Source organism: Salvia hispanica, chromosome 5, assembly GCF_023119035.1.
Source record: "Salvia hispanica cultivar TCC Black 2014 chromosome 5, UniMelb_Shisp_WGS_1.0, whole genome shotgun sequence".
Classification (NCBI taxonomy): Eukaryota; Viridiplantae; Streptophyta; class Magnoliopsida; order Lamiales; family Lamiaceae; genus Salvia; species Salvia hispanica.
This window is the reverse complement of record NC_062969.1, coordinates 35,026,959-35,165,494: the sequence shown is the minus strand read 5'-3', so window position 1 is coordinate 35,165,494 and position 138,536 is coordinate 35,026,959. Positions and strand designations below refer to the sequence as shown.

Here is a 138,536-nt window from a genome sequence, read left to right as displayed (position 1 = left end):
AAGCTTTTCAAGGTCTCTAAGTGATCCTCGGTTCTCAATTCGATGTGATGGTCAGCGATTACCCAAATAATAGTTATTCCTCATTTGATTTTCGGCAAACATATCACAAAGTCCATTGTTATACCTTTTCTACAAATGTGAGGTTACTCCTTTTCGGACCATCCCACCATATTTCTCTTCGATATCATTGATACATCTTGGTGCATTTATAATACCTGTTCATTTGATTTAGACCTTGAAATGACTCATGTCTATAAGCAGTCACCATTTTTTTCCAATTTCAGGTGGGGACCCACCTTCAGTTTACATAAAATGAACCTACCCTCATATTTTTGGACACCCATGATTGACAGCAGTTTCCCCTTGATTCATTTGGGGTGAAAGACCCTATGCCTTCCTACTACCATATTCTATTCTGAGACCTGTATAAATTATGGTCTTTAGAATGATCATATTTTTAAGGTGATTGTTCTCTTTCAAGCTTGATATATTATTTCAAGACATTTTATTCACCTGTTTGTTTTTTTTAAATATGAATTGATGGAAAACTCTTTTATTGTATAAGTAGTTCCTATCTCAATTCCACTACAATTAATTTCTCATGCTTCAAGCTTTTCTACAGCTCCAAATTTAAATCTGGCAGTTTACTTCTCCCTTGATTAATTTACTCGAGTAGTCTTCTTTAGGAGTTTGTCTCCTTAAATTGTCTATAAACCTTGATAAATTACAGGTGTGGCTTCGTGTCATGTGATGGTTAACTAAAGTCCATCACCACTTCTGACTAATTGCTTGCTTTTTCATACCCACTTGCGACTAATTGTTCATATCGCCATGTTATAAGGTGTCATCTAATGATACTTAAAACTATTTAGTATCACTAATTCTCAAGATTATATTATTGGCACAAGTTACGACTTCCAAAATTTATAAAATAATATAAAAAAAAATTGTAGTAAACCCTTTTTATTTCAAAAGCAAACATAGTATCTTGATTCCTTAGAATTTTCTTAGAAAAGATTGTCTCTTGGTGGCGTAAGGCCTGAATTGTAGTAACAGTGTCGTTAGGAGTGTGGGACGCACCGGGGCGAAGAGGTGCGCACCCCATATTGCTTACCAAACAAGTCCTTATCTAATCAGCTTATACAACTTAAATAAGAAATAATATTATGGTCTTCAACAACTACACCTTGATAGTATATGATCTGAGACGCTTCAAAATCATATTTTGCAATTTTTTGATCAAAGTTTAGATGCAAAAGCACAAGATACTTGTATTGAAACTAAAGAGGGTTTAACTTCATTAAGGGACACTGGAGCTTAAACACATGAATTTGGGTCAAATTTTGATTTCGTGCACAGATTTTAAAAGTTGCCCAATTGTCAAAAAATACATGAGTCTAGACATTGTTGTGATATCTTTGCATTTAGAATCTCTGCCTAAATTAAAGCTACCGTAGTGTTAGCATAGCACTACACCAATCAAAACGAAGTCATTTTACTTTTGAAAATTAGGTTAAAAATCTACCCCACAACACCCTCTCCCTCTCACACGGTCGCACCCATATACATAGTTTTTTTTTCTTCTGTATATGCAACCCATATTTTCTTTATCTGAAATCTTATACACCTCCATCCCATAAAAATAGTGATACATTCTTTTTCCATTCATCCCATAAACATAGCTCATTTATGGATAGTTCTTTCTAACTCATTACCCACATACATCAATTTATTTACAAGTTATATCATTAGAGTTCACCAATAAACACTAATAAAAATATGGGTCCCACTATCCACTAATATTATTTTAACTACCCTTATACTCATGTTTACTTTACCAATTATGCATTAATTCACGTGTCGTCTCAAATAAGGTTTTCTTTCTCTCAATTTTCTTCGGTGGAAAAACCACCAAACCCTTGCACCATTGTTTATTACCATGTCGCCGATGGAGGACAATCTGTTGAGGATATATTGAAGATCACCTTTTGAGAAAGTGTTATAATGATTCAGAGAATTCTTGAATTAATTCCATGAAATTAATATTTAAATCACAACACGGAAACATATCAAATAAAAGGATCCAAAACATGATGCTATGGAAATACGTTTTATTTTTTATCGTCTTTTTGTAGATGAGGCCATGCTACTCCGTTACTCATCCTATTGGATTAAACCTTGAATCAATTATCCTTACACAAGAGTTTGAATATTGCGTGGGCAATAAGCTGTCAAAACTCTAAATCTAGGAGAGAGAAAATATCGCAATTTGAGAAATTGCGAAGAAATAACAAACTGCCTTAAGAATTTGATTTTCATTCCCTTATAAAATCGAATTCTATCTTCTATCAGAGATGGAATTATTTAATTTATTTTATTTGTATATATAACTAATGTAAATCTAGTACTATAAATCTAACATACACCTACTACTATTCATGCAATACATATGTGTTGTTCATCTAATACATATATAATGTTGTCTGATTCTCCTCCGCATTTAGGGGATGTTCAGGTTTGTTTTTATGGATTGATTAAAATTAAATGTGAAGTGATTAATATGTACGGTTTGACCCAAAAGTGGAAAATCCTTTTGTGTTGATCAAGTTGATAGAATTGGGGTTTCCACGTGCAATATTGGAAATATTATTGGTAACTAAAAAATGTATATATTTACTGAAAGATGGACCTAGCCTTGCCTTCTTCAGATACTGAAATTCTCATCCCGCCATGATTTTCATAAACGCGGCAAAACCTAAATTTTTTAGTGGATTTCTGGAGTTATAAACAATGGGCAAACGTCACCACAATTTCTCAAACCAAAAATGGATTCAGGATTTCATCGGAGCACAGGTGTAACCCAAACAGGTATTTGAGTTTATGGTTAATATATTAGTGAATGGTTGAATTGTGATTTAGGCCCAATTTGTGTAAGGTACCAGATGTGTGTTTTTTGTTCGATTCTATCCGTGCTTGTATTTTTGCGAGTCGCTAGGACCGAAGAACTCTGTTATTGTTTGGAGGATTTACGGTGACCATTATGGATGGTCGAGGGTGTGTTCTGTTTCAAGAAATGCTTGTTTACCGTATTACTGCTTGGTTGTGCGATTGTGCTGAGTAATTTTGGATGAGGTTTATGTTGTCTCTGACACGCTGACGAAAGGAGAAGTGATTTTGTTTTCCTCTCCATGAGTTGGACCGTAGGTAGTAGGGACTACGGAAACGACCATAGGCTAGCAGCTCTACAACCTTCGATAGTAACGGTGAGTCATTCTCAATTGGATTGAATTAGTATTTCTGTTTTTTATAGGCTAATAATATGTCCCCTAAAATACTCCTTTTAAGAGATGTTTGACTTTCCTATTTTGGTAGTGGTGACCGACACCTCTAGGCAGAAGTTTCGCAAAGGTGACCGCACTCGACGGATGTGGGCGCCAAAGGAAGAGGAGATTCTTGCAGCTTCCCTACTAGAGCTCACAGCTAGTGGGTGAAAATCCAACAACGGTTTCTATGGTGTTATCTTAGCAATATTGAAGACAATCTCCATGCCAAATTTCCCAAAACTGACTTGAAAGGTACTCCCCACATAACCTCTAAGATCTCGACGTGGAAGAAAAGCTATGGGATTCTACGATCCATTTCAAGAAAAGTGGAATTGGTTTGAATACGGACGGGGATTACAAAATCGACTTTAGCGACGACCAGTGGGACCAAATTGTAGCGGTGAGGTTCCTTCTCCTTTTACTCGACTGACCTATCTAAGTTTGATACGCACAAAAGGTATATTATGTTGCTAACTCCTTCGCGAACTAATTAGGCTGATAAGGACGCAAAGTTTGTGAGGACAAAGTCATGGTCGCTTTGGGAGACGTGGCAGTTGATTTTCAGGAAAGATAGAGCCTCCGGTGGTGCTGCCCAGGAGGTAGATGACTTTGCCACTCGTCTACGTGCTCAACTCGGCGGGGGAAGTCAATGCAACTAGAATGACTATCATTCGTCGTTTGACAATTTCCCCACTGATCCATTGACAGAAGCAACTGATAACACAGAACTCAATGGAATTAGCTCCAGAAATGGTGGCAAACAATCCTCGATCAACAAAACTAGCCCAGGCAGCCATACTAAGGCCTCCAGTGATGCAGCCTTTATGGAATTCCTCCCCAATCTTCATGCCGAAATCAACACGGGTTTGGATATGATCTCTGCCAGAATTGGTTACGAGTTTGATATGGGAAAGCAAGGCGGGAAGTTTATGACAAGCTTGGGACACTAGCCGGCCTAACTCTTCACCAACGCTATGAGCTTTACAACATACTAGGAGATAAACCTCAGCAGCGTCTTGAGGTCTTTATTGGGCTATCGGCGGCAGCTAGGCTCGGATATGTTCTCTTCCTGGTTCAGGAGAATCATAAGAAAGATTGACGATCCGTTGTTGTTAGGCTATAAGTTGGTATGTGTTGTTTGAATTTGGGTAACGGTTTATTATGGGTTAAATATTAAGCAGGTTTCTGTTGTAAGTAGTAATGTTGTGTTAGGTGTGGGTGTACAATCTTTACCCCAGCAGACTTGTTTCATGGGTTTGGCTGTTCTTCAGACTTTATGTACGTAATATATAATCTGTTTTGCTATGTTGGACGTGTTAGTATTTAACCTCTTCTCTTTTAGCGTTGTTATTTGGAATTAACCATGATATTAGACTATTTCAAAAAAAATTGTTGTTGTTCACTGGAAGTTCATCAAGCACACAACTCATCGAAGATTAAGGCCTCTTCATTTCATTCACTGAATCGAGATGAGGGAGTTGCATTACTTGGGATGCAGAGACACAAATTAGTTCCAAATTGTTTCCATAAAACAGAAATCACATTGCATAACTTTCTTGTTTTTTAATGCACACATATTTTCCCTTTTACTTGTAAAAATAAAAGTAAGCACACTTCTTTAATTCCAATAGTTTGTGAATAAGGAAAACACACCCAACACCAATTGAGGTTAAAACATAGGCCATTTTTACTCAAGCCAACTTCGAACGGGGACAACAAACTTGAGGATAATACTATAGTACGCATATATACTCACGTATGTAAACGTGTACTTAATATAAGATACTGGCTATTATGATAAAGCTAAAAAGGTTCCATCCAAATAAGTTTGTCACCATCACAACACTAGACACTGTGTTTTTTTAGAAAGGATCGGCACTGCCCCTAAGTCCAACCACCAACGGTGATGGACGGTTTATAATATGGGGCCACCACCTGATGGGGTTGTTGAACCTGCAAGAGCTAACACAGTTTGACAGTGTCGACGTTCCTGCACCAGCGCTGCCTGCCACATTTGGTTTGGGCAAGTCTCTCCCCTTCTCAACTCGAGTCCTCAGTTGACCGTCGTGCGACATTTATGAAGTAAACACTCAGTGAGGTTGTGGACTCGCAGTCTACAGCCTCATTCACCTCATGGGGAAAGAGCTTACATCGAACCTTTGGACTTGGCCACACGGTAGGAGAGTTGACCTCTTCCTGTTGCTCAGTGTGCTCGATGATGACTACATTGCGGTGTGTTTCCACCGTCTTATCCGAAAGAACTATTACATCTTTTTCTCCTTCAACTTTCACGTCATCCCAGCCGAACAAACATGCAATCTCTGAGAATATGGGCTCTTCGTAGTAATAGTAGTGTTATCAAACGCAGTCAAACCAATACGATATACCTTCAATATCTTTGCCCACACTTCGTCGGTCGTAACGATTGTTTTTCTGGTCAGTTTCCAAGTGACACCTGGTTGACGACCAACATACTTGAATGTGTTATAGCGCTTTCTTAGTTGCTGAACACGGTCCAGGAGTGTTGCTTCGGTGAAAACAACAGCGAGCTCGTTCCGTATCTTCTCGGCCACCGTGAGTAAGAACCACGATGGAAAGTAGTCATGACTCCAATGTGTCTCTGCCTTCGGGGTTAACAATATTTTGACCAGAATCTCATCACACGTAGGAGTCCAGTCGCCTTTGTACAAAAAAGCGGTTTGGGGTGCGAGAGCCATTTTGTTTTGGCTTGGAAATATGGTGAAATGGTTGTGTGTTGTAACAGAAATGCCACTACTAGAAAATTCACATATTATGACATGTATAAATGCAACTAGAAAACTATTATCTTGACACTTTAGTTGTAATGGCACTTATTGCACGTGTGAGGGAAAAATGTGATAATAAGCAAAGTGCGAAGATTAATCCTTCTTTATTACACTCAAAAAGTGTCAAGAAAAAACTCTTGTCATCACAATGTGTAGTGTCAAAAACCCTTGGCTGAGATAGAGCACACAAGAAGAGAGAGATTGGATTCTTTCAGACTCAAATAGATTGGCAGATGTCCAGAATGATAGAGTCGCATGGATGAGAAAGACAAGAGCAATTATTTTGTACTGTAATTTTCACAATTTGGTGAGGTGATAAAGCAACAGGAAGAGACGATTGTGATTCTGGTAAATTTACAAAGATTCTGTTAGGTGTACTGTAATTATGAAAATTTGCAATCAAACCCAATATATTCACTTTAAATACAAAGTGTAGTACAGTAGAAGAAAAGGAATAAATTGCCAATTTGTAATTATACATTAATAGATTGATGTGCTAAAACTTAAATCAATAGTAGTGTACAATAACGAATTTAATATCTTATCCCTAATTTATGAACGTGCTTCTATTTTTTTTAATAATGAATAAAGTAATTTTTTTAAAATTTTAATCATTAATAGAATATATTTTTTATATATTCTATTTAATCTAAAAATCAGAGCATATTTATTCTCAATACCGATTATCCTTTTCTATTCAAATTTATATCTAAATTTATGCTTAATATTTAACATTATACTCATAACACATAATGGAAATGTCATTAAGTGAATCCTCTTTTGACATTTATTTAAAATGCAACAATAATAGATATTATAAATGACATGAAACGTTGATGTGATTATTGGATATATGTGTTTAAATCCAGAAATGCAGCCCAAATCTTGGCCCTAAGATTAGATGATCTAATGGACAATAATTAACCTAAAACACGGAAGATCATAATTAATTAGTTTTAGGTCATATTATAAAATTTGAGTTTATGTCATGTTAAGATCATTTTAGGTCATACTTTGTTAGCATGACCTAAAAATAAACTAACTATGACCTAAAAATGTCTTACGTATGACCGTGTTCTGCATTTCTATATTTAAATCTGGTCTTCATAGATCAAAACCATATATATATATATATAGGATTGTGATCAATTGAGATTTTTTATGCTAATTGAGAAATGAGATGCAATATCAGCCACTCATTTTTATTAAATGAGTGGTCCAGATTTTTCCACATGGAAAATATCTTTAGATTAATTAATTATGAAAGGGCGGAATGGTAATATCATGGTAAATTTTATTCAATAAATTTTTAATTTTTAATTTTTAATTTTAATTTTTTATTAATTTCTTTTAATTTTTTTTAATTTTTTTTTAATTTTTTAATTTTTATTTTTCAACTACATATACAATTCATGTCAACTACACACATATAATGTCAACTATGTGTACAATTCATGTCAACTACACACATATAATGTCAACTATGTGTACAATCCATGTGAACTACATATACAATTCATGTTAACTACACAATATAATGTCAATTACATGTACAATTCATGTCAAATAGTATTTATTGAATAAAGTTGTTGACATTTGATGTGTAGTTGACATGAATTGTATATGTAGTTGAAAAAAAAAAAATTTAAAAAAAATTAAAAAAAAAAATTAAAAAAATTAAAAAAAATTAATAAAATTACAATTATGCCCCTCTGTTGACATAAACTACATGTTGTTGACATTTCACAAATATTCTGGATGAGTGGCTGAGATTGCATCTCAATTCTCAATTAGGTTGATAAATCTCAACCTAACAAGACCATATATATATATATATATATATATAGGGATGTATTCAAATCCTTTTCATATCTTTTGTCCTTTTTCCTTCTTAATCCTAGCCCCACGATTTTGTCATCTGACGGTTAGATTAATGCCACGTGTCATTTAATAATGCACATTCTCATTCTAATAATGCACAGCGGCTAATAATGCAACATTATAGACTAATAATGCACATTTTCATTCTAATAATACACAACGGCTAATAATGCAATATTATAGACTAATAATGCATTGATCACAACCATCCAATTCAAGGATCCAAGGGCTGAGATTAAGAAGGAAATAGGACACTTAGGGTGCAAAGGAGCTAACGCACCCCATATATATATATTTAGGGTTAGGCTCCTTTGCACCCTAAGTGTCCTATTTCCTTCTTAATCTCAGCCCTTGGATCCTTAAATTGGATGGTTGTGATCAATGCATTATTAGTCTATAATGTTGCATTATTATTATTAGAATGAAAATGTGCATTATTAGTCTATAATGTTGCATTATTGCATTATTAGAATGAGAATACGTGGCATTATTAAATAATCTAACCGTCAGATGACAAAATCGTGGGGCTAGGATTAAGAAGGAAGACAAAAGATATGAAAAGGATTTGAAAAGGATATGAAAAGGTGTGTGATCAAATACTAACTAAGTTACAGTAATAACTAATAACTAATATCAACTTTGTATGTTAAAAATATCAACACAGAGACATAAATTTATCAATCTTCTTGTACTGATAAACTTATGTCTCTGTGTTGATATTTAAATTTTGCATGTTGTATTGATATAATTATGTCTTTGTGTTGATATTTTTAATACACAAAATTGAAAGTTATTAGTTATTACTGTAAATTAATTAACACACTAACGCAATCCTACATCCCTATATATATATATATATATATTGACATCTTTTATAAAGTGCCATATTGTAAGTGTAAGAACAAACTCATTTTTCTAGTAGTGTTACCCTTTTATAGATGCAATTGAAATTAATATAAGTGACATATATTACCCTAATCCATCATTACCTGCACAGATATATCAATTAATCCACATCAACTCAATCTGCATGCAGTGCATCATCAATCTTCCACCGCCAAAAATGGGCTCTACCGCGTTGGAGATCTTATTTCATGATGTGTGGATGCTTAAATGCTTGATCAAATCTAGTACTCCCTCCGTCCCAAAAAGATGACCCCTTCCTTGGGCGGCATGAGATTTTATGCAACTTTATTTTGTGTGTTAAGTAGAGAGAATAAAGTAAGAGAGAGGGAATAAAGTAGAGATAAAAGTGTTTTCTTTTTAATAATGAGTCATTTTGGTTGGTACAAACCAAAAAGGAAAGTATGTCATCTTTAATGGGACGGATGAAGTAATAAATGTTGGTTGGTGATATCCTAGTGGGCAACTAATTTAATTTTTTATTGGTTGTTTGGACAAAATAGAGACTTTGTCATATCTCAATTTCGATAAACACACCACCATAAATGCGTGCTGTAATTGGGAAAAAGCAGGGAACTATATTAGAAAACTAGTGTTAACCAAACGCTATGCATGACTAAAAAATATTTTCATTATGTTAATTTGACATTTTAAATAAATTTTAAATAAAATAAGTAACAACATCATAACTTAATACTCAAAACATACTCCCTTCATCCACAAAAAATAGTCTCATTTGTGGACGACATTAGGCTTACATTGCTGCACATGGAGTATTTTCGGTATGCATACATGTCAACACAAAGTCGGGTCTAAGAGTGGGAATTCTCTCCCACACCCACAGCTGTAGAAGTATTGGACCTCCAATATCTTTCCTCCAACCTATGGAAGCCTAGCAAATATTATGGTACAATGTAGCAAGTGTAACACTTGGTCAACTATACCTAGAGACATCTCCAACATTCTTAAGAACGGTCAACCAAATCAAAGGTACTTTACACTATGATCCATCGGGTAATATCAACCCTCCCAATAACACAAGCACAATCATACGTGCCCGTTGAATGTAGGCTTCAAGGTGTAGACCATCCTATAAAGGTTCCACCGCCATCCTATGTACTAGGGCCGATACATATAACTCGTTCTCCTTAATCTCACATTGATGTGAAGAGAATCCCAACAGTTCATCACATAGATCCTGTCACCCTTGTTTACTACAACTATTTCCTGTGAAAGGCAATCCATGTGCAGGTAGACCACAAAACACCTTTATATCTTGTAATGTAATAGTGGCTTCTCCAAATTTATCAAATAAGCAAAGTCCGCTAGTAGGCTCATTTTACCAAAGTTCAACAACAAATTCAACTATAACTAGGAAATTAATCCTAAAAAGAGCAAATTTGTCAATAAAAATCAACAAAATTCAATATTCAACAAAGTTCAGTACCAAATTCAATAAAATTCAATACTGTAAGATTTATAGCCTTTTAAAATGGCCCAAACTCGTTGAGTCGGCTCCAAGAAAGAGTTAAGACACTTGGTGAGTGATAAGGCTAATTTCATGCATTGGTTATAGGGATAAATTTTGTGATTTCTCGGGTTTAACAAACCTTTTTGAGCCAGGTGTGTAGAGAAATCGCCAACCCCAGGAAGAAGACAAAGATCGCCTAGTGGAGGGAGCCGGCAGGAAAAATAAGCTGAACAAGGAAGAGCGCTAGACAAAAGAGCATCGAATTGAAGGGCAAAATGGGCATTAACAGAACAGTCTAGAAGCTCTATCCACTATAAAAAGGAGCACGCAATCAACGTGAAGGATCATCACTTTTTTGGCTCTTAGCTTAGTTTTCACTTCTTTACACACACTTGGGGGAAATCTTTAAGGGGGGTTCTCATTTCATCGGAAGTTTGTGGTGAAACACCGTCTCCATCGGAAGTTTGGGGGAAACAATCATTTTTTTTTGTTTTTCTGTTTACTTCTCGTACTCGCCGATTCCTCGCTGTTCGAGGCTCGGTTCTGTTTTGTTATTATCGTTGGATCATTGGTATTTTGCAATGGATGTCGCTACTTGTGTTTCGTTTGTTTATTTGTGGTGTTGTTGGTTTGATTGTTGATTATTGTTGATTGATTTGAGTTTGGAGTTTTGATTGTAAGAAATTTGTTGTTGATCGGTTGAATCTACGTAGACTTGTGAGGATCGGAGATGGAAATGATGTTTGGTTGTTGTGGATGGCTTTGATCCAGAGTGGATTAAGCGTCCCGTGAATGGATCTGCTTGTTTTCGCTTGATTTTGCTGTTTAAATTCTGCATTCTCGTTTTGCCTCGTCTAGTAGTCGTAGATCTGCTTTAGTTTTAACTGTTCTTCATTTCTGTCGATTTAAATTTCGTTTACTTTGCTTCGATCTTCGTTTTTGCTCTGTTTTAACTGATTGTTTTGTGATAAATATTGGAGAAGATGATGTCGCTGTTAGTTAGTCCTTTAATTAGTTATTTTGCAGCTTTTCAGTCGTACTATGCTGTTTTGGTGAATGGTCCCCACGTTTAGCTTTTCCCAAGTCTAGGTTAATTTGGGAAACTATTCGCTCAGTCTAGTAATTGTCTTGCTCTATTTCGGTTAATATGCATGCTTTTATGTCTCTGCCTAGATCTAGCTGTTAGAGTAGAATATTTCATTTACCAAGTTTAAGAATTAAAGCTCAACCCCAAAAATTGCGTGGCAGCACCCAAAAATAGTTCCCAAGTCTTTGAACATGTTTACTTGCGCATTCATCTCCGTGGATTCGATCCCTACTTCCATGTACTAGTTTTCTAGCTAACGTGGGTTGAGGGTTTTGAAGGGGGGGTTAAGGTAGTGATTGTGTGCCCAACGACAGGTAGCTCAAGGTTCTCTGAGTTCATAGACCCAGTGTCTAGCGGATTTCCTGGACCGAGGGTTTTCTTTATTAATTTTAGAACACTCTTTCGCTGACCATTAAACTTCACAATAAGCAGACTCTTCAAATGGCGCCGTTGCCGGGGATGGATGGCGTAGTTTGTTTACATGTTTGAGGATTTGGTGTTTATAGTTTTAATTTCTGTTATTTGTTTTTTTCTTGGCAGTTTATGAGCAAGGGTTCATGATTTGGGAACGGGAGTAACCCGTCTGGGTCAAAGGACGCTCAAGTCAGGTGGCAGGTTAAGGAATCGACATCCACCATCACCACCAGATCAGGGTTTACGACAGTAGATCCATTCCCATTCGAATCAGAAAGTGAGAAGGAGTGGAACTCGTCAGGAGGAGAGGACCTGAAGTCATCTACAGAAATAGAGCACTCCGAAACCGAGGAAGAGGAAGACGTAGATATGGCACACTGTTGAGGCTTCCACCAGACTCGATCAACACATGGAAGGATTTCAAGTTGGAATTCCTGGATTATTTCTTCCCGTCCAACAAAACAAATGCCCTAAAGAAGGAGATTCAGGAATGCAAACAGGATTACGATGAGTCCTTGAGTCAGTACTGGTCTCGATTTAAGGGGCTGCTCGACGCCTGTCCCAATCATAGGATGATGGAGGCTGAGACCTTTTACCTATTCTATGAAGGAGGCTAAGCCAGTCTGTTGATAAGGAGGTGGCAGGATGGTGTGAAACCCTATTAACTCGGAACCTGACAGATGAACAGATCAATGAAGTGATCATGGAATTTTGCCACCAACCACTGTCATTCGAGTCTACGGGGTCTGTTCAGGTGAAAGGTCCAGACGAGGGAACAAATTTGGATGAGATAGCAACAAGAAGTCTGGAGAAAAACCCCCTGCCCCAGGAAGCCATCACACCAAAGAAGGAGTTGAAGAAACTACCCGAGACCCTGAAGTATGCCTACCTTGGGGAAGATGAAACATTCCCAGTGATCATCAACAGCCACTTTACAGCGGAACAGGAGAATGATCTACTGGAAGTGATCCGAAGGAACAAGAAGGCCATAGGGTGGACACTCTCCGACTTGGTGGGAATCAGCCCTGATCTTTGCATGCACCACATCCGACTGGAAGAGGGGGCAAAGGCGCGTAGAGACCCACAACGCAAGCTAAACCCAAACATGAGGGAAGAGGTTCTGAAGGAAGTTTTGAAGCTGCTATCCTTGGGGATTATTTACTCCATTCCAGACAGCGAATGGGTCAGCCCAGTTCACACGGTGACAAAGAAGTCGGGAATACAAGTTGTGGAAAATGATAAGAATGAGTTGGTGCCTACTAGATTGGTGACTGGATGGAGAATGTGCATCGATTACCGGAATCTTAATGAAGCCACTAAAAAGGATCATTTTCCTTTGCCCTTCATTGACCAGATGTTGGAGAGGTTGGCTGGAAAGCAATATTTTTGCTTTCTAGACAGAGACAGTGGATACTTCCAGATATATGTGGATCCGGAAGATCAGGAGAAGACAACCTTTACCTGCCCGTTTGGTACTTATGCGTATAGAAGAATGCCATTTAGATTATGCAATGCACCGGTTATATTCCAGCGTTGTATGATGAGCATCTTCTCGGACTTGTTGGATGTGTGCATTGAAATTTTTAGGGATGATTTCACGGTGTATGGCAATTCCTTCGATGCATGCTTAGCTAATTTGGATATGGTATTGAGAAGGTGCCAGGAGAAGAATTTAGTCCTAAACTTTGAGAAATGCCATTTCATGGTACCTGAAGGAATAGTCCTCGGCCATGTAGATAAAGCCAAGGTGGATGTAATCTCGAAACTGCCCTACCCCATGAATCAGAAGGAGGTTAGAGGGTTCCTGGGTCACGTAGGTTTTTATAGGAGGTTCATCAAGGATTTTGCAAAAATTGCCCAACCGCTAAGGCATCTCTTGCACAATGAGGTGGAGTTTGATTTTGATGAAGGATGCAAGAAGGCGTTCCAGATGCTGAAGGATAGACTTGTCTCCGCCCCGATAATCCGCGCACCAGACTGGAATTACCCCTTCGAAGTAATGTGCGATGCGAGTGATTTTGCAGTGGGAGCGGTCCTAGGTCAGAGGATTGACGGGAAAATCTATGTCATTTTTTATGCCTCGAAGACCCTCAACTAGGCTCAGAAGAACTATGATACCACAGAAAAAGAGATGCTAGCAGTGGTGTACTCATTCGAGAAATTTCGACCGCATCTATTAGGGTCGAAAGTAATAGTCTACACTGATCATGCTGCGATTAAGTATCTCCTGGCCAAGAGGGAGTCTAAGCCAAGGTTTATTAGATGGGTGTTGTTGCTGCAAGAATTTGATTGGGCGGTAAAAGATAAGAAAGGGACGGAGAACAAAGTTGCAGATCATTTGAGCCGAATATTCCAAGGGGATACGGATGAAGCTGTACCTGATGCCTTCCCCGAGGAACATCTTTATTATATATGGAAGTCTGCTAGGTCTATTGACTGGGAAGCAGTGTTCACAGTAACAGGTCTAGGAACATCAGACAGGGGGAAGCGCCCGATGAATGCAGAGCCATGGTTCGCTGACCTGGCTAATTACTTAGTCACTAGAGAACTGCAAGGGTCCCACGAAATTTCCCGGGCCCATAAAATGAAGCTGAAGAGTGAAGTCAAATACTACTTCTGGGATGATCCCTAACTCTGGAAGATGTGCTCAGATCAGGTTATCCGACGATGCATCCCAAAGTGGGAACAAAAAGATGTCTTGAACCACTGCCATGCCTTAGCTTGTGGGGGTCATTTTGGGCCTAGGAAAACTGCCAGTAAGGTTTTGGACAGTGGATTTTATTGGCCGACTCTGAACAAGGACTCTTTTGAGTTTTGTCAAGTCTGTGAAAGATGTCAACTGACCGGGGAAATTTCTAGAAGAAATGAGATGCCGCAGAACCCGATAATAGTTTGTGAGATTTTCGATGTTTGGGGCATGGACTTTATGGGCCCTTTCCCATCTTCATATGGGAATACATACATTTTGGTTGCGGTGGATTATGTATCCAAATGGATAGAAGCAAAGGCTACGCCCACCTGCGAGTCAAAGGAGGTAGCAAAGTTTTTGCGGACCAATATTTTCAATAGGTATGGGGTGCCCAGAGCCATCATTTCGGACCAAGGTACGCACTTTTGTAACCGCACAATAGAAGCTTTGATGAGGAAATATGGTGTACATCATCGGTTATCTACACCCTATCATCCCCAGTCGAATGGTCAAGCGGAGATCTCGAACAGAGAAATCAAAAACATCTTGGAAAAGATGGTGAACATGAAGGAACTGGCAGTGTAATCGCTCACATAAATCAATTACATAATAATTCTAATCTATTTAGCAGATTATTTAGACAAATTCTATTCGCGTAATTATCACATGTATCATGCTCATAACTCAAATAAAACATGCTTTAAATTAATTGAAACCTAAAACATACTTTTCTACGGTTTAGCCATTATACCTTGATGATTCTCCAAAGAATCGAAGATAGCTAGCGCCTTCTCCACGTGAAGATCTTTAGTACAAAACCACAGATCTTTTGTCTGGTTTCCGGACTGTAAACTGATATCAAGGTGGGCTGATCTCACTAGTGTACTAGGACTTAAATAAAGAAGACGAAAATCCTTTCCCTCGGAGGAGAGAAAATCTCTCCTTGTCTATGTAGAGAGGAGGGTGAAAATTTTGAAGAAAAATAATTGTATTTTCTATCTCCTTTATTCTCCTATTTATAATAAGTCACATATTGCGCCCAGACAGGGATCTATGGAAGGCTTTGGATATGGGCTCCTCCAATCAGCTTATAATTGGAATATTACAAGCAGCCACTACAGAAGTAATATTGCACTCCCCATCCAAATCCGAAATTATAAGTACTTCGGGTTTCCATTATTTGATATTTATTTCTCGCGCTAAAGATAGAAACATCCATTAATTAATTATTGTCTGGTATGGAATTAATTAATTAATATCTTATTTATTCAAAGAGAGGACTCAGCAAGAAAATCTTATTTATTATTCATAGAGTAATTAAACTCCAACTAGCTAGGTTCCGAATAATAAAACCTTATTTCAAGCTTCTCTTGAGGATGTTATCAAACGAGACTCACCTCGCGCACGATTTAACATAATAGCAATCCTAGCACCGCTGGATATTAATCACCATTACCCAATATACCAAGCTTATTGGGTTGCGAAAAACCCGCACCATTTGGTAAGTCAAAGTAGTGCATAATCAATACCGTATGCTCAATGCTAACACACGTTGATTAAGAAATGATAATTTACAAGACTTCGTCTTTCAGTAGATAGCATAAAGACTGTCTCATTGTTAGATCCATTCAGTGCTATACCACACCAACGTCATCTTATTTCATTAAGGCTTAGAAATAATTGGACTGACATTGCAACCTTTCACGATAGGTACTCTAAGCCTATCTAGGTTGTGAAATTCTTCTTTTTCTTTGTTCAGAACTGACCGTGTTACCTTAAAGTGAACGACGCCCACAACCGGTCTACTAAAACAAAGACTTAGACTTTGTTAAGTTGCTTATACATTTAAACATGTAATAAACATCCATTAAATGTAAAACATAACAACATTATGAAAAAAATAATCTGTTTATTCTTTTGGAAAATGAAATAATAGTTTTAACAGTATTCAATCACTCGAAAGGTGATTTCTAGTATACAAACTCTAACAATCTCCCACTTATACTCAAAACAGCTTTCGAGTATACAAAAAAAATGTGCACTACGTCTAATTCTCCCACTTATACTGAAAGCGAGTTGAGGTCTCGAGCGAGTCGAACTCCCATTCCTTCAACATGGCGTTCGAACGGTTTCATCGCCAATGCCTTTGTAAAGGGATCTGCCAGGTTTTTCTCTGACGCAATCTTGACCACTTGTATGTCTCCTCTCTGCAGTATATCTCTAATGATATGGTACTTCCTCTCTATGTGTTTGCTCTCTTTGTGAGCTCTTGGTTCCTTTGAATTCGCCACAACACCAGAATTGTCACAATAAATGGTGATGCTCTTGGGCAAATTCGTAACCACGCCTAAATCCATAAGAAATTTCTTGAGCCATACAGCCTCCTTTGCAGCCTCCGAAGCGGCCACATATTCGGCTTCCATGGTAGAGTCTGCAATGCATTTCTGCTTTACACTCTTCCAAATTACGGTTCCACCTCCTAAGGTAAACACATAACCAGAAGTAGATTTCCTCGAGTCTTGATCAGCTTGAAAGTCCGAATCAGTATATCCCAAAGGACAGAGCTCGCCTGCTTTGTAAACTAGAACATAGTCCTTAGTCCGTTTAAGGTACTTGAGTATGTTATTTACTGCAGTCCAATGTCCTTAGCCCGGGTTTGACTGATATCTTGCTACCATACCAACAGCAAAACAAATATCAGGCCTTGTACAAAGCATAACATACATAAGACTACCAACTGTCGAAGCGTATGGTATCCTTCTCATCTCTGCTATCTCAGATGCAGTCTTAGGACACATCTCTTGAGATAAATGGATGCCATGTCTAAAAGGTAAGAAACCTTTCTTGGCATCTTGCATGCTAAAGCGACTAAGTACAGTGTCGATGTAAGGTTCTTGAGATAAGCACAATATCCTTTTCTCACGGTCCCGTAGGACCTTGATACCTAGAATGTGTTCCGCGCCTCCCATATCCTTCATCTCTAACTAGTTTGACAACCACGTTCGTACTGATGACAACATCTTTTTATTGTTTCCAATTAGAAGAATGTCATCTACTTATAAAACTAAGAACACCACATTCCCCTTCTCAACCTTCTTGTACACGCAGCTCTCGTTAGGGCATTTTTTGAATCCAAACTTGTGAACAGTTTGATCGAAGCACTGATTCCATGATCTAGATGCTTGCTTGAGGCCATAAATGGCCTTCTTAAGCTTCCAAACCATGTGCTCTTTGCCCTTGACGGCATAACCCTCGGGTTGTTCAATGTAGATGGTCTCCTCAAGACTACCGTTTAAGAACGCAGTCTTAACATCCATCTGCCACACATCCCAATCCATGTAAGCTGCTATAGACAATAGAATCCAGATCAATTTAAGCATGGCCACTAGGGAAAAGGTCTCGTCGTAATCGGCACCTTCCTTTTGGGTGTACCCCTTAGCCACTAGCCTTGCCTTAAAGACTTTAACTCATCCATCGGGTCCACGTTTATGTTTGTATATCCACTTGCTCCCAATGGCAGTACAGCCTTCGGGTAGGACAGATAAATCGTAGACGTCTTTGTCTATCATAGATTGTAGTTCCGAATCCATTGCACTTACCCATTGGCAATGATCGACATCCGCCTGCGCCTCTGCAAAATTCCAAGGATCTAGTACATTGCTGTCCGAGGAGTGATCCATAGATTCTCCCAAACCAATGTACCTTTCGGGCTCATGAGAGACCCTCCCACTGCGGCGCGGCACTGCAACATTAGGTGTAGAAGTTGAAGGTTCGGGAATTGGTTGTACAATCGGTACTTGTTCTTGGTTAATGGAACTTGTGACTAAAGTGAGCTCTTCAAGAGCCACCTCACTGCTGGGTTTATGATTCATAACAAAGTCTTCCTCTAAGAATGTCGCGTGAGTACTCACAATGACTTTCTTGTCTCGGAGACTATAGAATTCATAAGCTTTCGATCCTTTGGGGTATCCTATAAACAAACATACCTATGTCCTTGAGTCCAGCTTAGTTGAATCATTTTCCAAAACATGAGTTGGACACCCCCATATCTTGAGATGCTCTAGATTGGGCTTGCGCCCATTCCACAACTCATATGTAGTGGCAGGAACAGATTTTGACGGTAAATTGTCTAAAATATGGCTCGCGGAAAGCAATGCATGTCCCCAAAATGAAATAGGTAGTCGTGCATAACTCATCATCGATCGGACCATGTTTAACAAGGTCCTATTCCTTCTTTCAGCTACGCCATTCTGCTGGGGTGTGCCCGGCGCAGTCAGTTGGGATTCAATTCCCTCTACCGATAAGTAATCCAAAAACTCAGCACTGAGGTATTCGCCTCCGCGATCAGACCGCAGGCTTTTGATACGTTTTCCATGATGCGTCTCGGCATAAGCCTTAAACTCCTTGAACTTTTCAAAAGCTTCAGACTTAAAGCGCATCAAATAAACATATCCAACTTTCGAGTAATCATCAATAAAAGTCATGAAATAGCGAAATCCGCCTCTTGCCTCGGTTGACATTGGTCCACACACATCAGTATGAACGAGTTCTAGTACTTCCTTGGCCCTATTACTTTTCACCCTAAAAGGTCTCTTAGTCATCTTGCCTTCCAAGCAGGATTCACACGTGGAAAATGATTCAGTATCTAGTCCTTTAAGAAGGTCTTGATCCACGAGAGTTTGAATCCTCCTTTGGTTGGCATGACCAAGTCTAAGGTGCCATAAGTACGTTTCGTTCATTGAACTTGAAGGTTCCTTTCTTTTCTTTGAAATTTTCGATGCATTATTGTGTTCTAATTTGCGATTATTAAATTGTGTAGATATGATTGTGTAAAGATTGTTTCCCATGATACCACGACAGATATAAGAACCACCTTTCTTAATAACACAACTGTCATTAAAAGAAATCGAATACCATCAAAAACCAATTTAGAAACTGAAATTAAATTTCTTCTAAAAGAAGGTATCAACAAAATATTCTTCATAACCAAAAATCTATCACTACTAAAACGCAAATAAACGTCTCCCACTACAACGACCGCCACTTTAGTAGCGTCGCCCAGCTGGACTTCGATCTCTCCATCATATAGCCATCTTGTCACATGCATTAAGTCAGGATCAAAACAAATTGATCAGTAGCTCCAGTGTCTATAACCCAAGTATGAGATGGAGTCGAAGCCAAACATGACTCGACAACTAGAGCTTGGTGCAAACTTGTAGCCTTGCTCTTTTTAGAGCAGTCTGGCTTCCAATGCCCCTTCTCTCCACACCTGAAACACTTTCCTGATTGCTTCTTTCCCGGCCTCCTCTTTTTCTTTCCCTTAGCTTCCTTAGGTGCGACCTGGTTCGTCACTTTCTTCTTTTATGCGCCAGGCCTAGGGCCAGAGGAACGATGTGACGAACTAACCATCGCAGCCTTTGCTTGGTTCATGAGATCCTCTGCCGACTGAAGTTCAATCAACAACTCAGCCAAGGTGTAATTTCTCTTGTTCATCTCAAAGTTGAGCTTGAACTGCTGAAAGCTAGGGGGCAGACTCTGAAGGATGATAGTAACTTGGGACTCGGCATCAATGACACCTCCCAAAACCTCAATTTGATTGAGGTGGCTCATCATCTCGAGGACATGGTCCCGCACAGACGAGCCTTCCTTCATAGTCTTGCACATGATACTCCGAAAGGCTTGAGACTTAGTCGTTCGATTCTGATTACCAAAGAGATTTGTGAGATTTTGCATAATATCGGCGGCAGTTGCCATGGCGGCATGCTGATGTCTAAGCACTGTTGACATGGAGGCCAACATATAACACTTAGTCATCTCATTCGCCTTATGCCACCGTCTATGCGCATCTCGCACTGCCTGCGCGGCGTTAGCCGCCGGCACTGGGGGCCGTGGAGTAGTGAGCACAAATTTGTACTCATCAGCCGTGAGAACGATGTCCAAATTTGGTTTCCATTCTATGTAATTTTGGCCCTCGAGTTTGTTTTCTTTAAGAATTGCAGAAAGAGGATTGAGTGACATGTTGACGATTTAGTTTGCACTGCAAAACAAAATATTTACTATTTGTCATAAACTTATGTGATGAAATTGAAGAGATTAACCATAAAACTATAAAATTAAAAATTTGTACCCTCAAGCAGAGGTGAATACGCATTAAAATTTTAACATTTTTACTGGTCACAACACCGACGAATAGTCCAGAGACCGCAGCACGGCATGGCCGCCAAATGTTGCCTAAGCATGACCATCAGATTTAGCATTACAGAATCTTTTTTCTACAACACACTCCCAAAACAATGCTCATGTGTTGATAACAACATCAAGCTATCTCGTAGATTCTGTTTGGACTTCTGAAACTTGTAATTTCTTAGGATTATTGTCCCCACAGCATGGGTGGCGATAATATTGGAAACTACTTTCTAGTCCATACTATTTACATGTGAGAAGTCCACCTATATGAACTCGCTATTTCTTAGGATTATTGTCCCCACAACATGGGTGGCGATAAGATTCAGAAATTAGCTTCATAAGTTGTTGACCAATCGATGGAGACCATATACAAACTTAGTTCGTAATTATCGCTTAGATATTTAAGTTATGGTTTTTCATTAATTATCCTTAGCCTTAGTGCAGATTAAAGGCTTAATTAAATTTTGTTGGTATTTAATTGACTGGATAATTAAATCTTTTATAATCATTTAAACATCTTATTAAAGGATAATATATTAATTACTAAAGTTTAATACATATTCATGTCTTCTATAAGATTTATCTAAAATAATTAATTATTTATATCTTTGACGAACATGAATAAATAAACTTAAATTAATTCCTTATTAAGATTGGGAAGAGAATAATATATTATTATTTAATGAAATCCTACATATCTATCCTTATTAGGATTCTAGATATATAATATAATTAGAAAACTATTAAATTATTCTTGTCCATATCATCTAGGAATAAAATAAATATATTTATTTTCATAGTTATAGTCAATAATCTAAATATCCCTAAAATCTAGGGAAATCTTCCCAAAATATTTTATTTCCATTAAATAATAATATTTTAATGATATCTTTTAATTTAGGAATCAAATAATTATTGAAATAATATTTCATCGTTAGCTCGTCGTACGAGGTTGACACGTACGATGAACGACGAAGATCCGCCGGGATATTCTCGCCGGAACGGTGAGTTCACCGTCCAGCAATCGTCGGCGGCCCACGCGACGCGCGGCTGCTTCCTTCGTCCCTCTTCGGCGCTAAGAACACCGCTGCTCCCTCCGTCGACGTCAGCCTCTACAGAAGTAATATTGCACTTCCCATCCAAATCCGAAATTATAAGTACTTCGGGTTTCCATTATTTGATATTTATTTCCCGCGCTTAAGATAGAAACATCCATTAATTAATTATTTTCTGCTATGGACTTTATTAATTAATATCTTATTTATTCCAAGAGAGGACTCAGTAGGAAAATCTTATTTATTATTCATAGAGTAATTAAACTCCAACTAGCTAGGTTCCGAATAATAAAACCTTATTTCAAGCTTCTCTTGAGAATGTTATCAAACGAGACTCACCTCGCGCACGATTTAACATAATAGCAATTCTAGCACCGCTGGATATTAATCACCACTACCCAATATACCAGGCTTATTGGGTTGCGAAAAACCTGCACCATTTGGTAAGTCAAAGTAGTGCATAATCAATACCGTATGCTCAATGCTAATACACGTTGATTAAGAAATGATAATTTACAAGACTTCGTCTTTCAGTAGATAGCATAAAGACTGTCTCGCTGTTAGATCCATTCAGTGCTATACCACACCAACGTCATCTTATTTCATTAAGGCTTAGAAATAATTGGACTGACATTGCAACCTTTCACAATAGGTACTCAAAGCCTATCTAGGTTGTGAAATTCTTCTTTTTCTTTGTTCAGAACTGACCGTGTTACCTTAAAGTGAACGACGCCCACAACCGGTCTACTAAAACAAAGACTTAGACTTTGTTAAGTTGCTTATACATTTAAACATGTAATAAACATCCATTAAATGTAAAACATAACAACAGTATTCAATCACTCGAAAGGTGATTTCTAGTATACAAACTCTAACAGAACACTACGAGGAAAGATTGGAGTAAGCACCTCGACGATGCTCTCTGGGCGTATAGAACTGCTTACAAAATACCAATCGGGATGTCACCGTATAGATTGGTGTTTGTGAAAATGTGTCATTTACCCATGGAAGTAGAACATAGGGCTTACTGGGCTGTTAAAGGATGAATATGAAGGCACAGGCCTGTGAAGAGGAACGGAAATTGCAGCTACAAAAATTAGAGGAACTAAGACTGGAGGCATTCGACTCGGTCATGTGGTATTAAGAAAGAACCAAACTCTGGCATGATAAGAATCTCCGAGTCAAGGAACTTCGAGTAGGGCAGAAAGTACTCCTCTTTCAATCCCGACTGAAGCTAATGCCTGGTAAGCTGAAATCCAAGTGGATAGGGCCATACACGATCGTTGGCCTTCGAGCAAATGGAGCTGTAGAGATTCAAGGGAGCGCCCCAAACTCAGTTCCTTTTTAGGTAAATGGGCACAAAGTGAATGTATATAGAGATAATACAGATATGCATGTGGTGGAAGAGACGCCACTACATACATCTGCTATTATTTCTTAAGATGGTCAGGAAAGTGGATATCCTCAATGAATTCCTAGGTCAGGTAAAGTGGGAAACAAAAATTTATTTTTACACTGACCTAGGAAATCTTGAGGATACTCATTCGCTATGAAAATAGTTCAGTTGCTTTCAAATATAAGAAAACCCAAACAAATTAAAAAAATGTTTCTCCCAGAAATATTTTTCGAAGCACCAAGCTCCCTGGGGAAATTGTTTTGTCACTTATGATCTCGACCTAAGTATTTGGTGTTTCATTTCTTTTGTTGCTAGGGGGAGGAAGAGGCTTGCAAATTGGAGGGAAGACGGTTGATTTTGGAATTTCGAATTCTGCTTTTCGAGGAACGTACGGTTGCTTACCTCATATCGCAACCGTTCGCCTGCCACTCTGAAAAGCCCCAAAGATATTTTTCAACCGGTCACTTCTCTCTCCACTTTCACAACTCTCTCTCTCTCAAATAATTTGTTCTTCAAACCCTAATCGAATCCACCCAGATATTGTGAGTTTTGCAGTTAACCATGAAGAAAACACAGGATACCATCGTGAAAAAGGGAGATCCCGCCGCCAGACTACCGTCCGGGCAACCGCCGGCTCAGCCGATTTTCTCGGCGCTCGATATACGCTTAGAATGGAACCCGACTTCTGTGCCAGATTCCTCTGCCTTCAAAAGTCCCGATGAGGAAGCATTCTTGAAGGAACTGGAGGAGAAGTTCGGAAGTAAAGAGGAGGTCGAGAGATTTTTCTCCCGATTTTCGATGTTTCGTCAGCAACCGCAGGCAATCCCTGAGGAATCAAAGGCGCAACCACCGAGTTCAAACCTAGGGGATTCCAAAACCCTAGATCAGACGCATGCAGAAACTGGGCCAAACCCAGACATTGCAGAACAGGGAAAAGGCGGCAGCGGACTCGAGGAGGAAAGCGTAAGCGGATTTGCAGACGAAATTGACAGGATGGTGGTGGATCACTCTTTAGATGGAGTCGCAAGGGAAGGTAACGCATCTGATTTACAATTGGTGGAAGGGGAAACCCCTGTGGTTGAAATTGGGGGGGAGGGGGAGGGAAACCCCTGTTTCTAAGAATGTGGAGGGTGAAACCCCGAATTTGTATGTGGAGGGGGGAACCCCGTTTGATTTTGAGGGGGCAACCCCGACTTTGCTCATTGAGGGGGAAACCCCATTTGTGTCTGAGGGAGAAATCCCTAACAAACTTGAGGAGGAGACTCCGAATAAATCTACGGGGGAAACCCCAATTATGTGTGCTGAGGGAGAAATCCCTAGGGATCCTGGAGGGGACGAGGTCCCCGTTGATGTTACAGAGCAGAGGCACGGAGAGGACGGGCCGTTGGAGGTAGTGGATCTAGAGGAGGTACCAGAGGACTCACCCGCTGATCTGCGGGCGTCAAGGAGGATGGCACGGTGAAGCTTGCAGGGAGGATGACCAGACGAAGGGATCAGGATTCCTGGCCCCGGGGGCAACGAGCATGCAGGGAGGAGAGACTCCTGACTCTGAAGATGAGGTGGATGCCGCGGAAGAGCATCGAGTGGCCAGGGAGCGCAAAAGGAAGGGAAAGACAACTGTCGTCCCTCGGCCCAGGAGATCTCAAAGACTCATCTCGGTCAGGGAATCTCCCCGCCCGCTCCACAAGGCCTCTGGACCTGGTGATGAGAGTAGCGAGACCGAGGAAGAGCTCGAGGAAGAAGAGGAGGCCCCAAACTATGAGCGAGAGGATATTTGGATCACGAAGAAGCTCTTGGGGGCTATGTCTAAGTTCAACGACTCAAAGAGGACAAAAACGTACAAGGATCGAAGTGCAGTTGGGAAACTGGCCAAATCAGGGAAGAGATACGACAGGGACTCGCTGAGGGAGATTGAAGGACCGAGGTCTTTGTTCCCCCTTTTTGGTTTTCGTATGTGATTGGAGTGTATCCAACTGATCAGGAAGAGATTCCCGACCCAGCTGAGTCGTTGGTACGATAACCGGGACCTGGCTTCAAACAAATTTCCTCAATCCATTTCTACTGATTAGTATAATGGAGGTAAGGGTCGAATCCCATGAGGATTGACACGTTTTGATAACTGCGGTCACTTTCCTGGGTGTTTTGAGATTTTACCTAGACAGGAGATAAAGGTGGTACTCTACTGACTAGTAGGCGGGAAAATAACAGACATGTGGGAGTGTTCGTGAAAATAGGGGACAAGGTGTATCAGAGACATATGGAAAGTGGACAGTTACTAAAAGAGGAAATTTAGACTACAAGGTATATCTGTTGGCTGGGGCTCTCTGACAGGTCTGGATAGTACATCTGAAAAGTAGGGAACAAAAGCAAAAGTAGCTTAAAAGTAAAAGTGGTCCAATAAAGTTGATTTTTACGTTTTCTTCTTCATCAAGTATTAACAGAATTCAGATAAACACAAACACCATAACTGAACTTCAGATTCACAAATTCAAACTCAAGATCCATCGATTAAAATGCTTAAACTTAAATCAAACGGTAAACTGCAACTTTTACTTCTACTGACTGACATGCAAGGTGGTAATCACGGCGCAGAAAAGAAACACATGCACGGAAACTTGACTAAATTAGCTACAACTACAAATCAACAACTCCCGATAAGAAAACACTTAGAAATTGAAAGCAATGACTAAATCTAACTTTCCTAGGCAGAATGAAGCAAACTCGAACCAAAGTGACATGCGAAATAGAAACTTCATAATGTAAATGTTGGAAAATAACAAAGTACTTCAAAAGAGCGACAACGATGAGTGTTTGCAAATAACTTAAATGATGAAAAAAAGTAAACTTTAAACTAAGAAAGCGATTAAGATTGTTTGTGCCACTCCGGGCGATGATACTACTACACTGCTACGATAACTGGCTGGAACGACGGACTGATGACTTCTCCGGCAAACTCTGGACGTCAAGTGACCATGGCTGTGGCGAGGAACGAGAAGTGGGATAATGCTGAAGGATGGATCTTCTAGAGAGAATTCTACTAAGTGTAATTGTCGAACTGCCTAAAAAACTCCTTCTCTCTCTCCAAGTGGCTTCTTTTATAGGGAGGCTTGCCCTTGCTTTTAGGGTAGACTTCTCCCGCGTTTTGACCTTTTTGCCCTTGTCAATGATCATCCCAGCTATCCTCCTTCTCCATCTCGAGCCTTTTCTCCGGCATGCATCCTGGTCAGTATCGCACCCTTTTGGCGCTTTTATCACTTGCGTCACCTGAATCGTCTCCTACTGACTTGGATCCTTTAATCCTGCACACTTAAGCAACTGTTTTGCAGATAATACATGCATTTCACGACATACTGACCAGTAACCAAGGCTTAGAATACGACTTATCAAACTGCTCACACTTACCACATGCTTGTCCTCAAGCGTGAAGACAAACATAAAGAAATAAGTCGAATTCGAGCCTGGTTACTCCCCTGACCGACTCTACCTAGCTAGACTCAAGACTCTGACGCAAAAGAAAGAAAACAAAATAACGACACAAACACATAACACATATAGTTAACTTAAACACATAGAACAGGCTATATTTTCAACCACCCTTCCCCTCGAGATCAAGTACAATCCGGCCTTAGGCAGCCTTGAACTTCCGCCGCCCCCCTTTTCTTCCCCAGTCAGTATATCTGCTTGTCAGGATCACCCAATCCTAGGCCAAACACTGGGTTCACTCAGTCACTCATTCCTCACAGGGGATGTTATGACTGTTTTCTCTCAACGCTAAACCACAGATGTTTCGGACTCAGATCTCACGTGCAGCTCCTGAAGGTCTTTAAGGCTTGTAATGGGGCTAGTGGTTTGTAGTGTTTGGGGTAGTTGTCCCTAAGGCTCTAGGGTTCAAAAACTAACTACTTATTTGATGAGGGAGAACTGTGTGCATTCGGGCTTCTGGCTAGGGCTTCTTCTTCGGCTGGACAATTTCTGACATTGGCTTCCAACTGGTCAGTAGCTTCTTTGTGGCTTCGCCATCCTTATTCCTTCTTCCTCCTTTCTCTTTTTGTGGTCAAGTATCTGCGACCATTTTCTTCAATTTTTCTTTCTGTGGCTTCGCCACCCTTATTCCTTCTTCTATTTTTTTGGATCTGGAAACTTCAGATCGATTTTCTCCTTCTTTCTTTGTTTTTCTCTTCTTCAGCTGGTTCCTTTTGTATGTCCTCCTGGGCAGTTGCTTTCTTGCCTCATGCCTTGCACGCACACAGTTCCAGTGGCTGATGGGTTATTTCGGGGTATAATTCAGGCTAGAAAATGGGGTTCTAAAGGTAGGTTTTTTTCTTTTTTTCTCTTTTTTTTTTTTTTTTTTTTCAAGGGGTTTTCCTACTGCCTTCAGGGTTTGCTACACGCGGTCACCTTGCCCTAGACATCATGTGGTAGCCTTTTTTTTTTTTTTTTTTTTTTTCAGTATTTAGTGGAAAGTAGTTCCACTTTGGGGTTTCTAACTCACCTTTTAAGAAGGCCTTCGTGTCTGACCTAAGGGATGGGTTTTTCCTTCATACGTGCATCATCTACACTGACTAGGGGTTACTGGAGGGGGTGGTTTCTGTTTTCCGGCATGCCTTATCTCCCTTAATTCCCCTCACCGTTAGTTCGAGGCAGTTGAGTTTTAAGCCCATTCATAAAACATAACACATAATTCCTAGACCTAAACAAACCCTAAAAAAACTAACATGCACTGACTCAAATAACACATATATACATGTCATACTGGCCATTTGCTCCCCCCTCTCACTTCACAAACACATATTATATCTAAAAACTTCTCACACTTAGACTATGCAATAGGCTAAGTGGGAGAGTTTCAGATATATACCTAGATTTATTTAACAAAACAGAGCAAAATATTTATAAACATGAAATATAATCATATAAACTCCTCACACTTAGTCTACGCAGTAGGCTAAGTGTGAGGTAACATGCCCACAACAAAACATAATAAACATATCCACCAAAGTAGCAAACCCTTTACTTCTCACACTTAGACTATTAAATAGGCTAAGTGTTATGAATGAGGTTTGCATACAATTAGAACACATAAATCTACCTATTTAATAAAAGTACGAAAATATAAACAAAAGAAAAACTTAAAAATTAAAAAGAAAACTAACTGGTCAGTTGGGGGTGGTTCGGTCAGATGTTCCTCCTGCTCCTTCTTGGGGCAGGGTTCTGTGCAGGTGGGTCCGTTGGTTCTTCTTCAGTAGGTCCGGGTTGGTTGTCATCATTCTCCTATTGTCCGTCGCCATCTTCTTCCTCAGGTCCGGTGGGTTCTTCTTCCTGTCCTCCATCTCCGCTTGTTCCAGCTCCGTTGCTTGCCTTCCCTCTTGCCAACTCCCTTAGGACGCTCTCCATTAGGGCTATCAGTTTCGCCATCTCTGCCCGCGATTGTCTATTCTCCTCAGCCAGCTCAGTCACTGCCCGCTCCAGATTTTCTTGCCTCAGCCTCTGCGCTTGGTCGATCTGGCCAGCTTGCACCTCCTGGCCTTGTTGTGCCCTTCCTCCAGGGGCTTCTCCCATTGGGTAGAACTGGGGTACACCTTCTCTGTAGTATACCAAATTGGTACGGACGAAGAAGGGTATATCAAATAGGCCAGGAGCGTCGACCATGTACATTGGAGACAGGTCCTCTGCCTCTGTTATGATGATGTTGTTGCGCACGAAGGCTCCTAGTATGTGGCAGAGCGACAAGTTTCTGGCTGGGTAGGTGGCTATCAGGTGGCATTGGTAGGCTGTCCAAAACCCTAGGTGCAGTTTCCTTCCATGCTTAGCGCATCATAATCTTCTCCTTCCAGAGAGATATCACTCTCTGAGTCAGAATCCTCGCTGGAAGTGTAGTCGGTATCGCTTGATCTCTCTTTCTCTTCCGGCTCTGGCAGTGCGCTGTTTCTTCATGACTTGTTTCTTCTTGACAGGGGCTTTCCCCTTCCTCTTCCTTTCTTGAATGTACTTGGTTTCTTCGATATCCATTGCCTCTGCTTCCTCGTCGGCTTGTGTTGAAGTGTCCTCCTGGGCGGTAGGCTCGGCCACCATGCGGGCACTAGTATCACTTCTTGCTGCCTCCTCCCGACCTACTGACTCTGATGCGAGGTCCAGACCCTCAGCCACCTTGTCAGTATTCTCCTCCTGGTCAGTCGGCGTTGCTGATACTGTCCCTGTTGCCATTTGGGTGTCCTCCTGGCTAGCATTCGAGGGCTCCTCCCCAGGTTTTGTAGGAGTAGTCTTCTCGTCATCACTCGAAACCTCCACTGCATCTGCTGCGGTGTTTGCTCCTGCCTTGTTGGACGTCCACTTTCCTAAACATCTCTGTGACACTCTTTGGGGTTTCTGCCTTTCTGCCTTGGGGTCGTTTTTCAATACTAGCCTCCTCTTTACTGGCTTGGGTTTAGTTACCACTGAGGCTTCCTCTTGATGTGTGTCTGGCTCTTGCCCCTCCTCCTCAGGTTGTTCTGCCTTTTCCGGTTGTTTGTCTGTCCTCTCCTCCACTGATTGGTGGACTACCCCTTCCGACTGTTCCGCTTCCTTTGTTGCTTCCCCCTTCCCTACTGCCTGGGATGCGAGGTCCAGTACCTCAGCCACCCCTTCAGGGTTTATCACGATTCGATCCCCTTTGCCCAAAACCGTTTGGAATTCTTCATCCGTCATTATCCCTTGCTTCCTGGCCGTCTCGTTCAGATCTATCTCCTCCTCCGCTACATCGATTTTTGCGTCAGTGGCCCTAATCTCCTCTGCTTCACCTTTCTCGCTCTCGCTTGCTCTCCCTCCACTCTCCTTGTCTTCTGTTTCTCCCCAGTTGGGATCTTGATAGGCGGAAAGAGGGCTGACGTCCAGCGGCTCTGTTTGTTGGTGTATGGGAGAAGGGTGGGAGGGTTCTGATTGTGCAGCAATTGTTGAGGGAATATTTTCGGACGTTGGAATTGAGGTTTTTGGGGTGGTGGTGGGTGGGTGTTCTGTGGTTGCAGTTGGGGTAGGGTTTGATGTCGCCGGCATTCCTCCGGTTAGGCTAAATCCGGCTAGGGTTGTTGTCCAGTCTCTGTTGGGGTCTTGTTGCCTTAGAAACGCCGCCAGTGCGTCTAAAGGAACCATCGCCGGAATTTGTGTCGTCGGCGGTGGTTGTGATCGTTGTGGGCTTGGCGGCCGCGACTCGGCTGCTGGCTGGAGTTCTGACGAGGCTTCGCCGGTGGTAGATGCTCGGTTGTTGGTTGCCTTTCTCTTTGCCATGACTGTACCGGTGGTGGTTTGCGGTGGTTTCTTTAGTGGGTGGTAGTTTTTCGGAGTGGGGGTGGTGGTTGTGGGAGAGAGAGTGCAGGTAAGGGTTTGTAAAGTGAAGGGGAGTAGGCGGTGGGGTGTTTTATAGAGGGGTGGGTAGTTGAGGGTTTTGACCGGTTGTAGGCGGTCGCTCGGTTGAGACGCTTCGTGTGGAAGGCGGTTGTGCTTGCTGGCAGCCGATTGGACGTTGCTTGTCACGTCCTTGCTTCACGCGCCTCCCAGCCTCTGTACTCGCCTGCAAAGCTGCAACACCCCAAAATTCAAACTTTACTCAACTCCCTCTTCTCAATTAGCTAGAAATAGAAATAAAGCAAATAAATGGCTCTTTAATATAATTCAGAGTTTCACCCAAGTGGTATTCTCGTGGTCAGTACGAACTCCGAATTAATATTTAAGATCGAAAAAAAATCTTTTTGTTGTTTTTCTTTCTTGACTTAAATTAAATTACCAAATATTTACAATATTTACATCATTACTAAGGGTATTTGAAGTTTTACCCGGTCAGTAAGTACATTACATATGACGTTGACCAGGTGGAACTTCAAATCCCTTTCCTACTGGTCATTTAGATGCTCTTAAAGTGTAGTGGAATTTCTTCCACTACACACACTTCTTCATTTTCCCTATATATTTTTAATCTATGTCCATTAACGACAAAAGGTTCAGAGTTAGGGATACTCCCTGAAATCTCGACCGCTCCATTAGCACGTAATGCAGTGATAATGTAAGGTCCTGCCCATTTGGATTTGAGCTTCCCAGGCATTAGCTTCAGTCTTGACTGGAAGAGTAGTACTTTCTGACCAACTTGGAGATCCTTGGTTCTCAGATTTTTGTCGTGCCACATCTTTGTTTTCTCCTTATACCACATGGCTGAGTCGAACGACTCCAATCTGAGTTCTTCTAGCTCTTGAAGTTGTAGCTTCCTTTCCTCTTCACAGGCCTTAGCATCCACATTAACCTGTTGTACTGCCCAGTATGCTCGGTGTTCAATTCCCACTGGCAAGTGACACATCTTCCCAAAGACGATGCGATAGGGGGACATCCCTATAGGAGTTTTGTAGGCTGTCCGATATGCCCACAGAGCATCTTCCAACCTTGTGCTCCAATCTTTTCTGGAGGGGTTGACTGTCTTCTCTAAAATGCTCTTTATTTCCCTGTTTGAGATCTCTGCTTGCCCGTTGGCTTGAGGGTGGTAAGGACTGGATAGGCGGTGATGAACTCCGTACTTCTTCATCAATGCTTCGACCGTTCGGTTGCAGAAGTGAGTCCCTTGATCGGAGATGATTGCCCTTGGTATCCCAAATCGGCTGAATATATGACTCTTGAGGAACTTGGTGACTTCCTTAGATTCACAAGTGCTTGTGGCCTTGGCTTCTATCCATTTTGATACGTAGTCAACTGCCACCAGGATGTAGGAGTTCCCATAAGATGAGGGAAAAGGACCCATGAAGTCCATACCCCAGATGTCGAACACCTCACAAACTATTACTGGAACTTGCGGCATTTCATCCCTCGCGGAGATCCCACCGGTCAGTTGGCAACGGTCACAGCCCTTGCAGAACTCGTATGCATCTCTATTCAGGGTTGGCCAGTAGAATCCGCTATCTAACACTTTTCTGGCAGTCTTCCTTGGCCCGAAATGTCCTCCACATGCCAAGGAGTGGCAGTGCGTCAGTACATCCCGTTGCTCCCAGTCAGGAACACATCTTCTAATGACCTGGTCTGCTCCTGCCTTCCACAAGTATGGATCGTCCCAGAAATAATACTTTGCTTCGCTCTTGATCTTCATCCTCTGAGCCTTTGTCACGTTTGGCACCATTGGCAGCTCTCCTGTTACTAAGTAGTTTGCCAAGTCCGCATACCAGGGTTCCTGTCCTACTTTCTCCTTGCCCTTGGTTGTTGCGTCCTGACCAGTAAGTCTCATCACTTCTTCCCAATCGATCTTCCTTGCGGAGAAAATCACTTCACATAAATGCTCTTCCGGGAATCGATCCCTTACATCTTCACTGTTCCCTTCTTGTATTATTCTGCTCAAGTGGTCCGCTACCTTGTTCTCAACTCCCTTTTTGTCTTCTACCTCCCAGTCGAATTCTTGTAAAAGCAGCACCCATCTGATCAGTCGGGGCTTTGACTCCTTCTTCGCAATGAGATACTTGATCGCCGCATGATCAGTATAGACGATGACTCTGGATCCCAGTAGGTACTGCCTGAACTTCTCGAATGAATAGACAACCGCCAACATCTCCTTCTCGGTGGTGTCATAATTCCGTTGGGCTTGATTCAGGGTTTTTGATGCATAGAATATCACGTACCTTTTCCCATCTATCTTCTGACCCAGTACGGCCCCCACTGCATAGTCACTAGCATCGCACATCACCTCGAAGGGGTGATCCCAGTCAGGAGCCTGAATGATCGGTGCAGAAATCAATTTTTCCTTAAGGAGGTTGAAAGCAGCCTTGCAATGCTCATCGAAGACGAACTCCACCTCGTTCTGGAGAAGCCTGGTAAGAGGTTGGGCAATCTTGGCGAAATCCTTGATAAATCTTCGATAAAATCCAGCATGGCCAAGGAAACCTCTTATTCCTTTCTGATCAGTAGGGAAGGGTAGTTTGGATATGACATCCACTTTAGCTTGATCCACCTGGATTCCCTTTTCTGACACCACGTGTCCTAGAACAATTCCTTCTGTAACCATAAAGTGGCATTTCTCAAAGTTCAAGACCAGACTCTTTGCTTGACACCTTCCTAGCACCATATCCAAATGTTGCAAGCACGAGTCGAAAGAGTCTCCATAGACAGTGAAATCATCCATAAAGATCTCTATACAATCTTCAATCAAGTCCGAGAATATGCTCATCATGCACCGTTGGAAAGTACCGGGGGCGTTGCATAGGCCAAATGGCATACGCCTATACGCATAGGTTCCAAACGGGCACGTGAACGTGGTCTTATCCTGGTCCTCCGGGTTCACATAAATTTGAAAGTATCCACTGTACCCATCCAAAAAGCAGAAGTACTTCCTCCCAGCCAGTCGCTCCAGCATTTGATCGATGAATGGCAGGGGGAAGTGGTCCTTCCTGGTTGCAGTGTTCAGCTTTCGGTAATCTATACACATTCGCCACCCAGTAACTAGTCTGGTGGGCACTAGTTCATTCCTCTCATTCTTAATCACCTGGATCCCTGACTTCTTGGGGACCATATGGATTGGGCTAACCCATTCACTGTCTGGCACCGAGTATATAATGCCCAGTGAGAGCAACTTCAAGATTTCCTTCAGTATCTCTTCTCGCATGTTTGGGTTCACCTTTCTTTGAGAGTCCCTATGCGCCTTGGCTCCATCCTCTAGCCTAATGTGGTGCATGCAGACGTCCGGGCTTATACCTACCAGGTCCGTAAGGCTCCATCCAATAGCCTTCTTGTTTTTGCTCAGCACAGTTAGTAGTCTTGCCTCTTGCTCTTCAGTCAACCCGCTGTTGATGATTACAGGGAATGAGTCTTCCTCCCCTAGGTAGGCATACTTAAGGGTTGCTGGCAACTTTTTCAACTCCACTTGCGGGGGTAGTGTGTCCGTAGGTAGAGGGTTCTTCTTTGAATCCTCCTCTTGTTCTTGTTCAGCATCTGATTTTTCCTCCATACTGGCCGGTACCACGGCCCCTACGGATCCTGCTAGTTCTGACTTCTGACAGAATTCCGTAATTGCTTCTTCGATCTCTTCGTCAGTCAACCCTCGGCTACTGATCAGATCACACCATGCGGCTGCTTCCACATCAGCCTGGGCATACACATCCAAGGCTTGGAGCTTTTCCTGCAATAATTCGGTCTCAAGAAATTCTTGGACTAAGGGGTCAATTACATCAACATAACATAGATTTTCAGAATCTATTGGTCTTTTCATGGCTTCATTGATGTCAAAGACAAATTTCTCACCATTAAAGTCAATGCATATTGTCCCCTCGGCCATATCCACAATTGTCTTAGCCGTTCTTAAAAATGGTCTTCCTAACAATATCCCGCTAGACTCCCTAGCTTCTGGTTCACTCATTTTAATGACATAAAAATCAGCGGGATAAGTAAAGTTCTGTATCCTGACCAACACATTTTCTAACACACCCTCAGGATTGATACATGACCTATCAGCCAGTTGGATCAACACCCTAGTATTCGACAATTTTACCCCCTTTAACCGATTATAAATGGATAACGGCATAACATTGATAGATGCTCCTAAATCACACATTGCATGCTCGATTTTCACATCTCCAATCGTTATGGGTAGGGTAAACATACCTGGGTCGGCTCTCTTGGGTGGTAGCTTCTCCTGTACAATGGCTGACGCTATTCCCTCCACCATGATCTTTCCATCCTCCTGGGCTTTCCCAGCTATGAACTCCTTTATAAACTTCCCCAGAGGGGGCAGTCTCACGGCTTGGAGGAATGGTATGGTGACATCCAGCTTCCCAAAGATCGACATGAAATCCACAGGGTTTTCCTTCTTCCTCTTCGTCACAAACCGATATGGAAACGGTTTTTCTCCCTTAGCCTCTCCAGTCAGTCCTTGTGGAATTCCCTTTGGCTCCTCCTGGGTTTGAGGTTCCGATGTGGGCATTACTCCTCCCGGTTGCTCATTTCCAGGTTGTGTTTCTCCCTCCTTTCCTTCCACGGTAGGCTTCTCGTTTAGAAAAAACGGATCCTCCATCTGAGGCAGAGGCCTCTTGAGCTCTTCCGCTGAGATGACGTCGCTCAGCACCCTTTCTCTACTAGACTCCCCAACAGGGTTCTTGAGCTGAGGTCCATTGTAAGCTGTTCCGGACCGCAGTGTAATCTTGCTCACATTTGCCTTTTCAGGTACATGGACTGTAGATGGGAGTTTCCCTGAGTTCCCTTTCATTTCGCCCACCGAGTTAGCGAGCTGGGCCAACTGCCTGTTCATCATATCCATATTTGCCCTATGCTCCTTCTGGGCACTTTGCATTCCTTGCATTGTTTCATTACTGGACTGCAAGTCATTTTTAATGCTTTGCTGCGAGGCAAGCATCTCCCCCATCATGTCCTCCATAGACCTCCTCGACCTGTTTGGGTGATGGAATTGGTTTGAGCTCTGGTGCTGGTTATACTGAGGTGGTGGGTTTGACTGGTAGCCTGAGAAATTTTGTTGGTTTTGGTTCGGTGGGTACTGGTTATACTGGGCAGGAGGGTTATACTGGTCGTGGTTGTGCTGGTACTGACTTTGGTTTTGGTGGTGGGTGTTATGTTGAGGCCCTGGGTTAAATTGGTTCTGGTTTTGGTTCTGGTTTTGGTTTTGAGAGTTTCGCTGATGGGGTGGCACATAAGTAGGGTTCGGGTTCTGGTTTTGAGAGTTTTGGTTCTGAGGATGCTGGTTCCTTCCTACCCAGTTAGACTGGTAGTCAGGGTTTGTTGGTCCGCGGTTGGGATATTGGTTCGGTTGGGGGTTGGGTTGATTTGGAGCCTGATTTTGGTTCTGATTCTGATTTCCATCTCCCCATCGGAAATTTTGGTGGTCCCTCCACGGTGCATCTCTTTGTTTCCCCGGAATCCAATTGCCGTTGGAATTGTAGTATCCTGCGGCATTTGCTTGCTCCACATCCAGCGAGTTGTCCGGCTGATCATATGGTAGTGCTGGGGCTTCTTGGCCTCCAGTTGGAGAAGGTGGTGGAGTGTTCTGCTTGATTGCAGTCAGCAATTCCTTCTTTAATTCCTCCATCTTCAAGTCCATCCGTTCCTCCTGGTCAGTAGCCGAAGCACTCGCTACCCTTTCTCTGCTGTACCCATCTCTAGCGTTGTCGTATGTCTTCTTTGCATTCAACAGCTTACGTAACACCTTCTTGGCTTCACTTACTCTCAACTGGGTGAAATCGCCTCCAGATGATGAATTCGCCAGATCCTTGGTTTCCTTGTTCATCCCTTCATAGAAGGTGTGGTGCACCTCTATCTCCTTCATGCGATGGTTGGGGCATGACTCCAGAAGGCTCATGTACTTCTCCCAATACTCGCTCAGGGTTTCATCATATTCTTGCCTTATGCACGATATTTTCCTCTTCAATGCACTTGTCTTTGAAGACGGGAAAAACTCGGCTAGGAAAACTGACTTGAAATCGGCCCATGTATTGATAGAGTCGGCTGGCAGGCGCATGAACCAAGTGTTGGCCTCTCCCTTTAGGACAAAAGGTAGGGCTTTCAGTCTGTAATCATCCTCGCTCGCTCCTGCTGGCCGCCTCTGTGCCTTACAGATTTTGCAGAACTCATTTAAGAATTCGTATGGTCCTTCGTAACTCTTCCCACAGTACGTCGGTAGGATTGCAATCACGTGGGGTTTCACATCACAGGCGGTCTGGCCTGGGGTGACCACTATGGCTTGTGGGGGATCTCCGTCGGCGTGTGCGGTAAGTGTTGCGAGCTCGGGATCGTCCTCACCTTGGTCAGCCATTCTCACTAGTGTTCTTACTGGTTGGGGTGGAAGCTCCGGGAGTTGGTACTCTAGCTCCTCTTTTTCTTCGTCGCTACTCGTGCCTAGGTCGGACAGTGCCGTCGACAGGCCAGAACGAGTGGTAACGAGTATTGTTCCTCGGGGAAGTATCCTTGGTCTCCACTGGCCAGGAGCCGAGCCACTTCTCATAAACTGAAAACAAAAAGAAAAGAAAAATTATAAACAGTATGTACACCAAAAAGATCACACACAATAACAGGTATGAACGCCATCCATCCCCGGCAACGGCGCCATTTTGAAGGACCGAGGTCTTTGTTCCCCCTTTTTGGTTTTCGTATGTGAATTGGAGTGTATCCAACTGATCAGGAAGAGATTCCCGACCCAGCTGAGTCGTTGGTACGATAACCGGGACCTGGCTTCAAACAAATTTCCTCAACCCATTTCTACTGGATTAGTATAATGGAGGTAAGGGTCGAATCCCACGAGGATGGACACGTTTTGATAACTGCGGTGACTTTCCTGGGTGTTTTGGTTAGCTACCACGCTTGGGTTGAGATTTTACCTAGACGGAAATAAAGGTGGTACTCTACTGACTAGTAGGCGGGAAAATAACAGACATGTGGGAGTGTTCGTGAAAATAGGGGACAAGGTGTATCAGAGACATATGGAAAGTGGACAATTACTAAAAGAGGAAATTTAGACTACAAGGTATATCTGTTGGCTGGGGCTCTCTGACAGGTCTGGATAGTACATCTGAAAAGTAGGGAACAAAAGCAAAAGTAACTTAAAAGTAAAAGTGGTCCAATAAAGTTGATTTTGACGTTTTCTTCTTCACCAAGTATTAACAGAATTCAGATAAACACAAACACCATAACTGAACTTCAGATTCACAAATTCAAACTCAAGATCCATCGATTAAAATGCTTAAACTTAAATTAAACGGTAAACTGCAATTTTACTTCTACTGACTGACATGCAAGGTGGTAATCACGGCGCAGAAAAGAAACTCATGCACGAAAACTTGACTAAACTAGCTACAACTTCAAATTAACAACTCCCGATAAGAAAACACTTAGAAATTGAAAGCAATGACTAAATCTAACTTTCCTAGGCAGAATGAAGCAAACTCGAACCAAAGTGACATGCGAAATAGAAACTTCATAATGTAAATGTTGGAAAATAACAAAGTACTTCAAAAGAGCAACAACGATGAGTGTTTGCAAATAACTTAAATGATGAAAACAAGTAAACTTTAAACTAAGAAAGCGATTAAAATTGTTTGTGCCACTCCGGGCGATGATACTACTACACTGCTACGATAACTGGCTGGAACGGCGGACTGATGACTTCTCCGGCAAACTCTGGACGTCAAGTGACCATGGCTATGGCGAGGAACGAGAAGTGGGATAATGCTGAAGGATGGATCTTCTAGAGAGAATTCTACTAAGTGTAATTGTCGAACTACCTAAAAAACTCCTTCTCTCTCTCCAAGTGGCTTCTTTTATAGGGAGGCTTGCCCTTGCTTTTAGGGTAGACTTCTCCCGCGTTTTGACCTTTTTGCCCTTGTCAATGATCATCCCAGCTATCCATCTTCTCCATCTCGAGCCTTTTCTCTCCGGCATGCATCCTGGTCATATCGCACCCTTCTGGCGCCTTTTTCACTTGCGTCACCTGAATCGTCTCCTACTGACTTGGATCCTTTAATCCTGCACACTTAAGCAACTGTTTTGCAGATAATATATGCATTTCACGACATACTGACCAATAACCAAGGCTTAGAATACGACTTATCAGAGATAGAGTGCGAGGAAGAATTCCTTGGTCACATCAAGGGAATAGGCTTTGAGTGGCTCCTGAACCATAGCGAACAAGAGGTACCAGTGGAAGCGGCCCGGGAATTTTTCTCTACTTTCAGATTCAAGGCAACTCCATCTCTTTTTGTCTTTTCACCATCGAGCATACCATGAGTGTAAGGGAGTGGTCTTTGAGGATGGGGCTATTTACAAATGGAGAGGATGTCGAGGGTATTTGGGATGATAGAGTATACGGCCCACCGAGAGACACCCCTGGATTCTCATCACATACTGCCTGGGAATATTTGACACACGCTAGGAGTGGGATTTTCAAAACCAGCATATCAAAAGGGATCCACATCACCGACCATCTTCTCCGTTTCGCCCAGGAATTCATCGGGTACAATCTGATGGGCACGGCCAGCTCCAGCATCACCACCACCGAGCTCTACTTTACATGGTGCATGTCTAAACGCATCAAGGTTCACCTTAGGTATTGGTTAGCCCAGGCCTGCCATCAGATGACTGCCAACCCTTCCCGCCACATGTACACCTGCCACCTTCTAGGCGCCTACATAGAGCGCAACTTTGTCATGAAGATTGGGAAGGCAGAGCCGAGTGATACAATGTGTGAGCCCCCGGAGCTATTCAGCATGGAGTACTTTTTCAACAGAGGGCTCTTACATATGGAAGGGAAGGAGTTGTGCTTCTACAACATAGGGGCCAACGTGGACAAGGTGAAGCGTGAACCAGAGCTGGTGGAAGATGTAATGAATGTGGATGTGACCGAACTACGGAAGGAGATGGCTGAGGTGAGAGAAGATATTGGGGGAGTCAAGAAGGTGCTACAGGAGATCAAGGGGAGTTTGGATACCCTGGCTGGACGATCATCTGCCCAGAATGAGAGGATGATCGAGGCGGTCAAGCTTATGCAGAGAATGGCAAAGTGGTTGGGAGAGATGTTTCCCCACATCAAGCAGAAGCGGCAGCCCGATCCGGGAAGTTCCTCCCAGCAACAGCTTCCACCCCCCTCCAAGCCTTCGGTAGCCCCGCTTGTATCTCCAGCCTTGGCGTCTGTTTCTGTGAGAAAACCCCTGTCAAAACCCCTGTGTTATCTGAAGAGGAAGTGCCGGTGTCGCTGGCAAAGAAGAAAGTGAAAGTGAACCGCCCCAGCGTACCACCCAAGTCTGGCTCCCAAGGGAGCCGGACCCAGAATTGAATCCCCCTATTGACCAAGTAAATTTTATATTTCAATCATTTCATTTTATTTTGATTTTATATGTGTATCCATGTTGTTTGTGCTGAGCATGTTTAATTGTTTTCTTGTGTGTTCTCCCACTTAGCCCAATCTTTGGTCTAAGTGTGAGAAGTTTATATGTTTCATCAGCATGTTTTTCTTGTGATTAGGTGTTTATCTCCCACTTAGCCCAATTCCTGGTCTAAGTGTGAGAAGTTTTTATGCTTTTTCCTGTTTTATGTCTTTGATTTCTCCCACTTAGCCCGTTGTTCGGTCTAAGTGTGAGAAGTTTTATTGTGTTTTGTTTTGATTGTGTGCACCAACTCCCTCATTTTCCCCCCTTCACTATGATAGCTTGGGAACAAGCTGGAGTGAAGTGGGAGGGGGTGGGAGAGTTAGTGCAGTATGTGCTCAACATGTGGAGGAATTCTTAGGTCTAGGAGTTTTAGTTTTTTTTTAGGTTATGTGTTTAAGCATGAATTAACAAGGATAATAAGGCAAGATTCCCTTAGAGAGAGTAATTGAAAATAGGATGCACTACAACTTTGAGGCCTCTTTCCTTAATAAGCTAAAATCGATTTGGAGGAGGCAAGAACGATAGAAGGTGTCTTAGCTGACCTAATTGTGAAGCTCCACTACTGGTGTGAGTTAAAAGCTTTAACATTGAGTGCTAACATGATAAAAGGGGCTGCTACTTGATGCTTAGGGAGAAGAATTTTGAAAGGAGATATAAAAAAAAGGAAAAAAAAAGAAAAGGAATTTCAAACCTGGAGGTATAAGCTGGACAAAGTCCAGAGGAGGAAAATAAAATTAAAAAAAAAAAAAAAAAAATAATAATAATAATAATAATAATAATAATAATAAAAATAATCTGGAGGAATAAGCTGGACGAAGTCCAAGAAAAGAGGAGGTATAAGCTGGACAAAGTCCAGGGGAAAAAATTAGGAAAGGAGGATAGAAGGAGAAATTCTCATAACCCGAAGCATAAGTAGCAGGAACTAACTATGAGCGATCGGTCCCAACATCCCTGGTGAGGAATGAGTGATCGAGCGAATCTAACAATTAGCAAGCTAAGGGCTATCTGGACGAGCTGACAAACCGACTAGGTGGAAGAAGGGAATGGGAGGATTTGGAGAGTGTAGACTATTGGATTGACCTTAAACTTGTGGGGACAGCTGCCCAAAAATCTGAACTAATTCATGCCTATGTGTTTTATTTTTTTAGTGTTTGTTCCTTTGTGTGTCGATAGGGTGTCTAGGTCTAGGAGATTTAGTTTTTTTTTTATGTCGGTCAGGGAATAACCATGCATTGAAATTTGCCTTATTTCACTTTTTCTTGTCTTTATACTTGAGGACAAGTATGGTTTAAGTGTGAGCAGTTTGATAAGGCTAATTTCATGCATTGGTTATAGGGATAAATTCTGTGATTTCCTGGGTCTAACAAACCTTTTTGAGCCAGGTGTGTAGAGAAATCACCAACCCCAGGAAGAAGACAAAGATCGCCTGGTGGAGGGAGCCGGCAGGAAAAATAAGCTGAACAAGGAAGAGCGCTAGACAAAAGAGCATCGAATCGAAGGGCAAAATGGGCATTACAAGAACAGTCTAGAAGCTCTATCCCCTATAAAAAGGAGCACGCAATCAACATGAAGGATCATCACTTTTTTAGCTCTTAGCTTAGATTTCACTTCTCTACACACACTTGGGGGAAATCTTTAGGAGGGGTTCTCATTTCGTCGGAAGTTTGTGGTGCAACACCGTCTCCACGGAGGCGAAGAAACAATCAATTTTTTTTGTTTTTCTGTTTACTTCTCGTACTCGTCGAGTCCTCGCTGTTCGAGGCTCGGTTCTGTTTCGTTATTATCGTTGGATCCTTGGTATTTTGCAATGGACATCGCTACTTGTGTTTCGTTTGTTTATTTGTGGTGTTGTTGGTTTGATTGCTGATTATTGTTGATTGATTTGAGTTTGGAGTTTTGATTGTAAGAAATTTGTTGTTGATCGGTTGAATCTACGTAGACTTGTGAGGATCGGAGATGGAAATGATGTTTGGTTGTTGTGGATGGCTTGGATCTGGAGTGGATTAAGCGTCCCGTGGATGGATCTGCTTGTTTTCGCTTGATTTTGCTGTTTAAATTCTGCATTCTCGTTTTGCCTCGTCTAGTAGTCGTAGATCTGCTTTAGTTTTAACTGTTCTTCATTTCTGTCGGTTTAAATTTTGTTTACTTTGCTTCGATCATCGTTTTTGCTCTGTTTTAACTGGTTGTTTCGTGATAAATATTGGAGAAGATGATGTCGCTGTTAGTTAGTCCTTTAGTTAGTTATTTTGCAGCTTTTCAGTCGTACTATATGTTTTGGTGAATGGTCCCCACGTTTAGCTTTTCCCAAGTGTAGGTTAATTTAGAAAACTGTTCGCTCGGTCTAGTAATTGTCTTGGTCTATTTCGGTTAATATGCATGCTTTTATGTCTCTGCCTAGATCTAGCTATTAGAGTAGAATATTTCATTTACCAAGTCTAAGAATTAAAGCTCAACCCCAAAAAAATTGTGTGGCAGCACCCAAAAATAGTTCCCAAGTCTTTGAACATGTTTACTTGCGCATTCATCTCTGTAGATTCGATCCCTACTTCCATGTACTAGTTTTCTAGCTAAAGTGGGTTGAGGGTTTTGAAGGGGGAGTTAAGGTAGTGATTGTGTGCCCAACGACAGGTAGCTCAAGGTTCTTTGAGTTCCTAGACCCAGTGTGTAGTGGATTTCCTGGACCGAGGGTTTTCTATATTAGTTTTAGAACACTCTTTCGCTGACCATTAAACTTCACAATCAGCAGACTCTTCAGTGAGCTGTTTTGGATGTTAGCTCCAACGGTCATATTAGTTAGGAGTAACTGACGGGTTGGTTGGCTGAGATTGAGCTGGAGAAATCGATTGACCTCAAGCGTTGAAATAGCTAGCTATAAACGAGAACCTGCAAAACAGAAACGGGAGAAGAAGAGAAAAAAAATCATTCATTGAGAGTTGTTCCTTGAGAGTTCAATTCGAGTACACATATTCATCTTGTGGTTTTGAGTCTTGATAGTTTGTTCTTCCTTTTCTCTTGTAATCTTCAATCTTCATAGAGTACTGAATAAAGATCGAGTCTGAAGGTTTTCCAATTAATATCTCTTCATCGATTACTATATTTGTTTTATTGTTCCATTGCCATTCAAGATTAACAAATACCAAATTCAACGAAATTCAATATTCAACAAAGTTCAATACCAAATTGAACAAAGTTCGGCGTTCTATTATGGATTAAAGCAAGTTTGTAAACAAAGTTTAATACCAAATTCAACAAAATTCAATACCAAATTCAAAATTCTTGTATGGATTAGAGCAAGTTTGTCAACAACATTTAACACTACATCAACCTAATTCTATAAACCAACAAATTATAAACCCCAAATCAATATCCAACAAAATTATGGACAAAATTCCAATAATAATCAAAATTATAGGTGAAATATTACCTAACAACACTTAAAATAGAAATGGGAACACCTTGAAGTCGGATTTTCGTCGATTTTGGGCGAGATTTCGCCCGCTGGTTTGTGCAGGGGGAAGACTGACTGATAAGCGCAAGGAAGGAGTGAAAAAGCGGGGCTTTTGTATTCAAATCAGGCACACGAGAAACTAATGCGAGTCTTTTGATAATAGAAACCGCGAGAGCTAAGTCGTTAACTTAAAACGTATTTGCAAATAGCGTGTTTCAACGCATCTTAGGCTAGACACGGAAGGGGTTAACCCGTCGTTACCTTAACACATATTTGCGAAACGCGTGTTTACTTAGACACGCGAGAAGGAAACGCATGTTTGAGTTGAATATGATGTAGGAATGAGATTCTTGTATAACTCCTACGAAGGTTATTGCGTGTTACATGTAAACTATTTTGGTATGTTAGAACATCTCTAACAATTTACACTAAACTTAAATCCATTTTGGTGTAAATGTCACATCAAATATGATTTTACTCCAACCATTTGTTAGAGTTTGTATACTAGAAATCACCTTTCGAGTGGTTGAGTACTGTTAAAACTCTTATTTTGTTTTTCAAAGAAAAAACAGATTATTTTTGTCATAATGTTATTATGTTTTACATTTAATGGATGTTTATTACATGTTTAAATGTATAAGTAACTTAACAAAGTCTAAGTCATTGTTTTAGTAGACCGGTTGTGGGCGTCGTTCACTTTAATGTAACACGGTCAGTTCTGAACAAAGAAAAAGAAAATTTCACAACCTAGATAGGCTTAGACTACCTATCGTGAAAGGTTGCAATGTCAGTCCGATTATTTCTAAGCCTTACTGAAATAAGATGACGTTGGTGTGGTATAGCACTGAATGGATCTAACAACGAGACAGTCTTTATGCTATCTACTGAAAGACGAGGTCTTGTAAATTATTGTTTCTTAATCAATGTACGTTAGCATTGAGCATACAAGTATTGATTATGCACTACTTTGACTTACCAAATGGTGCGGGTTTTTCGCAACCCAATAAACCTGGTATATTGGGTAGTGGTGATTAATATCTAGCGGTGCTAGGATTGCTATTATGTTGAATCGTGCGCGAGGTGAGTCTCATTCCATAACATCCTCAAGAGGAGCTTGATGGAAGATTTTATTATTCGTAACCTAGCTAGCTGGAGTTTGATTATTTTATGAATAATAAATAAGTTTTTCTTGCTGAGTCCACTCTTGGAATAAATAAGATATTAATTAATTAAGTCCATAGCAGACAATAGTTAATTAATGGATGTTTCTATCTTAAGCGCGGAAAATAAATACCAAGCAATGAAAACCCGAAGTACTTATAATTTCGGATTTGGATGGGGAGTGCAATATTACTTTTGTAGTGGCTGCTCGTAATATTCCAATTATAAGCATATATTAAATTGGGTTTAATTTAATTAGTAAAAAACTAATTGGAGGAGCTCATATCCAAAACCTTCCATAGATTCTTGTCTAGGCCCAATATGTGACTTAATATAAATAGGAGAATAAAGGAGACAGAAAATACACTTATTTTCAAGCAAAATTTTTGTCCCCCACTCATACACTGTGAGGGACGATTTCTCTCCTTCGAGGATAGGTTTTCCGTCTTCTTTATTTAAGTTCTAGTATACTGCTGAAATCTGTGACATCCCTAACCCGAAACATGCATCATTTTGCATAATGATATATTTTTATTTATCTTTGCGTAATTATATTATTAGTTGTATAATAAATATTGATTATATGTATAAGTTAAAAAGACTAACTTAGTTGATTTATATTCATATAATATATATTTTTCCTTAATCATATAGTAGTAAATATTATAAGTGTGTGTGCATGTGTGTCTTTGTGTACACATGTAATAAATTGAATGTGTGCATGACAATATTTGTATGCATGTAATATATGTGTACACGTGTGACTCCATAATGAGTTAGAGTGAACTAAGTAATATATTTATATATATCCTTGCATGCTTAGTGTACATATATATTTACGTGTACACTTAAGATATTTACAACACAGATAAATTAGAGAATTGTGTGCATGCTTATCACATTAGGATTTGGCTAGTTGTGCGTTTAAAAGTAAGTATAGACGTGCAATGGAAAAAGGGTTATGGGGACCGACTTGTAAAGATGAGAAAGAAAAAGGATAGTAAAGTAGTAGTTTAAGGGAATGGGACAGAGTACTTAGAAAAGAAAATTTGAAAAGGGGAAACGAGAGAAAAGAAAAGGTAAGAAAATATAAGAATAAGACATCCAACTTTTCATAGACTCGAGAGTTTTAGAAATGATTGGAATAGTTTTAAAAGGTGCATAACTCATGCACAGACACTCTGCTAAGACCAAGACCAAGGATTGTCAATTGAAAAGCAGGCGTGTATAAATCACACTTTTAATTTTACATATTGTATGTGATTGATTACTATGTGTTAAATTGGAGTGAATATTTATATTATATGATGCGACATTAAAATAGTTATGTGTTATTTGATATTGATGGTGGAATATTGAATATGTGAGTGGTGCTATGGATATATTTTTATATAGCATTAGAATTATTTACATCATTGGATTAAAGTGGATATGTGACAATCTTGCCCTGGGTCTGATATCAATGGAAATTAAAATAGACCTACGGGTCATATACCATGATAATAGACCTACGGGTCAATACAAAGAGCAAAGAGGGACCTTCGTGGAAAGGTCAAATCAAAGAGGGGCCTTCGTGGAAAGGTCAAAATATGCAAAGAGGGGCCTTCGTAGAAAGGTCAAATCAAAGAGGGACCTTCATGGAAAGATCAAATAAATATAAGGAACATACGGGTCATGTACAATGGAAATCTCGGACAGATACCAGACTTGATCTGTCACAGAATAATAAAAAGAACGGGGAGGCATATGCATATGAATATTAAATTGTTTATGATATTTATTACTTTTGGTGATTTATGTTGGTGAAAGAATGTGTTTGATATTTGTGTGTGAAATTAAAGGTGAAAAATTTATATGCACTGAGTTGTGGCTCATATAAACCACTAATATTTTTCAGGTATAAGATATCAATGATGCGTGAGTTGATGTGAGTTACAGTTACTATAAGGGTCGGCGGCTGACGCATTTTGGCAACCTTCTCCTTCTCATCATTTTTGCATCTAGATAAATGTATAGTATATAGAGTGGTGAGAGGGTCCCACTACGATTAAGAATGGTTTGAAATATGTACTTGATAAATAGTGGTTTTTAAAACTATATTATATGCGCGCTTTATGTACTCGAACTGTGGTTAATTGTTTTAAATTTTGAATTTATTTATAGTAAGTGCATACGTCATAAGGGTTGAGGTGTGACAGTTTAGGTGGTATTCATGTATATCATATGATACATAAGTTTCATTTGCATTTGTATTATCATAAACATGTGTCATTGAGGAGAGAAGGGTCAGCCGCCCTGCATCATCAATTAATTGTAGAAACATCTAATATACATGCTGCATCATATTGGAATTTTTGGTGCATGGACCAATGATGAGGTAAGAGGTAGAAAATTTAAAAGAGCTCGGAAAAGTAGAAGTTGTTGATTTTATGGGACTAATCTGACTGAGGCTGGGATATAGTTAAAAGTGATAGAACCGGTGTTCAATCAGATGAGTTGTATGTCAGAAGAAGGTTTTGATTATAGGGTATCTCTTCTTTGAAGCAATACTTACTCTTGGCGGGAAACAGTCCCACAAGCTATGATAAAACCTCTGGTATTCTGGTATTCAGTTCATACGATTTTTCTAGAGAACTCAATGCTAAATATATGCAAAGAAGTGTATTGTGATAGGAAGCAGAGAAGGTTTTGTCTTTAATCAAGGAACTATGTTTGTTGATTATGAGCTGGCATTATTTCAATATATTGACAAACACGGATTTTGCATGTTTTTAATGACTAGATTTGACTCGTTCTAAATGTCAATCATGAAAATTATGTTCTTAAATTGCATATGTTATATATTTGGTATTTTTGATGTGTTTGTTCATAAATGATAGAAAAAGATAGAAAAAGGTGCAAAAAGACCAAGGTGCAGCAGCCTCTGTTCGAGCTTATTTCGCCAGCGATTTTGAAGTCCAATTAATTCTTAATGCACACCATTCTCTTCGTCTTCGAAAGAGCTTCGCGTGGATATCTCGCACGTCTCAATCGGAGTTCTGTGGAGAAAGTTATGGCTATTCTACGAACATTGCGCAGTGCAGTCAAAGCTGGCGGAAATTTAGGCGGAAATTCATGGAAGAAAAGAAATTATTATATTGTGAAGCCCAATCTCTCCTATTTCTTGAAGGCCACGAAATTATAAAAAAATAAACCTTTTTCCAACCTATACATACCTCTAACCTAATTCATAATCTCTATCTCAGAGCCTCCAATCCTCTCCATCCCTATACTTAATCCATACCATATTCCACACTTAAATTCAACCATCTTCCATTGGAGCAGAGCTCTGCAGATCCAGGCAAGAGAAGACTGAAGACTACAGAGTGGTGAGAGGGTCCCACTAAGATTAAGAATTGTTTGAAATATGTACTTGATAAATAGTAATTTTTGAAACTATATAATATGTGCGCTTTATGTAATCGATTTATGTGAGCGCTTCCGCTGCCAACCCCTTCAATTGGTATCACAGCCAGTCTTTGGCTCTGATTATTTGGATTTAAATTTCGCAAAAATTTATGCGTGCTTGTTTTCGAAGCATGTTCTTGTTTTTAGTTGTTATTTTTTTATGCATGATGAACTCAAGAACAATCGAAACAAGAATTCAAATATTTGGAACGCACGAGACGTGCGATTCGTCAGCGCTTGCGCAGAGACGTATCGCGCTACATGCGATCCAATTAGGGTTGTGGAGCGAGTGGGAGTACAGATGGTGATCGACCGGTGACGCACGGACGAGCGTGGACTCGTGCGCGCTGCCGGTGTGACCACCGGTACCGGCGATCTCCGAGCATCCGCGGCCGATTGAGTGGGAGCATGGCTGCGATCATGCGGCGACGTGAAAACGAGCAAGGGCTCGTCCACGCCGGCAAGACCACGGCTGCCTTCTCCCCAGATCAGATAGCGATCGACTGAAGCCGGAAGTCGTTGCTCGTCCGAGAGCAGCGGCGGTTCCACCGCAAGAACCCTAACCCTAACCTAAACCTTAACCCTAGTCGGATTCCGGGATGTGCGAGGTCGAACCGAGAACTCCAACGCCACGCGCGGTTGTCGCTAGTGACAGAGCTCTTGAGTGCAGTGCAGGTGCGGCATCATATGTGTCACTCGATCTAATAGCTCCAGAGGATTCGACTAGACTTCAGAGGCTAGAAGATCATGAAACTTATCAGAAAAGGGTCGTTGGGTGCACTCTGTCCCTTCAAAAAAACTCAACCCACTATACTACAATTTAGCACAGGGAAGTAAAGGATCGATCCCACGAGGAAGTAGGTGTTACGAAACTGCATTTGAGGATGTTTTGGGAAAAAGGATTGGCTGCTGCCACGCAATTTTTGTGGGTCGAGAACTTAAAACTCTAGGTCTGAGAGATAAATAAAACTTTACTCTACCTATTTGGTCTAAAGGATCAGAAGAACTTTACTCTATCTACTTGGTCTAAGAAACGAAAGCGTACGGAACATACATGACTCGGAGAAACTGAGATATTTTTAAGTTCTGAGACACCTGGGGTAAACTTAACTAGAAAGGTTTTCCTAATTTGGGCAAACAAGCATAAAGCAAAAAGCAAGACAAGTTTCCTTAAACTACCAGGGTCTGGAAAAGCATGCAGAAAGGTAAAAGAGACAAAGTAGGTCGTACTGACAGGTCTAGCAGATATGCAGAAAAAGTAAAGTACATGCAGAAAAGTACTGACATAAAGCAGATCTGGTTCTAACTACCAACAACTTCATCTTCTTCGGGAATCAAACGAGAATAGCAGAGAAAAAAAAGTATTAAACACCATGAAAACAAAGCAAACTCTAGATCTAGACTTAAAATGAGAAATTAAAGCCTAAACTAACAGATCTACGCTACTGGACCTAAAGGATGCAAAAACAGAAAGTAAATAGCCATACTCATGCACAACGTAAACATCAAGCACCAAATATACGAAACTTCAACTCCGAAACACCAAGATTCAACAAATCCAAACATCTCCATATGCAAATCCCCAACCTCCAACAACAAACCAACAGATCTCAGCTCCAAACATCCAACAACAAACAAAGAACGAAAGCTAAAAACAAGAGATGAACATAAACTCAGAGATATCCAACCAAAAGCAAACATAAACTTCCATAATAACTAGAAATGGGTCTGAATCCAGTAGATCAAAGTAAGAAACTAGAGTTGCGAACTAAAAACAAACAAGTTTTAAACGAAAGCAGATAAGATTGTTTCTTCGCCTCCACAAGGCGGTGTTACACAGCAAAATAACAATGATGACGATGAGAACCACGGTGGCCAGAATCCTCTATGTCCAAGTGCGCAGTAGTCGAAAATGAAAATTTGAAGTATGGAACTAGAACTAGAGTTACGAGAGCGTAGAAGTGGTTGTTCACGGTCTAACTTGTTCTTCAAGGTTGAGCTCTTTATATATGTGAGGCTCTGATCCCTAGGGTATCCCCTCTGGTGATTTTACGCTCCTGCCCTTGAGTAAGACTCTTTAAAATAATTTGCTCTCGCTCCATTCTGCTCCTGTCGCCAACTTTTGATTCTCCCAGGTCCGAACGACGACTTCTGATTTTTGCTTCAATTTCATCTCTTTTGCATCTGCCAGGTCAGGTCGTAACAGCAACTCCACGGGTCCGACAGATTTACTACGCACCTGAACTCATAAACGCACACTAGCGCCCCAAATGCACATAATTTTAACCCTAAACCAATGCATGAAACGAGCCTTATCAAACTGCTCACACTTAAACCATACTTGCCCTCAAGTATGAAGACAAGAAAAAGGAATAAGGCACGTTTCAATGCATGGTTTCCCCTTAACCGACTCTAAAAGAAAAAGACTCAAACTACTAGACCTAGACGCTAAGGACTTAGACAAAGAAAACAGATAAAAACACATATTAACACATAAACATATAAATGCATAAACTGGTTTATCTTCTAGCAGCCATCCCCACAAGATTAAGGTCAATCCAAGAACCTACAGTCTCCGAATCTTCCCCTTCCCTTCTTCTTTCTAATCGGCTTGTCAGTTTGTCAAGATAGCCCCTAACTTCACTAACTGTTGGATTCGCTCGATCACTCATTCCTCACCAGGGATGTTAGGATCGTTCGCTCTTTATATGCTATACCACTGATGCCTCGGGTCAGAGAGTTCCCCTGTCTTAGCTCTTATTATAATTTTCTCCTTCCTTCCTGGACCTTGTTCCAGTTTATTCCTCCCTTTTTAGACTTCGTCCAGCTTATACCTCCAGTACCCTTCCCCTAGGCCCGAGAGGTTACTTCTATCACCAAAAATTCTTTCCTTCTAAGTTCTTTCCCTAAGCATCAAGTGGCAGCCCTCTCCTAAGTATGAAGTGTTTAAGGCTTATAACTCACTTTTATGGAGGGCTTCACAGCTAGATTAGTCGAGGCATATTCTATCGTCCTTACTTCATCCAAACCGATTTTGATTTATTAAGGAAAAGGGCATCAAAGTTGACATGCATTCTCTCTTCAATCACTCTCACTAAGGGGCTTTGCTTTCTATTCACCAGTTATGCATAAACACATAATTTCCTACTAACTGACTACTACTAACTCCTAGACCTAGTAAACAGACACATATAATTGACACTAACTTGCACTAACTCCCTCCCCCCTCCCACTTCACCATGCTTGTCCCCAAGCATTTTTTGTGAAGTGGAAAACAGGGCTAAGTTAGTGCGACATCTAACAGACTCACAAAACACACATTATATAAAAACAAACTTCTCACACTTAGACCGAGCATCGGGCTAAGTGGGAGAAGGTACACAAATTAACAGATACCAAAGCATGCTATAAAAAAACAAACTTCTCACACTTAGACCGAGCATCGGGCCAAGTGGAAGAAGGGTCTCTGTGGTCTAATGAGTGTCGTCAGGTTTTCGTATGTAATTTGGAGTGTATCCAACTGATCAGGAAGAGATTCCCGACCCAGCTGAGTCGTTGGTACGACAACCGGGACCTGGCTTCAAACAATTTTCCTCAACCCACTTCTACTGATTAGTATAGTGGAGGTAAGGGTCGAATCCCACAAGGATGGACACGTTTGGATAACTGCGGTGACTTTCCTGGGTGTTTTTGGTTAACTACCACGCTTGGGTTGAGATTTTACCTAGACAATAAATAAAGGAGGTGCTCTACTGACTAGTGGGTGTGAAAATAACAGGCATGTGGTGGTGTTCGTGGAAATAGGGGACAAGGTGTCTCAGAGGCATATGAAAAGTAGACAGTTACTAAAAGAGGAAATTTAGACTACAAGGCATATCTGGTGGCTGGGTGGCTCTCTGACAGGTCTGGACAATACAACTGAAAAGTAGGGTACAAAAGCAAAAGTAACTTAAAAGTAAAGTGGTCCAAACTAAAGTTGATTTTGACGTTTTCTTCTTCACCAAGCATTAACAAAAATCAGATGAACACAAACACCATAACTAAACTCAGATTCATAACCTCAAACTCAAGATCCATTGATTAAAATGCTCAAACTTAAAATAAACGGTGAAACTGCAATTTTACTTCTACTGACTAACATGCAAGGCGGTGATCACAGCGCAGAACAGAAACTCGTGCACGAAAAATTGACTAAAACATAACTACAACTTCAGATCGACAACTCCAGGTAAGAAAACACTTAGAAATTAAAAGCAACAACTAGATCTAATTTTCCTAGGCAGAATGAAGCAAACTCAAACCAAAGCGACATACGAAATAGAAACTTCATAATTTAAGCGTTGGAACTTCACAAAGTACTTCAAAAGGCAACAACGATGAGTGTTTGCAATAAAACCAACGACAAAAACAAGTAAAGATTAAACTAGAAAGCAAAATAACGATTATTTTGCCACTTCGGGCGATGATACTGCTATACTACTACGGCAACTAGCTGGAACGGTGGATCGATGACTTCTCCGGCAGATTCTTGGACGTCAAGTGACCATAGCTGTGGCGAGGAACGAGAGGTTGGACAATGCTGAAGGAACTGATCTTCTAGAGAGAATTCTAACTAAGTGTGGTGGTTGGAATTTCTCGAACTCTAAGGGACCAACTCTAAAGGCGAACTCTTATAGGGAGGCTTGCCCTTGCTTTTAGGGTAGACTCCCTTCAAGTTTTGACTTTTCTGCCCTTGTTAATGATCATCCCAGCTATCCTTCCTCTCCATCTCGAGCCTTTTCTCTAGCATGCATCCTGGTCAGTATTGCACCCTTCTAGCGCCCTTTTCACTTGCGTCACCTGAATCGTCTCCTATTGACTTGGATCCTTTAATCCTGCACACTTGAGCAACTGTTTTGCAGATAATACATGCATTTTCACGACATACTGACCAGTAACCAAGGCTTAGAATACGACTTATCAGTGGGAGAAGATAGCTAACACATATATACATAAAGATAACACAAATATTCACAGACACATAAAAAAAACGGGCATGCTTTGTAAAAAAAACGAACTAAAACATAAAAAGACATAAAAAAAACTGAAATTTAAAATTACTTGGTTGGGGGGGGGGGTCAATTCTGGCTCTGGTCCCCCGTGGGACCAGACTTCTTGGGCACCGTCTTTGCTTTCTTCTGGCTGGGCTTTGGTTCATCATCCTTCTTGGCCTTCTGTTCCCCTGGCCTGGGGGTATCCTTCTTCACTGGTACGCTGGTGGTGGTCTCACTGTCCTTCATCTTCTTTTCTAGTACACCTGGTGGTAGTCTCGCTGTCCTTTCTCTTCTTCTCTGGTGGCATTCCCTGGGCGCCGGAGGCTGGCTTCTCTGGGGTGACTCCCGGAGTCAGTTGCCTAGAGTCTGTGGGCAACTTGGGAGGCATGCGCTGCTGCTGGGCCCAGAGGATCTTTTGGTCAACCATAGTGACCATCTTCATCATTGTCTCCACGGCCTGATCCATCTTGTCAGCTTGCGCGGCCATCATCTCCCTCTGAGCTACCGCCTCTTGGTGCAACTTCAGCAAGATCTCCTGTTGCTGCACCGTATTTGCTCCTAGTTTCAACATTGTCTCCTCCATTCTCGTCTGCCACCCTTCGTCTGCCACCTTCTTATCACCTTCTTCATCCGCTTTCTCGGTCTTTATCCTCACTCCATCAGCTTTCCCCACTTTGTAAAATCTCAACACGCCATCCTTCATTATTGTCAATCCCTTGTTGAAGAAGAACGGGAGATCGAAGTATCCTGGGTCGCTACACATTGGCAGGTTGGCTACCGAGTCGGCTATTTTCATTGACACATTCCTCTGGAGATATGCTCCCAGCAAGTTGCACGTGTAGAGATGGCGGTCGGAGTGAGTTCTGACTCTCTGGCATGCATAGGCAGTCCAGTACCCGAGGTGGACCTTCACGTTGTTCAGCATGCACCACATGAAATACAGCTCTGGAGTAGTGAGGGTTGCACCCACTTGACCCAAGAGATTGTACCCGATATATACTTGTGCCAATCGGAGTACAGGGTCAGTGATGTTTATCCCCTTTGATGTGCTTGTCTTGAACTTGGCCACCTTCTTGTGGGCAACCATCCTCCAGGCCTCCTCAGCATCGAAGCCAGCTGTATACTTGGGTGCGCCGATCTCTCTCTCATTCCACGCTCCTTCTTCCTCCTCCTCGGGTGTCAGTAGTCCCAGTCTCAACGACCACTCCCTCATACTCATCTCCATCTCCTCGTTGAATATCCTGAAAGAGATTGTGTCCGCATCGAGATCCGTAGATTGTTTGAACTTGAATGATGTGAAGAACTCATTGGCCAGAGCCACCGGCACCTCCGCATTGCTGTGGTTGAGAAGCCACTCAAACCCTATGCTTTTGAAGTAGGAGATGAACTTTTTCTCCACTCCCAGTTCCTCTAGGTCCGAGAGGCACAGCTTCTTTTCGGATTTTGCCGACTTTCCATTCGTGGCTCGGCCATCGCACGCCTTCTGCAGCTTTGGGTCCTCAAACTAGACCATGGCTTCCAACAATCTTTTGGTCACAAGGACCTCCATCGTCTCGAACGGGCTCTCCTCCATGGCTGGTATCTCAGCCTCTTCTTCTTCATTTAGATGGGCAAACGGCACACGGATCGCCTCCGGCTCGCTAATTACCACAGTGGTGTTTGCGGGGCGAGATTTCTTCTGTTGGGGCTTAGCAGCATGCTTACCCTTCCTCTTTCTTTCCGCCTCATATCTCGTCTCCAGGGCCTCCAGAGAGATATCCTCCTCGGCTGGTAGCGTTTCTTGGACCAGGGGGATATCATCCCCAGTCTCCTCTATATCTTCCAGCCTCAGGCGCTTGGACCTGCCTGCCTCTGCTTCATCCACTTGCTTTTTATTCAGACGGAATTGCCTCCTCGTCATCCTCTCGTCCGTCGGAGTTACTTGGTCATCAGTAGTCGTATTGTCCACCACGAGGATGTCAGGCTCGATCTCTTCACAAACTTTCTCGGCATCTTGCTCATCGCCGTCTCTTTCTTCCTCATTCTCAACATCCTCTCCTTTAGCATTCTCTTCCTCCTCTGTCTCCTTCTCAGCAACTCCCTCATCAACACTCTCACCTTCCTTCTCAGCCTCCTTGTCAACAACTGCCTCACCTTCTTCACCTACGCTACCCTCATTACCCTTTTCATCATCCTCAGTCTCCTCAACACCTTGTTCCTCCGTCTCTTCCACATCCCCTGTTTCCTCTTGCTCCACCTCCTCTACTTTGTCACCCTCCCCACCATCTTCACCCTCCTCTTTTTCCCTTTCATCCCCTGACCCAGCGGCCTCTTACATCCGGTGTTTCTTCTTGCTCACCTAGACTACCCCCTCCCTCCTCTCTCTCTAATTCCTCCATATCCATCCTATCACCCTCCTCAGCATCAGTTTCTTCTATATTTACAGAGGGTTCGGCATGGGGCTCAGTTTCTGTTTGAGGAATAGTGTGTGGGGGGTTCGTCTCTTGAGTTAGGGTTTCGGGTAAAATTTGGGGGTTTTCGGGGTGTGTGGGTAAGGATTGTGCAGTGAGTGTTTCGATTAATGTTTGGGGTCTTGGTGGAATTGTAAGTGGGGTTAGGGCAGGAATTACCTCTTCTTGTTTCCGGCATGCCTCCGACATTTGTGCAAAAAATTTGCTCGCCTTCGGCCCTTTCCCGTACTTCCTCATGAATTCTTGTATGATTTCCTCGGGATCCGGTTCCGCTTCGTCGGATTTCGCCTCGGCGGGGTTGTCTTGTCCGATGTTTTGCTTTGGTTGCACTTCGGTCGGTATAGGCTGCGGAACTTCCGGCGGAGTGGGGTTTTCTTCTGGTGGCGGCGTGGGTATTTTCTCGGTCGTGGGAGCCGAACTCATCGCCTCCGTCACCTTCTTCCTGGTCTTTCCTTTCGGTGGGTTCTTCCCGCGGGTTGAGCGTGAAGCCGGTTTTTTTGCATCTTTGTCTACGGCGGTGTTTTACGGCGGTGGTTGATGGCGGTGGGTTTGATGGTTCTCGGATCTGCAGAGAGAAAGAAAAGTTTGGGAATGGTGAGTTATGAGAAAATAATTTTAGGTGGGGGAAGTTAATTAGTTTTCTTAAGGAAGTTATTTTAGGAACAAGAAAATAAAAGGAAAATAAAAGAAATAAAAGGAAAAGAAAAATAAAATAAAATAAAATAAGAAAAGGAATATCATGATTGGCTGCAGGCGAATGGTCGCGTCTCTGGCGCAAGCAACCGTACGCCTCGCCAGCTTTTTGAAATTCAAAATTCAAACTTCCCCCTGATTTTTCTCACTTCCCTCTGACCTGGTAATTCAAAATACTTAGTAAAAATAACGAAATTTGCTGAACGTCTGGGTCAAAGAGATGAGCCTTTCACACTTGTGCATTTCCACAGACGATCAGAATTTTCAAAATCTTTTGGCGTTTTAAAAGCATATATATATATTTTTTTGTATTTTCATAAAAAAACTTATTCTTGTTATTTACACCTAAATGTTTAAATATTCTTGGGAATTAACTTGGTCCAGTCATCTGATCGAAAATTTTTACCCTATCTACCTGACCCAGTAATTCCCGAAGAGTATTTAAACATGGTTTACTAGGCAATAGTGGAAGGTGTGTGGAGTGGAATTTCTTCCACTTCACACAACTCCAAACTATCTCTAAACACTTTCACTCTATGACCGTTAACTAGGAAAGGAACAGAGTTAGCATTGACTCCCTGAATTTCCAATGCTCCATGTGGTCGAATGCCAACGATTGTGTAGGGCCCGATCCATTTGGACTTCAGCTTTCCAGGCATGAGCTTGAGTTTTGACTGAAAAATGAGTACTTTCTGCCCGACCTTCAGCTCCTTGACCCGAAGGTTTTTGTCGTGCCAGAGTTTGGTCCTCTCCTTATACCACATGGCCGAATCATATGACTCCAGCCTCAATTCCTCTAGCTCCTGCAGTTGCATCTTCCTCTCTTCCTCACAGGCATGAGCCTTCATATTCATTTCCTTGACTGCCCAATACGCTTTGTGCTCTATCTCCACGGGCAGGTGGCACATTTTTCCAAATACCAATCTATAGGGTGACATTCCTATTGGTGTTTTGTAAGCGGTTCTGTAGGCCCAGAGGGCATCACCCAGACGCTTGCTCCAGTCCTTCCTTGAGGTATTCACCGTCTTCTCTAGGATGCCCTTGATCTCTCGATTTGAGATTTCAGCCTGCCCATTTGACTGGGGATGATACGGAGTAGATAACCGATGGTGGACTCCATATTTTCTCATCAATGCTTCAATCGTCCTATTACAGAAGTGAGTCCCTTGGTCTGAGATGATCGCTCGGGGCACGCCATATCGGTTGAATATATTGGCCTTTAGGAACTTTGAGACTTCCTTCGCATCGCTTGAGCTTGTAGCCTTGGCCTCTATCCACTTGGACACGTAATCCACAACAACCAATATATACGTGTTTCCATACGAGGATGGAAATGGGCCCATGAAGTCCATGCCCCAAACATCAAAGATCTCGCAGACTATTATAGGAGTCTGTGGCATCTCATCTCTCAAAGAAATCCCTTCGGTCAGTTGGCACCTGTTACAATTCTGGCAGAACTCATAAGCATCCCTATTCAACGAAGGCCAGTAGAAACCGCTATCCAGAACCTTTCTTGCCGTTTTCCTTGGGCCGAAATGGCCACCACACGCTAGTGCATGGCAGTGGTTTAGTACGTCTCTTTGCTCCCACTCTGGAATACACCTTCTTATCACTTGATCTGGACCCATCTTCCAGAGGTATGGGTCATCCCAAAAGTAGTACTTGGAATCACTTTTAATCTTCATCCTCTGGGCCCTAGTGATTTCTTGTGCGGTAGGTAATTCTCCAGTAACTAAATAATTTGCCAGGTCCGCGAACCAAGGCTCGTCATTCGGCTTGCCTTTCCGTTTCTCTGACTCCTCGGGCCCAGTTAATGCTAACACTGCTACCCATCTGATTGGTCTAGTGGATTCCCCTAAGTAATACAAGTGCTCCTCTGGAAAAGCATCAGGGACGGCTTCCTCATCTTCTCCCTGGGTAATTCTGCTTAAATGGTCAGCCACTCTATTCTCGGTTCCTCTTTTATCTCTGACTTCCCAGTCGAACTCTTGCAATAGCAGCACCCATCGGATTAGCCTTGGCTTTGATTCCTTCTTGGCTAGGAGATACTTAATGGCTGCATGGTCAGTGAACACTATTGCCCTCGACCCCAGTAGATATGGCCGAAATTTTTCGAACGAGTACACCACAGCTAGCATTTCCTTCTCGGTGGTGTCATAGTTCTTCTGGGCCTGGTTGAGAGTCTTCGAGGCATAAAATATGACATAACTCTTTCCTTCGATCCTTTGGCCCAGCACTGCTCCTACTGCAAAGTCACTCGCATCGCACATTACCTCGAAGGGATAATCCCAGTTGGGTGAGCGGATTATCGGAGTTGTGACCAGACGATCCTTGAGTAGCTGGAAGGCTTTTTTACACTTATCGTCAAACTCAAATTCCACCTCATTCTGGAGTAGTCTTGTTAAGGGTTGGGCGATCTTTGCGAAGTCCTTAATGAACCTTCGGTAGAACCCTGCATGCCCCAAGAATCCTCGAATTTCCTTCTGATTCGTTGGGTGTGGAAGCTTAGAGATCACCTCCACTTTTGCTTGATCTACCTCGATGCCCCTCTCAGATACAATATGTCCCAGTACTATCCCTTCCTTGACCATAAAGTGGCATTTCTCATAGTTCAGCACCAGGTTCTTCTTCCTGCATCTCTCCAAAACAACATCTAGGTGCCCCAGGCACGTCTCGAAAGAATCTCCATAAACGGTGAAATCATCCATAAAAATTTCTATACAGTCCTCCAGTAGATCCGAGAAAATGCTCATCATGCATCGCTGAAATGTCCCAGGTGCGTTGCACAGACCAAAAGGCATTCTCCGGTAGGCGTATGTTCCAAAGGGGCAGGTAAATGTGGTCTTCTCCTGATCCTCCGGATTGACATAAATTTGGAAGTATCCACTGTAGCCATCTAGAAAGCAGAAGTATTGCTTTCCCGCCAACCTCTCCAGCATTTGGTCGATGAAGGGTAGCGGGAAATGATCCTTGCGTGTGGCCGCATTAAGTTTCCGGTAGTCTATGCACATTCTCCACCCCGTGACTAACCTTGTGGGCACAAGCTCGTTGCGGTCATTCTTGACTACTTGTATTCCTGATTTCTTCGGCACCATGTGGACAGGACTCACCCACTCACTATCGGGAATGGAGTATATGATTCCCAGGGCCAGCAGCTTCAATACTTCCTTTAAGACTTCCTCTCTCATGTTGGGGTTGAGTTTCCTTTGGAGATCCCGGTGTGCCTTGGCTCCTTCTTCCAAACGGATATGATGCATACATAGATCGGGACTGATCCCCACTAGGTCAGATAGAGTCCACCCTATTGCTTTCTGGTTCCTCCCCAGCACTTCCAATAGCTTGACTTCCTGCTCCTGGGTCAGAAGGCTGTTGATTATGACAGGCAGAGATTCGCCTTCGCCCAAGTAGGCATATTTCAGACCAGGAGGGAAGGTTTTTCAACTCTTTCTTTGGAGGGGGTACTTCAGGTGGCAACGGATTCTTCTCCATTCCTTTCTTGACCCGCTCGTCCAACTCTGGCAACTTTTCCACACTGGCCAGTTGGACTGATCCCTTGGACCCAGGGGATCCTGTCTTGCCACAGAAATCCATTATTGACTTTGTGATTTCCTCATCAGATAGCCCTTGCTTAATAACTGCTTCACACCATCCTGCAACTTCTTTCCTCATAGATTCAGTCATTTCCGAGGTATCAGCCTGTTCCTGCAATAGCTCGGTCTCAAGAAACTCCTGGACCAGGGGGTTAATCACATCAACAAAATGGAGGTTTTCCACGTCAAGTGGTTTCCTCATAGCTTCATCAATACTAAAAGTGAATTTTTCCCCATTGTAATCTAAACAGATGGTTCCATCAAAAACATCAATTATAGTCTTAGCGGTCCTCAAAAATGGTCTTCCTAAAAGAACGCCACTAGACTCAGCAGTTTCGTTTTCACTCATCTTAATCACATGGAAATCGGCAGGGTATAGAAAATCATGAACTTTAACTATCACATTTTCTAGCACTCCTTCAGGGCTAATGCATGATCTATCAGCTAACTGTATCACTACTTTCGTATCGGTCATTCTTGCTCCTACCAGTTTTTTATATATGGAAAGCGGCAACACATTAATAGATGCACCTAGATCACACATAGCATGCTCGACTTTGACACCTCCTATAGTGATAGGTAAGGTAAACATACCTGGGTCAGTTTGCTTTGACGACATTATCCTCTTTTGAATCACTGCAAATACATTCTCCCCGATCATGATCTTTCCATCGGATTTTGCCTTGCCCGCAATGAACTCCTTAATGAATTTATTGAACGGGGGCAGCTTCATAGCCTCCAGGAACGGGAGATTGATCTCCAGCTTTCCAAAGATCTCCATGAAATCCACGGGGTTGTCCTTTTTCTTCTTGGCATCCCCTCGGTAGGGAAAAGGTTTAACCCTCTTTGTTGCGTTGGTCGGATCTTCCTTAGAGGGCTCTTCCGCCTCTCCTTTCTCTTTGTCAGTTTCTACCTCAGGCTCCGGGTCTAAGAAAAATGGGTCAGCCATTCGAGGTAACGATCCTCCCAAGTCACCGGCTTGGATATCATCCTCTGCCCTAACTTCTTCTTTTTGCTGGACCGGGTGGATAACATCCTTGCTCATTGGCACTGGCGTTTCATCATTTACCTTCATCTTGGGTCCTTCATATGCTTTCCCGGATCTCAGGGTAACTTGGCTGATATTTGCCCTTTCTGGTGGTTTTACTGAGGCTGGAATCCTTCGCTTCATTGCGATCTGAGATAATTGCTTCGACATCAGATCCATTGCGGCCTTGTGTTCCTGCTGAGCATCCTGGAGCTTGTGGACCACGTCATTGTTTGCCACCAAGTTGTTTTGCATGTGCTGTTGAGAATTCACTAGGTCATGGACCATATCATCCAGATTCCTCTGGGTCCGAGTGTTCTGTTGACTGCCACTTGGCCCTTGACCATGATTTGGTCCACCCCCTTGATGCGGGCGAAAGTTTCCTTGACCTCCTTGGTTATTGTTGTACTGATTCCCTGGCCCCTGATAGTTGTTGTTCCTCTGGTGTGGGGGTACATATGAGCTTCCCTGGTTATTTTGGTTCCTATTGTTCCAGCTGGATTGATTTCCTTGACCTCCCTGACTCCAATTACCTTGTGCTCCTTGATTCCAGTTGCCCTGCCCCTCTTGATTCCTTCCGGACCAGTTGGGTTGGTTCCCTTGGTTTCCTTCTGAGTTAGTGATCTGGAGTTGAGGGTTTTGATTCCCCTCGGACCACCTGAAGCATGGATTGTCCCTCCATGGAGCGTCTTTGATTCTCCACTGGTTCCAATTGTTGCCTTGATTATTTTGGTTCCAATTTCCTACCGCATTTATATGGGCTGGACAATCCATCCCTCCTTGAGATCCGCAATAATTGTAACCATCCTCTGGACCCAGTGCTTGTTTTTCTTTCTCTGTTGGACCCGGTGAATCGTTCTTCCCTAGGGCAGTTAGGATAGTCTTCTCCAGCTGCTCCATTCTAACATCCATCCTTGCATCCACTCGGGCATCCATCCTTTCTTCATTTTGCACTGTGACTGCATCCGCACTTCCTCTCCTTAGGATGGTACGAGGTGAATCGTATGCCTTTTTTGCATCAATTAATCTTCCCAGTATCTCTCGGGCCTCGCTCACCTTTCTCTTGGTGAAATTTCCTCCACTAGCGGTATTCATCAGATCTTTGGACTCAGGTTTTGCCCCTTCATAGAATAGATAGTAGGTTTCGGCTTCCATCATCCGGTGGTTTGGGCAAGCGTCGAGCAACCCCTTAAATCTGGACCAGTATTGGCTCAACGATTCATCATACTCCTGCTTGCATTCTTGGATCTCCTTCTTAAGAGCATTTGTTTTGTTAGAAGGGAAAAAGTAATCCAGAAATTCCAACTTGAAGTCCTTCCACGTATGGATCGAATCGGGAGGCAACCTTAATAACCACGTGTTAGCCTCCCCCTTCAGCGCAAACGGGATCGCGCGTAGTCGGTAATCCTCCTCTGTTGCATCGTTGGGCCTCTTCTGAATACTGCAAAGCTTACTGAACTCATTGAGGAATTCATATGGACACTCATTCCTCCGACCCGAGAAATTTGGTAAAATACCCAGCACATTAGTTTTGATGTCGATCGCCCTCTGGCGCTGGTTGGAGACGATGGCCTGGGCAGGCTCGCCATCTAAATGGGCAGTGAGCCAGCCGATCTCCGGATCGTCGTCGCCCGCGTTGGCCATACCTTCAACACTTTCCTCCTCTGTTTCTGAGGTTGACTTTGGTTCTTTCTTTACTGACGAAGTTGACTCCTCGTCGCTCTCCGAACTCAGGTGAACTGGATCCCCTGTCGTAAGCCCCGATCTGGTGGTAACTGGGAATATAGCTTCCTTGACCCGCCAACTAGTCTGGGCGCTCCTCCAACCAAGTGAGTTGTTCCAGTGTCCGAACCGGTAGCTCCTGTTCATAAACTGAAAAAAGAAACAAAAGAAAACATAGTAAATAAACTATTTACACCAAAACATTCGCAAACACACAAATAACACCATGCAATCCCCGGCAACGGCGCCATTTTGACAGAGCTCTTGAGTGCAGTGCAGGTGCGGCGTGATATGTGTCACTCGATCTAACAGGTCCAGAGGATTCGACTAGACTTCAGAGGGTAGAAGATCATGAAACTTATCAGAAAGGGGTCGTTGGGTGCACTCTGTCCCTTCAAAAAAACTCAACCCACTATACTACAATTTAGCACAGGGAAGTAAAGGATCGATCCCACGAGGAAGTAGGTGTTACGAAACTGCATTTGAGGATGTTTTGGGAAAAGGGGTTGGCTGCTGCCACACAATTTTTGTGGGTCGAGAACTTAAAACTACTGGGTCTGAGAGAGAAATAAAACTTTAATCTACCTATTTGGTCTAAAGGATCAGAAGAACTTTACTCTATCTACTGGGTCTAAGAAACGAAAGCGTACGGAACATACATGACTCGGAGAAACTGAGATATTTTTAAGTTCTGAGACAGCTGGGGTAAACTTAACTAGAAAGGCTTTCCTAATTTGGGCAAACAAGCTGATGTGGATCCATGTATTTTATGATCCATTTCCCAAGGATTACCCAATTAATGATGCTTGATCTAACTATTTTTGTGAGATTGATTTTCAATTTATCAACACAAGACACAAGATAATAAAGATCCAACCAACAAAAATTGAATCTAAACAAGAATGGATGGAAGATTTGGAATGGAAAGCATGTGTATAAAGATGAGATAAGAGAGCTACAACCATAGGACCTTAACCAAAAAGATGGAGACAACCCTAGGCAACTTTCATTAGCTCTATCACCCCTTGGCTCCACTACTCAATGGATACACTCCATTGATGCATACCTCTACTTGAATCAATCAAAGATGGAAACAAGCAACCTTCAAGGAAGGAATTGGATACAATCCTCAAAGAGGAAACTCTCTAGGGTAGAAACTTTAATTCAGCAAAAATCTAAGGAAATGGAATAACATCAAGAGGTTTTTATACTAAGGGTCCAAAAATAGAAAGTTGGCCCACAAAATCTAAAAACGGCAGAATCGCCCGGTCGGGCGTTTTTCACAGGCCAAAACGCCCGGCCCGGGCGTTTTCCCTGTTCCCGGGCGAATTTCCACACTGAGCCGGGCGCGCGAAACGCCCGGCCGGGCGTCCTCCTCGCGTCCTCAGGCAATTCGCCCGGTCGGGCGATTTTCACATGTGAAAACGCCCGACCCGGGCGTTTCTTCTGAAATCTCCGGCCGGCCCTCGTTCTTCAGCACGATCCTCAACTTTGGCTCATCCGTCCTCCTAGGCTCCTCCCGCTTGGACTTTTGAATGAAAGTTGCGAGTCCATCCCGAAGCCGCCTCGTCATGGCTCTCGTCATAGGTCCACCAAGTAAGGTCGTATCACAAGCATAAAGCAAAAAGCAAGACAAGTTTCCTTAAACTACCAAGGTCTGGAAAAGCATGCAGAAAGGTAAAAGAGACAAAGTAGGTCGTACTGACAGGTCTAGCAGATATGCAGAAAAAGTAAAGTACATGCAGAAAAGTACTGACATAAAGCAGATCTGGTTCTAACTACCAACAACTTCATCTTCTTCGGGAATCAAACGAGAATAGCAGAGAAAAAAAAGTATTAAACACCATGAAAACAGAGCAAACTCTAGATCTAGACTTAAAACGAGAAATTAAAGCCTAAACTAACAGATCTACGCTACTGGACCTAAAGGATGCAAAAACAGAAAGTAAATAGCCATACTCATGCACAACGTAAACATCAAGCACCAAATATACGAAACTTCAACTCCGAAACACCAAGATTCAACAAATCCAAACATCTCCATATGCAAATCCCCAACCTCCAACAACAAACCAACAGATCTCAGCTCCAAACATCCAACAACAAACAAAGAACGAAAGCTAAAAACAAGAGATGAACATAAACTCAGAGATATCCAACCAAAAGCAAACATAAACTTTCATAATAACTAGAAATGGGTCTGAATCCAGTAGATCAAAGTAAGAAACTAGAGTTGCGAACTAAAAACCAACAAGTTTTAAACGAAAGCAGATAAGATTGTTTCTTCGCCTCCACAAGGCGGTGTTACACAGCAAAATAACAATGATGACGATGAGAACCACGGTGGCCAGAATCCTCCATGTCCAAGTGCGCAGCAGTCGAAAATGAAAATTTGAAGTATGGAACTAGAACTAGAGCTAGGAGAGTGTAGAAGTGGGTGTTCACGGTCTGTCTTGTTCTTGAAATTGTAAGTCAGTCCGTCGGACGTCAGCGTAAGACTTTTGTCTATTCTGGGCTTCCTTCATTCTCACACGAATTTGTCGAACGATTTCAATCATCTCCTCGACTGCATCGGGTCCAAGTACCCTTCGCTCGCCAACTTCATCCCAGTAGAGTGGTGATCTACACTTTCTTCCATATAATGCTTCATACGGCGCCATGTTAATCGTTGCCTGGAAACTGTTGTTGTAAGCGAATTCGATCAACGGTAATGCGGTCTCCCAACTTCCGCCTCGGTCGAGCATATCCTCGAGAGTTTGTATCGTCCTCTCGGATTGTCCATCGGACTGCGGGTAAAACGTTGTGCTAAAATTCAATCGTGTTCCAAGCTCGCGCTGTAGACTAATCCAAAATTTTGACGTGAACTTCGGGTCACGATCAGACGTAATCGTCACTAGGACTACTTGCAATCGCACGATTTCTCGTATGTAGATTCGAGCTAGTCTATCCGATCCATGAGTTATCGGAATTGGTATGAAATGCGCACATTTGGTGAGTCGATCTACAATCACCCAAATCGCGGTGTTTCCTTTGAGAGTCTTTGGCAAGGCCGTCACGAAATCCATGGTGATGTGATTCCACTTCCACTCGGGTATTTCCAACGGTTGTAATTTTCCGTACGGTCGATGATGTAAAGCCTTCACCTGTTGGCAGGCTAAGCAACGCTCCACAAATGTCGCGATATCCTTCTTCATGCCATTCCACCAAAATGACTTCTTCAAGTCTTGGTACATCTTCGTACTTCCAGGGTGAGCAGTGTATGGAGTCTCATGAGCTTCGCTCATGATCTCGTTCTTAAGTTCCTCATTGTCGGGCACGCATAGTCTTCCTTCAAAGATGAGAGCATTATCGGACTCTTCACTAAAACTTCCAGATTTGCCCGTTCTCACTTCCACTCGAATCTCTTCGAGTTTCGCATCCATTCGTTGCGCTGCAACGATCCTCGTTTTCAAATCTGGCTCTACCACTAAGGTGGCGATTCGTCTTTCCACCGTTTCAGGTGCCCTTATCACTTCCAATCGCATTTTACTAAACTCTCGTATCAAACTTTCCTCTTCCGTCAGGAAAGCTAGTTGCGAATGATCCTTTCGGCTCAAAGCATCTGCCACCACATTTGCTTTGCCGGGGTGGTAATTGATACCACAATCGTAGTCCTTCACTAGTTCGAGCCATCTTCGTTGTCTCATGTTCAAGTCCTTCTGCTCGAAGAAATATTTCAAGCTTTTGTGGTCCGTAAAGATTTCACATCTAACTCCGTAGAGATGATGCCTCCAAATCTTTAGGGCATGTACCACTGCTGCTAACTCCAAATCGTGTGTTGGATAGTTCAACTCATGTGGTCTCAACTGTCGTGACGCGTAGACGATCACCTTGTTGTTTTGCATCAACACGCATCCTAGTCCAACCTTCGAAGCATCGGTGTATACTACGTAATTCACTCCAGACTCGGGCACGGCTAACACTGGCGCGGTTGTCAACTTCTCCTTCAAGAGTTGAAAGCTTGCTTCACACTCTGGGGTCCAATTCACCTTGACTCCCTTCTTAAGTTGTTGTGTCATTGGTCTCGCTATCTTGGAGAACCCTTCTATAAACCTTCGGTAGTATCCTGCCAAGCCTAGGAAACTCCGAATCTCGTTTGGGGTTGATGGTGACTTCCATTGTTGCACGGCTTCAACTTTGGCGGGGTCCACTCTGATTCCTTCCGGTGATACAATATGTCCAAGAAAGTTTACTTCTTTCAGCCAAAATTCACACTTGCTGAATTTGGCGTATAGCTTCTCGTTTCTCAAAGTCTCTAAAGCGATTCGTAGATGCTCCTCGTGCTCCTTCTCGTTCCTCGAGTAGACTAAAACGTCATCGATAAACACCAAGATGAATTTATCCAAGTACGGGTGGAAAACCCGGTTCATCAAATCCATGAATACCGCTGGGGCATTCGTCAATCCAAACGGCATCACCACAAACTCGTAGTGGCCATATCTTGTGCGAAACACAGTTTTGGGTATATCCTCCCTTCGAACTCGTAGCTGGTGATATCCGGACCTCAAGTCCATCTTTGAAAACACTCCGGCTCCTCGAAGCTGATCGAACAAGTCATCGATCCTCGGCAGTGGATACTTGTTCTTAAGAGTCAACTTGTTTAGCTCCCTATAGTCGATGCACATCCTCATCGATCCATCCTTCTTTTTTTACGAAAAGAACTGGTGCGCCCCACGGTGAAACACTAGGCCTAACAAAACCTAGGTCCATGAGCTCTTGGAGTTGTATCTTGAGTTCCTTCAATTCCTTAGGCGCCATTCGATACGGTGCCTTAGATACAGGTGCGGCTCCCGGCTCGAGATCGATGGTGAACTCCAATTGTCGATCTGGCGGTGGTCCAGGTAATACTTTGGGGAAAACATCTGGAAATTCCCGTACAACAGCGACGTCTTCCACTCTTCTTCCATCATTCTCATCGCCGTGAAGATAGACGAGATAGGCAGATCGCCCCTTTCTCATCATCGCGGTTCGTCGGTTCCTCGAGATGCCATGATACACGATAGGTTCTTTTCCCGGAGCTTGTAGGGATATTTGCCTCTCCTTACATCGAATCGTCGCGAAATTCGCGGCCAACCAGTCCATTCCTAGGATCACGTCGGTATCTCTCATCGCCATAATTTGCAAGTCGTGAGCGACTAACTTAAGTTCTCCCATAACAATTTCTATGTTCGAGCACGTTCTAGATATTTCTATCATTCCTCCTACTGGTGAGGACACCATCATTCTATGTTCAGATTCGCTAGTAGGCAAGCCCAAAGTGTGCACACATAATTCAGATATAAACGAGTGCGACGCGCCCGTATCAAACAACACAACAACAGGGGTGTTGAGAATTTCGCCCATACCTGTCAAATTTCCTTTCTCGCGTTCATCTTGTTCTTTCTTCGGCTTCTTTTGCTCCAACGCGAACGCTCTAGCTTGTGGAGGAAGTCTTGGGCGGTGAGGTTGTTGCTGCCGCGACGATTGGTCGCGATTTCCTCGTGGTTCACTTTGCGGCGCCCTCAATTGCTGACGGGATCCTTGATCGTTCTGCCTTGATCCCGATCCTACCTTGTTATTCGCACACTCCCTAGAGTAGTGGCCGTTTCCTCCGCAGGTGTAGCACTTGACGACGTTCTGATATCGGCATTCTCCGAAATGGTACTTAGAGCACACATTGCACTGCGGTGCCCTGGGTCGATACTCTCCTCTCTGGCTAGACGTATGTTGCCCTCCTCCGTGCTGGGATCGATGCTGATTCGACTGGTGTCGCTTCCCATCGTAGAAATTCCTAGAATCCTCCCACTTTCTCTTTTCCCGGGAGTGATGTGATGGGGGCAGGGACGGTGTAGAGTTCTCCTTTTTTCTCTCTCTAGGCATTGCGGCTTCAATATCTAATGCGAGTGCCAAAGCTTTAGCGTAGGTGAGTCTCCCTCGACTGGCCAACGACATCTTTATCTCGGACCTTAGTCCCTCACCGAACTTGTCGAACAACTTCTCGTCAGTGTCGACTTGATCAGGGGCGTATCGGGTCATGCTGTTGAGCGCTCGATCGTACTCGGTCACAGTCATGCGTCCTTGAGTCAGATTGTGGAACTCGGATGCCTTCGCTTTCCGGTAGCTCTTCGGCACATACTTGTTGTACAATTCAGTCTTGAAATCTTCCCACGTCATTGCTTCTACTTGATCTCGCGTCAAGGTCTTCGTTCTAGTATCCCACCAAAAGTCGGCTGCTTCGATTAGTTGGTGAGTAACGCAACTCATCCGTTCCCTATCATTGCATCCCAAGATTGCGAAGATACGCTCTATCGCGCGGATCCATGATTCGGCCTTGGCTGGTTCTCCAAGTCCATCAAAAACAGGTGGTTTCTGTTCCAAGAACAGCTTCACTATTTCCCGATTAACCGGGGGTGGGGGAGGCGGCGGTGTCTGAATTGACTGCGTCACACTCTCCTCGCTCGAAGGCGGAGGTGTGGGTTGACGGTTATGGCGTCTCGGCGGCATTCTGATTTATCAATACACGGATTATTCTCAAGATTCTAACAACAGTCGCGTGGTATAACAAGGTGCATAGGACAATTGTTTTGGTGCATATGGCCAAGAAAAAGTTCGTCACATAGGTGAATTTCACAAGTAGTGTCAAAGCATCACAAAATCGGTTGCACCATAGGGTATCAAAAGAATCATTGGTCCTTATCAACAAGGTAATTGTAATCAAGAGGCACTTATGCAATTCAAGTGGCAAGTATAGGGCGCAATAAGGTATTCAAAGATAGTGGTGTGATGATATGATGGTATGATAACATAGTGATAGACAATTTTCTCAATGGCAAGAGAATAACAATATGGAAATCCATCACATTATAAGGTAGTGAGTAAAAAAAAATTCTCCCCATAGCATATTAATCAAAACGTTGCCTCAAAGAGGTCTTAGTATCAACGGAATTCAAAAAGAGCAAAAGAAATAGAAAGGTACTACAAAAGTTTAGCAAAAAAAAAAATATTCAAAAATTATGGGGGAAGCAAAACAATGTTTTCCACGACTATCACTCCTAGTCGATATCGTTCATATCCTCTTCGGGGTCCTCATCCTCATCAACATTTCCCATGTCCAAATCATGTCCTTCCTCGTAAGGTTCCTCGTCCTCGCTTGATCCACCAACATCCGGGGGCGGAGGGGTTATCGCACGCATGTCCTCCACATTCCCATTTATGACCAACGGGTTAGACGCATGAGCCCTAAGCCTTGGTTTAGTAGGGACACGATCAACGTGCGGCCCCTTATCACGACGATATCTCCATCGACAGGCTTGACTCGGCGGATACTTGTGCGCTAAGGGACTAAGCGGCGGTCCGTCCCTTGCAGCTGCCATGGCGGGGAGTAGCACTCCAATCAAGCCGATCATATCGCCTCGAGGCTTGTACTCGGGCGGACTAAACCACGTAAACGGTATCGCAGCTTGAGCAGTCCATTCGCTCCATGGAGAAGGCAGGCTGTGGATCAATCTCGAGATCCCCGCGTGATGGGTAACTCCTCCATACGCGTATGCATCCATCCAACGATCGTAGAATTCAGTGACGTAGGTTAGGAGAAAGGACTTTCCATCCCACTCAAACTCTTGGTAGGTTTCGACAGGGAAAACCTTGTTCTTCGCATAACGGTCGCGCATCGGTGCGTAATACTGATTAGGCATCTACAAAAGAAATCTCAGCATCAGAACAAGGATCGAAGAAAATATCAATAGTGTATAAGGTTTCAACTGATGCTGAGAGTACGATGGATATATATATGTATATGTGTATGGGTCGAACGATGGAGGTGTGAAGATAATATCATATCAAGAACGACCAGAATTTCATTTCCGAGGCAAAAGGCTCGTATATATACATATATGTATTTTTCGCATTTTGATAGTTCGCAATTTCGTTCTCGCAAGTTCGTTCGCCTCGCATTCGGCATTTTTATGCCTCCAAGTTCGATATCGTCATACAAATTTTCCAATCACAACACGATTTTCAACTAAGCATAGCATGCTCAAGTTCAACTCATAACGTTGTTCATCGAACAATCACGTAATCACAAATCATATAGAATTTCATTTATTCGATTCGTAGCGATCTTGGTCGCAAAATCACTTGCATAACAGCATTCATCATTCGATTTGCATAATCACACTTTGCAATTTCGCATGCATGCATAATCATCATTTTATACTCCAACACAAATTTCCAAATATCACAACAACTCCCATTCGCTTCAACTTCCAACATTTCATAATTCAAATCAATATTCAAAGATACGGGTTACCTTATTCTTCGTGGTTGAGCGGAGACGAGTCGTGGTGTTGAGTCTTCGACGATATTATTTAATCACTTTCCCCAAATTTCAGATTTTATTTCAACAAGACTCTTAGGTCCAGAGCGGAAAGAACTGAGGCTCTGATACCAACTGTAACAGCCCGACATTTTTAGGGTATAATAAATACGGCGACTGTTAACTAGGCGAACCTAAGGCGACGAAAAAAGTAGACTAGGGTTTCATTTAAAGAGATTTGACCAAGTATTTAATGAAGTATCAAGGCAATAAGTCAACGGCTAACTCACGAGAATCAAGATTTAATAGATATAATGGACTAAGCTCAAAAGTCAAAGGTTTATTGTAGCTCCAACAAAACGCAATAATTTCCAATATTCCCAATCAAGGAGCAAGTTCAAAACAACCTAAAATAGTAAGTTTCAAAATATTCAGCGGAAGCATTTCCAAGAGAAAGCGGAGCCATGTATGAGGACACGACTACACTCAAAATCCCAACCATCCATATTATTTGATTCAACCATCTCAACACCACCGACCGCCCATCGCCGCTCAACCTGCACATAGGGAAAACACATGCAGGGCTGAGTATTTTAAGCATACTCAGTGGACTCATGCCAAAACATTTTATAGTTATGCCACCCTTACCATAGTGAACTCGAGGTTTTGCATTTATTTAAAGATAAGCATCGAGTATCACAAAATATATCATGGACTGGCCAGTCAAATAATACCTCCCATTTTCTCATCAATTATCATTTCATATGGTGCGACGAAAGTGTGGCCACACTATTCGCCCACGAGATCGGCCGACTAGCAAGGACAGCTCCCGATCTCCAGTGTACACTAGCTTGATAGGGTTTGCGGCCCTACTCAGACCCGAATTCGTTTATATAGCCACTGTAGCCTAATGGAGCGTACTCACAATCTAGGCATCAGGCACACACAATATCCAAAATAATTCATAGGCATGGCATAACAGTTTAATCCACCCTTATTTCTCCAACATCATAAATTTGCACATAGAAGAGAGTTTAGAATAAAGCCCACCTCGATTTCCTTCGAGTTCAAAAACGCACTTCTTCTTGTTATCACACCGGGAACGCGAACTATCACCTTTAGTTCATATATTTCAAATAAGTCTCAATCATGGATCAAAATCATGCATGATCTCACGTTCCTTTTCCCATCAATTATTTTCATTATCACCAATCAAAATCTAAGTACGATTATCATATCGTTTTTATTCACACAACAATTCCAGATTTATCATCACATTGTGTCACGCATGAGTGTTCCCACACAACACACGCACACACGCAACACACATGTGCACGCCTACCGAGGCGTGCACACACACACACACGGTCACACACACACATGCATCCAATTTCACCGATTAATTTTCCCATTCACTCGTTCTAAATGCATGTGGACTCAAGAACACCGATTGATCGGTAGAAGAAGAGAAGATCAAAATAAAATTCCTTTTTGATAGAATTAATCGGTAGAAACAAAGCAGGATCTTGATTCTTCAATGAATTCTTGAATTGCAGCTTCAATTCTTCTCCAAAAGATGAAGAATTAATGGAGAAAGTAGAAGAAAAATTTGAGAGAGTGGGAGAGAGAAGAGAGCGACGTGATTTAGGGGGTGCGGCGGTTTTTCTGTAGTGCTAGGGTTTAGGATTTTCACTCTTATTTATAGAGTGCAAGATATAATCCAATAATTAAATAAATAAAGATTTGGAAAGATTTGTTAGTTGTAGAGGCCGAAAATTTGAGGAGTAATAATAGGAAATTCGAATTCTAGGCTATTAATTTAGCCTATGATTTAATTTGAATATTTCACGGAGTAGAATAAAATATCACGGAGCAAGAAAAATAATAATAAATCTCCCCAAGATATATCAAAAGTGGCGTGTAGTTTCATTCTCTCAAAAGGGATTTAATATAAATCCTAATTAAATTAGGATATGGTAGGATCTTCTTAGATTTGGCAAGATATGCTAGGATATTTGAATTTATTTATGGAAGAGAATAAACAAGGGATCAAATAATAGAATAAAATAATCCATTCTCCCATAATATAAGGGATTTTCGAAAATCCCCCTAGAGACAAATATAGGGGCCGAAAATTTCATCAATAAATAGGAATATTCGGACTTTGGATTTAATTCGGATAATTATCCCAAGCAATAATTTAAATCCAAGAAAAATAGGATTTCTTTCCAATAAATAGGAGGGGTCAAAAATTCCACATACTTAAATAATGCTCCTATTAAATTCTCACTCATCCCTTAGGGTAATAATCCACCACAATATCATTTCACCCCTCCATTCCACATTTTCCAACAACTTTGACCATTCCACGGCCACGTCATATTTTCCACCATGTTGACTATTCAATAGCCACGTCACATATTCACAAGTTTGACTATTCAACTCAAACTCAACTCGATATCGCAATTAGGTCACAAAGAATATTGCAATTTATCACTTATCAATTAATTCCACATATCATAGCATTAAAAGCATTTAATGCAAAAATTTCCACGTCACGAAAATTAGGGTTCAAAAAAGCGGGGCGTTACACAAAATGTGGAAAAAGGCCCTCAAAAATGAAGTCTCGGGTGATTCACCCGGTCGGGTGAATTGCAGGGTGCAAAACACCCGCCCGGGTGTTCTCTCTGGACTCTCTCGCTAGTTCTGCGCGACTTCTGTAAAACCGCCATAACTCCCTCATTCGGACTTCGATTGAGATGTGCAAGATACCCACGCGAAGCTGTTTCCAAGACGAAGACGATGGTGGTAGTTTCATAGCTTTCGGATATCATCTCGATAGGAAGGTTTCTGGTTGAATCCAGCTGTAGTTGAAATCCTTGACGCACGGCTTCCATGATCGTATCATGGACTTCTCATATGTAAATAGTATGGACTAGAAAGTAGTTTCCAATATTATCGCCACCCATGCTGTGGGGACAATAATCCTAAGAAATTAAAAGTTTCAGAAGTCCAAACAGAATTTACGAGATAGCTTAATGTTGTTATCAGCTCATGAACATTGTTATGGGAGTGTGTTGTAGAAACAAGATTCTGTAATGCTAAATCTGATGGTCGTGCTTAGGCAACATTTGGCGGCCATGCCGTGTTGCGGTCTCTGGACTATTCGTCGGTGTTGTGACCAGTAAAAATGTTAAAATTTTAATGCGTATTCACCTCTGCTTGAGGGTAAAAAATTTTAATTTTACAGTTGTGAGAATTTGAAAAGTTTTATGGTTAATCTCCTCAATTTCATCACATAAGTTTATGACAAATAGTAAATATTATGTTTTGCAGTGCAAACTAAATCGTCAACATGTCACTCAATCCTCTTTCTGCAATTCTTAAAGAAAACAAACTCGAGGGCCAAAATTACATAGAATGGAAACAAAATTTGGACATCGTTCTCACGGCTGATGAGTACAAGTTTGTGCTCACTACTCCACGGCCTCCAGTGCCGGCGGCTAATGCCGCTCAGGCTTTGCGAGATGCGCATAAACGGTGGCATAAGGCGAATGAGATGGCTAAGTGTTATATGTTGGCCTCCATGTCAACAGTGCTTAGACATCAGCATGCCGCCATGGCGACTGCCGCCGAGATTATGCAAAATCTCACGAATCTCTTTGGTACTCAGAATCGAACGGCTAAGTCTCAAGCCTTTCGGAGTATCATGTGCAAGACTATGAAGGAAGGTTCATTTGTGCGGGACCATGTCCTTGAGATGATGAGCCACCTCAATCAAATTGAGGTTTTGGGAGGCGTCATTGATGCCGAGTCCCAAGTTAATATCATCCTTCAGAGTCTGCCCCCTAGCTTTCAGCAGTTCAAGCTCAACTTTGAGATGAACAAAAGAAACTACACCTTGGTTGAGTTGTTGACTGAACTTCAGTCGGCAGAGGATCTCATGAACCAAGCTAAGGCTGCGATGGTTAGTTCGACACATCGTTCCTCTGGCCCTAGGCCTGGCGCAGGAAAGAGGAAAGTGACGAACCAGGTCGTACCTAAGGAAGCTAAGGGAAAGAAGAAGAGGAGGTTAGGAAAGAAGCAAACAGGAAAGTGTTTAAAGTGTGGTGAGAAGGGGCATTGGAAGCCAGACTGTCCCAATAAGGGTAAGGCTATAGGTATGCACCAATCTCTAGTTGTCGAGTCATGTTTGGCTTCGACTTCATCTCATACTTGGGTTATAGACACTGGAGCGACTGATCATATTTGTTTTGATCCTGACTTAATGCAGGTGACAAGACGGCTATATGACGGTGAGTTCGAAGTCCAGCTGGGCGACGCTACTAAAGTGGCGGCCGTAGCAGTGGGAGACGTTTATTTGCGTTTTAGTAGTGATAGATTTTTGGTTATGAAGAATGTTTTGTTGATACCTTCTTTTAGAAGAAATTTAATTTCAGTTTCTAAATTGGTTTTTGATGGATATTCGATTTCTTTTAATGACAATTGTGTTATTAAGAAAGATGGTTCTTATATCTGTCGTGGTATCATGGAAAACAATCTGTACACAATCATATCTACACAATTTAATAATCGCATATTAGAATTCAATAATGCATCGAAAATTTCAAAGAAAAGAAAGGAACCTTCAAGTTCAATGAATAATTATTTTGGCGCAAAATGTAGAATCCTTTTCTCGACAAAAGAAATAAAGGTAGAAATTTTTCAGGTGCACAAATGATGTCTTTCGATGACAAATAAAAAGGTAGAAAAAGTCGGGGTGTTACACCTTTATTGATTATTACTCGAAAGTTGGATGTGTTTATTTGATGCGCTTTAAGTCTGAATCCTTTAACAAGTTCAAAGAGTTTAAGGCTTATGCGGAGACGCATCATGGAAAACGTATCAAAAGCATGCGATCTGATCGCGGAGGCGAATACCTTAGTGCCGAGTTTTTGGACTACTTATCGGTAGAGGGAATTGAATCCCAACTGACTGCGCACGGGCACACCCCAGCAGAATGGCGTAGCTGAAAGAAGGAACTGGACCTTGTTAAACATGGTTCGATCGATGATGAGTTATGCACGACTGCCTATTTTGTTTTGGGTCATGCCTTGCTTTACGCGAGACATATATTAGACAATTTATCGTCAAAATCTGTTCCTGCTACTCCATATGAGTTGTGGAATGGGCGCAAACCCAACCTAGAGAATCTCAAGATATGGGGGTGTCCAGCTCATGTTTTGGAAAAGGATCCAACTAAGCTGGACTCAAGGACAGAGTTATGTGTTAGAGTTTGTATACTAGAAATCACGTTTCGAGTGATTGAATACTGTAAAACTCTTATTTTATTATCCAAGGAATAAAACAGATTATTTTTGTCATAATGTTGTTACGTTTTACATTTAATGGATGTTTATGCATGTTTAAATGTATAAGTTAACTTAACAAAGTCTAAGTCTTTGTTTTAGTAGAACCGGTTGTGGGCGTCGTCCACTTTAAGGTAACACGGTCAGTTCTAAACAAAGAAAAAGATGAATTTCACAACCTAGTTGGAATTAGACTATCCATCGAGAAAGGTTGCAATGTCAGTCCGCATATTTCTAAGCCTTACTGAAATAAGATGACATTGGTGTGGTATAGCACTGAACGGATTGTTGGGGAAATCGCAGCGGAAATTGCAAAAACAAATAAATCCACAAAAGAATCTATTTAGGTGATTATGTGGATCGATTCAATTTCATGCTTGAACATGTAGAGACATATTATTGCGCAATTAATCACATAATTTAAATTAAATTATGATGTTGAATACTTACAACAATGATTCTCCAAAGAATCGAAGTGGCTTGCTACTTCTCCACGTGTAGATCTTGAAGCTTGATTGTGAATGCAAGACCAAAGATCTTCTAACCTATGACCCTTAACTCTATAGATCTAAATTCCTTGTGGGAGGAATCTTTTAGAAATTATAAGGAACTTGAAGGAGAAGACAAGAAAACCAAAGAGTGGAGGCTAGGGTTTTGTGTTGTGTATTTGTCTCCTCTCCTTACATCCTTATTTATAGAGTTTATGATGGGCTAGGTTAGGGATCTATGGGGCTTGGATTGGGCCTCCCCAATTGGACCTTCTTTACTAATTAAATTATAACCCATAATTCAATATAAGGCCAATGGAATATTTCTTGTGCCACTATCGAAGAAATACTGACCGCCCATCCAATCCGTGATTACAAGCAATCCGGGTTAACCTCTTTAATATATTATTTCCCGTGTCTAAGACTTTCTATATCCATTAATTAATTTGTAGTCTGCTATAGACTTTAAATTAATTAATATCTTTTTATTTCCAAGAGTTTGTCTAGTACGAGATGTATATCAAAATATACTTTTCCTTTTCTATTTATTCTTGGATTAAATCCAAACCGGCCGGGTTTCCGAATAATAGAACTTCTCTCGAACACCTCTTGGGGATATAGTCAAACCACGCAGGCACACGATTCAATGTAATAATAAAACTGACACCATACTAGTTATTAATTACTACTACCCAAGATATCAGGAATATTGGGTTACGAAAAACCCGCACCTATTGATAAGTCAAAGCAGCGTATGATTAAATAACGTGTGTCCTATATTATTACAAAGATTAGGAAATATTAAATCTCCAAGACATCGTCTTACAGTAGATAGCAACAAAGACGTGTCTATACTTTAGATCCATTCAATGCTATACCACACCAGTGTCACTAGTCATTCTCAAGGTAAAGACGACTTTCGGATGGACACTGCAACCTTTCACGATAGGTAGCCAAAGCCTATCTAGGTTGTGAAAAAGTTTTACTTCTACAAGGTACCGGTTGGGCCACCTACTGTGATGACCTGTTCCACGACCCAACCTTCAATGTAGAAGACTTAGACTGATTTTACTTTCCGGCGCTTTAATTATATAATTTAATATATAATTAAATACGGTCAATACCCATTAAAGTAAAATACACAGTATGAAGAAAACATTTATTATTCTCATTAAATGAAGAGTGTTTACAATATACAAGCAATTTATCAAATTCAAAATAAACTCGAAAAATGCTTTTTAGTATATATGTTCCAACAAGGTCTTGATAAATATTTGTTTCTTAATCAATGTAGGTTAGCATTGAGCATACGGTATTGATTATGCATTACTTTGACTTATCAAATGGTGCGGGTTTTTCGTAACCCAATAAACCTAATATATTGGGTAGTGGTGATTAATATCTAGCGGTGCTAGGATTGCTATTATATTGAATCGTGCACGAGGAGAGTCTCGTTTGATAATATCCTCAAGAGGAGTGCGAAACAAGGTTTTATTATTCGGAACCTAGCTAGTTGGAGTTTGATTACTCTATGAATAATAAATAAGCGTTACATGCTAAGTCCACTCTTGAAATTAATAAGAAGTTAATTAATTAAGTCCATAGCATACATTAATTAATTAGTGGACATTTTTATCTTAAGCGCGGGAAATGAAAGTTAAACGGAAACTCGGATTACTTATAATTTCGGATTTGGATGGGGAGAGTTCAATATTACTTCTGTAGTGGCTGCTCGTAATATTCCAATTAAGCTTATATTAAATTGTGGGTTCAATTTAATTAGTAAAAAGTAAATTGGATGAGCCCATATCCAAAACCTTCCATAGATCCCTGTCTGGGCCCAAAAGGAACTTAATATAAATAGGAGAATAAAGGAGACAGAAATCATAATTTTGAAAACACAAAATTTTCGTCCCCCTCTACTAGAGGAGTTCGAAATTCTCTCCAATTAGGAAAAGGATTTCTTCTGTCTTCTTTATTTAAGTCCTAGTATTCTGGTGAGATCAGCCCACACTGATATCGGAGTACAGTTCGGGAACCAGAGAGAAGATTTGTGGTCTAGTATTCAAAGCGTCACGTGGAGAAGCTGCTAGCCATCTTCAATTCTTTGGAGAATTAATTAGGTATTAATTATGTGATTTATTTGTGTGATTAATAATTGTTAAATTATGTTAATCCGTCGCACTGCTTCCGCTGCCAGTTCCTTCAATTGGTATCAGAGCCAGGTTTTGGCTCTGATTATTTGGATTTAAATTTCGCGAAATTCATGTATGCATGTGTTAATTCTTGTTTTATTGTTTATTTATTTTATGCATGATGAACTCAAGAACATTCGAATCATAGAACTTGAATTATTCAAACGCATGAGATGTGCGATTCGTCGGCGCATGCACCGGGACGAATTGCACTACATGCGATCGGAGAGGGGTGCCGAAGCGAGTGGGAGCCGAGGGGCAGCGATCACGCGGCGACGCGCTGACGAGCATGGGCTCGTGCGTGCCTCCGGTCAAGACCCCCACGCCCTGGCCGTAGCCTGCTGTGTCGCGGGGAGGAGACGAGGCGCGGTGGCTCGTCCGAGGGTTGCCGAGACGGCGAGACTCCACCAGAATCCCTAATCCTAAAACCCTAACCCTAGTCGATCCAACCCTTGCGAGGCACGACCGAGAGCAGCCACGCCGGCGGCGGCGGCTGCTACAACGCACAAGCTCGCCGGGCTGTGGAAGATCGCCGGAAAGGCGCGGCTTCAGCCGCGCTCGACGGAGGGACAAACTCGGCGGTTTTCCACCGGGATGAAGGGAAAAGGAAGCAACGCGCCTCCGGGCGCGGGCTGCGGCGGCGGTCGGACGGCGAATTCGCCGTTCCGGCGAGCGTCTCGGCGGCAAATCTTCGTATCTTCGTCGTGTTGATTCGTGCAAACCTCGAACAACAAGATATTGACGAAAGATTATTTTAATGATTATTTAATTCCTAAATTAAAAGATATCATTAAAAATAATATTATTTAATGAAATAAAATATTTTGGGAAGATTTCCCTATATTTTAGGAATATTTTGATTATTTTCTATATCTATGAATATTTTATATCCTAGATGATATAGATAAGAATAATTTAATAGTTTCCTAATTGTAATATATATCTAGAATCTCTAAATAAGATAGATATATAAGATTACATTAAATAATATAATTATTTTTCTTCCTAATCTTGAATATGGAAATTATATGAATTTAATTTTTCATGTCTAATTAAGATTATAAATAATGTACTTTATTTTAGATATATCTTATAGTATGACATGAATAAGAATTAAATTCTAGATTAATAAATTCCTAAACTAAGATACTAAAGATAATAAAAGATTTAATTATCCAGTCAATTAAATACCAACAGAATTTAATTAGTCTTAATCTGCCTTAAGGCTAAAGGATAATTAATGAAAAACCATAACCCAAATATCTAAGCGATAATTATGAACTAAAAGTTTATATATGGTCTCCATCGGTTGGACTGCCAAATTTTGTGAAGCTGATTTTCTAATATTATTGCCACCTGCAAAGTAGGGACAATAATCCTACGAAAACAGTAAGTTCATAAGGGCGGACTTCTCACATAATAAATAGAATGAACTAGAAAGTGGTTCCCAATATTATTGCCACCTGCAAAGTAGGGACAATAATCCTAAGGAACTGCGAGTTTCAGGGTTCAATCAGAATTTATGAGATAGCTTGGTTTTGTTATCAGCACATGAACATTGTTATGGGAGTGTGTTGTAGAAATAAAATTCTGTAATGCTAAATCTGATGGTCGTGCTTAGGCAACATTAGGCGTATTAACCTCCAAAGGAGGATACTGGACTATTCGTCGGTGTTGTGACCAGTAAAATTGTCAAAATTTTAATGCGTATTAACCTCCAAAGGAGGGTACAATTTATTAATTTTGTTGTTGTAAGATTTTGAAAAGTTTTATGGTTAATCTACTCAATTTCCTTACATAAGTTTATGACAAATAGTAAATTCTTCTGTTTGCAGTGCAATAAAATCCGTCAAGATGTCTTTTAATCCTCTTTCTGCAATTCTCAAAGAAAACAAACTCGAGGGCCAAAATTACATAGAATGGAAACAAAATTTGGATATCGTTCTCACAGCAGAAGAGTACAAGTTTGTGCTCACTACTCCACAGCCTCCAGTTCCCGCGGCTAATGCCTCGGTGGGAGTTCAGAATGCGCATAAACGGTGGCATAAGGCGAATGAGATGGCTAAGTGCTACATGTTGGCATCTATGTCTTCAGTACTCAAGCATCAGCATTCTGCCATGGCAACTGCCGCCGAGATTATGCAAAATCTTGCAAATCTTTTTGGTACTCAGAATCGAACGGCTAAGTCTCAAGCCTTTCGGAGTATCATGACGAAGTCTATGAAGGAAGGCACATCTGTGAGGCAACATGTCCTCGAGATGATGAGCCACCTCAATCAGATTGAGGTTTTGGGAGGGACGATCGATCCCGAGTCCCAGATTACTATAATCCTTCAGAGTCTTCCCCCTAGCTTCCAGCAGTTCAAGCTCAATTTCGAGATGAACAAGCGGGATTACACTTTGGCTGAGCTGCTGACTGAACTTCAGTCGGCGGAGGACCTTATGGTTCAAGCTAAAGTAGCTATGTTGAGTTTGGCGCCTAATTCCTCTGGCTCTAAGCCTCGCGCAGGAAAGAAAAAGGCACCGAACCCAGTGGCAGCTAAGAATGCTAAGGGAAAAGAAGAAGAAGAAGAAGAAGAAGGCCGATAAGAAGCCTACTGGAAAATGCTTCAAGTGTGGAGAGAAAGGTCATTGGAAGCCAGATTGTCCTAAGAAGGGCAAGGCTACAGGTATGCACCATGCTCTAGTAGTCGAGTCATGTTTGGCTTCGACATCTACTCATACGTGGGTTATTGATACTGGAGCAACTGATCATATATGTTTTGATCCTGACTTAATGCAGGTGACAAGACGGTTACATGATCGTGAGATCGAAGTCCAGCTGGGCGACGCTACTAAAGTGGCGGCCGTTGCAGTGGGAGACGTTTATTTGCGTTTTTCTAGTGATAGATTTTTTATTTTGAAGAATGTTTTATTGATACCTTCTTTTAGAAGAAATTTAATTTCAGTTTCTAAATTGTCTTTTGATGGATATTCGATTTCTTTTAATGACAATTGCGTTATTAAGAAAGATGGTTCTTATATCTGTCGTGGTATCATGGAAAACAATCTGTACACAATCACTTCTACACAGTTTAATCAACGTAAATCAGAACTCAATGCTACATCGATAATTTCTAAGAAAAGAAAAGAACCTTCAAGTTCAATGAATGAAACGTACTTATGGCACCTTAGACTTGGTCATGCCAACGAAAGAAGAATTCATGCGATGGTTGATCAAGATCTTATTAAAGGTCTTGAAAAGGAACCATTTTCGAAGTGTGAATCCTGTCTCGAAGGCAAGATGACTAAGAGACCTTTTAGGTCAAAGGGGAATAGGGCCAAGGAAGTACTTGAGCTCATTCATACTGATGTGTGTGGACCAATGTCAACCGAGGCAAGGGGCGGTTTTCGATATTTCGTCACCTTTATAGATGACTTCTCGAAAGTTGGATACATCTATTTGATGCGCTACAAGTCTGAAACTTTTGACAAGTTCAAGGAGTTTAAGGCTAAAGTAGAGACGCGTCATGGTAAGAGTATCAAATGCCTGCGATCTGATCGCGGAGGCGAATACCTAAGTGCCGAGTTTTTGGACTACTTATCAGTGGCGGGAATTCAATCCCAACTGACTGCGCCGGGCACACCCCAGCAGAATGGCGTAGCTGAAAGAAGGAATAGGACCTTATTAAACATGGTCCGCTCGATGATGAGTTATGCACGGTTACCTACTTCGTTTTGGGGGCATGCTTTGCTATCAGCAAGCTATCTCTTAGACAACTTACCTTCTAAATCAGTTCCTACTACCCCATATGAGTTGTGGAATGGGCGAAAGCCCAATCTGGAACATCTCAGAGTGTGGGGGTGTCCGGCCCATGTATTGGAAAAGGATCCAACAAAGCTGGAATCTAGGACGGAGGTATGTGTGTTTATAGGTTACCCTAGAGGAACGAAAGCTTATGAATTCTATAGTCTCCGAGATCAGAAAGTAATTGTGAGCACTCATGCCACATTCTTAGAGGAAGACTTTGTAATGAATCATAAGTCCAGCAGTGAGATAGCTCTTGAAGAGCTAACTCCAGTCACAACTTCCATTAACCAAGAACAATTACCTAGTGTAACAACAATTCCAGAAACTTCAACTAATACTCCAGATGTTGTAGTGCCGCGTCGCAGTGGGAGGGTCTCTCATGAGCCCGAAAGATACATTGGTTTGGGAGAGTGTATGGATCACTCCTCGGACAACAATGTACTTGATCCCTGGAATCTTGCAGAGGCGCAGGCAGATGTCGATCATTGCGAATGGGTGAAAGCAATGGATTCGGAACTACAATCAATGGTAGACAAAGACGTCTATGATTTGTCTGTCCTACCCGAAGGCTGTACTGCCATTGGGAGCAAGTGGATATACAAACGTAAACGTGGACCCGATGGACGAGTTAAAGTCTTCAAGGCAAGACTAGTGGCTAAGGGGTATACCCAAAAGGAAGGCATCGATTACGATGAGACCTTCTCCCCAGTGGCCATGCTCAAATCGATCCGTATACTTTTGTCTATAGCAGCTTACATGGATTGGGAAGTATGGCAGATGGACGTTAAGACTGCGTTTTTAAACGGGAGTCTTGAGGAGACCATCTACATGGAACAACCCGAAGGCTATGTAGTAAAGGGCAAGGAACACATGGTTTGGAAGCTTAAGAAGGCCATTTATGGCCTCAAGCAAGCATCTAGATCATGGAACCAGTGTTTCGATCAAACTGTTCAAAAGTTTGGATTCGAAAAATGCCCTAATGAAAGCTGCGTGTATAAGAAGGTTGAAAAGGGAAATGTTGTGTTCTTAGTTTTATATGTAGATGACATTCTTCTAATTGGAAACAATAAAAAGATGTTGTCATCAGTGCGAACTTGGTTGTCCAGCCAGTTCGAGATGAAAGATATGGGTGATGCGGGACACATTCTCGGTATCAAGGTTCTTAGGAACCGTGCAAAGAGAACGTTGTGCTTATCCCAAGAATCTTACATCGATACAGTACTTAGACGCTTTAGCATGCAAGATGCCAAGAAAGGTTTCTTACCTTTTAGACATGGCATCCATTTATCTCAAGAGATGTGTCCTAAGACATCATCTGAGATAGCAGAGATGAGAAGGATACCATATGCCTCGGCTGTTGGTAGTCTCATGTATGCTATGCTTTGTACTAGACCCGATATTTGCTTTGTTGTTGGCATGGTAGCAAGATATCAATCAAATCCCGGCCAAGGACATTGGACTGCCGTAAAGAACATACTCAAGTACCTTAATCGGACTAAGGACTATGTTCTAGTTTACAATGCAGCCGAGCTCTGTCCTTTAGGATATACAGATTCAGATTTTCAAGCTGATGTAGATTCGAGAAAATCAACTTCCGGATATGTGTTTACCTTAGGAGGTGGAGCTGTAATTTGGAAGAGTGTAAAGCAGAAATGCATTGCAGACTCTACCATGGAAGCCGAATATGTGGCCGCTTCGGAGGCTGCAAAAGAGGTTGTATGGCTTAAGAACTTCCTTCTGGACTTAGGTGTGGTTACGAATATGCCCAAGCATCACCATTTATTGTGACAATTCTGGTGCTGTGGCAAATTCGAGGGAACCACGGGCTCATAAAGCGAGCAAGCACATAGAGAGGAAGTATCATATCATTCGAGATATAGTGCAGAGAGGAGACATAAAAGTGGTCAAGATTGAGTCAGAAAACAACCTGGCAGATCCTTTCACGAAGGCATTAGCGGTCAAGCCGTATGAAAGCCATGTTGAAGGAATGGGAGTTCGACTAATTCAAGACCTCAATCCGCTTTCAGTATAAGTGGGAGAATTAGACGTTAGCACATTTTGTATACTCGAAAGTGTTTTGAGTATAAGTGGGAGATTGTTAGAGTTTGTATACTAGAAATCACGTTTCGAGTGATTGAATACTGTAAAACTCTTATTTTATTTTCCAAGGAATAAAACAGATTATTTTTGTCATAATGTTGTTATGTTTTACATTTAATGGATGTTTATGCATGTTTAAATGTATAAGTTAACTTAACAAAGTCTAAGTCTTTGTTTTAGTAGACCGGTTGTGGGCGGCGTCCACTTTAAGGTAACACGGTCAGTCCTAAACAAAGAAAAAGAAGAATTTCACAACCTAGTTGGAATTAGACTATCCATCGAGAAAGGTTGCAATGTCAGTCCGCATATTTCTAAGCCTTACTGAAATAAGATGACATTGGTGTGGTATAGCACTGAACGGATCTAACAGCAAGACTTGTCCTTAGGCTATCTACTGAAAGGCGAGGTCTTGATAAATATTTGTTTCTTAATCAATGTAGGTTAGCATTGAGCATACGGTATTGATTATGCATTACTTTGACTTATCAAATGGTGCGGGTTTTTCGTAACCCAATAATCCTGATATATTGGGTAGTGGTGATTAATATCTAGCGGTGCTAGGATTGCTATTATATTGAATCGTGCGCGAGGTGAGTCTCGTTTGATAATGTCCTCAAGAGGAGCGCGAAACAAGGTTTTATTATTCGGAACCTAGCTAGTTGGAGTTTGATTACTCTATGAATAATAAATAAGCGTTTCATGCTAAGTCCACTCTTGGAATTAATAAGAAGTTAATTAATTAAGTCCATAGCAGACATTAATTAATTAATGGACATTTTTATCTTAAGCGCGGGAAATGAAAGTTAAAACGGAAACCCGGATTACTTATAATTTCGGATTTGGATGGGGAGAGTTCAATATTACTTCTGTAGTGGCTGCTCGTAATATTCCAATTTAAGCTTATATTAAATTGTGGGTTCAATTTAATTAGTAAAAAGTAAATTGGATGAGCCCATATCCAAAACCTTCCATAGATCCCTGTCTGGGCCCAAAAGGAACTTAATATAAATAGGAGAATAAAGGAGACAGAAAATCATAATTTTATATACTAAAATTTTCGTCCCCCTCTGTCTAAGAGGAGTTCGAAATTTTCTCCTATTCCGAAAAGGATTTCTTCTGTCTTCTTTATTTAAGTCCTAGTATTCTGGTGAGATCAGCCCACACTGATATCGGAGTACAGTTCGGGAACCAGAGAGAAGATTTGTGGTCTAGTATTCAAAGCGTCACGTGGAGAAGCTGCTAGCCATCTTCAATTCTTTGGAGAATTAATTAGGTATTATTTCTGCTCCGTAGAAAAGCATGTTTTAGGTTTCAATATTCTTAAAGCATGATTAATTCAAGTTATGAGCATGATACATGTGAGAATTACGCGAATAGATTTTGTCTAAATAATCTGCTAAATAGATCTGATTATTATGTGATTTATTTGTGCGATTAATAATTGTTAAATTATGTTAATCCGTCGCACCGCTTAGAACAAGTACCTATTGTACAACCAATTCCCGAACCTTTCCTACACCTAATGTTGTAGTGCCGCGCCGCAGTGGGAGGGTCTCTCATGAGCCCGAAAGGTACATTAGTTTGGGAGAATCTATGGATCACTCCTCGGACAGCAATGTACTAGATCCCTGGAATTTTGCAGAGGCGCAGGCGGATGTCGATCATTGCCAATGGGTAAGTGCAATGGATTCGGAACTACAATCTATGATAGACAAAGACGTCTACGATTTATCTGTCCTACCCGAAGGTTGTACTACCATTGGGAGCAAGTGGATATACAAACGTAAACGTGGACCCAATGGATGAGTAAAAGTCTTTAAGGCAAGACTAGTGGCTAAGGGGTACACCCAAAAGAAAGGTGCCGATTACGACAAGACCTTTTCCCAAGTGGCCATGCTCAAATCGATCTAGATTCTATTGTCTATAGCAGCTTACATGGATTGGGATGTGTGGCAGATGGACGTTAAGACTGCGTTCTTGAACGGTAGTCTTGAGGAGACCATCTACATGGAACAACCCGAGGGTTATGCCGTCAAGGGCAAAGAGCACATGGTTTGGAAGCTTAAGAAGGTCATTTATGGCCTCAAGCAAGCATCTAGATCATGGAATCAGTGCTTCGATCAAACTGTTCACAAGTTTGAATTCGAAAAATGCCCTAACGAGAGTTGTGTGTACAAGAAGGTTGAGAAAGGGAATGTGGTGTTCTTAGTTTTATATGTAGATGACATTCTTCTAATTGGAAACAATAAAAAGATGTTGTCATCGGTACGAACGTGGTTGTCAAACCAGTTCGAGATGAAGGATATGGGAGACGCGGGACACATTCTAGGTATCAAGGTCCTACGGGACCGTGAGAAAAGGATGTTGTGCTTATCTCAAGAACCTTACATCGACACTGTACTTAGTCGCTTTAGCATGCAAGATGCCAAGAAAGGTTTCTTACCTTTTAGACATGGCATCCATTTATCTCAAGAGATGTGTCCTAAGACTGCATCTGAGATAGCAGAGATGAGAAGGATACCATACGCTTCGGCAGTTGGTAGTCTCATGTATGCTATGCTTTGTACAAGGCCTGATATTTGCTTTGTTGTTGGCATGGTAGCAAGATATTAGTCAAATCCGGGCCAAGGACATTGGACTGCAGTAAAGAACATACTCAAGTACCTTAAACGGACTAAGGACTATGTTCTAGTTTACAAAGCAGGCGAGCTATGTCCTTTGGGATATACTGATTCAGACTTTCAAGCTGATCAAGACTCGAGGAAATCTACTTCTGGTTATGTGTTTACCTTAGGAGGTGGAGCCGTAATTTGGAAGAGTGTAAAGCAGAAATGCATTGCGGAGACTCTACCATGGAAGCCGAATATGTGGCCGCTTCGGAGGCTGCAAATGAGGCTGTATGGCTCAAGAACTTTCTTATAGACTTAGGCGTGGTTACGAATCTGCCCAAGAGCATCACCATTTATTGTGACAATTCTGGTGTTGTGGCGAATTCGAAGGAACCAAGAGCTCACAAAGCGAGCAAACACATAGAGAGGAAGTACCATATCATTAGAGATATAGTGCAGAGAGGAGACATACAAGTGGTCAAGATTGCGTCAGAGAACAACCTGGCAGATCCCTTTACAAAGGCATTGGCGGTGAAACCGTTCGAACGCCATGTTGAAGGAATGGGAGTTCGACTCGCTCGAGACCTCAACTCGCTTTCAGTATAAGTGGGAGAATTAGACGTAGTGCACATTTTTTTTAATACTCGAAAGCTGTTTTGAGTATAAGTGGGAGATTGTTTGAGTTTGTATACTAGAAATCACCTTTCGAGTGATTGAATACTGTTAAAACTATTATTTCATTTTCCAAAAGAATAAACAGATTATATTTTTCATAATGTTGTTATGTTTTACATTTAATGGATGTTTATTACATGTTTAAATGTATAAGTAACTTAACAAAGTTTAAGTCTTTGTTTTAGTAGACCGGTTGTGGGCGTCGTTCACTTTAAGGTAACACGGTCAGTTCTGAACAAAGAAAAAGAAGAATTTCACAACCTAGATAGGCTTAGACTACCTATCGTGAAAGGTTGCAATGTCAGTCCGATTATTTCTAAGCCTTACTGAAATAAGATGACGTTGGTGTGGTATAGCACTAAATTGAATGGATCTAACAGCGAGACGGTCTTTATGCTATCTACTGAAAGACGAGGTCTTGTAAATTATTGTTTCTTAATCAATGGACGTTAGCATTGAGCATACGGTATTGATTATGCACTACTTTGACTTACCAAATGGTGCGGGTTTTTCGCAACCCAATAAGCTTGGTATATTGGATAGTGGTGATTAATATCTAGCGGTGCTAGGATTGCTATTATGTTGAATCGTGCACGAGGTGAGTCTCGTTTGATAACATCCCCAAGAGCAGCTTGAAGCAAGGTTTTATTATTCGGAACCTAGCTAGTTGGAGTTTGATTACTCTATGAATAATAAATAAGATTTTCTTGTTGAGTCCACTCTTGGAATAAATAAGATATTAATTAATTAAGTCCATAGCAGACAATAATTAATTAATGGATGTTTCTATCTTAAGCGCGGGAAATAAATACCAAGTAATGGAAACCTAAAATACTTATAATTTCGGATTGGATGAGGAGTGCAATATTACTTCTGTAGTGGCTGCTCATAATATTCCAATTATAAGCTTATATTAAATTGGGTTTAATTTAATTAGTAAAAAGCTAATTGGAGGAGCCCATATCCAAAACCTTCCATAGATCCCTGTCTGGGCCCAATATGTGATTTAATATAAATAGGAGAATAAAGGAGACAGAAAATACACTTATTTTCTAGCAAAATTTTCGTCCCCCTCTCATACACTGTGAGGGACGATTTCTCTCCTTCGAGGATAGGTTTTCCGTCTTCTTTATTTAAGTCCTAGTATACTGGTGAAATCAGCCCACCCTAATATCAGTTTACAGTCTGGGAACCGGACAGAAGATCCGTGTTTTAGTACTAAAGATCTTCACGTGGAGAAAGGCGCTAGCTATCTTCGATTCATAGGAGAATCATCAAGGTAAAATAGCTAAACCGTAGAAAAGCATGTTTTAGGTTTTAATTAATTTAAAGCATGATTTATTTGAGTTATGAGCATGATACATGTGATAATTACGCAAATAGAATTTTTCTAAATAATATGCTAAATAGATCAGGATTATTATGTAGTCAATTTATGTGAGCGCTTCCGCTGCCAACCCCTTCACCATTTACACTAAACCCAAACTTAAAAGAATATTTTCTATTTTATGCTTTTTTTACTCACAAAATTTGATAAACTTTTGGGTTTGGGTTTAGTGTAAACCTAAAGATAGGTATTTTTTCCCAAAAACCAAAAATGGGATTGGTTTTGGAGTACTATTGAAGCTAATTACCTATCTCATTTTAGGTTTTAGTGTACTCTTGGAGATAGTCTTAGTCACTGATATCCAAGATAGCATAACATTAGGTTATGGAAAATCTGCACGTAGGGTTGCACTAGTGTGCTAACTAATTTACAGTAATAACTAATAACTTTCAATTCGGTGTATTAAAATTATCAACACAAAGACATAATTATATCAATACAACATGTAAATTTTAAATATAAACCCAAAGACATAAATTTATCAACACAAGAAGATTGATAAATTTATGTCTTTGTGTCGATATTTTTAACATATAAAATCGATATTAGTTATTAGTTATTACTGTAACTTAGTTAGTATTTGATCACACACCTCTGCACGTATTAACAAGTGTGTATGTCAATGTTACTTATATATATTTAGAAACAAATAATTATTGAGATCTCGTACTTGGTACATACCTCAACGTGATACATTTGGTGCTATATTACACTCCAATGGTATTGATGATCCAAAATAGGAAGTGACTTCAGACAGTGTTGTTAAAAACGTGCCTGGGACGCGCTCGGGGCGCGGGTCGCCAAGGTCGAGGCCAGCTTCGCCCCAACATGGGTGAGCCGAGCGAGATACGTGGGGTGCCGTTGGGGCACGATTGGGGCGGTCGGGGCGCGCCCTGGGCGGCTGGGGCGACTGGAGCGGTGGTTAGGGCGACTGTTCCGTTTTGTTGTTAAGAAAGAAGAAAGCTGATTTTTTTTTCCTTTTTACTAGTATTTTAATATGAAATCATCTTTTGATAAAATCTAGGCACACCCATCGCCTCTTTTTTGCTTTTAAATCATTAACTTTCCACTTTTCCACTTTTCTATACTAATTAATTTACTATTTCTACCAACTTTTCATCTTTCCCCAAAATACTCAATTATAAAATTCATTAATTAAATTATAAAATTCATTAATAAATATCAAAATAAATAATTGACTATATCTCCTTCAATAATTCTTTTCTACCCAAATGTCAAGGTTGAACTTTAAATATATTTTCATAACAGAGTATATTATGCAAGTACAAGTATTTATCTATTAGTGAAAATTCTCTTTAATCAATATTATTGCTAATATATAAATAATAAATAATTTTGCGCCCTGATTCGTGGGTCCCTCGCCTCGGTGCCCCATCGCCCCGGCCCGACCCGCGACCCTAACAACACTGACTTCAGGTCAACACTAGCAACCGTTCATGATTGACTATCCACATCTATTTAGGTTGAGAATGACAATAACTTCTTCTACAAAGTACTGACTCGAACTCTTAAACTTTAAAAGAAGTTTCTTTTAAAAGAGAATCGATAATAGTTCCCCATCTACTCCGTGTTAACTCGAACCTCTTAACTATAAAAGAAGTTTTCTCAATTGTCTTTAGTTACGCTTCCTTAAATTGCTAAATTCTATTTAAGTAATGGCTTGGCAATAGTCAATCCAATTGATCAATATTGTTGTTGTTGGAAATACTATAGTAGGCTAAATGTTAAATCATCAATACATTTGTTCTTAATTTAGTTTATTTTGGAATTACACTATATTATTTCATTGTTGGTCAGGCATGGCCGAGTGTCGAGGTTAAAAAATGGTGGTCGTTTATAGTCATTGGACACAAGGTACGTGATTTTGTGCGGCACTCTATAATAACTAATTTATTTTTAAAGAATTTCATATGGACACTCATATGTCGTCAATGCCGATCTTCTCCACATGTAGTAGTAATACGGGGTGTAACAAACCCAACAAAAGAGAAAAGAGGTCTTTTCGTGAAGGATGGAAGTGGGACAATGGTTTCATAACTGGATACCTCATTTGAAGATGTTTTATAATGTGATTTCTCTAAAACTAATATAAGGGCTTACCCTCATATTGTATAAAAAACTACTATATGGGAAAGAGTTATTACTTGATGCAAGGAACTGTCAGTTGTAGCGGGATTAGATTCAATCTCAATAGGGATCACGGGATTGAGTGTGAGAACGAAGAACATATCATCAATGTATTTTATAAAATTTATTTATACTATTACAACTCCGTGGATTTATTTTCAAACTTTAGGCTTTGAAATAATAATGATATTTGATCTTTATGCCTTAGGTTAACTTAAATGTAGAAAAACACATATTTGGTCATGATCGAGTGAATGGCATGAACATTGAAGATATCTCGAATCTATTAATGTACTAGATGGATATGACAAATAGGGAGCATGAAATTCGGTGGTGATTACCATGTCAACTTAGAAGACATTTTTGCGAACAGGAATGTTCAAGATAGTGTTCCCAATATAGCGGAGGAAAATGTGTCCAAGGCAAAAGATATTACCCACCTCCAAAGCAATACTATAAAAATCACAATATTGGTGATGGGGTGGGTGGTTTTTTTGATTTGTTTAGTGGAATGCACGATGACAACAATTCTCGAATGAAAGTCTTATCTTACTGAATCGGTAATAAAATTGATAAAAGCAAGGGACAAAATGAGGTATATGATCATTTGGGTCAAATTCTTGGGCTAACTATTCACGACAAATTTGATGTGTGTGACACCTTCATTAAAGAAACATATTGACTAAATTTCTCTATGGACTTACCTGATGACCCTCGTCCTACTTATGTGTGATGCACATTCTTAACAAAAAATGAAAGTAGTAATTATGTTGGCATTAGTAGAACGGAAAGGCTTATATAGTGCTTGTGTTTTTTTTGGTTAAGAAACATGATGCATACTATTGTTTTGTTTAGATTTGTGTTTTTGGTATGTGGGAATCTCAAATGTAGTTGTGTTTTTTTATTTATTTAATGGATATTGTTTCCCTTTATTAAGCTTCATTGTTCCTTTAATTTTCACTTTAAAATAGTGAGAAATTATCCACTATTCTTCTAGTAATTTTGGAGAGATTATTTATTCCCTCCGCTCCTGAAGAGTATGCACTATTTTTTTTTCGTCCGTCCCCAAAGAGTATGAACATTCCAATTTAAGAAACTCTCTTCCTCTAATGAGGTGAGACCTATTCTCCATTAACAACACTTAAAACTCTCTCTCTCTCTCTCTCTCTCTCTTACTTTACCAATAATGCATTAAAACTCTTGCCAAACCCAAAGTTCATACTCTTTGGGGCCGAAGGGAGTATCATTGTAACTCTCCAAGTTTGATATATACTCCCCCTTTTCCATAAAAATATGTGCATTTTTCATTTTCGTCCGTCCCATAAATATATGTGCATTTCCAATTAAGGAAAATTATCCAAATTTATTACTTCTATGCATCAAGTTACTTACAACTTATACCATTATTAAAACACTAATAATAATGGGTCTCATTATCCACTTACACTATTTTGACTATCTTTTTTTATTCTATCTCTTACTTTACCAATTTTATCTTAATTTCTATTCCCTCCGTCCCAATTAAGTTGAGTCATTTCTTTTGGACACGAAGATTAAGAAATTGTGTTCGATGAGTTAAATGACAATAAAATAAAATAGACGAAAAGAAAAAAAGAAAAGAAAGATAAGAGAGTAAAGTAAGTGATGGAATAAAATAAGAGTGATTAGATGTTTTGTTTTTTTGTCAAAAAAAAAATGACTCAATCTTGTTGGGACGTCTCAAAAAGGAATGTGACTCAACTTAGTTAGGATAGAGAGAATATATCATATTATATGCTTATATTTTTATGGGACGGAGAAAGTATATCCTCTTTGTAAGCAAGTGTCTTGGTGAAACCTATCAAATATTCGACAAAAGTACACAATTAATATACTATGTATAAAAATAGAGATCACATTTCATTAATTTTTTCCATCACTATCGTTTACAAAATCAAACAATTTGTTAGACTGCTATTAAAAAAGTGAGACTTCTAGCAAGAGGGAGTAGTATGTTTCTAAACACTTAATTCTAATAATTGAATCCCACCATAAGCTCTGATGGGCCGGGCCAATCAATTTGGGCACCCTTCCTCCCCTTTTTATTCCCCACGCTTCTTCTCCTTCGCCCGCTATTAATTCCCTCCCCTTTTCAACCCCTCTTTCCGCCACCGCCGTCACACGCTTCTTCTCCTTCGCCGCCGTCGAAATGGGCGCTATTGATACCGTAGCTAAAGGAGCTATTGACTCATCGAAGAAGAAGCGCAAGAGAAACAGAGACAAAAGCAAAACTCCAAAACCCCAAAAAACCGAAGAAGAGGTACAAGTAGAAGAAGACTTGGAACAAGACGCCGTAAACGAAATGGCTGAGGAAGAAGAATTGGTCGTGGAGGAGGAGGAGGAGAAGAAAGAGAAGAAAAGGAAGAAGGAAATTAACACAGCTGGAGAAGCCGAACAAGAAGAAGGAGAGGTAGAAAAGGAGGAGAGTGGTTTGAAGAGTGAGATGAAGGTCAATTCGTCGGGGATTATGAGCAGTGAAGCTTTTGAAGCGCTGCCGATATCAAATCCCTCAATGGATGCAATTAAAGATATGAAATTTGAGTACATGACTCAGGTAATTAAAGAGTTCCTTTTAGGAATCATTCGTAATGTAATCTAGAATTGCTGATTAATTGTGCTTTTTTATTTGTGTTGGGTGATACAGATTCAAGCTAGATCAATTCCGCCGCTATTGGAAGGAAAAGATGTTCTTGGAGCTGCAAGGACAGGTTCTGGAAAAACGCTTGCCTTTTTGGTTCCAGCTGTTGAATTACTTTTTAACATACGTTTCACACCTCGAAATGGAACTGGTGTTATTGTCCATCATTTGGTTGCAGATAGATACACTTTTATTTGAGTGCTCTTGTTTGAAGTCTTAACTTTTGCTAAATGACGCAGACACATGCTGTAGCTAAGGACCTTCTCAAGTATCATTCACAGACACTGGGATTGGTGATTGGGGGTGCAGCGCGAAGAGGAGAAGCAGAGCGTATTGTCAAGGGAGTTAACCTTTTGGTAGCAACTCCTGGTCGACTTCTTGACCATCTCCAAAATGCAAAGGGCTTTATATATAAAAATCTCAAGGTTTGACTGCATCAGCTCCCATGTCCCAGCTAGATTCTTATTTGCTTTTATTTAAATGAGTACTTGCTGCAATAAGCTTTTCCATCATAGTATTGTTATGCATTGAGGAAGCTTCTTTTTACATACCTAAAGAAGGATGCTCCTGATGAGCCTTTTCTATGCTGCATCCTATTTATTGCAGATGACATAGTTATGCACTTCACTAATCTTTTACTTGCTGCATAGTTCCTTGTTGCAAAGTTTTAAATACAGAGCTTCCCAAGACATTACATCCTTCGTTGTCTAGTCTGTTTTTGTTGTCAGACGGCTATTGGCTTACTTCTTCTATGCTCATTTTTTGGAATATGCAGTGCCTTGTGATTGATGAAGCTGATAGGATTCTGGAAGCTAATTTTGAAGAAGAAATGAAGCAAATTATTAAAATTTTGCCCAAGGTACATTTCACCAGAACTAAGTCGATTATTGAATGTCAATGCCGTTGCTTTCATCTCTGTATTTCTTTCAAATTTCTGCTAGTTAGCATTTCTTTCCGCCCAAGCATTCTAAAATGACGATATTGGATATACTTCTGATGGTGTTTACAGCAAAGGAATGAAGAGTCTGCATGTCCTTGGTTGACTTATTTTGGATCATATTCTGTTTTAATGCCATTGGAATATGAATTTAATGGTTACAATTTCCTTGGTGAATAAGTGGTTTATATGCTTCGTGGCAAGTCATATCTGACTTTTCTAATATTCTCCCTTGTGTAGGAGAGGCAAACAGCTCTTTTCTCAGCTACACAAACAAAGAAGGTACATCTATTTTTTCAGGAGAATGTCTAGCTGTTTCTTTTGAAAAAAACTACTAAACTGATAGGAAACAAAAATAAAAAATCGAAATGGTAATATTGAATTATCTACATGTCTGGTCTGTTAATGGTTTGGCCCCAAAATTAAATTTTCATATGTTTAAATTTCGCTGGAAGTAAAAACAAAAGTGTGGTTTTCAGCTTACAGGCTGTGATGTATTTATTTGCTCTTTTGACAATAAACTCAAAAGGAAACTGCATAAATTTCAGGTTGAGGACCTTGCACGGATATCATTTCAGACAAAGCCAGTTTATATTGATGTGGATGATGGAAGGAAGAGGGTGCGGATGTTATTCACTTTCTCCTTTTGTTTATAAGGTAAAATATTAAACTTCTAAACTAACTTAATATTGAATGGTGTAGGTCACCAATGAAGGACTGCAGCAAGGTTATTGTGTTGTCCCTTGTGCCAAGAGATTTAATCTTCTCTATTCCTTCTTGAAGAAAAATCTGACAAAGAAAGTCATGGTTTTCTTCTCATCTTGCAATTCTGTCAAGTTCCATTCAGAACTTCTCAGATACATTCAGATTGATTGCCAAGATATCCATGGCAAGCAAAAGCAGCAGAAAAGAACTTCTACCTTTTTTGATTTCTGCAAAGCTGAAAAGGGCATCTTATTGTGTACGGACGTTGCTGCACGTGGGCTTGATATTCCTGCAGTGGTATGCTTTTTTACTTGTAGGGGAGCTGATTCCTTATTTCAGAGACAATTTATACGCTGTTTGTGGTAATAATCTGTTTACCCTTGTTTCTCTAGGACTGGATTGTGCAGTATGACCCTCCTGATGAGCCCAAGGTAATGAGAGACAGCTCCTGTCAAATTGACTGCTGTATATCCATAATGTTTTTAGTCTTATGCTCATGACCGCCCCTTCCTAACTTGTGATGTCAATGCCTTCAGGAATATATCCATAGAGTTGGTCGAACAGCTCGTGGTGCAGGTGCAAAAGGGAATGCTTTGCTTTTCTTGATTCCAGAAGAGCTTAGTTTTCTAAAATACCTCAAGGTAGGAGTCCTATGTGATTCCATGGAATATTATATGACAATTGATTTGGCCATAATAGAAATAAGCTTACACTAGTTCTGTTGCTGGAGTCCTGGGCTTTACCATTCCATAATGAGTAGCTTCAACCAAATTTTAAATAGGGAGTTGTTACCTTAGTTAGTTAAAGTCCTTTCAGTCGATTACCATATGGAACTGAAGTTTTCTGTTCCTCAATCAATCATGGATGTTCTCCGGCACACTGTGAAGGCTGAAGATCTCTTGTAGTTCTTTAGTCGAAGAAAAAATGTCTTCGTTTCATTATATCCATTAATCCAGCTGTTATTGCTGTATTTCTATTATTAGTATTAGAAGGATGGCATGCCATATGATGGTATTTCATTTGCTACCATTGTCTTGTTTTTTTAATTATTCTCTGAAAATGTGATTACTGGAATTTCAGGCTGCAAAAGTGCCACTCAAAGAGTATGAGTATGATGAGAAGAAAATAGTGAATGCGCAATCTAAGTTGGTATGTTCTTGTTCACAAGGCTTTAGTTTCATTGTTTCTTAGAAAGTGCACTCCCTCTCTATCCTGTTTTGCTGAACACAATTGTCAATATGCTTGTGATACAGATAAACATAATCTCTGAAAATTATCATTTGAACAAGTCAGCCAAAGATGCCTACAGATCTTACATTCTTGCGTACAATTTAAAGTGAACTTAAACATTGATAGCAATGCCTCTAAGTTCAGGAAGAAATCACATAAAACTGATGGAACCCGACATGGGTTCAGCAAGAGCAACCCATATGGAAGGAAAGGTGAAGATGACACGCGACAGTTTGTCAGATATTAGTCAAAGGTTCTGTATCCGTACCAACATATACATGTCTCATCAGCGAAAGAAATCGCCGGATGAGCTCCGGATATCATTCAGTTTTGCGACGAGTTTGGACTGTAAGCAGTTTGCTCATAGTTTGTATGTTGAATCTGTTCTTCCCCACAAAGTACTTCTGTAGCACAATTTTGGAGCTCTAGTTAATGTCTCTTCATATAGTAGTTGCTACAACTGATTGGGATGAGAAACAATTTCTTGATTTGTCGTTGATTTGTTCTCGTCTTGATCTTCGCATTTATTCGTGGGGTTAACCCTGTGTCCTTCCAAATATTGTAACCTATAATTAGAATTTTAAAGTTTGGAAGATGAATGTTTAGTTTTATCACTTGAAAAAATTTGACTAAAGTTATCGATGTATTAGTATGAGATGTTCGGTTTTTATTATTTAGGGCTCGTTTGATAAGAAAGATGGGATATAGCAAGATTTGTTAAATAAGATAAGAAATTTGGGTTCCGTGTCAAGATAAGCTTGGATAAAGGTTTTTCCGTTGTTTGGTAGACAAGAAATTATCTAGATTTTGTATTAATAAATCACAATAAATGAGGTAGAAATGCTATCCAACCAAATTTGTGAGATACATATCCTTGTATTTTAACGAAAAATTTGCGGGCTCGGATGGGCCATAGAGAAAACCACGGGCTGGCATAATAGATTAACTATGATATCAAACGCTTAGAAATAATCATATAAGTATTTATATCTAGGCATTACTAACATATCAAATTGGCCCTTATTGTCATATGATTATCTATGTAAGAGTAAAGTTGTGAGGTTATTTATAGAAAACAAGATCTCTCAAATGTTGATATAGGAAATAGTAGTCTTCTTTGGTGTCCATTTTCTTGAACTAATGAAAGAGAGTTAATTCAATTTTAGAATACGATGAAAATGTATATGATTGATTAATATTTATTCAACATTCTAAATCTTAATTACATAATCCGAACTCATTTTAATTATATTTTTGTTTAAGATATTTTATGTCCATTAATTAATTAAGTTTGCTGAGCTCAATTTAATTAATCTCTTTTTCTAGAGGTGCTAAGAGGTATAATGACGTTTACTAACTATAATGGAAGTGAATTCCATCTAGGTAGGTTTCCATAAAATAAATCATTGATCAGAATAATCTTTAGGATAATATCAATTCTGACGAATTGACGCATAATTCTATAAAGTAAAAATATTACCCATTCTCGAATGTTGATCAACACGACCCAAGATAACTTGGTATTAGGTGACGAAAACTTGCATATATTGACAAATCAAAGTAGTGTATGACCAATGCAATATGCTCTATATTCTTATACAGATCTAAAAATGAATAACTTCAGCGATCTTTGTACCACCCAACAACGTGATCCATTAAGTGATATACCACATTCTAGTGTCATCAATCATCCAAGATAGGAAGTGACTTCTAATCGACACATACACGATAGAATATGTAAGCTTGAGTCTACCAATCAATCTACAACGTAGAAAAAAGTTTATTTGATCCATTATCGAGTTTTTTTTACAAATAATGACAATTGACTAACCATGCGATAAATAATTTCGTTATTACAACAAATTTAGTTTTACAATACAAGCAGCATAAACATGATTATTAGTATATTGTCATGCCCACTGCCACCACCACCACAATTCCATAATCCAAAAAAGCAAAATATCAAGCAACAAACGCACACATTTCGGACCAAAAGATGCACGTATCAGGTAAAAGAGATATGACTAAAAGAGAAGACAAAGTGATGGCACGAGGGCAAGGGCAAAGGTAAAGATGACGGCGAGGTAGTAAGGCGAAGGTGGCGTAATGACCGTTGCATTATAGAGCACATGGAGAGAGACAGAGAGAGGAAGACAAATAGGGGGTGATGATTGATAAAGAAGATGACAATAAGGCGATGACGGCGATAGCGAAGAGATGGGGAGAAAGAGAGTGAAAAAAGGAGAATAATTAATTAGTGGTGATAATGTGAATCTTCTAGATTGAAAACTAATGAATTTGTCCTTGACTTATTCTTGTAAATAAACCCAACAAATAAACAAGATAAACCAAGAAATGGAACAAGAAAAATGGATAAAAGGATAGAGGATGGATTAGTGTTATGATTTAGGTAAAGAACAAGAAAGAAATCTCAAAGGCACTTTCCCATACAAACACCTAATGGCTCCACAAACTAGCAACACAAGAACTAGCAAGCATACCTTTACAATCAACCTTAGCCCGGCAAAAGATCGAATGCAACCCGAAGGAATTTGATAAGTCTTCAAAAGATGAAGAAGGTGAGCTCTCAAATATGGAGAAGTTGTCTCTAACAAATATTCAAAAGCTACTTAAAATGAACCCTAGCAAGAGTATTTATACTAGGAGTTAAAAAAAAGCAAAACAAAACAAGTCTTGGTCAAAAAGTCACATTTCGGACAAAACACTTGACCGGGTGATTCCCACGGCTCATTTCACCCGCCCGGGTGAAGTTTCTGGACAAAAACTGATTTCTCGGCAAAAAAACCCGACCGGGTGTTTTTGGGTTGGCAAAACACCCGCCCACGTGTTTCTTTCTGCATTGCGCGGTTTTCTTAAAACGATCATAACTTCCTCATCCGGGCTCCGATTGAGGCGTGTAAGATACTCACGCGAAGCTCTTTTGACGATGAAGATAATGGTGGTCTTAGAAGAGAATTTGGACACCATCTTGATAGGTATATTTATGTTTGAAACAGACCCCAGCTCCGGTGTGGTTCATTGGATGCCTTTGTTCCTTCTATTGGTTTTGCGCTTTCCGGATTCACATCATCCTCTCATTCTTTTTGAAAGGATTTGTCCTCAAATCCGGTTCTTAGATTCGTCTTTCGGACACCCGGATTCACATCATTCTCTCCTTCTTTTGAAGGATTTATCCCGATCAAGCATACCTACAAAACCAAGTAAGTACAAATCAAGTATCATAATTCTAGAAGATGGACTAGGCTTAACAAAGGTATAGAGAGCTATATAGGCAAGATTAAAAATCTCCATGTGAAGTATATCTAATGCATATATGGTCTCATCAATCATACCCCAGTTACAGAAATCCAAAATCAACCAATCCTATTTTACACGTACGTTCAACTTTTCTGGAGTGGTCTGCATCTTCAAAGCCACAGAATAGAGAGAGCAGATATCTATTCAGCAGAAAATGAAATCTCCCTTTTATATATTTTTCCAAATTAATAAAAAAAGAGAGATAACTGAAAACACGGAAAATGGGGTCTGTCAAGATTTAATTTTTATTTAAAATTGAATGAAAATGAATGAGTGAGAGCGACTATGAGACATAATCTGGAATAAAAACTGGTCGCTCCAACTCTTTGAATGTGTAAATTACGTGTTTGCGTATGTCAATTTTGATTATATGGTGATGAATCATTGAATATTAATTCTTGAGTTACGTCCAAATCAATGACATTGCGGTTGGTGGGGTCACAATTAAATAAATGAAACGTGGATCTCAATTTTAGTGAGTAAATTTCTACTTTCATGGATGAACGTAGTATTCAAAATAGAGAATGTGGATTGAACTTTGAGGACTAATTAGCAATTAGCAATTAGCAATACCAATAATAGAAGGGCATAGAAAAGTCAACCCACCAATCATAACCAGTTGGAGACTTGGCCACAGCAGCAGTTGCCGATTTTCTCCTCGTCAACTTCTTAAAATTCCCCGCAGCCCCAAGTGTATTTGCTAAAATTACCACAAAACAAACAAATATTAGAAAACAGCCCCAAAAGAAAACCAGAAAATTTTTCACATCAACCCCCAATTCCAAACCAATCCATTTTCATGCAGGTAATCCTATTTAATTTCTCTCTCTGGGTTTAAAATTGAAGATCTCTTACGCGTAAAGGGCGAGGTCGGAGTGCTGGAGCACGACGGCGAATCCACGGAAACTGTAAGATTATAAAGTAATAACGATATTGGAAAAATTCGGTCAGTAGAAATTAAGAGGCTGTGATCAAACAATGAAGCTTGCACCAAGTAAGGAGCATAAGATCTACACTCTAACCATAATGTACATGTAAACTCAATATCACAGGTAATGGTACCATCAACAAGTTTTCTCCTAACACATTTGTGCATCTCATCAAGATATTTTCCATATTCTAACAAGTCCAAAATATAAGCACATAATATGGAGACACACAACTCTAACAATCCTTTTATAAGGTAATCCAAAACAAACTCATTTGTTGTAAGACCTTTGGTAAAGGATCCATAAAACATGCCAACTCCATGGAAAAGTTTGATTTTTATTCAATAAAAGAACTTATCATGCCAAGACACACTTGCATCAAACACTTTGAATCTCTTGGTCTCAAATCCACCCACTCTACCAATCCACATACCTAACATTGCCTTCATAAAAGAATTGACATTTTTAGAAGGACTAGGGATACACAAGAAAGGATCCTCATAGCTTGTAAGACTAAACTTAGCAAGTAATGATTCTAGATTATCATGCCACATATCAAACAAACCACAAGTGATAAGAGTATCATTACAAATGGGCATTTGAAAACCAATCACATTCACTTGTTTCATTAAATCATTATCACAAGTTAAGGTGAGAATATTTGAACCTTGGGAAAGAGGTGATTCAACTTGACCTTGCGTCCATGAGTTCATCACCGGTAAGAAGTTACTCGGTGCATCCACGACTCGAGGTTCACATTCCAATCCTTCCAATTCATGTCTCAAAAAGTCATCCAAGAGAAAAGACAAGTAGTAAGAGTTAGTGAAATAAAGGTCATTCTCCTCACCAAGGGCAAAAATGATAGGGTGATTTAGAGCCCTCCCATGAGTGATCTTAGAATCTAACAAGCAACCTTTTTTTCTCACATGCTTGTGGTTTTTCTCTCTTGAAAGCGTTGATTCACACTCACCCCCATCGCTCTCTCTTGGCTTTTGCATCTCATATTTTCGCCTTTTCTCACGCTCTATTTGCTTTTGAAGCATGCTCTCATTTTCTAGCTTTTGGTCTTTCTCTCGATTCTCTCTCAAGTGTTTATTTCCATTAGCAACCTCATGTAGCTTTGGTTTGGTATTCAAGATGTGAAGGGCATTCAATGGCCCACATTCGTCCTCGGCTTCAACTATGCTAGACACGCCACCATTGAAAGTTGGGCGTGCGTCTTCTTCATGTATGGTCGTAGACTCGTTTTCGTGCTCACATTGCTCTTCATCATCATTGGCAACAAAATCCACCCTATGCTTGACACGTTCTTTAATAATGTGGTTAACATTGTCACACTCACTTTGAATCAAGCCCTTTGAAGGAGGGAAATTGGATGACAACCACGACGAAACCTTCGTGTGATAGCTAGGATGAGATAGGTTCACCTTCTTTGGTGGGATGCTTCTTCGGCTTGTGTCTCCACCACCATGTCGAGGGCTTGAGCTCATCCTTGCGTTACTTGAGACTTCCTCCCCCATTAACCACTCATGCACCTTATGACGATCATGATCCCTGTTAGAGTTTGTATACTAGAAATCACGTTTCGAGTGATTGAATACTGTAAAACTCTTATTTTATTTTCCAAGGAATAAAACAGATTATTTTTGTCATAATGTTGTTATGTTTTACATTTAATGGATGTTAATGCATGTTTAAATGTATAAGTTAACCTAACAAAGTCTAAGTCTTTGTTTTAGTAGACCGGTTGTGGGCGTCGTCCACTTTAAGGTAACACGGTCAGTTCTAAACAAAGAAAAAGATGAATTTCACAACCTAGATGGAATTTGACTATCCATCGAGAAAGGTTGCAATGTCAGTCCGCATATTTCTAAGCCTTACTGAAATAAGATGACATTGGTGTGGTATAGCACTGAACGGATCTAACAGCAAGACTTGCCTTGGGCTATCTACTGAAAGGCGAGGTCTTGATAATATTTGTTTCTTAATCAATGTAGGTTAGCATTGAGCATACGGTATTGATTATGCACTACTTTGACTTATCAAATGGTGCGGGTTTTTCGTAACCCAATTATCCCGATATATTGGGTAGTGGTGATCAATATCTAGCGGTGCTAGGATTGCTATTATATTGAATCGTGCACGAGGAGAGTCTCGTTTGATAATGTCCTCAAGAGGAGCGCGAAACAAGGTTTTATTATTCGGAACCTAGCTAGTTGGAGTTTGATTACTCTATGAATAATAAATAAGTGTTTCATGTTAAGTCCGCTCTTGGAATTAATAAGAAGTTAATTAATTACGTCAGTAGCAGACATTAATTAATTAATGGACATTTTAATCTTAAGCACGGGAAATGAAAGTTAAACGGAAACCCGGATTACTTGTAATTTCGGATTTGGATGGGGAGAGTTCAATATTACTTCTGTAGTGGCTGCTCGTAATATTCCAATTATAACTTATATTAAATTGTGGGTTCAATTTAATTAGTAAAAAGTAAATTGGATGAGCCCATATCCAAAATCTTCCATAGATCCCTGTCTGGACCCAAAAATAACTTAATATAAATAGGAGAATAAAGGAGACAAAAATAACACAATTTTAATTATTGTAATTTTCGAAATTTTCAGCCCTAAGCTGAAGAGAATTTCGAATTCCTCTCCTATTCCAAAAGGGATTTCTTTTGTCTTCTTTATTTAAGTCCTAGTATTCTAGTAAGATCAGCCCACACTGATATTGGGATACAGTTCGGGAACCAGAGAGAAAATTTATGGTCTAGTACTCAAAGCATCACGTGGAGAAGAAGCTAGCCATCTTCAATTCTTTGGAGAATTAATTAGGTATTTATCTACTCCGTAGAAAAACATGTTTTAGGTTTCAATATTCTTAAAGCATGATTAATTCAAGTTATGAGCATGATACATGTGATAATTACGCGAATAGGTTTTGTCTAAATAATCTGCTAAATAGATCTGATTATTATGTGATTGTTATTTATTCGACCGCTTCCGCTGCCAGCACCATCAGATCCCTCATCCACCTAGAGTGAGTCTCTCCATGGAACTTTGGAGCTTGTTCTCTTCTACTCCCTTTATCAAGTCCATCATCATGGTACCTTGACTTGTAGCCACTCCTACCATATCTCTCTCGGTCACTAGATGTCATGGAATGGTTATGTCTAACTCTATCTCTAAGGTGGCTTATATCCTCATGATACACCGTAAATCCTCCTTGCATAGCATTCACAATATCCCACACCTCGTGCATCTCCTTCATGATTGAGGAGAATATCTCTTTGATAGTACCATCGGATAATGAGGCGACTTTCTTTATAGGCGAGTTATGCCTAGATTTCACCATTTCAAGTACCTACAAAACAAATTGGACAAGACTAGGGACAAGTCCCTTTTTGTTAGTAACACAAACAACACACACCCCCAAGAATGAAGAATTTAGTGAGGAGCTCACTTCCCATATTGTAAAATCCCTTTTCTCCAAACTCACACCCAATGTCACTCGGAGGGCTTAGAAATTTTGGTGGCTAGGATACTCTCCCTCACTTGCTCTCAAAGATGTTAACCCACAAGGGTAGCACAAATCACAAACAAGCTATGCAACTAGGCAAGTAATTACTAGTTCTAGAAACCACGAGATATAGTGAAAGCAAGGTACTAGGCCAATGGGACAATTCAACAAACACTTTGTGTGCACAATTTCAACCAACAACAATAGACCAAACAATTGATGAAATTTTGGCCTACAACTTTTAGACAATCAAATTGACCTACCCAAGAATATATCAATTTATAGCTAAAGCCCATGGATAGAACTTGAGATCTCTCTTCTTTTTTTGACAATTTTTCTAACAATTTTCACCCTTTGGGGTTTTTTTTTTCTTACAAGAACAAGAACCAATGGCTCTTGATACCAAATAATGTGAATCTTCTAGATTGAAAAATCATGAATTTGCCCTGACTCATTCTTGTAAATAAACCCAACAAATAAACAAGATAAACCAAGAAATGGAACAAGAAAAATGGATAAAAGGATAGAGGATGGATTAGTGTTATGATTTAGGTGAAGAACAAGAAAGAAATCTCAAAGGCATTTTCACATACAAACACCTAATGGCTCCACAAACTAGCAACACAAGAACTAGCAAGCATACCTTTACAATCAACCTTAGCCCGGCAAAAGATCGAATGCAACCCGAAGGAATTTGATAAGTCTTCAAAAGATGAAGAAGGTGAGCTCTCAAATATGGAGAAGTTGTCTCTTACAAATATTCAAAAGCTACTTAAAATGAACCCTAGCAAGAGTATTTATACTAGGAGTTAAAAAAAAGCAAAACAAAACAAGTCTTGGTCAAAAAGTCACATTTCGGACAAAACACCTGACCGGGTGATTCCCACGGCTCATTTCACCCGCCCGGGTGAAGTTTCTGGACAAAAACTGATTTCTCGGCAAAAAAACCCGACCGGGTGTTTTTGGGTTGGCAAAACACCTGCCCGCGTGTTTCTTTCTGCATTGCGCGGTTTTCTTAAAACGATCATAACTTCCTCATCCGGACTCCGATTGAGGCATGTAAGGTACTCACGTGAAGCTCTTTTGACGATGAAGACAATGGTGGTCTTAGAAGAGAATTTGGACACCATCTTGATAGGTATATTTATGTTTGAAACAGACCCCAACTCCGGTATGGTTCATTGGATGCCTTCGTTCCTTCTATTGGTTTTGCGCTTCCCGGATTCACATCAGGTGACGAGAAAAAAATTAATCGCACCAATATGGGACAAAAATATATAAAAAGATATTTTTAAAAATTTATAAAGGGGCATATACAAGGACATTTAAAAAAAAATTAAAAATTAATAATTAAAATAGCATATGAGTCATGACTATGATTTTTTTAGATGGGGCATTTATCCCTTGTAAGGCTAACATAGCTCCGTCCCTGGTCATTGACTCATTGTTTGCAGGCCAAGTTTTTCTGAACATGATTACCAAAGAGTCATACTCCCTCCGTTCCAAGATAAGTGACCTGTATTTCTTTTTGGGGTGTTTCACTATAAGTGACCTATTTCCATTTTCAGCAAAAAATCATCTCTCTTACTTTATTCTCCACCTACTTTATTCTCTCTTCTCTCCTCTACTTTTTCCTCTCTTATACTTTATTCTCTCCACTTTAACTTATTTAAATACCATTCCTTAAATCCCGTACCCAAAAGAAGTAGGTCACTTATCTTGGGACGGCGGGAGTATTAAATTAGTCTTTTTTGGCCTTGCACCCTATTCTTTATATATTTTAGGCCATCTTGTAAGAGTTTTTTTTTTCAATTTTACTATAAATAAAAGTAATTTTTATATTTCTCTGTTATAAAATTAATAATACATAAAAATAAAATTTATATTTCACTATTTTTTTTTATTATTTTTAAAATTCATGGGGTACTACTAATTATGCATAAGAGGAGGTAAGAAGAGTAGAAGACCCAGAATTCGGTTGGCTACTTTAACTTAATAATGTTAATATTTAAATAATAAATAAAAAAAGATGAAGCTCTGAAATATCGGAGCGGATCTCCTAATCCACATTTTTCTTAATCCAACCCTAATACACATTCTCACAGCTTAATAAAATAATGTTATAATATGTAAGTGATGGTCAAGTGTGGTAGTATTATTGGTAGTATTATGTTTTTAAGTTGTGAATGTGTATTAGGGTTGGAGCATGGAATGTGGATTAGGAGATCAGCTCCTCTGAAATACAAGCGTTGAGCAGAGTATATCAGTAATATCCAAAACCTCAGCTCTCAAACTCACTTCACACACATTCAACCCACAAAATGGCGGCTGCGGCCACCACTCTCCGCCTCCTCAAACCCTTATCTTCCGCCGCCGCCCCTCTATTGGCTCCTCTAAACAATCACGCAATCAACCGTTCGGTTGCTCCATTGCTTCTATTCTCCTCCGCCGCGCTCTCCCGCCGCCACCGCAGCTTCTGCACCGCGGTCTCCGCCAGCGTCTCCTCTGGCGAGGCTACCAAGGCCGAGCCAATCGAGTCGGAAAAAGGCGCGAAAATCCGCGAATTCCGCAGGAAGCTCAAAATTGTGGACATTAAAGGAGGAGTTGATGAGGGGCTGGATCGATTGGGGGAGACTCTTGTAGTCAGGGGATGGGTTAGAACGCTTAGGGCTCAGAGCAGCGTCACATTTATCGAGGTGCGTTTCCAATTTCTCTTCTACTACTTTGTGATTGATTGACATTTTCTGTTTTGATTGTTGAATAATTTATTCTGCGGTGATTAGGTTAATGACGGTTCTTGTCTTTCAAACATGCAATGCGTGATGAGTTCTGATGCCGATGGTTATGATCAGGTAAAGTTAATAATGCTAATCGGATTTCTTTTTTATATTCTTAATTGTTATGCATTTCTGTTGTTGTGTGATTGATCCACAGTCAATTTCTATTCTTATGATCGACCTGCACCAGTGAATTATTCTCTCTTTTTGAGAAACTTACTGCAATTGGTTTATTGATTTTTTCCGAACCACTTAGATGGCACACAAAATCTTGTATTTTCTGTACAGAGAGATTTGTTCCAGTACTTACTTTTTGCTCACTTTATTTGGCATCTTATGTTCTTCATCTGATAAACTGCCTCAAACTTGTTCTTCTGCATAGTGTGAGTTCTTTGCCTGCATTTATAATGGGATATTATAGAATACCCCCTCCTCTCGAGCTCTAGGTTCTTATTGTTTCCACTTTGGTATTACTCTATTTTTTTAAAATTACATAATAGTTTAGCTCAATCCTTGTGTTGGTAAAATCCAGAAGTTTATTATACAGTGATAAAAACTGAGAATGTCTACCCCTTACTAAGTATAGCAAGAACGGTTGGGCGTACTCGTCCTCATCCTCGTCCGAGGTCCCTCCTTCTATGACATATCCTCCTCCACTACTTCCTCCCCTTCAAGGTCTTGAGCGTACTCGTCCTCATCCTCGTCCACCGTATCCCAAGCTTAGTCCTTCTCGGCCTCGCTGGCGGCATCCTCGGTATGATGCTCCTCGGACTTATCCTCCACATGATACTCCTCATCATCCTCTTGTGCCTCAAGGTGAGAGTCTCTTTCTCCTCTTCGGAGTCATACCCATCTCTATGTTCTGCATGGGCCCTCCCGGCCCTCGATGGTCGGGATGAATCAACGGCCAAACGGTTCCTCCGCCGCATGGCTCCATCATGTGTTGTGGACGGTGATATGCGTGGATTCAGTAAAGCCATGTTTGAGGGGTTGGTTGATAATCCTGACGGACCACCACCTCCTTTGGTGGAGCCACCCACTATCCCCTTGGAGCTGCCCCCTTCGACCTTTCTGGGAATGGACGAGGGAGAGTCATCCCGACCATCGAGGGCCAAGAGGGCCCGCACAGATGATAAGGACAGGTATGACTCTGAAGAGGAGGAAGAGACAGATGATCATCACCTTGAGGCTAGAGAGGAGGATGAGTCCGAGGAGTATCGTACTGAGGATGCCGCTGGCGGGACCAAGAAGGACTACGCTTGGGATACGGAGGACGATTACGCCGAGGACCTTGGACCGAGGAGGATCCATTAGAGTAACGAAGGACCTCAACTGTGACATGGGAGAGGGTGAGTTCTTTCCTCTATTCCCACTTGAGCCACTACCAAAAATACCACATCCCCGAGCCAGCGTACGAGCACTTTCCTCCAAGTGGTTCATACTTCTACACCAACTTTACTTTGTGATGCTGCCTAACATGACTCACTTTTCGGTTCTTCCCGAGCCTGTTTTTGTCCCCGTTATTCTCAATTAGCAACTCTCCCGTATTGTGGAGGAGAAATTTCCCAACATACCTTGGGAGGTGTATTGGGACCCTATCTGGATTTTTAGTGACTCTGATATTGAGAGTTGGGATTCAGCTTAGAAACACTAGCTCTTTTGATGTTTTCTTTAGTTGTGTTAAACTTGTAGTGGTTTTCCGCGTGATGTTTTCAATTCTGTTTTGGGGATAAAAAACCTCGTTGAGACAAAGTTGTACTGTTTTATGAAGAATTATTTTTGTTTCGAATTTCAATCATGTTTACTTGTGTTACTTTTATATATGACATATGCATGAAATTTTTACTATCTTGCTTCAGTTTCTCTTTCTTCACCGCTTCTTAAATCCCCACTAGTCGCCATCAACCATAATGGTGATCATGAATCTACTTTGAATTTTGACTCAACATTATCTATTTTTTAATTATTAGTACTCCTTCGGTTCCTCCGTCCCAAGGAAGATGACCCCTTCCTTAGGCAGCATGAGAATTTATGCAACTTTTTGTGTGTTAAGTGGAGAGAATAAAGTAAGAGAGATGGAAATAAAATAGAGATAAATGCATTTTCATTTAGTAATGAGTCATCTTGGTTGGGACAAACGGAAAGTGAGTCATCTTCGGTGGGACAGATGGAGTATTATATACTCCCTCCGTCCCGGAGTATTAGACTCACTTCTTTTGGGCACATGATTTAAGGAAGTGATATTTAAATAGTTAAAGTGGAGAGAGTAAAGTATGAGAGAGGGAAAAAGTAGGGGGGAGAAGAGAGAAAAAAGTAGGTGGAGAATAAAATAAGATAGATGTTTTTTGCTAAAAAAGGAAATGAGTCTAATATGTTGGGACATCCCAAAAAGAAAAGTTGGTCTAATACCTTGGGACGGAGGGAGTATGTAGAAAGTTTTTATTTGGCATTGGCCTTTAGAATTTGTTACTCCTGATGGTTGTATGGGTGTGTGTTCATTTGATTGACTTGTTACATTTTATTTATTCACGTGACAAAGCATCAAGATTTATTGAATTGTTTATACATATGTTAATGAGACTTCATCAAGGAATTTTAGAGATTATTCCAATTGAAAATTTTGGATAAACCATTTTCATATGCTGTAAATTCGACATTTTTAAGAATTTAGATACTTTCTGCTCATAACTTGGAGCACTTGAAATAAAACTTAGAGCACTTGGACAAGTGAATTTATGATTTACCTTTAGCTTCTTCTTTTGATGTAAATAGTTTTTAGCAACTTCTACTTTTATGTAATGTACCTACCTCATGGACTTCTGTCTCAAGAAAAAATCCTCACCAGATGATGGTCCTACTTGGGCATATCTGGATCAAATTTATATGTGCTAGTGACGAATGATAAAAGAATCTTTTTTCTAAATCCTATTTTTGTTGAATTGGGCTTTTGTTTTATTTCTGGACCTCGTCTACATTACAGTTGTTTGTAAATGCTGTTTCTTTCCCCACTTTCCTGCAATAATATGAACTGGGTGGATATGTTTCATCATTTTTGTCATCAATCCTATTAATAGGTGGAGAGTGGTGTGATTTCTACTGGTGCTTCAGTGTGGATACAAGGAACCGTAGTAGCCAGTCAAGGGTCGAAGCAGAAAGTAGAATTGAAGGTGGACAAACTTGTTACGGTAAATACTTCTCATTTACTTTTATCTTTCTATTTTTATAATTTTTCTTTTCCATACTGTAGTTTCTTTGGACTTGTTTTGCATTAATTTGGAATGATAATGGTTATTTCATCAAGAAATCTCTTCACGTTGGTCCAGCGAGTAAGTGTATTAATCACTGCTTATTTAAGTACTTAACATAATTAATTAATTGTTTGATTTTTTTTCAAATTTCGAAATCAATTTTACTCCCTCCACCCCCCATTATTTGTCCCACTTAGACCTGGCACAGGTTTTAAGAAATGTAATAGAAAGTTGTGCACTATACTCTCTGGTATATTTTCTTCAGATATGCTGATATTATGATTTATATTCAACCGTCAACCTTTTCTGTAGGTTGGTATGAGTGATCCTTCTTTCCCAATACAGAAGAAAAGGGTCAGCAAAGAGTTCTTAAGAACTAAAGCCCATCTGCGTCCACGTACCAATACTTTTGGGGCGGTAAGAGTCATCTTTACTTTCCAAATGGAGCAACTGAATAATGAGTTATAGGTTCTGGTTTTCACCATCCTTCCCTCCACCCCAATGTTTTTTAATATTCTATAGACAAAACAGTAATATCAATTCGACCAGAGTAAATGAACCAGATCCCAGGCCTTCTGTAAGGTGATCCCTGCGAGCATCCTTTAGTAGTTGGTAAAAAGTCAGTGAATCATTCCATGCCAGATTATTTACTCTCTTTTCGCTCTACCAACGCTTCTCCTAGTGAGTAGATTAGCATATTATAGCTTTAACAACTTCAGAAGTTTCTTTTATCTCCCCGACCCCCGTCTAAACTGTAGGCGATTGCCTTGCTATGGCCATTTGTGCTTTTGTAAAAAATTATTCATTCAGGAACAGTTTATTGTCTACATGAAAGTTAAAGATAACATTTCTTCCAGATCTTGTGATCAGATTCAGAGATATATTACTCTTCTTGCCACCATACATATTTGTTTATTTCATTCTCTTGCTAACGTCATCTGTCAGTGTGTATAGCTATTTTAGTGGCTAAACAAATCTGTTCTTGGCTTAGGTTGCAAGGGTGCGCAATGCTTTGGCCTATGCCACACACAAGTTTTTTAAAGAAAATGGCTTTCTTTGGCTTTCCAGCCCAATCATAACTGCTTCAGATTGTGAAGGAGCTGGTGAACAGTTTTGTGTAACAACCTTGGTATGTGTTTCTACCAAATAGAACAATCCATGAACATGTGCTCAAGTTTCACATGTCATGTTTATCCTGTAATCTTGATATAACTTTGTTCGACATAGTTTGCTTTCGCCCTTCAATTGAGTTGGATCACGTTTAGTCATTCATCACAAAAACTGCTTGATAGCTCGATTGCACCTTTGCAAATTACTCTCCAGTTTTTCTGTTAGGCACATTCAAGATTGTTATCTCTCTTTGTTTGTTTTTCATTTCTTTCTCATTTTCAATTCTTATTTTTGTATCCATAAAGCAAGCTATACCTCTGGACCCATCCCAGTTATGTGCCTCATATAGGGGCAAAATTTTGACCCTGCATGCATCCCCTTCGATTTTTCTCTTATAACATCTCATCTGACCCCAGTAATGGTGCCAGCTTAATCTGTTTTTGAAATATTAATTTGCACGATTTGTAGGTCTAGTTTCCTGTTGGAAACAGTATTTCAAAAGTCACACCATATATAGTTAATCAAGGGAGATAAATTACGATGCAGCATGTCCTAGTAAACAATCACAAATCCATGTTATTCACTGGTTTTACCCTGATTTCTTGTTTTATTTGTTAGAGGAATTATGGTGGAGCTTCACTAGTTCTTCTGCCATTGTCACATGTTTGCTTCTACTTATATTATGAGTTACATCACGAGGAAGTATAAGTATGTTCTATTTATGCTGGTTCACGTGACAACATTTGTTCCTTGAACAGTTTTCAAACCCCAGTGAAGCTGTGCATTCTCCAGTTAATGCCATCCCCACAAAACAGGATGGTTCAGTCGATTGGTCCAAGGTAAGGTTCTGTTGCTTTTCCTTTGTCAAAATCAACTATATTGAAAGACATTTCGCATTAAATTTTATGATATCTGTTATGAGAAACTGTTCCACAATAATTTTTGTTTTTTATTACCTCTAAGGACTATATGTCTGAGCTCACTTTTTCCTAGAACTTTAGGGGTGTTCATTTGGTAAAACTGTACAGAATTGAGCTTGTGATATCTCTTCTCTGTTGATTTACTATAGAACAGTTAAGCTGATATTAATTATTAACTAAGGGTAAATTCAATTATGATTTCGTTATAATTTTGAATCAAACAAAATCAGGCAAACAATAAATAATTTTCTGGCAGTTGTAGAGTCAGAGTAGCTTTGGATTAATGTGGAAAAACAAAACCCCATTTTAGCCAACAAATTCATTTTATTTACCATGCTTTGGTCCTTAATACATTCATTTCCACCCGTCTAATCATAAGCAGTATACTGCTCACAAGATTCACGCAACTGATGAAAGTAGATTGCATTAATAATTGGGAACAACAAAAATTTGGAAACATCAGATGCTAAACGTTTGGATCCTGAATGGAAAGCTGGGAACATTGTGCCTGAAAAACCACTACCAAATGATATTTTGCTGGGCTGGCTGAGGGGCATGAGCTACCAGTGTGCTAATTTTGCTCTGTTCTCCTTGTGAGCTTTCTGTGTCTCAATTGGAGTGAGTATGCTTGCTTGGGGTGGTCCTCAGGTTACAGTCATTTAAGCAATATCTTCAAATGATGCTCTGCTGATAGCTATCTTTTTCTAGCAGATATCATGTGATAGAGTACTACTTTCTTATGCATTCTTATGTAAAAGCAATGAAAACAAAATAATGTTTGATGTGTTCTTTGTTTATTCTCTGGGCAGGACTTCTTTGGAAAACCAGCTTTTCTAACAGTATCTGGGCAACTGAATGCTGAAACATATGCTACTGCTCTTACGGATGTAAAACTCTTGCTTGTCAATTAATATGTACTTGCCATTTCTAGTGTATAATTAGCAATTTAGAGCTATCCCTGGAACTTATACAGTTGCTTATTTACTTGCTCTCTGTATATTGTCTGTTAATATTTATTTGCTCTCTGCCAGGTATATACTTTTGGTCCTACATTTAGAGCAGAAAATTCAAATACATCTCGGCACTTGGCTGAATTTTGGGTATACATAGGATTTACTAAGTTACTGACATGTATACTTCCGATTTGTTTTCTGTTCCATTATTTCCTTCCAGGAATTAGTGTTTATGTGCATTTTAGATTGTGGCAAAAATCTTGACTACTACTTTTTTTTCCCAAGATGATAGAACCAGAACTTGCATTTGCTGATCTAGAAGATGACATGGCTTGTGCAACTGCATATCTCCAGTATGTAGTAGGTTACCGTACAAACCTATTGTCCTTCTATGATTTAATCGACATCCTTTAGTTTATGCTGTGTTTCTAACACTGGCTTGTTGTTCTTATTTTGTTTGACAGGTAAAATACGTTCTTGAAAACTGCAAAGAAGATATGGATTTCTTCAATACTTGGATTGAGAAAGGAATCATCGACCGGCTAAGTGTATGTGTTCTAACTCAGTCGTTTGGGCCTTCTATTTTCCTTGATTTTTATGAGCATTTCTTAGTCTCCGTCATGCTGACTTTAGCTTTCTACTACTCCGTACTATTTATGCCAATTGTTATATGTTCGTATTATATGTTCTGATTATTGTCTCATTTTGAAACACACTTGTCAGGATGTAGTTGAGAAAAAGGTTGTCCAGCTGACATACACTGATGCAGTTGAACTTCTCCTGAAAGCAAAGAAGAAATTTGAATTTCCGGTACTTGTCTTATGGCCCAGCACTTCAATTTTTTCATTTCTTTTTTCAACTAGGACGGCCTATTTAACTATTTGACCTTTTTTTATATGTTGTTTATAGGTAACGTGGGGATGTGATCTGCAAAGTGAGCATGAACGATATATAACTGAGCAAACTTTTGGTGGATGTCCTGTAATTGTAAGAGATTATCCGAAGGTAAGAATATCTTCTTCCTAGGCTTATTTGCATTATATTCCTCTACAGATTGGGGATTGGACTTTTGTTCTCTTAACTCTCAGGATATCAAGGCATTTTACATGCGCCAAAATGATGATGGGCGGACTGTTGCAGCCATGGATATGTTGGTTCCTCGGGTAAATCTATCAGAATCGTAATTCTATCTATCAGATAATCTAATGTGATGACAAATATAGTCTGCAGTTCTGCACACATATTGCTTTGCATTAAGTTCCTTTTACTCCATGGATTGCACAATATTTGCTTGCCATGTTACATTTGGATTGATACGTGCACAATATTCCATCTCAATTTGCTTAGGGGGTGTTCGGTTTGCAAGATTGTATCCGGGATTAAATTTGTAGTGTGTTTGGTTCATGAGATTCCACCCCACAACTCAATCCTAGATGGATAATCATGGGATAATTAGTCATAGCTTACCCCTATGACTAAAATAATCTCACAACTCAATCCTAGATTGTATCTTGGTATTATTTTATCTTGGAAACCGAACACCACCTTAGCTTTATCTTCAGACTCCATGCAATCTACATATGCCACACCTTCCAACCCACCACTTTCTTCTAAGGTGTTAATTAGGCATGCAGAAAAGTTATGGTCTCTGCATTTGAAGTATCTTTTTATATTCCTCAGATTGGCGAACTAATTGGTGGAAGCCAAAGAGAAGAACGCCTTTCTTATCTGGAACAAAGGTTGGATGATTTAAAGCTCAACAAGGAGAGCTACTGGTGGTACCTTGACCTGCGGCGCTATGGTTCAGGTGAGGCTTATACTTCATCCAATTTTGCATTCCAATCTTGTCGAGTTCAAGCACTATAGCTGATGCTGAAGATGTAACAAGTATCTTATATTGAGGGTGAAATACTATATTACTCTTGTTACACTTGGGAGAGGGGCATCTTTAATCCTATAACGAAGGAGTGGCAAAATAGTCCCAAAAACATTCAGAAGTGTACATTGTCCCTTAACCTCAGGATTTTGGAACTGCCATCCTTTGTGCATTATTCCGAAATATATTCATTATGGGGTCTTGAGTGAAACCGCATCAAGGGTCAAGATCCATGAGCCAGTACCCATATCTTGATTGAAACACCAACGAAATTGCATGTGGATCCCCATATAGGCACCCCCAAGTTTTGCGTTTCATTATTGATTAATCAATCTTGTAGTTTGATGTGAAGATTTGGTATAGGAATTTAAGCTTTAGTATCAAAAGGCCCCAAATTTAAAGTCTGGCAAAATGTACAGAAATTGCGTACTTTCGAAGTATATAGGACTTAAGTTTTCCCTCTTAATTATTGGATTACAACTGCTACCAACAGGACTAAAAATGCACTGTGTTATTCTTGTGTGACAGTTCCCCATGCCGGATTCGGGTTGGGTTTCGAGAGGCTTGTGCAGTTTGCTACTGGGGTCGACAATATAAGAGATGCAATACCCTTCCCTCGAGCACCTGGATCAGCTGATTTTTGACATTTCAGAGTATACTGCCTTCGATTGGAACACCAAATTTCACAGTTAGATTTTATTTTTTTTTTCTGTAAAATCTCGCAATCGTGTGCTTGGTTTACTTGTGAATGTATCTAAAATAATTCATTCATTATCTTTATGTCATAAAAAGACTGGAAAAAAGTGCCACTTGTGCCATATGCCCATATACATATGCTTGAACTTTGGTGTATCACTGTTGAGAATATTTCAAGAACATTATTTTTTATTAGTGCTTTTGCGAATGAAATAAAATACTCCATCCGTCCCGTTTTAGCAGTCTCATTGACTTTTCCGCCCTCTTTTTGTAAAAATGATAAAAAATAGTTAAAGAGGAGAAATGGTAAATTAAGAGAGAGAATAGTCTTATCTACATTATTGTCTCTCTTTTCTCCACTTTAACTATTTTTTATCATTTTTACAAAAAGAAGCAGAAAAGTCAATGAGACTGTTAAAGCGGGACAGAGGGAGTAGTACTCCCTCCGTTCCATAATAAGTTTTAAGAAATGTAAAGAAAAACCGTTCCATAATTATTATCACTCTTATTGTGGGCACATGTTTTAAGAAATGTAAAGAAAAACCGTTCCATGATTATTATCACTCTTATTGTGGGCACATGTTTTAAGAAATGTAAAGAAAAATTGGTTGGAAAAGTTAGTGGAATGTAAGACTTACTTTTGTGTATTGCTTTTATAATAAAATGTAACTGAACTGAGATAGTGGAATGTGGATTTATGGTAAAAATGAAGCATGAAAATTATTGTGAGACATACCGATATGAAAAAGAGTGATAATTATTATGGGACGGAGGGAGTATACTGCTACCATTCAAAATCATGCGTTTAGCAAATGAAACAAAATGTTACATAGTATTATTCAACTGTTTATAACTTATCAAAATCCTCTGCGTAACATTCCTTTTCTTTGCTCCAAGTTTACAGTTCGCGCGCTATTACTTTCCAGCGACCAGAACAGTGTTCATTTTGAATGATGAGCAAACCTCTATAAAGTATATCACTGGCTACTAAATAACAAACTAAAAAATACAATAGTAAAAACACAACATATAACTGGAGAATTGCGTGCCACAAAAATAAAAAAAGGGGCTATGGAAAAGGAGAAAGAAAATAAAAGGACAGAAAATTTGTCGATCTCCATCACTTGCTGCAGACAATCTGTGATTTGAACAGGCTCTGGCTGTATGGATAAATTTGCTATGTACATCTTGAGGATATCAGAGTTCGACTTCTTGTAGTTCTTCTCCGAAACTGCCACCACTCACTGAGGAATCTGCTAGCGAAGTGTCACTTTGCCTGAAAGATGGAGGACGCATGCCCAGTGGCTCTCCCGGAGGTTGTGTCCTATTTGGAGGGCTCATTGAGTCATTTAAGCTCCCACCCCATGAAGCAGTTCGCCGTGAATGTAACGCAAAGGAGCTATCATTTGCCCCCTTGTTGTATATGTTACTCATGCTTCCAAATCTTTGCATGGCTGCATTGGAAGATGAGGGAGTTGGCGAATGGAATGAGTCATTAGGAGGAGAGGAAGGATTTTCATAAGTGGTGGAGGCATTCTGCTTTTCTTCGACGACAAGCTGCTCAGCATGGGATACTGGTGCTGGAACGAAAAATTTAGGGTTGATGCCACCTGCTGGTTTCGCAGAAGGTACAGAAGGCGACTGGAACCCACTTACGGTGTTCCTGCCACCTCGGTTGAAAGTGTCAACATACCTGGCCATTAAAAGAGGGAACTAATCAGATAAGAGCTAAGTATTAGTATTTGATTGATAACTTCTCTTTCAAATAGTTGCAACATCAGTTCTCATGGGAGATAAAAGCTGAAAAGCTTGAGAAATTAATATAAGTTCAATCCCCGATGCCTGACCCGAGAGCACCAAACAAGTCCTTACCTAAGCAATATTACACAATCGTTTTGTTTCCGCACATAATGGAAGAAGACCCAAGTAACAACACGAATTATAAAAGTAGTTTAAAGAATTTACCTAGAGCGAACACCCATCCTTCCACGTGCCGAGTACTGATTGGCTGTCGGCGGAAGTGGTGGCATTCCTGGACTACTATCCATAGGGCTTGGGCTTTTAAATTCAAGGTTCCCATTGTTATGAGGTTCACTTTGAAATGAATTCATTTCTGATGCTCCATTCTGAAAAACTGAAGCCTTTGGTGGCGGCGGAAGAGCTGCTTCTGGTGCTGGGGGATCGACACCTTCCTCCACCCATCTCTTAAGTTTTTCATCATAATAAAACTTATTTGTCTCACCCAATTTTGCCTAGGAAAAAGTACAAACAGGATCAACCAAACAATAAATGCATACTTGAAATTATAAAGTAAATTTAAGGCATGTTTTTGGAAAACAAGGAGCTCAGTAAATATACCTGGCGACCTTGACGATTGAGTACTAAACCAACAGTCTTCTGGAAGAGCTGAGATCCAAAACTAAAACGACCTAAGCGAGATGTACCACCTCCTGCTGATGCTTTGTCCTGCGTGCTAGCAGAAGTTGCTTCTTTCGATGGACCAGCCTGACTCTACTCGTCAAAAGAAGATATCATGTCATTATCTATAGAAACATATGATATCATTAAACATATTGAATAAGCCTATTCAGGCAAAATAGCATATAAAGGGCTGAAAGAAACCTGCATCGGACTCCTTCCAAAGTCAGGTTCTGAAACACTTCTTGTGTGCATAATCTTTTTGTTATCAGCTGCCCATTCATTTATAGGTTCCATAGATTGAGGAACTAATGAAGACATAGCCATTGTTGATTGACTACTCGACACTCTGGGTCCACTGGACTGGTAATGATTCTCATTACCATAAACAGCACCGCCTGTGTTCGGTGCAGGTGGTGGCAGACCGCCCCCAACAACACGATGTGCAGTACTGTCAAAAAGGTTTAGCAATTTTCCGATAAATTCCTTGGGAGCTAAGTTTACAGAGAATCCTCCCTGCATCAAAAGAGGTTCCAGATTTAAGAATATACCAAAAATCAATGATGTAAATTAGAGGAAGCAAAGTTGACCTGTTGATGAGCTTTAATCCTATCCTCAAGGGATGAAACTAAATTCCTTAGATTCTCCAGCTCATGAGTTCGTCCAGTTTTAAGCGATTTTAGTACCGCTTGACAGTACCTACATCGAAATAATTTAGAAAACAAAGATGAAATCCGTAAAACAAAGACAAGAATCCACAAAAGATGTTTTAGGTATAAGATGAATACTTTAATGCCTCCGACATCCTCCCAACTTCAGCCAACATGAGTGCATATACATACTTGTAAGGTTGAAATGAAAGTAGAACGAACTGAGAGTTCCCAAGTGTCTTTGAATACTCATATATCTCTGTCCTCTGTTAAAATATACAAAGGTCAAACACACAAAGGTCATATATGCAGTTGGGGCTAATATCAATGTACTAAATACAAGCTAACAATAAAACTATTTAATTTATTATGCTTCTGCAAGACACAACCACAGTTTATATGGCCTTGGAAGAAAAATACTCTTCAAATTTGTTAACACCAAGTAGAGATGTAAGTTGTATGCTACAAATAGTTGACCCAACTGTAACATAAACTAGTTGGAACAGTAAAAACAAGTAAACAACCCTGCCTACAAGGAGAGTGCTAAAGGATAATACTACGTACTCGAGCAAGAAAAACATCAGAAAAGTGGAATTAAAACTATGATATTAGTGTTTTTCATATAGAATTCCTTCCAGGCTGATTGAAACTCAGACTCAGTACCCTAGGTAGTGGATTACATGTTCTCAAAAGGTAAAGACTGCTCTGCCCAGTAATGGTAACTCAGGCAAACCTGAATTGCTTCTGGACTTGCATACGTCCGTGGCATTTTTAAATGATCGGCACCGATGAGACATAATCTTGCACTGTCTGAATACGGCTCAAAGCTAGCTTCCGCAACCAAATAGCATATATGAGCAGCAATTATCTAAGCAAAAGTAATTCATTAACTCACGAGTTAGGAAGGACTGAAGGAACTACCAAAAGTTAAAAAAAAAAAAAAGGAATAGTTTGAGCGAAACTAGACATACATCACTTCTTTCCTTCCACAAACAATCACCGAGATGGATAAGCACAAGCTCATCATCCTTTGTTCTATTTGCAGTTATCACAGCCAAATTTTCTTCCCAGTCGTCCAGCATGCAATTGGCTCCAAACTGGGTAGTTGGCAATACAAAACAGAGGAGATAAACTTAACATGCTGCCCAAATCTAACAACATACAAACTAAGAAACAGAGGGAAATAGATAGAATATCCAACTAGATCCTCTAGTGATGCATACAGCACAATCTCAACCCTTATAAACAACTATTATAGCTAAATTTTTGAAAACTACATCTGGTAAAATCGCAGAAAGTTTTTCAAAGCATTTACTTCACACCTGTGCAGGTTGTTGAGGCACATTTATAGAACCAGTCATGTTGTTAACAGCTGCAGTATCTGCAGAGAAGACGTCAGCTGGTTGGCCAGCAATGAGCAGGCATAGTGTTCGCAAGGGTGATCCAGCTACTAACTGGCGAAGTGCCATTTGCTTGACAGTGTCAACATAGAACTGCATATGTTTTTCCGTCAACAAAGTTATAATAAAGATACATAGGCCAAGAGAGGATTCAAATATTTATTAACAGGAATCAGGTTTGAGATGAACTAACTTGATCACCAAGTTGAGCAGCAAGAACAAGGGCAGGACCCCATAACTGTCCCTCCTGTGCACATTCTAAAGCTTCCTTCTTTCTTCCGGAAACCAGAAGATTTTGAACCTCAGCAGCAGTGGCCTAAAACAGAATTTTATCTGTCATATATAGAATTATTGATTAAAGAATTAACATGCTATTGCACGGTAAATGATTGAGTACCTGCAATTGTCCTTCAGATGGAAGTTGCTGCAAGCATCGGGTAACATCACCATACTGATTAAACTGTGACCCATTTCTTTTAGCAAAAGCAAACAGTTTGGCAACCGCCGATTCTGCATCACTTTCCTGTTTGAAAAAATAAATGATCAAAATACGGACATAGAAATCAAAGTAATGACAAGCACCAAGGCCGTAGATATATAAGCAACTAATTTCTGTAGACTGTAATAGAACAATAGTTATAAGAACAAAAAATTGATATCCACCACTCAACTTGATCAAGTTACTAGAATATTTGATTCAGTGGCTATGTACTTGTACAAATTCAAGGTTAATATTTGATTTTATTTGTGTACATGTTTAACAGTGGTTAAGTATAAAACTATTCTGTTACGTGAATATCAGACGAGTGACATACACGGATAGAAAAGAAATAGCATAAGATACACCACACATACAGAAAACAATTATTATAGTCAGGCAGCTGTTGTTAGGTAGTAGTATATTTCATGGAATTAGTTGTAATTTTCAAAAAGAGACTACCACATTTTTGAAGCAGATATTGATGACAAAAAAAGAAAAATGGCTCTTAAAACAAAAGTAAATCAATCCTTCTTTGACTTAATAATTTACCTTCATCGAAGCATCTGTGCCATAAGGAGATCGAAGTTTTCCATAATACTGACAGGCTATTTTTAACAGCGACAGGAGCAGCTTCAACACTTCAGCCTTTCTGTAGTCCATATGAGCAGGCTCAGAATTTAACCTTTCCTCAATCCATTTATTCAACTCCTTATTGGCCACACTTCCACCTGTAAGAGGACCTGGAAGAGAATGCTGGCAGAGAGCCTGGAAATAAGTGCTTACACCCCTTCCATGATTTACAGCATCAATGTTGCCAGTCACAACTTCTGATAAGTTGAGAACAGTTATTGAGCCACCCACAGGATTCTTCATGAAAAATAAAATTTTATAAGCATGCAATACAAGGCCAGTTATTAACAGAACCTATAAGAATGGCACAAACACATACCTGGCTTCCAAAGTTCAAATTTTCATTAGAGTTGTTATGGTTCATCACAACGAGCTTGCCACCAAAACCAAAGGCAACTAAAGCATGAGCAGGACGACCAGCAGATGACCTCCCTGACGCAGGATTGTATGTCATTTGAGTATTTTGAATCTGTTGCTGGGAGAAGTTCACAGCGTTTTGATTGCCATAAAAGTCATTTGAAAAGTATTTCTGGTCATTTTGATTGACTTTGGAGTCATTGAAATGTTGACTGAAGTTTCCGCCAACAAACTGGGAAGGCATAGAATAGTTGTTGTTCTGATGCTGGTTTAGATTTTCATAATACGGACCATTTACTGCATAATGAGCATTACTTTGTTGACTTCCATGCAGACTTGCAGAAACATTCTGTGCATAGTTATTTTCCGTTACTTGGTTTTCTGTGTATTGTAAAGCAGCTTCCCCAGTGGTACCAGTTTTATCAGGTAACCACATTCTTGAGTGTTGTTGGTTGTAGTTGTTAGCGGATCCCAACCAATTCTGATCTGGGCTTTGGCTGCCAAAGATTTGAGGATTGTAATTATTACCTTGATCATGCGAACTGCTTGCCGTCAGTGTGTTGTTCTGAGAAAATGTATCAGTAAATGAATAATCATCCTTACTCATCTGATCGTGGACTTGAGCAGTTGACTGCTCAGACTGGGCATATGACTCTAAAGCACGCCATTCTAGGGCAATAGTATCATAGTACCACCCAGGGTACTGAGGATCAAATACCATATGAGCAGGGTAACCATTATTGTCATTAGATGCCTGATTCCAGTCTGATGAAACCACACTGCTATTACCACTCACTTCTGACACCTGATTCCAGTTTGTTGTTTCCGTAGCATCACTCGCCAGAGAGGTCTGGTTCCAATTAGAAACTGTCTCTGTTTTACCTGCCTCAGCTACAGCTCCAGATACAGAATGACCAGTTTGCTGCATGTAAGAGAGATCAACCTGCCCACCAGCCCCTCCCCAAGTAGAAGTTACATTAGAGTCAGCATTTCCTTCCACAGTAGAACCCCCATTATAGCCATCAACCTGATACCATTGTCCAGTACCGTAGTCATACTTCCAACCTGGGTATTGGTTTTCCCAGTACTGGGTGCTACTCATATCCTGCACAGATGAACTCTGATCTGCTGCAATACTATCATTCTGTGTATGATTGTACTGCCCGTAATTGTCTGCGGTATCCATATAAGTGGATCCATGTACATCATTTCCAACAGCATCTTGCGACCCATTCTTTGAAGTAACCCCCACTGTGTTGCTAAATGCTTCAGATGGATTTTCCCCTCCGAATTCGGTGAAAAAGTCTGAGTATGATCCAAAGCCATTGCTATCATTCTGAACCGACTCCTCATTAAAGGCACTCCAGGCAACTTCTTTAACTCCAGGAGCCCCTATTTCGCTACCACTAGTTGTCTTGCTCAGCACTGGCACGTCAGGGGCACCCACATTTTCAGCCTCACCACTGTCAGCATTGACCGAAACATTAGCACCGCCATTTTCATTTTCCAGTTTTTGTATCACAGTACCAAACTCAAATGAATCAGCTGACACTAATGGAATTCCATGCTCCTCCCCTGTTTCCACTTTGCTAATCTGTTCAGCTGTCTCCACATTTGCACTTAAATAATCAACTACGCTACGATCACTGCTTGAGACTTGTTCAACATTAACCTCACCATGATCTTCAAGCTCATTGATACTCAAATTGGTAAAAGCCTTAGCCTCGTCAGATTCGTTCCCGTCCGTCACGACATGACGGCCTCCAGATTCCGGCGATGTGGAGACTTTAAAGTCCACATCGTCGTCATCATCCACTAATTTATCAAAAAAATCCTCGTCTGTATTATCCTCCACCGAGAATGGAGGATTCGAAGCCATTCAATCAAACCTAACTTTAGATTCCACAAAACTCACCCCTAAATTTCAAAACCCTAATTGATCCGAGCTAGTTAATAAACACACAGATCCAGGAACAAAACCCGCCTAATTCCACAAAATACAACCCGATACAATCCAAATCGAACAAGATCCGGGGTTTTACAAGTCCACCAATATCCGAAACGCGGTACACGAAGATGCAAAAACACGAAAATTCTGCAAAATTGTGAATCAATTCAACACACAGAACCTAAATAATTGCAGAATCGATGCAGAAAATCTTGACTTACAGATCAAAATTGATAATTGAGGAAACGGAAGGAATCGCTTATTCATACGTGTCGGTTGTGCGTATATATGTGTGTAGAGAGAGAGAGACTGTCTGTAAACTCAGAAGAGAAGACAAAGCCTCGATTTCGCTCCTAAGGTCTCAACAACCCACCGAAAACCTCCTCCATTTTACCCCTAATCATATAAATACTCACAAACACATCTGCAAATTACTCTTAACTTCTTATCTAATTTTAGTTTGACTTTTTTTGTTCTTTCATAATTTTTTGTCTAAATTAATCAGCTTCGGCTTAATTAGCTGTTATAAATGATAAGGGGTGGATCTACTACGAAATGTGAATAAATAGAAAATTAATTGCAATTAAGAAAATGGTTTTTTACGTTAATTATTTGTTATGAATAAAAGAAATGTAAAATAAGTGAAACTCACCGCTGATTCCTTCACTAGTATTGATGCTGGCATTTAAATATGATTTGCATTTTTTTAATTCGAAAACAGGGTTATTTTGTGGCAGTCATGGAATTTATATAATTTTCTACAATTCCTTTCCACAAATATAGCATTACTTTAAACATGCTTTGAAGCTTGATTTATAGAAATGGGGACAAATCATATTTCTAAGAGGGGAAATAGACAATAAAATCATAAAATTTTGGTCTGAGCTATCTTGGTAATTTTTAAACTTTAGTCAATTATATCATAACTTTGATATTTTTCAATTATAGTTTATAATTTGGAGTAAATTATGTACATTATGATTTTAGTAAACGAAAATTACCATACGAGCAAAACGTTCTACTATTCAAACGACGTCATTTTATACACTTAGTCAATCACGTCTTTAATTTTTGCATATATACGTATTACGTTGATAAATTCAAAAATATAGTATTGTAGAGTATGATTTAATTTTTTGCTACGAGACAATTAAGAAAAATATTAAAATTATAATTAATTATTTTTTAAAATTATTAGATGACTAGAATGTGACCAAACTTCATGATTTTCTTATCTATTTACCATTTCTAAAATTATGTACTATATTACCTACATTCATAATCAGCATTCGTGTTTATTCTATTTTAAATTATTTATAAAAAGTAGTCTTCCTTTTTCTAATTAGGTAAATTTTTATTAATAATTATCTGTAATCACTTTTTTCTATATATTTTTATGCTAAGGAATATGGGTGTTCACCTCCCATTTTTTAATTCTTGGAAGCCTAAGCTAAAATGGTTGGCTCGCGCTGTTCATGCAAATTGGGCAAGAATTCAAATCTTTGAAAGTTACTAAGAGCATCCGCAGCGGTGAAGAGGCGCCTGCTCGTCCGTCCGTGCCGCTGAGCACCGGCTCGTCCGTCCGCTGATGGAGCTCATCTGTCCGTACCAGCGGCACGGCTGCTCTTAACTAAGAGCACGTCCGTGCCGCTGAGCAGCACACGTGGCGTCGCCTTATTCACCAACGGCATAGCCATTGGCTTATTTAAATTTTTTATTTTTTTAAAAAAAATGCAAAATTAATTAAAAAAATGTTTTTAAATAAAAAAAAATATTTTCCCACTTCCCAAAAAAATATATCCATTTTCTCCCCACTTTTAATTTATTTTTCAATTTTTTCCCCCAAAATTCACATTTTCATCTATAAATACCTCCACTTCAACACAAAAAAATCACATTCTCATCTATTCTATCATCATCTATATTCTCTCATATTTTTTCCTCATACTCTCTCATCTAAATTCCCACCACACTACACAATGTTCGGCTCTGGCGATCACCCCTCCGGCAATCGCGGTTGGAACCATGATTGGTTCGACTTCGAGGCCGGATTTAGTCCGTGATAAGGCTAATTTCATGCATCGGTTATATGGTGAAAAACGTTACAATTTGCTGGGTCTAACATGTTTCCTAAGTCAGGTGTGTGATAAAATCGCTAGATCGAGGGAATGCTGAAGGGAGCAGTCTAACGAAAGAATGAAGTAAAGTGAACAGAATTCAAAGGAAAAGAAGGCGTGATGGAGGGAGTCAGTAGCTGAGGGCAACAAAGTCTATCTATACCTCGCTGGGCCCCACTCCAACGCCTATAAATAGAAGAGCATGCAACGCACAAATCATCACTTTTTCACTCTCTTTTAGCTCACACACATAACACACACTTGGGAATGGGAGATCTGGGGTAGTTCGGGTTACGAAGGGGTTCATTTCTTTAGAAAGTTTTAGTGCAACACCGTCCGCGTGTGGGCGAAGATACAATCTCTTTAAATTTCAGTTGTTTTTGCACTTTTGCGGTCGAACTTCACTTTTGGGAGTCGACTTGGCTGTTGATGTTACTTGTTATCCTTTCGCTTCTGTTGGTTTGCGTTTATTTGTGATATTTCAAGTTGATTTACGTAGATCTTGCTGCTGAGAGTTTATTTTAACAAGTTTTATGTCGATCTCTGTTTTATTTTGATGTTGTAGTACACGATCTGGGAATTTGGTGATAGATCTGTGGTTTGTTGATTTATTGGAGGTTGTTGTTTAAAATGCTGGAGTTATGAAATGTTTCTGTTGGTTGGAGTTTGTGTCGGACGCTTGGATCCGGAGTGGATTTAGCATCGAGGTTGGATCCAAAGTGAGAAAGGGGAGTTGTTGGAGGGATTTGAGTTTTCCGCTTGTTTCCTGTTTTACTTCGTCTAGCATCTGTAGATCTGTTTAGTTCTTCGTTGTTATGCATCAAATTGGTTTAGATTTAGTTTGCTCTGCTCTGATTTCGTTCATGTTGTTTTTCTTATGAGTTCTTACGCAATTTGGTTGAAGAAGATGATGTCGCTGTTAGTTAGTACCAGAGTTAGTTATTCTGCCAGCTTTTCGGCCGTATTTCTGCTTTTTCAGTCATGGTCCCCACAGTCAGTTTGTTTCCCAGGCCTAGGTAATTAGAGTATAGATCTAGTGATTGTGCGGTTAATTTTCCTTGCATAGTTTTCTTTGTTGCTTCGCCTAGGTCTAGTTGTTAGCGTAGCCGTTTTAAAATTCCCAAGTCAAGTTTATTTTGTTTTCCTCAACCCAAGAAAAATGCGTGGCAGCAGCCAACACCAAAAACAAGTCCAAATCCTTGAACATGATTATTACGCATCCTTCTCTGTGGGATCGATCCCTACTTCCCTATACTAGGTTTAGTAAAGTGGTTGAGGGTTTTTGAAAGAGTGCTCTGTGTGTTCGACGACCAGGATTTCCTACGACCAACGAGTCCCTAGACCGCGTGATCTAGTGGATTTGCTGGACCAAGGGAACCTGTTTATTTCCTTCTATGCGCACCAAGAGCAAAAAAACGTACTTTCAGTCCGGAAACGCAATTTACGGCCCCTCCTCAAACCCAAGGTTCGCAATTTTCGGGTGGTTACCGTCCTTACCCGGTGCACGACCAAAACGCCTCCGGGTTCGGGTGGGCACCCGAACCCGGATCGGGAGGGAGCAGCAGCTCTACTTCTACTCCTACTTCTATTCCTACTCCTACTCCTCCTGTTCGTAGCACCCGCACCCCGTACACTCCGGGTGAGATGATGGCGATGTTCAAAGCCTACTTGGCAGTCTCCGAAGATTCGGATGTTGGCACGAACCAAACCGGGGATACGTATTGGTGGCGTATCACTCGCCTTTACAATGAAACCCGGGTGGGACCCTTGAACGTGTCCTTAGCGTACGGATGTGGGTGTTGTGCTCTTAGCTAAGGACAAGGAGTAAAAGTGGGTCCGGCCCCACTTTCGTGCTCTTAGCTAAGAGCACGGACGGGGATGCTCTAAGATTTATGCATTGATCTCTCCACCAAGAATTGGTGTTGATTTTCCACATTTGTTTTTCCTTTCCACATTTTTCCTTTTTCAAATCTTCTCGCTCGTACAGAATTGGTGTTAATTTTATTATTCAACTTTTTTTATTAGGTTAAAGGTCAAAAATTGGAGCTACTGTTTGGCTCATATTTGAGTTCAAAACATGTAAACTGAATAAAGTGACCGAGAATTATATATGTGAGTCATAGTGCAATTATTTCTTGAAAAAATTTAATTCTTGGAGTTTGTAAAATTGGAATTATTATAGGATAAACATGTGAGGTTAACATACGAACCATTGTATGACTATAATAATAATATAAGAAATTTAACCAATCATAAATATAGTAGTAGAAAATAAACTTGCACATAAATGTGATTGAACTGAAATCGTTGGCTAAATGGAAACGGATCATAATTGGTCTTTACTTATCTAGTTTGAATGGACTTATAGTGTTAAATGATAGTTGCCATATTTGAATTTAAGTTAAAATCATATTCTTTATTTTGAATTTTATATTTCTTTCTTTTATCCTATTCGAATATAGCACAAAGAATATAAAAAATCTTTGATAATGAAAGTAGTAAAAGACTTCTGGAATATAGTAATTTCTAAAAGAGGAAATATTTTTTCTACTTGTCTAAAACTTTTACTGATCTCATAAATGGTTGAGGTAAGAATAATACTTAAGAAAGGATAAATTTATTGTTAAATCGAAAATAAATTGAATTTTGATATTCTCAAGTTATCTTTTTTGGTAGTTCAAGTCAAATGTTCCAACATTTTGAGATTTACTCCGTCCTCCAAAATTCGTCACCATTTGACCCGACACGAGTTTTAAGAATAGAAAGTGGGTTGGAAAAGTTAGTGGCAAGTTGGTCCTATTTTTATATTAGTTTTAAAATAAAATGTGAGGGGAAATGAGTTAGTGAAATGTAAAGTCCACTACCAAAAATAGTAAAAATGAAAGATGACAAATTTTTGGGACGAACAAAAAGGAAAATAAGTAACAAATTCTTGATGGAGTAACTTAGAAATGCTCTAGCCTGCATTTCATTGTATGTTCTCTTTAATACTATACTTCTTTGTATAAAGCATAAATATGTCGAATTAGCCGATTTGGTTAGCTATAATTAAAAGTAGGCCACGAACTTAAAGTGAAAAGACAATTTTACTCAATAATTTGAATATTACTCCCTTCTTCCTCTGAAAATAGATCAATTTTAAAATAATACAAATTTTAAGATGTAATCTATATCTATAATATGTAAAGAGAATTTTAATACTCCTTATTTACAAGATTGCAATTTTTAGGGAAATGTGATCCTTGGTTAGAATAAAAAAACCAAAGTTATTAGAGTGTCCATAGTGGTAGACACCAGCCACGTAACGGCCCTGCCACAGCTACAAAAATATTTCCATAGCCACAAAAACATTTCTACGGACACAAAAACTTGTCCAGCCCAATGGACAGCCACACCACAGCCACAACCACAAATCACATTATTTAATCAATTATTGAAATATTTTAATTGGATCATAATAAAAATTATCAGACGAATTAGAAAAAAAAACATCACTAAATTATAAGAAAAGAAAAAAAACTAAATAATCGTTGTATTACAGATAGGGTGAAAACTATACAACGACGGTTAAATAAAAACACTTAAACATACACCGTTGCCGCCGCTCACTCGGTGGCATCATCGGTCCCTATCTCCATCTTCATCCCCCATTGCCGCCGCCGGGGCTGTGTTCTCCGTCAACCCCAGCTCACTCCTCAGCCTCTGCATGATGTCCCAATGCACCGCCTTGGTGACCGGGTCGGTCGCCAAGGCGTAGGCGTTAGCGATATCGCCCAAATGCTTCAGCATCTGGAAGTTCAAGTTCTTGTCAAACACCGTTGCCCCATATGACAATCCCAGGTGGGATGCAGATGCGGCCGCACCGGATCAGGAGGCTCTGGCATCTCGGATAGTGGATTGCTGGCCTTGGGGACGTCGGTGGTGGGTGAATGTGGCGGAGGGCTCCTCCAGGCTCTCTTGACTGAGGTCCACGAAATGTGAGCCGTCGCCGCTGCTGCTGTAGTTTTCGGCTAGGCCGAGTCTCGTCCGCTTCGGCCCAGACCCACCCTCTTCCTCGAGAGGGCCTTGAATTTCGGAGAATCCTGGAGAAGGACATATTCGTCCCAGCAGGTGAATCTGGGGTGCCCACCGAATCAATGCATCTCTAGCGACAAAGTCTTTATGTCGGCTTCGCTACGGCTGCTCTCAGCCGTGCGGAGGTTGTTCTCCTAGATGTCCGAGAACCTCTTGACGGCGGCAACAATCCTCCCCCATTTTTTGCGGATCTGGTCCTCATTTGCTCTGGGGTGTCATCCGGCTTGAACTCGTTGTATGCCTCGAGGACACGTCCCCAAAATCCAGACTCCGTCTGATTAGTCCCAACTCGCGCATCCGACGTGATGGCTTCTCGGGCCTTAGCCACAGCAATGACTCCTCTCGCGAGTAGTACGACGCCGCCCCACTGCCAGACATCCCGCCACTGCTGGAACTGCCGCCGCCGCCTCACCCATCACCGCGACCGCGACCGAGGCCCTGACCCGTCCGACCCCTTACTGGGCTCTCGACGCGTTCTTGTACCGACGCCGATGACTGGGGTAGTACAGTCGGCTCCCACCGCAAAGGACTCGAGCCCATCTGCTCAAGTGTGAAAGTATTAAACTTCCCCAAAGATTTGGTGGGTTGGACATAGGAAGGAGTAGAGTCCGGTCGCGGATTGTTGACCGCTTTCATGTTGGGCCGGTAATCCCCAAACGACGAACTCGGATTTCTCGCAAGCCTCTGATACGAGGACTGACCCGAAAATGGGGTGTCTGCTGCCATGCCTGGGTAGGCGTCTGGCCCCCGGGCTGGTATGGGGGTTGCGTATAGCCACCCCACCCCTGAGATGGATGGGGAGGGGGGCTGGATCTCCACGTCTGGGGTGGAGGTTGATGATAATAGTTGCCAAACCCGACGTCGACGACGTGGTGGTACCCGCTGCTCGGGTATCCGGACTCTCCAATGCCGGGGGAATCACTATCTGCCCTGTACATATTGCCTACAAATAAAAATCTAGATTTATGAAAATATAGATGTGGAATTATAGTGTGGATGTGGAGAGAATGAAAAAACAAATAAAGAATTGTAGTGTGGATGTAGAAAAATTCAGAACAAAAAAAAAAAAATTCTGGCGCCGGCCGCCGGAGACGCACCCCCACCGCCCCTTCCACGCCGCAAACACGGCGATGCCCCCACCCGCTGACCCCGCCACGGCTGCACGCTTCCAGCAGTGGTGCGGCGCGGCGGCCGCCGGGGCACACCCACTGCTAGACACTCTTAGCCAACTCCATTGTCCAATACTACAATACATTGTCATTGGCTTCACAAATAAGTTTTGAAAATAATGAATAAATTTATTGTTTAAATTAATTTTTGTCGGTTACTACAATTTAAAAGTCTCAAATACTCCTACTTAAAAGTAATTGATGCATTGCTCATATTTGGAAATGTAAGATTTTTTTCTTCAATGTCTCTATTTATATGTATTAGTAATTTTTTTTTGATAGATGTAAGATGATGTTTCGGTATAGAAATGTCTGTTGTTAAATTATGATTGCTCTATTTGTAGTAGAGTTCTATTTAATCAACATATGTGTCTGTATTGGTATGGTGATTTGGTTTCAAACTTATCCAATTTTACCTATAGTTTTCTAATAAATTAAAACTTATATACTATCCTCTGTAATGACACTTAATTCTTATTTTTAACTAATTAAATAACAATATGAAAATAGTGACGGAAATAAATTGGGTCATACATCACATAGAGGGTTAACACTATTTATAGAAGTAACAGAGACACGGAAAGGAAATGTAATTGTAGTATTGGTTAGTGAAAAATGATGTTGAAAGCAACGAATAATTTCGCCTATTGACATAGCTCGGAATAAAAATCAGTGGTCCGAATATATTGTACTAATTAGTTGGATGCATCACGTAAAAATATATTCATAACTAAATTTTTACTCGCCAACACGTTAAGGAAAAAAAGTTACCTTATGAAGCAACGCTGATTTTGCTCATAGTCATAGCTCGAAAAAAAAAATTAATGTCCGATTATATGGTAATTAGTTGGATACATAACATGGAAATATCCACACCGCTGAATTTTTACTCACCAACACGTTCAGAATAAGCATGTGAAGCAGATCAGAAGACAAGTGGTTGCCATCGAATCCTTTTTTTTTTGCAAGAAAAACAATCTCTAGCAGTATTCATGTGAGGAATATAATTTCACATCTAAAAAATTCCAATTAATATAAAATCAGCATTCATAACAGGAGACCAAGAAGTCGGATTATAACAAACAACTCCGATTTATGCAAAACTAGCCTTGTGCTATATGCTTGTGGTGGATGATTGCTATTAATAAAGAACAGGACGTCAAAGAAAATAAAGCAATCTTTCCAGAGAATAAACTGTAAAAGGAAAACATAAGAGCACACTTGGTCAACCAAAACATAAGTTGTGTATCAATAATCACAGTTATGTGATGACGATAAAACGATTTAAGATACTAGTTGTGATACTAACAAAACCATTGAGAGAGCGTAGAACGCTACCACGAGCACATAAGCGGTCATCTGACATCTCACTTCTTAGCCTTCTTAGTACCTCTGCATCACCGATAATTTGAAGACTGTTAAGTCAAACTAGATTGTGTGGTAATAAACCAATTGAAATGGCATATACATGTCAGTCACTTACTGAGACGTAGGGACAGGAGTGGCCGCAGCTGGTGGTGGTGCTACTTTCTCCCCCGGTCCCTGAATACATACAAGAAACAGTAAGAAAATCCGGTGTAGAATGTTTCTTTATAATATACGTGCATGTTCTAATACATGAGAGTTATTAGTAAGTCAGGGAAAAGAATTCAATCAATGTTACCTGTGCTAGTCGTTCTTCTCTTCTTGCAAACTTCCTTTCCCTGCTAGCTTTGTTCTTAGCTCTCTTAGCCTCAAACTGGTCAGACAGTGTCTTCTCCCTAGCCTTCTCAGCCTTAGACTTGTGGATGCTCTCCATGAGAACACGCTTGTTCTTGAAAACATTACCCTTCACTCTCATGTACATGTCATGGTACATATGCTTGTCAATCTTCTTAGATTCCCTATATTTCCTCAGCAATCGTCTTAGCACTCTCATTCTCCGCATCCAAAGAATTTTTGTGGGCAGCCTTGCCTCCCTGGTACCCTTTCTTTTACCTGTATTCATTCAGAAATTCACAAAAAATTATAAACCCACAGTAATGTGAAGTGGGTTTAACCAAATGAATCCATTCTATGAAATCCATCTTAGATAGAGTCTCAAAAAGAAAATGGAATGGGAATCTTTAGACTTTTGATTTGACTAACAAACAACCAGACACTTAATTCATTTCAGAGTGATCCAAACATGCATTAAAGCTAGACAAGAAGTGAATGACTGTACCATATCCAGAGTGTCGACCCTTCCTCTTGGCCTCTTTCATCCGACGAGCCCTTGATCGTGAATGAATCTTTGTGGGCTTCCTGATAATGAAACCATCCTTGACCAGTTTCCTAATGTTTTGTCCTACATCAAAAAGGAAGAACATTACGAAACAGAGCAATGAAAAAATGACTGGTAGAAATGCATTACAAATGCTAGGAATTTAAAAGATCAATACTGAGTAGAACTATGTACAAAAAACAGATGACTGGATAATGTTAGAGTAATTAATTAAACGGTATTTTTTCATTCAAAGAGATTCTGTTGATTTTTAGGAAAAATATAGACAACAAAAATTAGGTCAGACTCAAAAAAAATTCTTGGCACGGCAGTAGAGCTTTCACTACTTTGTGTTCCAGATTTGAACAAGCTGAAGCGTTTCCCAATTTCATCCAGAAACACACTGACAGATAACAATCGACTCTAGGTAAAATACGAAGCATAACTGACCGACACATCAAAAAGCTAAAACTACTAAGAAATTTAAACCAAGTATCTGCAATCCGAAATTATCCACTGCTCTGAACAATGAAAAATCAATTAAACAAGCTCAATGAGATTGATCAATTAAACGATGAACCAACAACATAAAGCGCATTTCCATCTAAAACAATCCAAAACATATGAAACCCCTCACAGCCATCAATATTAACATCCTAATTTTCAAATTAAGCATTTTGCAGCTAGACATAGCGCCAATAGAAACAAATTGCACAGATCTCAGAGAACCAGAACCACCAGCAGAAAAGGTTCGAGAGCGTACGAGAATTAGCCATGGAGATTTCGTTAACTTCATTAGGGTCAAGCCAGACCTTGCCCTTGCCGCACTTGAGGACGCTGGCGGATAGCCGCTTCTGCAGCTTTAGCGACACCATTTCTGTATCTCGCAAAAGGAGGAAAAATGGTGAGCGGAGAAGATGCAATTTTATAACGCGATGGATTAGGGTTATATAATATAATTGGGCTTTCGTTTGTGAAATTAGTTGGAGTTTATGAATAAAGTTTGGGCCTATATTAATTGGGCCGATCTACATTTCTAATCATCAGTCCATGGGAATTGGAGATTTGTGAAATTAGTTGGAGTTTATACCTAAGCAATCTTATTTTAGTGCTAATGAAAATATTACAGCATTTGCAATAACTTGTCAACGAAATTCTTATGATTTTCCTCAAAAAGAAATTGGAGATTTGCAATAACTTACTACCTCCGTCCCTGAAAGTTTGACACAGTTTACCATTTCGGTCCGTCCCTGAAAGTTTGACACACTTCACTTTTTACCATTTTTAGTAGTGGACCTCATATTCCACTAACTCATTCCTACTCACATTTTATTATAAAACTAAAAACTAATACTCCCTCCGTCCCGACTAAGATGACACATTGCTTAGCCGACACGAAATTTTAGGAGTTATTGGTTAAAATGTTTAATTGAAGAGAGAAAATGTGGGGGTAAGTATTAAAGTAGAGAGATAAAGAAAGATCAATATTTTAATAGGAGTGAGAAAAAAGGGTTGAGTGTATTAATTGGAGAGAGAAAGTTTCCAAAAAAAAATGTGTCATCTTAGTTGGGACCAACTAAAAAGGAAAATGTGTCATCTTAAGCCTGACGGAGGGAGTACTTTCAAAGTAGGACCCACATCCCACCAACTTTTTCAACTCACTTTCCATTACATTTCTTAAAATCCGTGCGGGGTCAAAGTGTGTCAATATTTGGGGGACGGAGGTAGTATGACTTAATGGTTTAAGAAATGATACTGACTTGGATATAGAATTGACAAGAGTGATACGACCCAAGGAACTGTGCTCAATGAGTGCACCTCATTGAAGATCCAAGGGGGACCCGTGACGAGAGCCAAGGCGTGACGTCTCCAAGGAGGAGTCTCCGACCTCGTCCAAAGGGTGTTGCAAGAGGAATCGTAAAAGCCCGGGATCGAACTCGCCATGAAGACCACACTCTTAGCCACTCAAGGGAGCACACCTTGAGGGTTCAATATTTGTCTGATCGAGCATTGGGGAGTTTGCCGTGGGAGTTCTAGTGAGTTTTGGCTCGGCCGGGCGAAATAACGCTACCTATCGCCTGACCAGTCGATTGGGAGTATGTCTTGCGGATTCCAAAGAAGTTCGCCCGGGTCGGGCAATTTAGCGTTGTCCGAACGCCCGATCGGGCGCGTCCGTTGCTTTGATTTTTAGATTTTGTGGACCATTTTTCTTGGGAATGAAGCTCTAGCTATAAATACTCTTTTGTATCATTTTGATAGGGGACTTTGATGAATTAATATTGTATCTCCTCTGTGAGTTTTCCCTTTGAAAGGGTTTATGGGACGGAGGGAGTACAACATTTATAAACACTCCTTCCTCCTCGTAATCCAATAATAAGAAAAAACTGCAAATAAGTTTGATGCAATTAGCATAGCATATATTCTTACAAACTTTGTCAATGAAAAAGCTCATGATTTTCCTCATAAAGGCTTGTTTGTTTTTAGACACGACAAATATTACAGAAAGCTCGTTTGAACTCTACTGCCTCAACTGTCTTGTTGAGGTTGGTGCAAGCATTGTGATTAAATAAAATATGAGACTGAAACATTATAAATGGATCGAGAAATCCTGCGCGTACATACAAGCACCAAAAACATTCATTTGAATGGAAACTGTGCTCATCTCATCGACCAATCCATACTGTATTTTCACTACTATACCAACCCTCTTCTTTCTATGTACAGATTTCGCTACCATTATACCGTTTGTATTTGATTATAGGGTTTCAAAAGAATTTGAGAACTAGAAGCTGGATAATCCCAAATCCACAAGGCAAAACTCATTTCTATCAGTGACAAAACTTAATCCCCAGCTATTAGCAGCTGAGCTGAGTGAACTATATTTAATACTCTAGGAGCTGGCGACTCTCCGATGAGTTCAGCCAGCTGCAACCGGTTGACCACCCCAAAACGCCAAGGATTAGATCCACCTTCGAGCAAGCATTGGCCTGGGACGAGGAAAAATACACAAATGTTAGTTTAGGATCAAGTGAGGGGGATATATAGATTTTGGGATGTGTACCAAATCATCCATGCTGGCTTCGACCTGAAACAACATGATACCCATTCCCTTCCTTGGATCAATTTCAACCTGCCAATTTTGTACAACATCATATATAACATGTCAGAAGAGACGGATTTTGTAAACGTTAGGAAATAGTTAAAGGAATTGGACGAGTTATTGTTAAATCCAAACTCACAGCACAAGAACATAGAGTAATTCCTGCAGCTACAAGTGCTGATGTGACATCTGCCATCATCCCTGAGTATTAATATACATCAGAATTCGAGCAAAACAAATAAGAACAATTGCTTAGTTTGTTTAATGGTGAGTTCATGAGAGCAATTCAGAAAATCATTATTTTAGATACAAGTGGTGCACAAGAAAAGACTAGTGGCATAACCAACCATTGAACTTACCTTTACGGTCTATGCAGACTATGGACAGCCACTGGATAGAGTTACCCTCGAGGTTGTGCCAAGACATAATCTTGCTAGCTTGTCATACCTCTAGTCCTGGTAACACTTCTATGTGCAAAGGAATATTGGCAAGAATCATCTTAGCAATACCATTTCCTTGAGATAGCACCTCTCCTTTGGCCTTCAAACTCACATGGTGCATATTCTTGTTGTGCTTCCCATTAACAGTTGGAACCTGGATCTTCCTCTTGTCAAATTGGAATATATCTTCACTTCCAGCTTTTGAAGATGCTATTTGCATGACATTCCTCAATAATTTCTGCCACGTATGTTTAGCCCCCTCAGAGTAATTTACTACTGGTTCTTCTTTGCTTTCCTCTTGAGATTCAGCAACAAATTTCTCCACAGAATCAGCAATTATTTCAGTTGCTGATAGTGCAGCTTGTTCACTCAGAAACTGCTACAGGGGACATGTAGTCAGGCAGAATAATTATAAGTAAGTAATTAAAAATAAGAGTAACTCCAAAAGTAACCTACTTTCATTATCTTATGTCGAGCACTTCGTGTTTTTGCATATTCAAGCCACTGCTTGTGTCTCTGAAAGGCAGATTTATTCGAGAGACCCTGAAATGAAACTCACATGAATATGCAAGATAGAGCTCGTACTATATCCTACATTCCAATTGTGGATAATGCATGATAGCCAAATCTCAACTTTAATGATTTCGATATTGAAATCTAATTCTAGATTTAAATTAATTCAACCACAACATATAGACTATAAAGTGGAGATAGATTACTAACCTCCATCCATGCTTTTCTTGTGTTGAAGAAGATGTTGAATCCACCTTTTGATGATTCTCCTCTCCTTGACCTCAACCCTTCTATTTGATTCCTTTAATGGATAAAGAATCAAGGGCACTTTTCTATATATATATGTATAACTATATATGTGTGTATAAATGCCGACTGAATACTG

At 40.4% G+C, this 138,536-nt stretch overlaps 6 protein-coding genes, 2 long non-coding RNA genes and 1 pseudogene across 9 annotated transcripts; 3 read left to right on the top strand and 6 right to left on the bottom strand.

The window, feature by feature from the left end:
• Positions 1 to 2,753: 2,753 nt before the first annotated feature.
• On the top strand, positions 2,754 to 4,593 carry LOC125190919. Of its 2 annotated transcripts, XR_007170998.1 has the most exons (4): positions 2,754 to 2,868; positions 3,205 to 3,263; positions 3,373 to 3,723; positions 3,818 to 4,593. It is a non-coding gene; the product is annotated as an uncharacterized LOC125190919 (long non-coding RNA). The 2 variants fall into 2 exon arrangements; XR_007170997.1 differs by lacking the exon at positions 2,754 to 2,868 and having other exon boundaries at positions 2,883 to 3,263.
• A 24,472-nt stretch (positions 4,594 to 29,065) lies between these two features.
• Positions 29,066 to 30,472, bottom strand: LOC125189927. The gene has a single exon (XM_048087145.1). It carries the CDS (start codon positions 30,470 to 30,472, stop codon positions 29,066 to 29,068), a length of 1,407 nt encoding a protein of 468 aa, XP_047943102.1.
• A 36,817-nt stretch (positions 30,473 to 67,289) lies between these two features.
• LOC125189926 lies at positions 67,290 to 69,164 on the bottom strand. Its single transcript, XM_048087144.1, has one exon. The coding sequence runs from the start codon at positions 69,162 to 69,164 to the stop codon at positions 67,290 to 67,292; it is 1,875 nt and encodes a 624-aa protein (XP_047943101.1).
• Positions 69,165 to 93,810: 24,646 nt separating this feature from the next.
• LOC125189185 (DEAD-box ATP-dependent RNA helicase 27-like) lies at positions 93,811 to 97,762 on the top strand. The gene is given in 12 exon segments (XM_048086442.1): positions 93,811 to 94,307; positions 94,398 to 94,589; positions 94,631 to 94,816; positions 95,167 to 95,250; positions 95,569 to 95,610; positions 95,877 to 95,948; positions 96,031 to 96,330; positions 96,426 to 96,464; positions 96,570 to 96,674; positions 97,114 to 97,182; positions 97,287 to 97,362; positions 97,365 to 97,762. Coding segments are annotated over 12 exon segments (1,716 nt in total). The 5' UTR covers positions 93,811 to 93,902; the 3' UTR covers positions 97,511 to 97,762.
• A 992-nt stretch (positions 97,763 to 98,754) lies between these two features.
• Positions 98,755 to 100,786, bottom strand: LOC125187658. Its single transcript, XR_007170649.1, has 2 exons — positions 100,617 to 100,786; positions 98,755 to 100,472 (listed from the first exon to the last, which is right to left on the bottom strand). It is a non-coding gene; the product is annotated as an uncharacterized LOC125187658 (long non-coding RNA).
• A 6,479-nt stretch (positions 100,787 to 107,265) lies between these two features.
• On the top strand, positions 107,266 to 116,734 carry LOC125189004 (asparagine--tRNA ligase, chloroplastic/mitochondrial). Its single transcript, XM_048086168.1, has 15 exons — positions 107,266 to 107,728; positions 107,816 to 107,884; positions 110,884 to 110,994; positions 111,370 to 111,474; positions 112,049 to 112,186; positions 112,926 to 113,006; positions 113,897 to 113,974; positions 114,119 to 114,187; positions 114,326 to 114,400; positions 114,505 to 114,588; positions 114,764 to 114,850; positions 114,950 to 115,045; positions 115,129 to 115,203; positions 115,721 to 115,847; positions 116,445 to 116,734. The coding sequence occupies exons 1-15, from the start codon at positions 107,354 to 107,356 to the stop codon at positions 116,558 to 116,560; spliced, it is 1,686 nt and encodes a 561-aa protein (XP_047942125.1). The 5' UTR covers positions 107,266 to 107,353; the 3' UTR covers positions 116,561 to 116,734.
• A 691-nt stretch (positions 116,735 to 117,425) lies between these two features.
• Positions 117,426 to 124,910, bottom strand: LOC125187486 (protein transport protein SEC16B homolog). Its single transcript, XM_048084084.1, has 14 exons — positions 124,718 to 124,910; positions 122,511 to 124,643; positions 122,111 to 122,428; positions 121,478 to 121,603; positions 121,274 to 121,396; positions 121,003 to 121,173; positions 120,652 to 120,777; positions 120,414 to 120,548; positions 119,819 to 119,946; positions 119,621 to 119,729; positions 119,235 to 119,546; positions 118,971 to 119,123; positions 118,578 to 118,864; positions 117,426 to 118,305 (listed from the first exon to the last, which is right to left on the bottom strand). Exons 2-14 carry the CDS (start codon positions 124,425 to 124,427, stop codon positions 117,810 to 117,812), a joined length of 4,401 nt encoding a protein of 1,466 aa, XP_047940041.1. The 5' UTR covers positions 124,428 to 124,643; positions 124,718 to 124,910; the 3' UTR covers positions 117,426 to 117,809.
• Positions 124,911 to 133,015: 8,105 nt separating this feature from the next.
• On the bottom strand, positions 133,016 to 135,014 carry LOC125188578 (60S ribosomal protein L19-1-like). Its single transcript, XM_048085512.1, has 5 exons — positions 134,862 to 135,014; positions 134,060 to 134,182; positions 133,520 to 133,833; positions 133,340 to 133,398; positions 133,016 to 133,248 (listed from the first exon to the last, which is right to left on the bottom strand). The coding sequence occupies exons 1-5, from the start codon at positions 134,971 to 134,973 to the stop codon at positions 133,224 to 133,226; spliced, it is 633 nt and encodes a 210-aa protein (XP_047941469.1). The 5' UTR covers positions 134,974 to 135,014; the 3' UTR covers positions 133,016 to 133,223.
• Positions 135,015 to 136,980: 1,966 nt separating this feature from the next.
• LOC125189925 overlaps positions 136,981 to 138,536 on the bottom strand; it is a 4,969-nt pseudogene continuing 3,413 nt past the window's right edge.

What these genes read in the sequence shown, in the direction of transcription:
- LOC125189927 (XM_048087145.1), bottom strand. Translation starts at nt 30,472, where the DNA reads ATGGCAAAGAGAAAGGCAACCAACAACCGAGCATCTACCACCGGCGAA.
- LOC125189926 (XM_048087144.1), bottom strand. Translation starts at nt 69,164, where the DNA reads ATGCCGCCGAGACGCCATAACCGTCAACCCACACCTCCGCCTTCGAGC.
- LOC125189004 (XM_048086168.1), top strand. Translation starts at nt 107,354, where the DNA reads ATGGCGGCTGCGGCCACCACTCTCCGCCTCCTCAAACCCTTATCTTCC. An exon ending in GTTCAGTCGATTGGTCCAAG is followed by an intron (nt 113,007 to 113,896) that starts GTAAGGTTCTGT and finishes TTCTCTGGGCAG; the next exon opens with GACTTCTTTGGAAAACCAGC. An exon ending in ATGCTACTGCTCTTACGGAT is followed by an intron (nt 113,975 to 114,118) that starts GTAAAACTCTTG and finishes GCTCTCTGCCAG; the next exon opens with GTATATACTTTTGGTCCTAC.
- LOC125187486 (XM_048084084.1), bottom strand. Translation starts at nt 124,427, where the DNA reads ATGGCTTCGAATCCTCCATTCTCGGTGGAGGATAATACAGACGAGGAT. An exon ending in TGCCTCAACAACCTGCACAG is followed by an intron (nt 120,778 to 121,002) that starts GTGTGAAGTAAA and finishes CCAACTACCCAG; the next exon opens with TTTGGAGCCAATTGCATGCT. An exon ending in CAAGTCCAGAAGCAATTCAG is followed by an intron (nt 119,947 to 120,413) that starts GTTTGCCTGAGT and finishes ATATTTTAACAG; the next exon opens with AGGACAGAGATATATGAGTA.
- LOC125188578 (XM_048085512.1), bottom strand. Translation starts at nt 134,973, where the DNA reads ATGGTGTCGCTAAAGCTGCAGAAGCGGCTATCCGCCAGCGTCCTCAAG. An exon ending in AATCTCCATGGCTAATTCTC is followed by an intron (nt 134,183 to 134,861) that starts GTACGCTCTCGA and finishes TTTTTGATGTAG; the next exon opens with GACAAAACATTAGGAAACTG. An exon ending in ACTCCTGTCCCTACGTCTCA is followed by an intron (nt 133,249 to 133,339) that starts GTAAGTGACTGA and finishes TCGGTGATGCAG; the next exon opens with AGGTACTAAGAAGGCTAAGA.